The sequence below is a fragment of the Epinephelus fuscoguttatus genome, linkage group LG21 (genome assembly GCF_011397635.1).
Source record: "Epinephelus fuscoguttatus linkage group LG21, E.fuscoguttatus.final_Chr_v1".
In the NCBI taxonomy this organism is placed as follows: domain Eukaryota; kingdom Metazoa; phylum Chordata; class Actinopteri; order Perciformes; family Serranidae; genus Epinephelus; species Epinephelus fuscoguttatus.
Genome location: NC_064772.1, coordinates 7,917,351 through 8,039,246, shown reverse-complemented (window position 1 = coordinate 8,039,246; position 121,896 = coordinate 7,917,351). Strand labels below are relative to the sequence as shown.

Genomic DNA, 121,896 nt, shown 5'->3' with positions numbered 1-121,896 from the left:
CCTTATTGTAAACAAGTGGCGGGGATACATTATGGAGAACTGACCGTTGTAATGTGACTCATCTGCCATCTTCTGGTTATGAGACAGAACCACAAGCAAGGACGTGAATGTCAGGTAGTCGGTGCTGTGACTCTGGATTTGAAACTGCAGCAGTAATTCACTGCAGAGAATATCTTGAAGGATATTTAAGCTTAACATAAATAAATTAATGAAAAAGATCATTTTTCTATACAAATGTATAATTGGTCAAATACCCACAGTGGTCTGGTGAAGAAAAGAAACTGAATACCTTTGTATCAACAAATATACACACACATCAGCCACTATTTTTAACTTCAAAGGCACTTTAATATTTGTTCAACAATATGTACATCTGTACAGACAAAGAAACATGTGCCACAACCATGCCCACTCTTTCTCCATGACAACTGTTTTACATTTAAAATTGTATATATTAAACAAAGGGAAATTGGACTCAGAACAATCAAATTCTCAAATACAAATCAAGTTCTCTGTGCTGAAACAGTGCTTGTTAATGCTGATGGAGTAACTACTATACCAAGCCAGAAGCATGTTTTCCTCCATGGAACGGCCTGGAATGAGCCCTCTGGTGTCCAAAACACTGGACGTTGGGACAGAGATAAGTCAACAGGACTTCTTTCTCAACAGTGGTGGAAACTAAAGCTTTAACACACAAAAGCGCTTCTATCCAACATAAATTAAAAAAAATGACATAAATTAATCTTTAAATGAAATTAAAAAAGTCGTGCAAAGATAAAAGTATTGATATTCAGTGCTTTTCAAGAGGAACATGCTTTCAAGTTCAGTTTGATTCCTGGACCATCGAAATCAGTTTCATACAGATCCTCCCAGTTCTCACTTATACACTCTGGACCTTGCTTCATTACAGACCTCTCACCAGCATCTAAAAGTGGAAACAAACTGGGTGACTTGTACTAATATTTAGAGAAAAGGTATCATGTGTGCCCACAGCAGCCCTGTAGACTCAAGAATAACACAGATGTACGGAAAAAAAAATCATGGCAGAACATCCTGTACAGTGAGAAAACATCAAACATGCAAAGACAGCAGGAAAAGAAGAGCCATCAGGAAATCAAAACTAAATCAAAACCAGGCTCTCAATAAACTCATCTGAACTACAAACCAAGAAATAAAACTAACGTAAAGTTGCAAAACATCTACATATTCTCTCCAGCGTCTGTACTGGAAACTGGAAAGTCAGCTCAAACATCCCCAGAGCCACACCAGCCCCTGGAACCATCCAGACCCCCTCCCATCTGAGGCATAGTCAGCTGGATTTATGAAAGGTAAAGATTTAAGATCCAGACCTAAACTTTGTTGATTTAAAGGTTGTGTGGTGCTTAATATAGAATCCTATTCTCTACACACACAGATTATTCCTCATAGTAAATGTGTAGCTGTTTTGTGTGACAGGACAGTACAGTAATACATTTTAGCTTATAAGACACTCACAGGACAAATAAAGTGTCTTTTTCTCCATTCAATATGATCACCGTGGCAACGGAGCTGGTTCAGACACCTGGCCTGGAAATGCTGGGATGTGCTCCGCCCCTGAATAGGTGAGGTCAGCGGGTGACACCAGGTCATTGGTCGATGTTCTCTGGCAGATCTCTGCGTAGCTTGGCTTCTTTGACTCCTGGCCAATCAGAGCACAAGGTGAGCTCAGACTGAGGCTCTCACACCTTTTCTCTCCTGTACATTAATGGCTTTTAAACAGAGTGGTCTAATTCCTACTATCATCACTGAATGATCTTTTTAAGTATTTAATTGTTCTCTTCATCTAACATCAACATTCTGGTGCCAGAGAAGACTTTTGACCTATCTACGGTATTTATCATTGATCAATCTCTGGCTCTGAGCAGCAGGCACATGCATGTAGAGTTTATGGGATAACATTGGCATAATTTCAGATTATTTCTGTCATCAATGCTCATGAAGACTGTTCCATGAGGTCAGAAGTCCATAACAATGCCATCAAAATAGCAAAGACACTTTGAGCGCACCAAAAAGTTTCATACAAACCTGAAGATGATGATGATGATGATGATATTATTATTATTATTATTATTATTATTATTACTAATAATAATAATAATAATAATAACAATAATAACCATAATAATAAATGGCTGATTAATACCATTTTTCATTAAATGTATACTGTTTACTACTTACAAATTAAGAATCTCAGAATAATTTTTACTGGTATACTAATGACAGAAACAAAATTAAATTGCATCAGTGATGTACTGTGTTAACAATATTAAATTCTATTATTAGAGTGACCTGGATGTTTTTAAAGGTCTGACAGATGTGGGCAGAGATGAACATTAAACAAAAAGACCTAAAACTTAGCCTGCAATCCTGCCCCAACATTAACTAACACTGTGTCCTAACTGGATGTGGCGCAAGTGAGCCTCAGTGAATTAGTCAGTCTGACTGCATTGTTTTCTGTTGAAATGTCCGAATTGGCTGCAAGCGATGCAGTGCATTGTTTTGAGCTGCAATAGATGAGGAACAGCTGATTCACAATGATGAAATAAGGAATTATCTATACGATACCTCTCATTTCACTACAAAAACCTAAATAAGGTGGCACCTAGCGAGAGAGAGATCGCCAGGGAGCTGAATGTTTTTATTGAGTATTGTTGTGTGGGATGTTCAGCAGGGCTTGCTAGCTTGTTTTACAATGTCGGTATAGTGGTATGTTATATTATGGTAGCTACAACAATGATATCAATACACACAATAGTATTGTTGTGAATATAAATAAAAGGAAAGTAAGTACTCACCATCCTTGCTAAGCGATTTTCTTTACATGACATGACAGTATTCCGTATTTAATGGATTCAGTTCAGACAGACAGTGTTTGATGAATCGCAATGCGGCGTGATAATCGAATGCTCTCTTTCTGTTAGGACACGCTGTAAACTACAATCTGCTATTTCAGAAAGATAAAAATAAGAGAACCATCTAACACCATGAAGTAGTAAATCTGTTGCAGAAAAGTCTTACTATGACTGCTTCCTGTGTAAGCTGAGCTGGTTTGGCCTCGCTGGTCATCTCTGCAGGCTCCTTCACATTCCTACAGAGACCAGCAGAACAAACTCACTACACACAGCCCTGAACACAGCTGGCACCATGACAACTGGAAAACTGATACAAGTACACTTAGGAAACATCCTACAGGTGAGGCAAGCAAAAGAAAAATATCTGGAGAAGCTTGTGCTGTGGATCTAATCATGTTATTGGTAGAAGAGAACCGTAAATAATGTAAATAAAGAGAAGTCAGCTGATGGAGCGTTTAATGCAGAGGTTAATCATAATCCAGCTGTGAGATACTTACTGCTCTAAGACAGGCTGAGGCTCTTGTGACAGTGTTGGCACTGATTCTAATGGGCTGCTGCTTCTTACTGGAATCTGTGATAAACAAATGAAAAAGAAAAAGAAGACCTATGTCAAGGTCTTACACAGTCTGGGTTTAAGTATGAGAAGAGAGTCTGTTATCGTATTGAGCAAGAGACTCTGATGAACTCTGTGTGTGTGTGTGTGTGTGTGTGTGTGTGTGTGTGTGTGTGTGTGTGTGTGTGTGTGTGTGTGAGTGAGACAGAGAGAGACTTGGTCACCTTGGCATCACTGTTAGCTGGAGGTACCGTTGCTATGGCACTGTTTGCCAGAGGAAGAGGAGGAAAGCTAGTCAGGCCGAGCTCAGGAGGAGATGGTTGACGAGGAGGTGACTGACTTGGTGCTCTCTACACGAACACACAGTCAGTACAGTGACACCACAAAGTGAACACAATCAACACTAATGACTCACTGGCTACTTACATGACTGCCTCCAGCAGATTTGTCCCATGACTTCAGATTCCCTCTCCTTCCCTGGCTGAAGTTTCCTCTCCTTTAGAAACACACAGCAGAGCAGTGATGTTACTGCAGCTCAGAGTCAAGGCTGATTTATGCTTCTGCGTTAAAGCATCACTCAGCATTCTGTATTCTGAATGTGTCTGTGCAGGCACACAGGGCTACATGTGTGTGCACCTTTTAAGAGTTGTTATTATGCATAGATGTGAGATGCCTCTCACAGCAAACCTTCACTGTCATTAACAGTGAATAACAGAGTAGGCAGCTTTATATCATCCCCTACATTGCAGCAGCCTTGGCTGTTACTACGGCAACGTCTTGATGGTTAGGGATAATTCATAAATCCCAAAATTCATCTGCTGTCACTTCTACAGTCTTTATCAATTTATGTTTTTTGCAGATTTATGATTGGTTTAACTAGGTTTTTTTTGCTTGTTTTATTTTATTTTATTTGCACTTACATTTTCATTTGATTCATGTTCCAGCTAGATCCAGCTCAATCCAGCTCAAAGTGATGAACTCTTAAATAGTAGCCCTAGACGTCATCACTCAGGTGCCTGTCAGAGATGAGACAGACCCCATGCCGCTTCCTTAAACATACTGACGATCTTAAATAGCCGATGGCATGGTCAAACACATCTTAAAATTGAAAAGTATCAGCCAGAGTCATCTCCAAGGTCTGTCATTCCTGTTTTGACTAGCATCAGGAAAAACAATGTGTACTCGAAGCGCACATCTACTCTATGTAATCTGACTCCAGTTATGCATCAGCCACAGACTGTGTCAGACAATGTTAGTACACTAAACTTAGCTCTATTAAATATCAGATCTCTGGCTGACAAGTCACTATTAATTAATGATTTTATTATCAAGAGAAACCTTGATTTTATGTTTTTAACTGAAACTTGGTTAAATGAAAACAACAGTGCAGCAGTACTTATTGAATCAGCCCCCCCAAACTTCCATTTTATCAGCTCAGTTAGAGAATTTAGGAAAGGAGGTGGAGTACCCACTTTATTTAAGCATGTTTACCAGTGCAAACAGTTGTCATATGGGAAGTTTGAGTCTTTTGAATATGTTGCACTGCAGTTGAGATCCTCCTGTCAAGCAGTATTAGTAACCATTTACAGGCCTCCAAAATATAGTGCACACTTTGTTGATGACTTTTCTAAACTACTGTCTGTTGTCTGTATTGATTTTGACTGTGTTGTGTGATTTTAATATTCATATTGATAATCCCAAAGATGGCAGTGCGAAAGAACTTTTCTACATCCTGGACAACTTTGAACTTTCCCAGCATGTAACAGAGCCAACACACAATAAGGGACATATTTTAGATCTAATTATCTCCAAAGGGCTCAACATTTCTGAGGTTGTGGTGACTGATGTTGCCTTTTCTGATCATTACTGTGTTTTCTTTAAAATGGCTATCTCCGCTGACACTAGTAAAATTACAACAGAGGTAATCAGAAAACGCTATCAACGAAAACACCTGTACACTATTCACCCACGATTTTACACCCACACCAGCTCTGCCCTCAGTCTCTGTCAATGATCTGGTTCATAATTTCAGCTCTAAAGCTATGCATATTATGGACAATATTGCCCCCATGAAGGTCAAAGTTGTCTCTGGTAAGAAAAACCACCATGGTGGAATGCCACACGGGTAAAAGCTCAAAAAAGAGAATGTAGAAAAGCAGAACGCAGGTGGCGAAAAACCAAACTCCGGGTTCATCATGACATCTATAAGGAAAGTCTGCACATCTATAACTTGGAGCTAAAAAGGGCGCGGCAGTCCTTTTTCTATGAGATTATCAACAAAAATAACAACAATTCACAGACTTTATTTACTGTTGTTGACAGACTGACAAACCCATCAGTGTCAGTCCCTCCTGAACTGCTATCCACCAAGGCCTGCAATGACTTTGCTTTTTTTTTCACAGACAAGATTTTAAAGATAAGACAGAAAGTCTGTAACTCCAACACAGTGGTTCTTTCACCTGTGCCCCATAAGACTACTCCAGTTAATCTGGCACCTTTTCATCCATTAAATTATGCTACTTTGACAGACATAGTAAGAAACCTTAGGTCCACTACCTGCTGCCTTGACACTCTGCCTACAAGCTTTTTTAAAGATGTTTTTAACTGCATAGCATCAGATATACTACAGATAGTCAACTGTTCTCTTCAGTCAGGCCTTTTCCAATGGCCCTGAAGACTGCAGTCATTAAACCTCTCTTAAAAAAGCTTAATATGGATGCCTCAGTAAAAAATAACTACAGGCCCATATCAAACCTACCATTTTTAGGAAAGATCATTGAAAAGGTTGTTTTTCAGCAACTTAACACCTTCTTGGAGCAAAACAATTCATTTGATGCCTTTCAGTCTGGATTTTGAGCACATCACAGCACTGAGACTGCACTTGTAAAAGTTTTAAATGACATTCATCTGAGCAGTGATGCATCAAAGATTTTGGTTCTGGTATTACTGGACCTCAGTGCTGCATTCGACACAGTTGACCATAAGATATTGCTCGACAGACTAGAAAAGTTTGTGGGACTTTCTGGCACTGTGCTAAATTGGTTTAAATCTTATTTACAAGACAGGGATTTCTTTGTGTCACTTGGCAATTATGAATCTGTGCGAACAAAAATTACATGTGGAGTTCCTCAAGGGTCCATTCTTGGGCCTCTTCTGTTCAACATCTATATGCTCCCTCTTGCTCAGATTATGGAATATCATAACATCTCCTACCATAAGTGCATTGACAAAATCAATACATGGATGTGCCAGAATTTTCTACATCTAAACACAGACAAAACTGAGATAGTTGTTTTTGGCCCCAAAGAACAAAGATCAATAGTCAGTGCTCACCTTGACGCCATGACACTAAAACCTACAAATCAAGCCAGAAATCTTGGTGTAGTTCTGGACTCAGACCTTAATTTCAATAGTCACATTAAGACAATTACTAAATCAGCCTACTACCACCTTAAAAACATAGCAAGAATGAAATAATTTCTGTCTAAACAAGATACAGAAAAACTTGTTCATGCTTTCATTTTCCGCAGGCTGGACTATTGTAACGGTGTCTTCACAGGCCTGAGTAAAAAATCAGACAACTGCAGCTCGTCCAGAACGCTGCTGCCAGAGTCCTCACCAACATCAAGAGAGTGGAGAACATTACAACAGTGCTTAAGTCACTGCACTGGCTTCCTGTGTGTCAAAGGATAGACTATAAAATCTTGTTACTTGTCTATAAAGCACTAAATGGTCTCAGGCCTAAATACATCTCTGATATACTTGTAGCCTACGTTATGAAGCATCCAGACCCCTCAGATCATCTGGAACAGGTTTACTCAGTGTTCCCAGGATCAAAACCAAACAAGGTGAAGCAGTCTTTAGTTTCTATGCTCCCCGCCTGTGGAACAAACTTCCAGAATATCTGAGGTCGGCTGAAACTGTCAGCTCATTTAAATCAGGGCTTAAAACATTACTATTCACTGCAGCTTATCAGTGAACTAGATATGTAACTTATTGTTAGGATAATCTGTAGCTATTGTTTTTATATTTGTCTGCTGTTGCTTTTGCTTTATGTTTGCTTTTTAAATGCATTTTCTGCATTGTTTTTAACTATTTATTGTCTTGCTTTTAGCTCTTGTTTTTAATGATCTATTGTTTTTAATGTATTTCTCTTGTAAAGCACATTGAATTGCCTTGTGTATGAATGGTGCTATATAAATAAAATTGCCTTGCCTTGCCTTGCCTAGATAGGGTTCCTACATTTTATGGCAGATTATGTGTAAGACTTTTTAAAACTTTTTTTTATGCCGCTCAGACTGATATTTAAGACCAATTTTACAATGCCCAAAACTGAAGGGAAAAAACCCCCTGAACCAACATCAATTATGTCAAGTTAGGGAACGTTTTGCATAAAATGTTTGTCGTTACAGTAAACATGACTTTTTTGTCTCATAGTAAAAAATGAGGGTAGAACAGAACTGGGAAATACCTGGCAAGTTTTCTTGGCGATTTTGTGTTTCTTACTTTGTATGTGGTATTTCACTGCCTCTATTCCCATCGGGCCAAGTTTTGAATTTGCTTAAAATACACTTGAGCCTTATATTTGTTGCCTTATCTTGGTTAAATAGCCAATTTGCACTTCTCTATGTCATCCAAGGTACAGACAAAACTTACAAGCGTTCCACTATCCTGACACGTTAGTTAATGCGTGAGGTTTTTGTCAAATTACTTAAGAAAAATAAATGTTAAAAAAATTTGGGATTTCACAATGCAAAGGCAGAAAAATTATTTCGAAAATCATACTTCCCATGTCTTAGCATTTTAACACTTTTGAATGATTGATTTAAAAGCAATTTATAAGAGCCAATTATTTTTACATTTATGAATTCAATGCTTTTTGGCTGAGGTTAGATTTGCATTTGCCAATTTGTTTGTTTGGGCCAGTGTGAAAGCTGTCAATGGAACCTTTGATGCAGACCACTGGTCCAAATGCAGATTTTGTGACAATAGATTTGTATTTTTTGCAGCACTACAGTGCAAGACATTTCTTTTTTATCCTGTTTCTACCTGTTTATCATTATGACATATGAAGTCATACCAACCAAGGCGTGAAAGCAAACTATGTCCATCAACAACTATATTAGTCATATGAGTATAAGGACTTAACAGCCACACTTGAGACTTGAGTTCCAATCTTCCCATTCTCGGAACCCATCAGCTGTATTCGGCGTCTGACTTCCGGCAGACGGCGATACAGCCTCTGGGGGTAGACCCCCGATTTTTTGGCATGCCAGTTTGATTTGGGCGGAGGAGGTGAATTTCTGTTTCCAACTTCCGTTTATGTATAATTAAATATGCTGAACCATTGCGATGGATCCAGAGTTTGCAGTGATGCCAATTATGTTCCGCCTTGTTAGTTCACTGCACGGACTGTTTAACCTGGCAACAACTGCAGCCGGCTCAAACATGATTGGTCAATATCATACGGACTACAAACAGCCTACAACCGGAAACCAGGGCTCTTCTGCTCTTCTTCCGGAGGCAAGATCTCTGGGGTTTGCCTACAGACTCTACAATCACTGAATGTCGAGTCTGTATATAGAGTCTACAAACTTCTTAAATGATGTTTTGTTACCTTCCCCGATCAGAAGTGGGTGACACAATTTGCTTGTTGGGCTCTGTCCTTCCACCCCTATTCTGATGGCGCATGTTGCCCCGTGACCGCCCTCGACCCGGCCTCATCAGAGAAGAGGAGCGCTCCACTGATGCTTGATCTGTCAGGTGTGTGGAATCATTCTGACTGGGCTGCCAACGGTCTCCACTGTTTGACCACCTGGAGCCTCTCCTGGAAAAAGATTAATTATGAATGCCAGTCAGTGCATATTCACACAGTCAATAATAGTATGATCATAGAAATATTTTCACAGCAAATAATTTAAACAGTTGTTACCTTTGCCTGTATGGGTTGTGAGGTTTAAAGGTGGAGAATCCATTCATGAAGTCATTCGTCAACGTTTGATGCTGCCGACATCGACAACAGGTAAGTCATGCTGCTCATGAGCCAACACACCATAACACACATTCAAGGAGCCATAACCAGCAACACTGTCACTTACTCTAGGACAGAGCTCCAGACCACCAAATGGTCGCATTTTGTGAACATTTTTGGAATAAAACTCCAAAGTCCACGATTCTGCAAGTGTGGTGAAGTCCAGACATTTGGGCTGAATCCAAATGAATCCAGACTCATACATCATTTTGTTCTCAGTCTCCAGTTGTTTTAATTATGATAGATTAATTCATTAGAATGCTTTACAGGCGATATGTAATTTATGTTCATGGTTCAACCTTCCTTTTACATGAATTCTCATGTAAATCAGCATCATATCAGTTTGCTGCTGCAGAGCAGACCTGTCCCCTCAACTACAGAGGCTAAATTGTGCCTGACTAAAAGGTTATTATTTTCAGAGGAAAACAAAATATGAGAAAACAGCTTTCATTAAATATAGGCCAGATAAAGTCAGGGGTTCACATCTGTACAGATGTTATTTTAAGAATCCTCACTACCACTGACCACAAGTCTTTGTGATGCTAAATACTTCACAATAATTAAAACAGTCCAATGTTAATATACAGTAGACTACATATAGTTTTGATACAGTTAAAATGGCCAAAAATGTGAATAATTGCGTTGCAGGATGATTTAAGGTGTGCCCCTAAATTTTCCAATTTTTTTCAGTTAGGGGCTCTTACTAAAAAAGGTAGTCTGGTGCCCTGTAAGAGTTATCCTTAATCTGATGTTGTTGTAATAATAAAGCCTACAGTACAACTTCATGTCATCCAATGTCAACACAAAAGGTCTCACCTCAGCAATTTCTGGGTATCCTGACGCACCTGAAGCCCACACCTCGTTGGTGAAACTGTACAGCTGTTGGGTGGGGCAGGGCTGCTGGTAGTTCTTCGTGGGGTAGTAGGAGCTGTAAGGATTGCTGCACTGGTCCAGTGGGGCAGGTCTGTAGCCATTTTTTGGAGCAAAGGAAGGGACTGCCATGGTTTTGGCCTTTATCCTCACCATGATCGGCTTTCCTTTAAACTCACAAACCTCCTCTCTGAGGTACTTGTAGACCTAATAACGTGCACAGACACAGTAAAACTATACAGTCTGCCACCTGTTTAATAGTCTTCCTGTAACAATGAAAATGTCTAGCCCACAAACATCAAAAGCATAATTCCAGTGACTAGAAATAATATAACAATGTCTTTGATTCTATTTCACCTGTTGTGTGTCGGCTTCCGATTTGAAAGTGATGAACCAGTGATCATTGTTCACAAACTCACAACTCAGGAACTTTGGAAGGTTTTCCCCTTCAAAGAGAGCCTCCACCTCCTGCAGTACAACAACAGCATTAAACACACTAAAACTGTTACACAGATCTTACATTTAAAAACATGACTGTGAGGAGGAGAGAGGAGAGTAGAGGAGAGGAAACAGGCTCTTGCCTCTTGAGGTGTGGTGTTGGGGATCTCACGCAGGATGATGACACATCGACTCTGACGGGGGCGAACCTTCAGTCCACATGGAGCCACCTGGACCAGTGGCAGGGCTGTCAGTCAATCAGAGAAGAGAATGTCTCAGGACAATAACAGGCCACATTTATCACTCCCAACTTTGAAATCCAACTACTCATAGAATCAGATTACCAACATTAGGCTGATGATAAACATTTTCACCCAGAATCAAAACTTTAAAAAAAAAATGAAATCCATCGGACACATATGTAGAGGAAAAAACACTGACATTTCAAAATGTCACAGATGAGGTCCAGATCTGTGCTGAGACTCTTGATCTTGTCGAGGCTGGCCAGAGTTGCGATGGGAACGTACTGGTCGCTGTCCATCTGAGAATTGAGGTACAGGTCATTGCCAAGGTGCTCCCTGTGGAGGGACAAAGGAGCCATCGAAGAGTGACATGTTGGACAAAACACCAACAAAACAACTGTATTACTTTTCTTAAAGACAAAGAAAAGGCTTATTTAAATACAACGATAGGGGGTCAAATAAATACGAACAATAGCAGCTAGAATACCAAACAGCACCAAACCAAATTTGGTATTTTTTATAGTTTTATCTGAGCAATGGCATTACATTTTGAAGTTTATTTTTATGTGTAGATAATGTGTTATTCATAACCACTATGCAATTATATTTATATTTGATGACAAGACTTCCTCAAGTCTAGGAAAAATGGTGAGTTGTTACCTGGTCAGGCAGGACTCCAGAATTGTCCTCAGTTCTTCTCTGGTCTCATCTGAAATCATCAGAAGTCATTACCACATCTCATTGGTTAAAAAAAGGAGTGGTTAATTTTATGGTGGTGAAACATAAATACAGTTACTACAAACAAAGTTGGATTGATACCTGTGACAGGTGGGTCAACAGAATCTCCATTAACTATCGGAGCTTCGGCAATCAGTGTCTGGTACTCTAGTGAGCCGGGATCTGCCTCAGCCACAGCCTCAGCCAGGCCCACGTTCCCCACTTGGAGCTCTGACATGTATCCTAAAAGTCAACACCACAGCATCTTACACACAGCATAGCCATGATTCATATGCGGACATTAACATTCATTCAGCAATGCTGTTTTAGTCTTGTTAGAATAAATTACAACCTCCTGGAATGGAGAACAAAAACAATTTGATGAACTCTAACTAGGGATGAACTGATTGTGAAATTCTGGGCTGAATCCGATGTTTTCTTTGCGGTTGTTTATTTTGTTTGCGTAAGGGAAATAAAGAAATCTTGATAAAAACATAAAAAACTTAACTGTTTTCAAGTCATTCAGTCCTTCATTACACTACATTTGAATGAGCAGATTCAATCATACAATTTCTGAAATAACCTTTAACGTAACCTTTCACATGGAAAACATCTTTTAGAAAACTGCTTCAAAAGCCTTCTTACTTTATATATCACAATTCCCTCTCTAATATCTATTTTACATTGCTGTGAAAACATCAACACTGTATTACTTGAAATAACTACCTATTTCAAGTTTTTCACCAACTACATTTTACAAAATTACATTAAACACATCATGAAAACATTTTAATTTACCTTCGCCCCAACACTCATTTAGAGCTTCAACGCATCGTAATGTCACTCACTGCAACCTCAGTCAGCAGTTAGTTTGCCATCAGCTGCTAACAGCTAACGTTAACTAGCTCTCCTCCTGCCAGTGTCAACATGGATTTGTTGCACACAATGTAGCATTATTGGGGAAAAATCAGGGTGATACTTGTAACACTTTGGTAGTGAGTTTACTTCATCCTTTCGTCCTAACAGTGTCCTAGGGAAGATCTCTGTTCGTCTCAAAACTGTTTTCTATTCCCTGGGACGACGGGACACTGTTAGTCTCGAGCCCTTCTTTTCAGCCTGCTAATTCAGTGCATTCCTAAATCTAAAATATTTAATTCTGGGATCCAGTCACTCAGTAACTCCGGCCTACCTTCCTGATTGGTCAGATCATTGGGGAATTGCAGCCATGGCTGCTGAGCCTGTAGGTAGGCGGGGCCAGGGACATCCAAGTTAAAGTTGTGATTGGTCCATACCTGAGCATCAGGGTTTAGGCTAGGGGCAGCAACAGGAGCCTGAAACAAAAAGACACAATCAGTACGTTTACATGGACAGTTTAATTCCACTTTTAATCGGAATGAACGGCCATTCCGATTAAAAGTGGTCATGTAAACGGTCATTCTGATTGAAAAATGGTCATTCCGATTGAAAATTAAATCCGATTAAAGGGGGTGGTTTTTGCCGTTTGTCATTCCGAATGAAAGAATTTTGAGTGCATGTATACACTCATTCCTCTTTAAGTTCATTCCGGTCTTTCTGCACATGCTCGTTTCCTTGCCCTTCTGGCGCGATGACGTATATAGCGCGCATAGCAATGGGCTGCATAGCAACGGGCTGAGCTAGAGCAGTTGGACTCGTTGCACTCACCGGTTTCCATTCGCCACAGCACGGTCTTCTACCTCCCTTCTCCTGCTCAACAGATGAAGCATTAGCAGAACAAGGTTGTTGTCGTACTGCTGCTTTAAGAATATAAGCAAAACACGCCCGAAAAAGGCACTAAGAACGGCATCGTCAAGCATCTTGTTATCCGGAGCGAGGACTACTGTGTTTTCTTCCGGGAAACGTAAACACGTAACATCCGCCCCGTCCCCTATCCAATCAGAAACCTTCCCTGCCCCAAACCTTGCGCAGACCTGAATAAAGGCGATTGAACTGATCTCCCATGTAAACCCTCATTCGGAATTAATATTTCCCACGTAAACTACCTGGAAACACTTTAATTCCGAATGATTTCATTCAGATTCATTTCATTCCGAATGAGAAGCCATCATGTAACCGCAGACAGTGTGCAATGTCTTAATCTAACATGAATACTTCAGCCACATGAGCAGCAGAGTTATTTTCAAGAACAGGCAAAAAATGCTCTCGGTAGCTCAACCCATAATCTAAAGCTCAAATAAGTAATTAAGAGTAATGAAATGAAAACCGAAGAATCTCATTCATACTAATATAGTAATGTAGAATATAACATCTTTTTGATTAATTTAATTTTTCTCTACAGGTATTACAGATGTACTCTCAGATACAAATCATAGTGCAGCTGACTCACACTTTATCCACCTCTTTCAATTTAATCTACAGCGGCTTTTTCAGATAACAGACTGAATTAGAGTTAACCTGTTATATCAAGGTTGTTTTACAAGAAGTCCATGTTATTCCTGTTTGTTCATTTTCTATCTCAGTCTTGCAAAACTGTGACTGTGTATCAAGGATGTCTGTGCGAACAATGACCACTCGTTATGTAACATCTTTATACAAAAGGAGTATTTAGACTCTGACTGCTTCAGTTCCAGTGGTGGTTGTTTAGTGCTGACCTGTTCAGCGTGCCCAGCCAAGTCTTTCTTTCCCTGACAGAATCACATAAGAAAAAAAAATTACTTTGGGGATAAGGCATCACACTGAATGCTGAATCCAACTGTCTCACATACTGAGTGAACACTTACAGGCTGAGTGCAATCTGTGTGCCAGTCCCACACACAAGATCCCTGAGGCATCACAGTGCTGTAGGGGTAAGCTCCCAGCAGAGCCATAGATGGCTGGAGCTCTGAGACCAAGGCTGGGATCTGCTCTGCGCCGGCCCCCGTCTTGCTCTCACCCTGGCTGGGCTCAGCAGCAGACGCACCCTGGGCCCACCCCTCGCAGGTCTCTTCCAGACCCAGCTTGATCCAGGGGTGTGGATAGAGGCGGCAGACAGAGGAGTCAGCATCCTCTCCCAGCAACTCAGACACCATCTCCCTCATCCCTCCTTCTCTCTCTCCCTCCTCAAAGGTCGCCGATGGCTCCTGACCCAGGAAGTGAATCTCGTATGACGGAGTTGAGGCATAAACGTCAATCTGACCTGGGTCCACAGAGATCATGGTGTGGTCCTCCTGGGAGGCCAATACTGAGGCTTTTTCATCCAGGCAACTGCAGTCATTAGGAACCACAACAGAGTCATCACAGATGCTGGAATCAGCATGGACCTCAGCACTTTGGGACAGTGTCTCAGTAGCTGACATACTGAGAGTTACTGGAAGAATACTGGTGTTAAGAGATGCCTTCTCCTTTGACATGTGAATCTTGATCTCATTCATTTCCTCTGAATGAAGTCCATATGATGAATCTTGAGGTTGATTTAAACAGTCAGCAGTGTCATAATGCAGGCTGATGTCAACTTTAGGGCTCATACAGTCAGAGGAAACACTGGAGGTTAGTAATTCTGAGGGTTCAGAGACTGTTTGAGGAGCGTGGGGCTGCTGTTCTTCTGTATCTGCAGATTCATGCTCGATTGGCGGATACATCTGAGTCCCCTGTGCAGCTGTTGCTTCTTCCCCTGCCTCACTCACATAAAATTCTACATTCTGTGATGGATCTATCCGAAGTTGGATCTGTCTGCATTCACTCTCAGTAGAATCAGCTTCTGTCTCTGGACAGAAAATGTGCTTACCTCCCTCAGGAGTCGTGAAGAGAGACAAGGAAGAGGGAGGTGGAGTGAAGGAAGTTGTAACAGCAAGCTCGCTTTCAGCAGGAGGAGGAGGCTGTGTCAGAGAGCTGAGACTTGAATCTTCAATGCTGCTCTCGGGTTCCTCTGGGCCAAGGAGAGTGATGCTTGTATTAACAATCGCACAGTCGTCAGAGCGCTTTGACAACAGGTCACATTTCTCATCACTCGTCTCTTGGTGAGAGGCGTTCTGCACTGTTTCGGGTAAAGCATCAGTAACGTCACCTCTCTCAACATGTTCGCTGTTCTGACAGATTTCTGGTTTTGTTTTTTTGACAGCCTGTCTGTCATCGCTACTCAGGAGGACATTGTGAAAAGGCTCTGCTGACACCATGCCCCCCTTAGTTTCCACATCAGAACTGTCGAGCTGTTTGTCACAGTCATCAAACTTGGCATCACTGTGCTCAGACTCTCTAAACAGAGTTTCAACATCTTGACTAGGAGGTTTATTGCTGCTCAATTCATATGTTGTATCATTTGAACTGACATCTAATTTGTCAGATATGATGGAGTCACACTGGTGAGATGTGGTTGTTAAGTCTGAGAGAGATGTCTGATTTGTGCAGTGGGAGAAGCCAGTCAGTTCAATGGGCAGTGATGACACTGTTAAGATGGTGGAAATTGAAGACACCTGGGTGAGAGTCGTATCAGCTGTGCCGCTGTAACCAGTGTCATCCTCCTTACTGTGGCCTCTGCAGGTACTCACAGGGATAGCCTCACTCTGCAGAGAGGGTTCATACTTCTCAATGTGTCCTCCAGACAGTGGCAAAGCAATCTCCTCCATGTGCAGTGGTTTGATGGTAAGATCACGCTTTGGAGAGCTGGGACTAGAAGTATCCAGTTCAAGAGTCTCAGCTGCTGGTTGTGAACTTTGGATGTGCGGCTCTGTCACCAGCTCAGACTCGTGCAGATGATTGTCCTGTGAATTTAGGTCAGATTCCACACTCTGATCCAATTCTTCCTTCTGGAATTCGACCACTGTTTCCTCTGTGGTATTGAGGACTCCCCCTGCTGCTGTGTGGTCTCCACAGGACACGTTCTCTTCTACTAAACACACAGTCTCACTCTCCTCTGATCCCTTTACTGTCTTACCCTCCACAAGTTCACTCTCCTCCTCCACACATGCACTTTCATCTGCATGTGATATCATCAACATGTCATCCTTGGATTCATTTGTGTCCTTTGCAGCTGTCTGGCAGTTCAGGCCATCCGGCAGGGGTGTGCCTGACGTGGATGTCTGAGGGTCCTCGCTGTTTATGTGATTTCTGGACAGGGGCAGCGGGTCACATGGAGGGTCTACCAGCTGTGGAGATACAAGAGGATGAGGGAAGGTGGTCTGCTCTGCTGAGAGTGACCTGTCTGTGTGTGTCTGTGACAGGACGGAGGACGGCCGCTGTGCAGCAGGTGACTGCATTGAAATGGGCTCCTCATCATGTGACTGGCTGGTCATTTTAGATTCTGTGACATATACCTGGTCACAGACTGCGGATGCATCTCTGTGCAATTGGCTGGAGACTGGAGACTCCGCCATGCAGGGGAGAGCAGCTGTTTCTGCTTCAGCTGTGTGCAGTGAGTGTGTTGCGCCAGCTGTTTGGGATTGGCTGTGGACGTGGTCATGCTCAAGGTCATCGGCATCAATGGGACATATGCTGTAGAAATTCCGGGTTCTCGTTTCAAAGCCTTGACACAGCATTGACGTGATATCACAGGATTCCTGGCCTTCCTCCTGCTTGTGCTCAGCTTTGAGGGAATCCCGCTGGGTTGCCTGACACTTGCTGACCAGCGGTGGTAGCAGCTGGTCATCTGACACCTCACTCACCGTGATGTTGCCCTGGCAGTCAGAAGAAGGTGACCTGTCGGAAGCTGAGCCACTTTTTTCCGGTGTATGCTTCTGCCCATCTGGGAGCTGAGTGAACCATAAAGCCCTGCTTGTAGCATTCTCCAAAATCTTCAGTTTGGCTGGACTCTGTGTGGGCACCTCCATATACGGAGCTGGCTCACAGCTGGGCCTAGCAGTATGTGTCATGCCTGCCTGTGTGTGCGTGTGTGTATGTATGTTTGTGCTGCCTGTGTTAATAATAGCCCCCTGCTCCTCGTGAGTGCTGGCTGGTTTAAGATCCCCCTTAGTCCGCGTGGTGTTGTCCCTGCTGGCCACGGCCACCTCTGTCCAGACTTTGTTGTTCAGTTCTGGATGTCTTTCCTCATCTTTTGGTGGCTTCCTCGGGGCCGGTCTGTCTGCCACACGTCTCTCCTCTTCGTCCAAGCACACATGCTGAGCTAAAGCCGCAGCATGTTGCCTGACCTGCTCTGTCACCTCTTTCAGCCCATCGTGGAGCGGCGGCTGCTGTAACAGACCGCTCCTCTCATTCTGAAGGCTGGGGCTGATTTCCTTACTAAAACAGCACCCCATCTTCTCTGGCCTAAAGTGGGAATAAAACACAAGACTGCTATGGCCACACACACTAGGAGCCTACACAACACGAGACAAAATCATGAGCAGCTCCTCACTATGGCTCAGCCACATGCAAAAAGAGAAAAGACCCTCTGCTCCCCCCTGCTTCGCCCCTTCCCTTCCCGTTTTCCCCTCCCCTACCCAGAATAGTAAATGTGAAGGAGCTCACATGTCCCTGCCACTCAACAGAGGGCTGCACACCACTTTGTGTGTGTGTGTGTGTGTGTGTGTGTGTGTGTGTGTACGAATGCATGTGGGAGCCCTAGTTAGGCTACAGTTTGAGAGGGGTCAGCACATGGCCCAGTGGCCACCAATCACAGAGCAGAAATGCAGCAGTGTCCACACCCCCCTCTCCCTCCCTGAAACTCCCACTTCTTCCTTCCTCCCATCCCACCATTCACTTGTCTTTCCCTCCCACTGATACCTTTCCCTTTGACTTACATCAGTTCTGCTGTTGCTGCTTCAACAAACCCCCCACCAAAAAATAAAAACGCAACACACACACTCAGGCTTCATGCCCAAGCATGTCGTAACAGTCCATCATCTTTTTTTAATAATACAACATTTACTTTTTAACATAGTTATTTCTAGCTGGGTGTTAGATGTGGTACATATTGTACAAAGTTCCTTGAGGGAAATTTGTGATTTGGGGCCTTGTGAAAAAACTGACTTGACTTTTTCAAATAAAATTTGGTTTCCAGGCTGAAATCTGACAATAACATTGAGTCTAAAGAAGCTTGTGTGTCTGGTGAGTGTGCAGTGAGGAGACCAGATCAGATTGCTGATTAGTTCTGTTACTTTAGATTAGTGCTTTACTTTAGATATGGTTATTTAAGTACTGTAGGAGTGTGTGTGTAGTAAGGGTTAAATATTACGGTACCTGATAAAAGTAGTAGAACGGAGGATCCAGTGCTTCGGGCGGTAACTGCACCTGTAGATAAGCTGGACACAGTGGATTCTGGCCTGACGTCATGTGACACGGGCTGATGGGCAACTCAACGGGACGAGTGCTGCTGCTGTCGATGGTCACCACGGAGACTGCAGAGAGAAGGAAATGAGTCACAACACCAGCTGGCATGATGGAAACACTCTAACAGGATTACTCAATATGGACTAAAACTGGTAAATACTGCAGACTGAACTGCTGTAAAGTGAACAACAGAGTCATATTCTTATATATGTTTGTGAAAAGCAGATGCCCATGTAACAGGTCCAACTCAATCTATCACCACTTTGAATATTCATTACAACTTTTCTGTATTACATCAGTTAAGAATTTAATATATAAATGTCAAAATAAAACAAATGCTAATCACAATTTATCAGAGCAGAAAATCCATCTTTGTCTGACAAACTGCTAAATACTCTTAAACAAATTAGCGGTCACATAAGTCACACTTTAACCAGTTATTTTTGGGATATTTTAGCTTATTGTGAGATTTAAGGGATTGCATTTATCAAAAGAAGTAAGTAATTATTTTTTCTGTGATTTCACAAACTAATGTCAATGCAATCTCGTACAGTACATCATCTGTTAGACTGTTTGAATCATTTTAAAAAGAAAGCACCTGTATGCCACAGAGAGAGCATGTGGTGACCAGAGGCAAGACCACTGGGCAATTAAAAACACTATAAAATTACTCTGCAATAGTTTTTATAATCTTTTACATTATTTATTCAGCAGAAATATTCAGCAGACAAACATTTTCTGACTCTGTTCAGTTTTGTTTAAGTGGGGATATATGGGGTAGTTATCAATAGACAGGATATTACATACATTAGATGGCGGTAGGTGCACCCCCAGCTTAAAGAAGCCCAGTGGAGTCCAACAAGGAAGCTAAGCAGTGTCCTGCTGTGGATGGGTCAGCAACAAAACATATTTTAGCCACCTAACAAAGTCCGACCTAAAAACAACAATCAGTATCAGTTTAAGTGTATGCTATATTTAGAGTATTTTCACTGCTTCACCTTGATGTCAGATAGTTATTATTTCACATGGGAAAATTAATCTGTTACATAGCTCTCTTCAAAGCCAGACTCCACTGAGAAAAACAGTGATTTAACATTGCTACAAAAATACTGTTTTTGTTGATGGAGTCTGGTGGCCATGATGAAAGCATACATGTGGAACTGAAGCTCTTTCGCAACTGTAAAGCAGCAAAAATACTGCTTTCTGAAACTGAAATAGATTTTTTTTAGATGGCTAAATTATGTTCTGTTGCTGACCGCCATCCACAGCATAACAATGCTCAGCATCTGTGTTGAACTCCAGCCTCTTTATCCAAACTGAGGGCGTGCTGACTGACCTCTACAATAATACCTGAGGATGGTTGGAAAAAACCCAATACAAAAGGAGTGATCTATCCCTTTAAGTACAGTATTTAAATAAATGTACTTAGCTACATCCACAAATACAGTATATCCATGTAATTATACACTTTGTATGTATGCAGACTTACTTGACCTTCTATCATTTACATCTTACTTTGCCTTCCTGGGATTCTGCACATGAATTTACACCACTTCACATCAATAACACATTGAATTAACGTTAATGGCAGTTAGCCTGCTAAATTAAATGACAGACAAAGTCTGACACTTGAATAGTTGATAAGGAAAAATCATTCACTTCTTATTAATTTCTGGTCTGCCAACAACTTTCCTGATAGAGTAACAGTTACAAACTGACATTAACGGCTAAATTCCCCAAGCATCGGGCTAACAAACTTTGCATGCTACAGCCTTAACAGTTAACGTTAGCTAACGTTAGGTTGACTTTCACACAGTCAACTTCCCCACATTAAAAACGACCAAAATGAGGAATTTCAGTAAGAGTTTTGCAGTACAACTTCTGCAAACTAACAAATACCAATGTATTTAAAATAAAAGTTAGGTCTGGCTTGTTTTAACCTAACGTTACCATTCAGGTGCCCGGAGTAACGTTAGCTAAGGTTAAGGTCATAACCTGTTAAGGTTATGACAGTCCTCTAGGTTGACAATTTGTGTGAAGGTTATGACTTTGTTACTTTATCAGAAAAAAATAAGATGAAATTAAAAACACTTCTGCAAATGTAAGTGAAGTTAACAGAGCTGCTGACATGCGATCTTCCGGAATACAGACGGCATTTCAGGCGAAAAGCAGCAGCTAACGGAGCCTCTGATCATGCTAACCACTAGCTACCTAACGTTACCATTAGCTACTTAACGTCCACAAATAGAATAACGGTAGCGGTTACGACAAGCTAAAGCTAACGTTATGTTTAATAAATCAACCTTCTGTTGAAAAAAACGGGCTGTGTCCGAGTTGTTTTTCATAGTAGCGTTTCAGGAACTCACCTGTCACCTGCCCTCCTGCTGCGTTGAAGTCAAGCTTGATTTCTGACGGTGTGTTTGCGGGACTGTCTCTGCATTTGCTTCCACAAAAGCCGCCTGTTAACGTTACTTTCCCGACCGTGTTCACGCTCTGTCGTTGCCATAGAAACTGCACAACTGTTTCAGTAGGACTAAACACTTATATTATTTTATTAATATTTTGGATATTTTTTTTGACAGCATTTTAGAAATACTGAAGTCAAGAGACCGCCAGCGACACTCCCACCACCCACTGGGAATTTTGACAGGAAACCCACCACGTGTTAGCCATTTTAAACTTCCCCATAAATTCAAAGATGATAAATGTATTTTAATGACAGTACATCAGGGCTGATGACAGGATTGTTTTTAGAAATGCTGAGGTCATGAGACTGGAAACTTATTTCCCAACACCCACTGGATATTTTGACCTTAACTGTCCCAATTTATCTAAAATTAGATTTTTTAATCCAGTTATTGATTAAATTACCCGCTATGAAAATGGAAAATGCTTTACAACTACTTTGGAAAACTTAATAATTGTGTTGTCCTAAATAGTCAAATTCAAACATGATTCTAAAAATGTAGAGAATCAGCTCACTAACTCTTTTTTAATTTTATTTTATTCTATTTATTATTATTCCGTACACTTTCAAGCTGATGCCAGGATCTTAGAAATACTGATGTCCCCAAACACACCCCAGATCACTACCCTTGAAAAAAGTTGAAAATAAATTGAAAATATCCCATATTTTCTAAAATTATTAGAATTTTTCATATTTCATTTAAGCAGTTCATTGTTCATTTATTTTTTATTTTCCAATATAAAGATCTCAATGCTGTTTCACAGTCTTTTCTACTCTGATAGGAAAATATTGCGGGATGAAAGCTGCTAATTTTATTTTGTTGCTCTACAAGTCGTCAACAAAAATAGCCAGGAATACTAGATTCAGGAAAGAAACACAGTTGGTGTTAGTCTTTATTGCAAACTTCCTAAATCTTTTTTTTTTTTTTTTTTAGATTTCATTTATTGTGTTTACTGCTCAGTTATACTAATTTTATATCGCAACATACAGGTCTAAATACTGTTTCAAAGCATTTCATTATTATGTTTGAGGCCTATAAGTAGTGAAATGTTACATGATACTTGATTCAGCTCAAAAATGCCCACCATGTGCTAGCAATGTGTATGTTTTTAATTATAAACTAAAAATTAAAATATCTGATTTAGGCTACCAGGGCTGCCAGGATTTTAAAATATGGATGGATGATTATTTTGTCTATTGAAATGTATTGAAATATACATGTAAAGGGTATAAAAAGACTTAATGAGGCTTATGAAATAGCCACCATATGTTAAATTTCAACTGTACTCCCAAATTCATTAAAAAATACAACATCACCCTGCAGTACACATAAATTCACTTCTCAATGTTCATGAACAAGATGAAAATTTAATGAGAAAAAAAAAATGTAAGTACATGTTCATTGGTTGATTGGTTGGCTCATATTATTCATCAAAAAGCAAAGGATGTTTTTCAACAATAAAAAGAGAACATTTTTACATAACTTCAATCTCCCTGTAGCTAAGAAGTGAAATAACCTTTCGAAACCAGACCTTTGAGTATTACAAGATAAGAGTCACATGTACAGCTTAATAAAAAAAAAAACAAAACAAATTAAGATCCATTAACTTCCAAGTCTCTGGATTCAACCTGCTCTCGTGAGGCAGATGTCGGGGTGAAACTGTGCGGAATTAAGAGTTCCTACTCTGAGGAGCTGGAGTGCTTTTATCTTCTCCTGTAAAGAACATGATTACTGATGTAGCCAGAGCTGAAGGGGCTCCTGCGATCGAGAGTTCATTCACTGAAGTGCATGTGGAGTCCTGTGGAGAGGAGGAATCCCCCAGCATGCTCTCTGACACAACTCGACTCTGTTAAAGTGCACCAGGGTTCTTGGAGAGAGTGCAGTGGTGGATCAGGAGTACAGGCTCCAGTAGATGGTGTTGAAGAGCAGGTAGGACAGAGGGAAGGCCAGACGGGAGTACGAGTCAATCATGTAGCTGTTGTTGACAAACAGGTCCACATTTTCACGCACGGACCGCTGCCGGCGGAGGCGAGTCCCCTCTGTGGGCCGGATGTCTGGGGCCTGGTCTGGCGTGGCGAGGGGGTCAGAGGTCATGGTGGGTGCCATGCGGGAGAAAGGAGTCAGCTCAATGTCGTTGTCATGGAAACAGCCATCAAAGGCCATCGCCTGGCTGGCGTTGAAGGTGGATGGGATCTAGAACAGTAAGCATTCAGAACATCAGCCCATAGATCATACTATGTCTTGTTTATATTTCGGTTACACTCTCAAACATACATCAACGCATTCTTAGATGAAATTTGGACTTTAAAGTAATCAATATTTTCACACAAATACTGGATCAGAAGTCTGATCAACAGTCCTAACATTAGAATGATTAAGTTTACTGTCATTTAAGACCAAAAAAAAAAAAAAAAAACCCACATTTGAGAAGCTGAAACCTTTAATCTGTAATTAGGATTTTGGGTGGTACATAAAAAAATGTGAGTTGCATATATGTCAAATACTGTGTAAACTGTTTAAGTAATGGCAAAGGGGTAGGTTAATATAAGAGTATACTTCTTAATATTTTTTGGTGTGTAAATCTTTAATATTGCATATGAGAACTTGTATATTGAGAGTTTGCAATATGTTTACTGTTCAGTTAATTTGTTATTCTTGTTCTGTTTTTGTTTGTGTTTTTAAATGTGAAAAATCATAAATCTAATATGAAGCAATGGCTGACAGTTTTGACAATTTACTAAACAGGTAATTAATACATTTATGTGTCTGATAGCTTTTATCTTTACTTATTTATTTATTTATTTATTTATTTATTTATTTATTATGAAGTTTTAGTCTGTCTAAGGTTGTTTATATGTGTTCTGAATATAAAACTAAAAAAATCTGAAAATAAAATTTAAAAATATATATAATTTAAAGGTCCTGTGTGCAGGATTTAGGGGGATACTGAATGTAATATAACAAGTATGTTTTCTTTAGTGTAGAATCACCTGAAAAACAGAATGGTGTTATGTTTTCATTATCTTTGAATGGGCTGTTTCTATCTACATAGGGAGCAGATCCTCATCCATGGAGTCCCCCATGTTGCATCATCATGTTTCTGCAGTAGCCCAGAGTGGACAAACCAAACACTGGTTCTAAATAGGGACATTCACATTTTTGTGTCTTCTCGTTTTCGCATCAGCCACCTTGGTTAGAAGCCCCTCCCTGCAAGCAGCGTTGGAAAAACATACTTTTTTAATGTTTTATTCAGTGTTTTTACTGGATTAGATCACCAGGTCTGTTTCTTTTGGAGAGGAGACCTCTGCGGATAATTGGGCTCCCGCTATAAAACTCCTGAACATTGGGATCAGAAAATAGGATGAGCACACCTTAGCAGGTGCTGCGCTAGTGACCCGTCTCCCACATGCCAAGCAGTGTAGAGGAAACACTGATTTGTGACGTGAAACAGCTTTACCCAGTGTTTTATTGTCTTTAATCACTTGTTTTTGAGAGGAAGAGACCTCTGTGGATAATTCAGTTCCCGGTAAAAACCTCCTGAACAATGAACACTGAAGGAATTCTAACCAGGAGAAGTTTCAGCTGGTTGTTATCTGCAGTCCTCACTGTTAGATGCTACTAAACCCCCCTAAATCTAACACACTGGACCTTTCAACTCAATTTTCAGAAACTGTTCATATTCATATTTTATAATGCATCATGGTATTTTTCTTCATAGTTCTAGATATGTTATCTATGTAAAATCTTAATTTATAAAATATCTAGTAACTGCAGCTGTTAGATAAATGCAGTGGAGTAGAAGTCAAGTGTCATGGAATTACTCAAATAAAGTACAGATACCTGCAACTAGAGTTAATGTACTATAATGTGGTAACATTCCACCCCTGAAAAATGTTCCATCTCTTGTAGAAAATGCCAGACTGTAATGTCTCTATTTTATCACTAGAGGGAGACATTAAGTTAAATATGTTATCCCCATCAGTGTTGGTGCTGTAATAATTTCCCCTTTGGTCCCCTGTGCTTCTGACCTTCCATCTCTTCATCTTCCTCATCTCCTCCAGAGTGGTGCAGTAGTTTACTGCCGCATATTCAATTACAGACAGGAAGACAAACAGGAAGCTGGTCCACAGGTAGATGTCCACTGCTTTCACGTACGATACCTGGACAACAGAGACACACACACAGTCACGCACAGAAAAAAAAAATCATATACAGCTAACTGAGTTATTCTGTTCATATTCACAATAATCACTGAAAAAGGAAGCAAATATTGTGCAGGATTTTGCACCTTTAAAAATCCAGCATTTTATAAATTGACAGCATAGTACCTGTAGTGCTATTTATCAATTTAGATTATTTTGGTGTGAGTTACAAAGTGTTGGAGATATCGGCTGTAGAGATGTCTGCCTTCTCTTCAGTATAATGGAACTAGATGGCACTTGGCTTGTGGTGCTCAAAGTGCCAAAAAAATACAATTGAAAAACTCCACAGCAATGTCTCAATTTAAATTGGAAACTATTTTCTTTCTACCGAACTAAACCCTCCAACCGTATCACCATTCAACCAAAGCAAACCCAGCTGTCACCTGAGGCATAGAGGAGGACACTCCAGTGATGATGGTGGACATGGTAAGTACTGTGGTTATACCTGCAGGAGGAGAGAGCACAGGTGATTTTACATTACAACAAATCTTTGTTAAGTGTTGGTAGATACTGAAGCCAGATAAGCCTTCAGTGCTCAGTGTCAATACTTCATGTTGTAGGAAGGTTTATAGGTTTATATAATTATATATTTATATAATTAATGTGAAGGGTAGATGTCATTTACATCAACATTCAAAGACAAAGAAGAATGACTTTTACTGACAAACACGATACATTCTCTTGAACTATTTTAATTCAATTTTTATATTATGTTTTTTTTATTTTAGAGTCAGAAATAGACTTTTCAACCTTCTAAAATCTTAATTTTATACTATTTTGTTCACTTAGATTAGTAGTACGATTTTTTTCTGGCGCAGCGGATATAAAGCAGAAGGAATAAAACCAGAGTGGTAATGTATTTTGTTAAGGAAAAAACACTTAATTCAACATTGTCTTGTCATTGTCTTGACTTTTAAATCTATTATAGATCCTTGTGTAACTGAAAAAATGAATAACTTGTACTTAACACAGATTGGTTTTCATTCAGTATATAAATGAAATATTTACTGTATAAGTGCACCTGCTGTGTGTCCCAACAATAAAAATATGTTCACAAAGTCACGGTTTTCTCCTCCCACAAAAAGCTGGTCCCTGTAAAGTAAATGATGAAATTTTAGGGTTCATACTTTTTTGGTTCATGTTAATATGAAAGTTTGGTGTTACCCAGAGAGACACGCGCAGGAACAGCCCTCCTGTCGATCCAGAAGGAGACCCAGGACAGGACGACCATCAGCATGGTGGGGAAGTATGTCTGCAGCATGAAGAAGAAGATGTGCCTCCGCAGGATGAAGTTAATGAACAGACGATTGTACCAACCTGACAGACAGACAAACGGGGAGGCGCTTATTGTTGAAATCACCTTCATTAGTTTGCTGCTATAACATTCAACTCAGGTCAGTTCAGTTTTACTTATGAGGCTCAAAACGAATTACAATTTGCCCCGGGTTCTTTCCAACACACAACACCCTCTGTTCTTTGACCCTCACTGCAGATAAGGAAAAACTCCACACAAAAAAAAACTAACGGGGAAAAAATGGAAGAACCCTCAGGAGAGCAACTGAGGAGGGACCCCTCTTCCAGGACGATGAACAGACATGCAATAGATGTCGTGTGTACAAAACAGATCAACATAACAAAATTAAAGTAAAGCCAATCCATGTGACAACATGATTCACAGAGGGAGAGAGAGCCTCCACTCTTCTGGTTTCAGACTTTCCACCAGATGTTTGAAACTGGCTGCAGAGATTTGGGAGCACAAAGGGTCAAACAAACTACTGACACAAAGTTGGATGGAACACTTGTCACTTAGTATAATTTTTCACAACCTTTTTGACTGGAAACAATCTAGAAAACCATCTTGAACCTACATCTGTCTATGTTTTCTTACTAGGTGAACCAGAGAGTGACATATATTTCCTTGTTTGATCCGTATACTTTTCTGAGGCCTTTAGTGCTAAAAGTGTACAGTCATTTTTTAAGTTAAAAGCAAATATTAAGGTTAGGTTAGGTTCTTCAGTGTACCCAGGGGATAATTGTTTTCACACATCATCAGTCAGGTTGGTTTCAGGGCAGCATACACAAACATATAACAGATAACAGACCCTCTTCCCACATATTCCCCAGATAACAAATAACAAATACCCCTCTCCCACACATACCACAGAAAACCATATAAACATAAACATGACATAGACAGTGTACAGGGGTGAAATATTAAATCTACTTTTTTTGTTTAGGGCTGTGATGGCTGAGGGGACAAAACTTCTTTTAAAATGGGTTTTTTTCCAGTCCAGTACCCTGTATCTGCGTTCAGATAGGAGAAGTATGAAAAATTGGTTCAGGGGGTGGTCGAGGCTGTTTACTATTGCACGTGCTAGGCGTGTGATGGCAAGTTCATTTGCTTCTGACAGGCTGGGGGTGGGGAGGTTGATTATTTTGAATGCTGTGTGTGGGATTTTGAGGAGTCTGTAAAGGAATGTATGAAAACTATATCTTCTTGAAGTAGAACTGTTTTTTTTTTTTTTTTTACCTCGGCAGAGGTGGAATTTAGATCTTTTACTAAAGTACAAATAGGAACACTACAATGTAAAACAATCTGACCTCATTGTTTTCCCAATTTGCGTACATTTTCGGCCACTGTTCTTCTTTTTTGAGTTGCTGCTAGCAGCTACTTTTTAAACCTCCCACAGTGGGTTGCATGCATAACACGTTGTCAAATCATCACACCCATGATCTCTTCCTGCCGGCTGTCCCTTTTATCCAGACATCATTTCGGCACTGTTACTACCTCCAATCCCGGCCCAGAAGCGAGACAACTGTGTCCCTCCATTCCATAATCATACCTTTAATACAGAACTGCGAGGCCGAATAATGGCGCGATATTCCCACCTTGAACAGGCAGTGTAAAAGGGGCTATTGTAATGTTTAAGTGAAAATGCATGTATTTGGGAAGTACTTGATGATTGAGACCTGGATTTTTCCTGCACGAGATGTGTGAGAGTTTGTAAACATGTGTTTTGATATATATTCAATTTATGAAAAATTTGATATATATTCAATTTATGAAAAATGTTTCCTTTTTTTCAAATTTCCATTCACCGTGCAGTCTGTTCAACATTCACAAATGGTCATTTTGTAGGCAAAGTATAAGCATCAAATATACTTCAAATAGCAGAAGTAAAAATACTCGTATTGCAAAATGACCTGTATCAGAATAATGTATATTATATTTCTGGATTTTAATTATTGATGCATTGATGTGTTCATCACTTTAATGTTACGGCTGGTGAAGGTCAAGATCATTTTAATGACTTCATATACTGCTGGGTAGATTGAGCCACAATAATCTTAATCTGCAAAGTAATTTAGGTTATAAAAGATATGTAGTAGCATAAAATGGAAACACTCAAGTAAAATACAAGTATCTTAAAACTGTACTTAAGTACAGTACTTGAGTAAATTTACTTAGTTACATTGCACCACTGTTTATGTTGTTGTGTCACCTTATAATGAGGGCTAACCACTGGTCTGATATATCTCCGTATGCTGTCGCATTCATATTTACCTTCGCTAGAACACAAAGGTTTGTAGACAGAAGTGTCCACATACTTTTGGCCAATGACTATAAACAAGTATGATGCCTCTTACATCACACTGCATTGTACTTTCAGTAGTGAACCACTTTCTGCATCCCTTTGAAAACAGAAACCTCTCAGCCCTTTCACTGTGAATGTGGGGTATTACACTACAACACACACACACACACACACACACACACACACACAGACCTGTGCTGCTGTAGAAAGCCAGGCCACTAGAGGCTTGGAAATGCTCAATGAAGAACTGAGACAAGACGATCTCATCCGTCCTCAGAGAGTCGTTCCCATTCTTCCAGTAAAGCATCAGGTCGTTCTCATTATATGCATCTGAAGAGAGAGAGCAAGAGACAGAGAGAGAGGGAGGTGTTCAGTGTCATGGAAAATAGAGGGAACATGAGAGCTGAGAAAAGAGAAAGGATGTTGGCAGTCGTCTCAGTTTATCCTGCCATTTCCTTATTTTCAGAGGTGGAGGAAGTTATCAGATCTTTTACCTTAGTAAAAGCAGCAGTACCACAGTGCAGAAATACTTGGAGTCAAAAATACTTCAAGTGAAAAAAGTACAAGTACTCATTATGCAGAATGGCCCATTCCAGAATAATATACTACCAATATTATTAGTAGTAGCCAGCAGATATCTGAGCCAAGACTTTCTCTTACATGCACCGGCCATTTTGGGAAGTCTCTACAAACAGATATCTGCACATGAACGTAGGTTTTGAAAAAGCTAATTTGTGGGCTAACTTGAAAGCTAACTTGTCATTAGACATAGAGTGCTCTGAGACTGAATTTGAATTTCCCCTGGTCAAAACCACTGGGGCTACAAACGGAAACCAAAATACTTTTTGTCTCATCACCTATAGTGATATTATAATCAATTTTATATAATAATAATAATAATAATAATGATAAGTTTCTGGCTAGGGACTCCATAGAACTTCTGGGGGACTTCAATGCTCACATGGGCATAGACAGAGATGCCTGGAGGGGGGGTGATTGGGAGGAACAGCCTGCCTGATCTGAACACAAGTGGTGTTTTGTTATTGGACTTCTGTGCTAGTCATGGATTGGCCATAATGAACACCATGTTCAAGCACAGGGATGTTCATAAGTGTACCTAGTACCAGAACACTGAGGCCAAAGATCGATGATCAACTTTATGGTCGTATCATCAGATCTGCTCCGTGTGTCTTGGACACTAGGGTGAAAAGAGGTGCAGAGCTGTCAACTGATCACCACCTGGTGGTGAGTTGAATCAGATGGCAGGGGAGGCTGATGGACAGACCTGGTAAACCCATGTCTCAAACCTCCAGGGGGAGGTTGGCGACATGGAATCCAAGTGGGCGGATATCATTGAGCAGTGGAAGGAGCACTCTGACAAACTCCTGAACCCTGCTGTCATGTCCACAGTGGAGGAGGAAGAGCCTTAAGACTCAGGGGAACTCTCGTCCATATCCCTGGCAGAGGTTGCTGAGATGGTCAAAAAGTTCCCCAGTGTCAAGATGCTGGGTGTGGATGAGACTGACACTGATGTGCTGAAGGCTCCAGACATTGTTGGGCTGCCTTGGCTGACACGCCTTTTCGGCATCGAGTGGAGGTCAGGTACTGTGCCTGTGGAGTGGCAGACAGAGGTGGTGGTCCCCAATTTCAAAAAAGGGGGGTGTGCTCCGATCACTGGGGTATCACACTGCTCAGCCTCCCGGGTAAAGTTTACTTCAGGGTGCTGGAAAGGAGGCTCCGACAAATTGTTGCACCTCGGATTCAGGAGGAGCAATGTGGATTCTGTCCTGGCTATGGAAGAGTGGACCAGCTCTTTACCCTTGTGAGGCTGCTGGAGGGGTCGTAGGAGTTTGTTCATCCAGTCTATATGTGCTTTGTGGACTTGGAGAAGGCCTATGACTGCGTCCCTTGGTCTTGTGGGGGGCACTGCGAGATTATGGGGTACCAGGGTTGCTGCTATGAGCCGTCTGGTCCCTGTATGACCAAAGTGAGAGCTGCGTCCACATACTTGGTGTGAAGTAAAACACATTCTTGGTGGGTGTTAGCCTTCGACAGGGTTTTCCCCCCGTCACTGATCCTGTTTGTGATAATCATGGACAGGATCTCAAGGCACAGCCGAGGTAAGGAAGGGGTCAGGTTTGGGCAAAACTTTCCATTTAGTGGTCCATCTATGTCCCAACCCTCACCTATGGTCATGAGCTCTAGGTAGTTACCGAAAGAATGAGATCACGGATACAAGTGGCCAAAATGAGTTTCCTTTGTGGGGTGGCTGGGCTGAGCCTTAGAGATAGGTTAAAGAGCTTGGTCATCCACCGCTGCTCCTTTGCATCGAAAGGGGTCAGTTGAGGTGGTTCTTGCAACTGATCAGAATGCCTCCTGGGCACCTCCTGTTAGGAGACACCAGAGCAGATCAAGAACACGCTGGAGGGACTACATATCTCATCTAGCCTGGGAACACCTTGGGGTCCCCCAGGAGGAGCTGGAAAGTATTGCTGGGGAGAGGGACGTCTGGCATGCTTTGCTTGGCCTGCTGCCCCCCAACCCGGTCCCAGATTAGCAGATGAAAATAGATGAATAAATGGACTTTAATGTACCAGCCGGTACAGATGGAGCTACTTTAAATTGCTATGTATTTTCTTCTAGGAACCAATAAAGTTTAATATTAATCTATATTATTTTGTCATAATATATTGGTGGAATCAGTGGACGGAAAATATAGTGTAGTAGATGTATTAAGTAGCAGAAAATGGAAATACTCAAGTAAAGTGTAGGTACCTCAAAACTGTACTTCAGTACAGTACTTGTAAATGTAGTACAGTAAATGTACGTTGTCATATTCCACCACTGTTTATATTGTTGTTTAGCTGTTGCATGTACCACCTCATGATGTAAGAAGACAAGGGGAAGTGCAGCATATACTGTGTGCGTGTGTGTGCCCCTCACAGCTCTCCAGCTCCAGTGAGCAGTTCTGTGTGTCCAGAGGGAAGCTGCTGAAGTCCATCGAGCAGAGCGCCGTTACTGTGACCCTGAAACACCCGAAAAACAATATAAGCTTTCACTACAGTTACATTCATCATGTCCTGGATATATAGATGTCTCCTGCTGTTGCCAAGGAAACCTGAGCTTCACCTCTATCTCATACTTGTAATTTTTACATTTCAGTTGCCTTTATTAGCCAACCCAGTCTCCAAAGTAAATGATGACACTGTACATTTCTGCAAAACACAGACATATAACATTTGTACATCATGTATGCAGCAGATACACTGAAGCTTTATGTTTCCTTATGTTTTCAGTTTTCAGTTTTATGTGTGACAATGCAATGGTTAACATGTGGTTACGTTTAGCACAAAAAACACTTGCTTAGGGTCTGGGAAACATCATGTTTTGACTTCAAATATCCTGTTTGGTCACCACAGCCACAGATGGAAATGTGCCATTCTCTCGTTAAAAAATAATTGCTTTGGTTGTTTGTTGGTTCTAACGGTGGTCTGCTGCTGTGTGCTGCTTACCAGCCATCACCCCTTAGTCTTACACCATCCACCATTCCCTCCACCTCCTGATGATGTAATCTTAAGTACTTCACTTTAGAAATGTTAATACATGTCAAACGTACAAATGTAACACATCCGTGGTTTGCAGAAAAGTGCAATGCTGGTACTTTGGTTTATGACCAAATTCCTGCAAAACTGATGTCATTCCTGTCAGCCTTAAGCAGGATTTACACTTGTGCAGCAGACCCTGTGCCGTAGCCTACACACGTGGCCTATGCCAGTGTGAGCATTTATAGTTGTGTGGTGGTGTGTCTGTGTAACTCCGCAGTTACACTTCCAAAACAACAAATCTGCAGCCATATACTGGAGAGAACAGGATCACATTCGTTTGAGTGGACTGTGAAAAAGTTGGTGTATTTCAATGGCAGAAGTCTATTTCTGCAGCAAACACTAGAATTTGTATGGTTGTTGAATTAAGTCTGCAGATGAAGCACTGGCAACAACAGCTCAGAAATTCAAAACTGCACGTCTCCACTGTGCCCCCTACCTGACACTGTAGAGGATGTTTCCATCTGGGTAAACCCGCAGCATGATGTTCTCCATGGTGGTGTCATGAATGAAGGAGCGTTTGGAGTGGACAAAGAAGACGTCAGGGACCCAGATCTTCTTCACGAGCCTCGAGTCAAAAGTCCTGCTCTGATTGTTTCGGGACGGAAACGACAGCCGTTCATCTTTCCAGTAGTGACGCAGGTACAGAGTCATGGTAAAGTCCTGCAGGATGCAACACCAAAGAAACAACTGCTTTGCATCTCAGTTTTGATTTTTATATTAATGAACTTATTTTCTTTCCTAGACTTCTTTTTTCTTTCTTTTTCTGTATGTTTGGCTTTGTTTAAGGCAAGAAATAATGCTAAAAATTAAGCTTAAAGAAAAACACATTTAGCAAAGGGTTTAATCTAAGGTTTTGTAAACACGTTATCCTGCTAAAATTAATAATATTTGTGAGTAAAGTAAAAAGAGTGTGAAGAAAAACAAACAATTTTATATAAAATGTTGCTTTTATTTGGGAATATTAGAGCTTGAAAAGGCTCAGAAATCAGTGTCAGTCATAAGATTAGATAAAAGTGCAAAAAGTCCAAAATCTACACAAGAATATTTAAAAAAAAAAAAAAAAAATAAAAATAAAATGCCAGAAAATTAAGTAAGTGTAAGTATAAACCGATGGACAGTAAGATGCATGTCCAGACTGCACACAAACCAAAAAAGGATACTGGCAATGGTCATAATTAAACATGTTACTGGTGGGATTTCTCTGCAGCCTGACTGTATCCAGCCTACATGCAGATTTTCACTGTTCCAGTTGAGGCTGCCATGATGACAATGTCCTCTGCTCCATTTATCTCTCTTAGCTGGAGGAACTCCATAAAACACTTGTAAGTAAGCGGCCAGTTGAGTTGAAAGTGGAGCCCATTGAGGGGTCATAGTCCAGACGGGAAGTGACATCAGAGCAGCCTGAGGTGGACATCATAATTTTTATTTAACCCGACTCATTTGTTTTGTAGTTGCTCACTTTCTATTTGATTTTGGACAGATGTGGAAATACATATTTGCCAGGTCATCCCCTTGTAAAAAAGTTTTATTGATAGTGGTTTTTTTTTTTTTTTTTAATGCTGTCTCTGGAATATATATAAAAAAGACAAGTTTCTCTACCATAAATCATTGTAACCAATTATTGCTACGCAGTCTTACAGAAATACATGAAATTGACACAAATTATGTGGTGGTGGTGGGCACAAAATGTACTCGTACTCGTACTCGTACTCGTCTTCCTCCGCTTATCCGGGTCCGGGTCGCGGGGGCAGCAGCCTCAGCAAAGAAGCCCAGACAGTCCTCTCCCCAGCCACCTCCGTCAGCTCTTCCGAGGGAACCCCGAGGCGTTCCCAGGCCAGCCGGGCGACGTAATCCCTCCAGCGTGTCCTGGGGCGGCCCCGAGGTCTCCTCCCGGTTGGACATGCCCGAAACACCTCCCAATAGTGGCGTCCGGGAGGCATCCTTACCAGATGCCCGAACCACCTCAACTGGCTCCTCTCAATGTGGAGGAGCAGCGGCTCTACTCCGAGTCCCTCCCAGATGTCTGAGCTCCTCACCCTATCCCTAAGGCTGAGCCCAGCCACCCTGCGGAGGAAACTCATTTCGGCAGCTTGTACTCGCGATCTCGTTCTTTCGGTCACTACCCTGAGCTTGTGACCATAGGTGAGGGTTGGAACGTAGATCGACCGGTAAATCGAGAGCTTCGCTTTGTGGCTAAGCTCCCTTTTCACCACAACGGACCGGTTAAGTGCCTGCATCACTGCTGATGCCGCCCCAATCCGCCTGTCAATCTCCCGCTCCATCCTACCCTCACTCCTGAACAAGATCCCGAGATACTTAAACTCCTCCACCTGAGGCAGGACCTCCCCCCCGACCTGGAGTGGGCAATCCACCCTTTTCCGGCTGAGGACCATGGCCTCAGACTTGGAGGTGCTGATTCTCATTCCAGCCGCTTCACACTCAGCTGCGAACCGTCCCAGCGAGAGCTGGAGGTCACTGTTCGATGGAGCTAGGAGAACCACCTCATCTGCAAAGAGCAGGGACGAGATCCTCCCGTCACTGAACCTGACACCCTCAACCACTCGGCTGCGCCTAGAAATTCTGTCCATGAAAGTTATGAACAGAACCGGTGACAAAGGGCAGCCCTGGCGGAGTCCAACCCTCACCGGGAACAGGTCCGACTTACTGCCGGTCACGCGAACCAGACTCGTGCTCCTTCGGTACAGGGACTGGATGGCCCTTAGCAGAGGGCCACCAACCCCATACTCCCGGAGCACCCCCCACAGGATGCCCCTGGGGACACGGTCGTAAGCCTTCTCCAAATCCACAAAACACATGTGGACTGGTTGGGCGAACTCCCATGCCCCCTCCAGCACCCTGGTGAGGGTAAAGAGCTGGTCCACGGTTCCGCGTCCGGGACGAAAACCACATTGCTCCTCCTCAATCTGAGGTTCAACTATCAACCAGACCCTCTTCTCCAGCACCCTGGCGTAGACTTTACCGGATAGGCTGAGGAGTGTGATCACCCTGTAGTTGGAACACACCCTCTGGTCCCCTTTCTTGAAGATGGGGACCACCACCCCGGTCTGCCACTCCAGAGGCACTGCCCCCGATGTCCACGCAATGTTGCAGAGGCGTGTCAGCCAGGACAGCCTTACAACATCCAGAGCCTTGAGGTATCCAGGGCGAATCTCGTCCACCGCCGGGGTTCCGCTGCCGCGCAGTTCCTTCACTACCTCGGCGACTTCTCCCCCAGAAGTTGGACGACCCACCCCCGAGACCCCCGGCTCTGTTTCCTCACTGGAATACGTGTTGGTGGGATTGAGGAGCTCCTCAAAGTATTCCTTCCACCGCCTGACAATGTCCCCAGTTGACGTCAGCAGCTCCCCGCCCCCACCGTAAACAATGTGAGCAAGTTGCCGCCTTCCCCCCCCTGAGGCGCCGGACGGTTTGCCAAAACCTCTTTGGAGCCGATCGATAGTCTTTCTCCATGGCCTCACCGAACTCCTCCTACTTTAGTTTTTGCCTCTGCGACTGCCGCCACTGCGCTCCGCTTGGCCCACTGGTACCCATCAGCTGCTTCTGGAGACCCACAGACCAACCATGCCCTGTAGGCCTCCTTCTTCAGCCTGACGGTTACCGCCGCGACTGGCCCCAGCGGCCTTGCGGCCACAGCTCACAACAGCCGCCTCGACAATGGCGGAGTGGAACAAGGCCCATTCGGACTCAATGTCCCCCTCTGCCCTCGGGACGCGGTCGAAGCTCTCCCGGAGGTGGGAGGTGAAGATCATCTTGACAAGTTCTTCCACCAGGCGTTCCCAGCAGACCCTCACTGCTCGTTTGGGCCTGCCAGGTCTGCGCGGCATCCTCCCCTGCCACCTGATCCAACTCACCACCAGGTGGTGATCAGTTGACAGCTCTGCTCCTCTCTTCACCTGAGTGTCCAGAGCATATGGTCGCAGATCAAATGATACGACTACAAAGTCAATCATTGACCTGCGACCTAGGCTGTCCTGGTGCCACGTGCACCGATGGACATCCTTATGCTCGAACATGGTGTTAGTTATGGCCAAACTGGCACAAAATGTGTTAAAAATATTTTTATTGTGAACTGGACAAAATAATTGTTTAGTGTATGTCTCAAATGTTAGACCTGACTTAGTCTGAATAAAACACACTGTGGTGTATTTGTGCAAACAAAGAACAAAGAATCTAGAATTTACATTTGGATTATTCAGATTAATGATTGGGGACTTCCCATCATACATTTAAATGACTTTTAATATTAAAAGTTAAAGTGGCTTTAAGATATTAAAATAACATGACCTCAGACTTGTGAGGATCGACTTAAAACCATTTTCACAGATATAGATATAACTAAGTTACGAGAACTTACATGAATATAATGTAAGGCTTTTACACAACAGTAGAATTTTCCTCAAAACTTTAACAGGTTAATTTGTTGAATTTTCTGCCATTACAAAGCTGTACACTGATCAGGCTCTCTGCCACGTTCACTAGTGGATGGAACATGTCTGAAGTCACAGTTGATCAGGTACAGTATGTTTTCCCATCATCACAGCTGGAAATGAAGTTTAAGATATTTCAGATCCTCACCATGTTGACCTCTGAGATGCTGTCGATGCTCTCTACCTGCACATCGATGCCCACAGGGATGGCTGCACCTGAAACAACAAAGTCATTTGTTTTGAAGTCAATGACATAAACTCATTTATCAAGGCAAAGTTACTGCTAGGAATGGCCATGTACATCAGATCAGCCTGCAGGGAAACTGTTCTGACACCACTTGAGACATTTTGTAGAAAACTATTTATCTGCAAGAGTGACCAAAATGGCTAGGAAAAGACACAAAACAAACCTTGGAGACACAAATTGACTACAAATAGGCATAAAACCACAAAAATATGCATAAAAATGACAAAGAGACGCAAAACCAGAAACCACCACAAAGTGTGAGTGGCTTTCTCCTGTGTAGGGAGGTAGTGGGGCCTTTTGCAAATCTGGGTACCCACTGTCTCACAATCCACGTATGAATGTAATGCACATCCTGATTTTGCCAAGTGGTTGTTGTCCTGAGAACAACATTTTGTATGATAGCCCTGGGACAACAACTGCCTCAGCTGATCGTTTGTGATGTCATCAAAGAGAGCCTTGCTGTCAGTGCCCTGCAACACAAAATGGCTGTGCAAAGAGAAGCATATTACAAGATGAGATAGTCCGCTACTACAGACATTAAAATATATTTGCTTTTCATATTAATTGTTAGTATTTTGCCACCATGGAAATAAGCTCACATTGGCTTGCAAGGGTGAGCTAACAGCTAGCCAACTGGGGTACTAGCTGCTCTGTATTAACTCCTTGAACAGAACAGAATACTATAACTTTAACTTTCATTCCTGCTCAATTTAGAAAGGCCATTAGTAAAAATGTGTTCTTTGTTTGGATTGTCAAAGGGACAGTGAGTGGGTCCATGTCATTGGTTCGACAGCCCATTGGTTCGACATCCCATTAGTCCGACTGTCCGCGGTGCTGAACGGCTCGCGGTGGGCGTATGGTGCGCCGCGACCGGCTTGAGGCGGAGCAGGCTCACGGCTTGTGTGTTTGTCACTTTCTTTTTCATTTTAACCCACACCATGATCTTTTCCTGACCCTAACCAAGTGGTTTTTGTGCCTAAACCTAACCAGACCTTAACCACAGGGTATCATGATGATTTCGGAACGGACTTAGGAATAATGAGTTTAATATGGTCGGAACAATGGGATGTTGAACCAATGGGCAGTTCCCCAGTGAGTCATAGATGTTTGTTTGGCTGCTAGAGTTAGTGGGCTGGCTGTAGCGCGCTAGCATTAGCATGCTTTTTTTCAGGATTGTGCCCAGTGACAGAAAATATTGCACAATTAAAGTGAGGCTTATGGGGAACCAATCTGAAGTGCATGATACACCAAGAGCACCTTTTTATGTGGTGGTCTTTTTCAATGAGCAGTGGGGGAAGTTATTGACATAAATGATCAAGCAATTGATTAGTAGAAAGCATTACTAGCATTCTTGCTAGCTAGCTATCTCTGTTAACCACACCATGTATGTTCTGAAGTCACCATTGCTTTATTTCTTTTTACATGGTGTTTACATGGTACATGGAATTTTCTCATTTTTCAAATTTTCATACATCATTGAAATATGTGAGGAATTCAGTGTAACATAGGCTGACCAAACGTCCTCTTTTGCCCGGACATGTCCACTTTTCACGTCCTGTCCGGGGCGTCTGGGGGGTTTTTCTAAACTGATGATAATGTCCGGTTTTCCGTGTGTTTGTGTGTGTGTGTTAGAGTGCGGCACGGGCAGCATATTTCTGTCCAAACCCGAACCGAGCCCGACATTATTTAATGACCAAAGCACTGAGTTTGTGTCACACAGTGGTTACAGGCTATTTAACAGGCCGGGCGCGCGCCGTGGGTGCTCAGCTGCGGAGAGGGAGACGCTTCTAGCGAGAGGAGAGGGAGAAATAAAACAAAATAACATAAAATAGGAAAAACCTGTCTCCCTCTTTTATTTTATTTTCAGCGTTTAATCAAGGCAGAGGCGGGCGGCTGGAGGTCCGAGACTTCCAGCGAGGAGAGAGGTAGAAACAAACAGCCAATGTGTGTCTGTGTGTGTTATGTTCAGGTGTTGTAACGTAAATAACAGTGCGCAAGCAATGAACAGGACAGACAATAGGATTTTATTTATTTTTACACTACATTTTCACTGAAAGCTGACCGAATCCGACCCGAGCCTGAATACAATTTATAGCTACATTTTTGACCAAACCCGGCCGACCAGTCGGGTACCGTTGGGCTCGGATCGCCACACTCTAGTGTGTCTATGTGTCCCCTATTGGGGCCTATCTGAATTTCTGTCTTTGAGAGATATTATTTTGTAATATAACTGACTTTTCTATCCATACATATAAATTTTAAATATATTAAAATGATAAGGCATCTTTGAGTAAACTGCGAGTATAATTTAAGTAGGCTATGTCGTGGCCGGCCGAGTGTCCTCTTTTTTGGAAATCAAAATATTGTCACCCTAATGTAACAGGTGGTAAATAACAGATGTACAAATGGTCGATTTAGTGTGAAATATTCCTTTGATGAGAGAACAGGACATTTCTAGTTGTGTTTGTGGCAACCAAACCGGATATTTTAAGCCAAAACATGATGTTTTCCTAACCCTAACCAAGTGATTGTTGTGCCTAAACCTAACCATCACAATAATCACAATGTTGGCATAACACATAATGAAAAGTTTCAGCATATCTGCTACATATGAAACATGAATATAACATATCTGTCGTTTGCCGAAACGTACAATGCTAACATTTATTCTGGCAATTACGTTGAATTACTGCATAACAGACAATCAGTTGTCATAATACATTTCATACAATGTTCAGTAAATAATTTTAGGTGCTTAAGTTGAAGAAAAATGAATGAAGGGGGTAATTAAATTGTGTTTTCATAAAATTGTCTGCAACTGTCACTGTTTCTGATATGCTACAAGTAGTGATGTGATTTCCTCTGCAGCATCAAAATCCTGCACTGAAACCTTCAGAAGAGTTTTAGTGTCCCGTGACAATATACATGTTGCTTCAGAGGCTTTTCCACCCTAACATTTGTAAAACTTTGGTAAAAACACTAAATTTAAAAAAAAAAGAACAAAAAGACGATTGGCCAGTACAATTAGTGTAAAAGTCCATGGTACAGAAGCATTCAAGACTCTCTGACTGTAGTTAAAAATCCCCTATTAATCCATGAATCGATAAAGGATTTTTAACTACAGTCAGAGTGCCTGGGATACAGTTTTGGACTGTCTGCCACTTCCATTTTTACACTGTTTGAGCTGTCCAGTCATTGTTTATTTACTTTTATGTGACTTTGCCCCATCCTGAAAGAGCACCTGAATTATTTATTTATTTATTTATTTTTTACAATTAATTACGCAGTGCCTTAATCCAGTGCAGCACTCCCTATTTTTCGTCAATGTAAATGTAATTTGTTTGGGATAAAACTGGTCCGACATCACTTGTCAGCAGGTCAAAGGTCAGCAGGTCTTTCAGCAGTTTCTGTATCTCTTCAATAACATCATCTGTATCGGCCCTCAAACCTCATTTTTGTGGAACACTGGTAACAACATCCTTTGTCTTTGCCACCAGCTCACCGCAGCCATCAACATCTGTCCTCGACACTCCCCCGCTCCATCCGCCTCATTAGCAGATTAAGCTTGTTTAACCTCTAAACCTGAACAGCCTGATTTGTGCACACAAACAGAGCAGAAATAGCTAAACACAAATCCTCCCCAAAAAAACAAGCTTCAATCATGGCTACTTACTCCCTGTTTTACTGCTCTGCCTCCACAAAGCAATCATGACTTTAGGAAGGAGGTTTTCAGGGACGTTTATCCACGCTGTACGGTGGTCTTTTCTCCTTCGCTAAAAATCTACTCGGCTAATTTTAGGATTTATCCACGTCTGTGGCCTGCAGACTAAGGAGCTCATTCCGGACCCGACCACAAGCATCAGCAGCAATGATTCTACTGTTGACTTAAACTTTAAAACATATCCATCTTTAAGATGTTCCTTACAGTCAATGACAGAAGTTTAACAATGTGGGGAATGCACTGGAAAAATGAGCCATTGTGACCGTCAGCTTCTAGTACTACTAAATCACTTCTGACAACTGTGAACTTTGTTTTGGGTATTTGCAGCTCAAAAGATGTTGACATTTAGACTACACTAAAAATGGAATGCTCTTAGACATATAGTACATCATAATTCTTATTTAAACAGTATTTTAGTGAGTTTTCAATGCAAAGCAGGTCTTAACATTAAAATATACATAAAGCACTTTTCAAAACAGACGTTACAAAGAACTTTACAGGAAGAAGGACATAAGATAGAAGATATTTCAAAAAACAACCATAATTAAGTGTACAGCACACAAAGTAAAAGTTATAAAAATGAAAAGAAAAGTCTCACACACTGATTTGCAATGATCTGAAATCTTTTACACTTTGTGGGAGGCTGAGTCCATGAGCAACAACAGGCAAAGCATGTACCTCACCAGAAGTCCTAAGTGGGGCTACCTGCACTGTAGGTCAAAAGTAAAAAAAAAAAAAAAAAAAATCATCCTAAAAGAGACATTTAGACAGCAGGAAAAGGATGGTACTGATGTAATGTACGATAAGGTTTTGTTAAAGGTCTTGCTGCAGAGCTGTAGACCAACTCGAGGTGAGATAAAGGAAACTTGTAGAGGCAGATCAACATGAAAGACTGACTGAGGTGCTGTCTACAAGTTAATAAATTGATATTTTCCTCCAGATTTTGGCCTCTCCTCCACACGCAAATGGAGTCACTGACACAGACATTTTTTAAAATGTCTTCTGGGGTGCAGATTTTTCAAAATTCCAGTAACTGTTTATCTGAGTGGACGTGTCAAACAGAGTGTTTGAGAAAAAAGGACACTATCAATTGACATGTAATCAGCACACGCTAGAAACAACAACAGTGGTCGACTACTGGTTTGCTAACGCTTTGTTAGCACTGCTTGACAGACAGCAACCACTGACTGTGGCCCGAGCCAAACCTCGTTCTTTTTTCCTAAACCCAACCACGTGTATGTGTTGGGAAAACACAACTGTAGACTGTATGTAAACGATATATTTCCTGTAAGAATTTAGGTGTATTTTGAAAACAGACAATGCATGTAACAGGCTGAAGTTGACATGCCGTCCCAGAACGGGCTAACTAGGGCTGTCAAAATTAACTAGGGCTGTCAAAATTGCTCAAAAATGACGTTCGAATATTCCTTCTAAAAATAACTCATAGGTTCGAACCATTCGAATATTTTTTTTTTCCGCATTATCTCCACAAAAGGGCAAACTAATACAAGGAAACATACTTGTATATGAAACATAACTACCTGTAGGTATTTTTATTTCAACATAAACGTTTTTGAAAACATTTACATACCTACACATTAAAACACATAAAACAATTATCTATAACATTACGTTGTAAACGACCGCGGACCTCTCGCTTGCCCCCCCTCTCTGACCCGTGACCACACTGCCCGCAGAAGCGCTGCGAATAGCCTCGAAGCACCGGACCGTGATCGGCTCATGCCCTGCAGCTATCGTTTCGGCGTCTGGTCTATTTTCTGCGCAAGCCGCGAGCGAATGTGTCAAGCCGGGTGATGGAGACAACAGCTGGGAGCAGAACCGCTGGTCGACCAGTGTGGAGAAATGCGCGTCTGATGCCAACGCCCACTTGCAAAGAGGACGGCTGCGGTGGTGTTTTTTTTCTCTCTCCACAATCGAATATCAATTTTCACATTCGAAGGTCCATCTTTTTTTTCAAATTCGAATTTAAATTCGAATTTAGAATATTCGTTGACAGCCCTACACCTAACACACCCAGGGTACCTTGCACATCATATCTGGACATGGACAGTCAATGACCAAACGTCAATATGTGACGAGGTCAGATTTAAAATTTTTTTAAAACAGAAAAATGTCCATTTAAAAAAACACAACAACTGTATATGTGTAGACAGGGCCTGAATGACTGTGCTCTGATTTTTGCATGATCCCTTAGTTGGAGCAAGAATCTAGAAAATCTAGCATACTAGGAGCTCTGTGAGGTTGCATAGCTTTAAGCTACATGCTAACTTCAGCATGCTATACATAATGGTACAAGAACCCCCCCCCCCAGTATTCAGAAAGTATCAAATCCCCCCCATTAATGTATACATTGACTATTTTATGCTCCTATAAAAAGCAATACAATTTTGGCACCATAGTTATTACAACTTATCCTGGGGGACTGAATGGCAATCCATCTAGTAGCTGTTGAGACATTACACTTTAAACCACCAATGTCAACCTCATGGTAGGTCTAGAGGAAAAATCAGGGGACCACCAAAGCTGTATAAGATTCATCCTCTGGGGATCATGAATATCTTCAGCAAATTTCATAGTAATCCTCTGGTAGTAGACCAATGGGGACCACCCTGCTAAAAAGCAAAACTGAGTGATGTTGGAGCTCAACATTAAGCGAGGGGATCAAAAGTTTTCCCAAGAGTTTTTTTTCTTCTAAACTGGGTTTAATATTTTGGACAAACAGAACAACTAATATGGATAATACTGAGTATAGAGTGAATGACAATATCTGTGCTGATTAAAATAACAGTGTAGTACGAAATATTGACATATCTTTATTTTTTATTCTTTTTCATTGTGTTTAGCTACACTGAAATGCTGCACTGGGAAAAGAAAAAAAGATTGAAAAAAACGTTTTCACTCAGTTTTAACCTACATGCCTGGAAAGGGTTGTCTGTAGTCTTATTGTGCCAATTACCAAAACCATGTCTGCTGGTTTAGTATGCATAAACACACACACACACACACACACACACACACACACACACACACACACACACACACACATATACGTGCAGTCTCACACACCACACATGGGTTTGTGATCTCTGTCTGAATGTGGTTTACCAGGTTACATTCCTGTTTTCACACTCAGGCCAACAAGAAAAAAAGATGTCCTCGAAAGTGTCTGTGTGCTTTGTGTGGATGTAAAGTGTGTTAATTCCACTTGAATGTTAGCAGGACGGCAGCTCAATAAACACTTTATTTAATGAAGTTCATCTGACAGCCAGGACCATAAAGCTCCTGCTGCAGCCCGGCTTTGTCCCTGCATGACTTATAAAAACCACCAAGCGGTGCAGACTCAACATTGAGCGTAACCCCGGCAACGAGCACTCCTTGGTGGGAAAAACCTGAAATAGAAGGTCACCCACTCTCTCTCTCTTCTCTTTACTGCTGTCTTTTCCCATGTCACACCCAGTCAGAGTATGTTTAAGGCGGTTTATGGAAAGACTCATGCAAAAGGAGGTCAGATCTAACTCTCTAGGTTTATGTGATGCAAAGATACAACATCAACACAAAGCTTTTATATTTAAACAGATTACAGATCTGGTTGTCAGTCATCATCACCTCCTGATTTGACAAACGTCCTGAACATCAGCTTGCTCACCAAGAAAGTCTCAGTGATGGTGCACTTTTACACTACTGACTTTTTAGGACGCTGAGCCGCAACCCGATCGCCAGAGAAATGTTGGAATTGTAGGTTTAACATAACATTTGTTGTTATCTAGTATATATCTTGAAACTTTACCTTGACACTTTACATTTTAGCAATGTTGTTGTTAACATGTGGTTAGTGTAAGGCACCAAAACTATTTGGTTACGGTTTGGAAAAGACCATGTGGTGCTTAAAATAGAGTTTTGGTAGCAGAATCTGGCTGGAAATGTCCCACTAAAAACACTTGCTTTCATTGGCACATTTGCTGCTGGAAATGTGGCTAATGTTTCAGTAAAAAAAATACATGCTATAACTGCAGCTGGATATGCCACAGATGTCTCGTTTAAAAAGCCCACATTTGGCGGCACAATCGCCACTGAAAAAACCCCCAACTGTGGCTAGAAATGCCCCCTATGTTTTGCTAAAAAAAAAAAAAAACACCTGCTTTTAGTGGCATGATCGCCGCTAGAAATGCTTCCGATGTCTCGTTAAAGGCACCTGCTTTTGGTGGTACAATCGCAGCTGGAAATGCTGCCAGTGTTTTGCTAAAACACACCCGCTTTTGGTGGCACAAATCCGGCTGTAAATGCTTTCAATGTCTCGCTAAAAAATTGTGCCAGCCACCATACCCTCCACCTCCAAGTGACCATCTCAGTTCAAGTTCATGTACCTGTACTATGTCACTTTAGAAATGTTGATATGATACGTATATAATGTTCAAATGTAATGAATCATGGTTTGGAAAAATATTAATTGCCAAAGTTTTCTTCTGTTAACTGGGCTGTGAAACAAGCAGAAGAGATTGTGGCTGATCCATTTTACCCTTGACCCAAATTCTTTGAACAACACCCCACTAACAGAAGGCTGCGGTCCATCAGGACCAAAACCACACACAACAAAAAACAGTTTCTTTCCAACTGCAGCTGGCCTCATCACTGTTTCCTGGGGCCCACACTGGCACTGACTCCCATCCTGCCCCATACACACTACACATTCAATTTAAGTCTCCAAATATAAGTAATTTCTCAAGAACACACAACTGAATTTTGATCTGCTACTCTCTGGTTTGACTGAGCACTACTTCAACACTGTGGTGGTTAACCCTGCACAACCCTGGGCACGCATCTTTTTCTAATCAGCTGATGTAAACAAGTTGATGAGTAAGTTACTGTGGGGCATTTGTGGCAGAACTACTGCTGCAGTGTTCAAATTACACCGTAGCTTTCTGGGGGGGAGCCCTTCCTCTGGGGGGATGGGTGGTGGAAGGGTACTGTACACATGCATGCACATACATGAATGGTTTTTTGGGTAGCTCATGTTTCTTTCAGAGCAGCTGAGCTCTATGTAGCTCCCCCATATTTTGAACCCTGATTGCAGAAGCCTTCAATTCTCTTGTGAAGTGAGTCTTACATTTTTTGGATAAACACACAGCGAGAATAGAAAAAAATCTCTGTTTCTGACCGTGGGATAGAAAAGAAAAACATTCTATGACATGTTTTTTTTTTCCCCAGGAAACTGGAGTTGGATGTGGCTGTTCCTGCTCAGCCTGTTTCACTGACAGAGAAAATAAGCTTCAGGTGATCTAATCTCTTTCAGCAGTATTAGGAGCTGTCATCAGTGAGATTAGTTATATGACTGACAGCCTGACTTTGTGTTTGTTTGCATCAGTAAAACAATACTGCTGACTCTTCTGTCTGTGCAGGTGATTCAAGTTAAAGTAAAGAGGTACACTCTGGGTAAAACAAGGACATTTATGTCTGCATTTGGCCCCAAAAGGCAGCAAAACTTTGTTATGTCCTGTTTGTTACTTAATTCAGCTCTGGACTTTGATTTATATAAATCTGCAACATCTCAGGTAGTAAGCTGCTGCAGAGCGGCAACCCTGGGACTGGAAAATGAAGCCAATGCCCTAGTGCCAAAAACTGCAGTTCCTCTAATGGCCACTTGAGGCTGGGTCCAAGAGTGAGTCAATCCCCATAGACTCCCATGTTAAAATGACCAGCTTTACAGCAGTTTACAGCCTGTACAAAAACAATTTTGGTCTACAGCTAATTTCCCCATTCATGACAACTGTACAGGAGGTGAAATTTTATATAGTTAAATAATAACATATTAAAGTTACGCATAATTAAAGGTGTGGCTGCTTTGAACAACAGGTGGGTGCCTTTTGTCACTTTAAGTCGCTACCACGGCAACAGCAATGGTTAGGTAACATCACGGTACCATAACCCCAGAGTCGCAGAGTGTAAGCATGTGTATTTTCAGCTCATGAAAATTAACTGTAATGTTTTAAGTAGCTAAAAAATGCTGTTTACCGTTTAGTTGAACTAAAAGGCAGGAATACTTGACTTGCTTTGATCTGGGGCCACTTTTGCAAGGGCCAGTTGATGAACAAAAATTAATAATCTTTACCAGATACAAATGAAAAAAACATTAAAGACTACAGGCCAAATAAGTAAAGACAAATTCATCCATCCATTTACATTTTCCTGTTCTTAACCTTTCGTCAAGTGCTGTCCACACTCATTTTTGCCAGTGGACGAATCCAGACAAGTAGCACCGTACGGCTGAGGTGCACACAGGAGCGCTTATAGGATTTAAAGAAATTAGGGGCTTAGCACAGGCCGGGGTGTCCAGGTGTTCCTCCTCTGGCACTTTTTTTTTTTTAAAATAAACCAGCTCTATTTTCATACTCTTTTCTGCACTCCGGCATCGTATTTTGACTGAAAATGCAAGAAAAAAGTGTGAGTGAACTTATTTTGACTGTGAAATAGAAAATGGTTGCCAGGCCAACCAGTACCCTATCCCAGGCCAAATTTGGCTGTAAGGTGAGAATCACTGCTCTAAGGAGGCAGATGTTCAGTTGTTCTGGTAAGTGTGTTTTGTTTTAATGGTTTTAAGTCTGTTTTTGCTAGCAAACATCAGCATTACTATAATTAACCACAGGAAGCAGTAGCTAAGTGTGAGGGGACCTGGCTTGGGAACCGGAGGGTCGCCTGATTAAGTCCCCATACGGAATTGCCCAGGAGGTGGACTGGCACCTCTCAACCTTCCAGTCCCCCTCTTGGGCACTGCCAAGGTGCCCTTAATCAAGGCATCGAACCCTGAAACTGCTACAGGGGCGCCATACTATGCCTGACCCTGTGCTACGACCACTCCAGCAGGCATGTGTGTAGTGTGTACTAAAGGAGGAATACTTGCCTTGTGAAAAACTGCCTTTGACGATTGACAAATAAAGACATTATAAACGCTGTAAAAATGGTAAAGCTGTAAATGCACCGTGCTAACCAAGCTAGTGGCTAAAGTAAGGGTTAGCTCCACCCTCTTGTTCAAATATGGTCACCTCTGGTTTCAAGAATCCAAGATGGGGACGGCCAAAATACTGAACTCAAGGCTTAAAACAGAGTCCACAAACCAGTGGGTGACATTACTGTGGCTATGTCCATCACTCTAAGTGGTCTATGGCTGCTGCAGATTTACATGAATAACACATTCAAATCTTGACTGTGCAGCTTTAAGTATATGGGTTTTTTTGTCGCTAAAATGTTTATGTGCACATCATTTTAGAATGAGTCCTTTAATCCCCGAACACAACGCCTGCAGATGGATGAATTCATGCAGTCATAAGCAGCATAATGCAGCATTAAGGTCGCAGGATGTTTCTGTCCAGCCTCCATCGCACTCTGAGTGCTTTCCGATTCGACTCTCCAATCAAAGGAAGGGGAAGGTGAGAGGTGGAGAGGGATTAAGAGGTGACTCTCTGGGCGGCTTTAAGAGAACGTGAATGTCACACTCCTACACATCCCATACTGACTCGACCCGGTCATGTGGAACAGTGGCAGCTTGGCCTGAAACACTGTAATGTAATAAACACTGTAATGTAATAAAAGCTCAGCTCTCAAAATATCTGTAGGTTTCTTAGCCTACACACACACACACACACACACACACACACACACACAGCCTTTATTTACTAAACCTTTAAAGAACCACACCAGTGGTTTTCTATGTTAAAGCACACTTACTAAATATAACCTACTGTATGTTTCACGTCACAGCTGACCTTATTTTTGTGTTTTACACTTTAGGATGTGTTCTTGTTGCAGCCATCATGTTTCAGGTCATTTATTTTTGCACAGTATCAATTACGTCACATTCTTCTGACAGATTCTCCTTACAACTCTTCAGTGAAGGAATGTTGCAAAGTAAATTTACTCAAGTGCTGTACTTAGGTACAAATTCGAGGTACTTTAAGTGAGTATTTTATTCTCATGCTGCTTTACTTCTACTTCACAACATCTCAGAGAAATGTTGAAACTTAACAATTAACTGACATTGAATTACTTCACAAATATAGATTTTTGTACGTAAAAAATAAAGTTTATAAAATATGCTGTAAATTACTACTCCTACTACTATTACTACTCACACATTTATATAAGTACAGCTGATACAATTAGTCAATTAATCAATTAGTCCACCGACAGAGAATTAATTGGAAGCTATTTTGATGGTTAAAGTCATTTTTCATGTAAAAATATTTTATGGTTCAAGCTTCTGGAACCAGATTTAGTAATGTTTCAAACTGTGACAAAGCAATGTTCTGTTGGGAAACCTTGGGCTCTGACATTCACGTGGATCCCACCTGACACGCTCCACCCACCTAAACGCCAGTTCAGACCAGGCACCCCCCCTCATGGCACCCTCAAAGGACAAAGAACACCCTCCAGAGGTCCTGTGTCAATGCCTTGACAGGTCAGAGCCAAGTCCGGTCCAAGGAGGACCCACCATGGATTGGGGGTACCTCTGGGGTAACAGCACATTCCCCAGATGTTTGAACAGATTGAACACCAAGTTAATGCCATGACTAAAGGTCTCCCAGCAGAGCATTGCACTGTAACAAGATGATCAATGTTACTGACTTCACCTGCCAGTGGTTTTAATGTTAATATATACATATATATATATATATATACATGTATATATATATATATATATATATGTGTGTGTGTGTGTGTGTGTGTGTGTGTGTGTGTGTGTGTATATACACATACAGTACAGGCCAAAAGTTTGGACACACCTTCTCATTCAATGCGTTTTCTTTATTTTCATGACTATTTACATTGTAGATTCTCACTGAAGGCATCAAAACTATGAATGAACACATGTGGAGTTATGTACTTAACAAAAATAGGTGAAATAACTGAAAACATGTTTTATATTCTAGTTTCTTCAAAAGAGCCACCCTTTGCTCTGATTACTGCTTTGCACACTCTTGGCATTCTCTCCATGAGCTTCAAGAGGTAGTCACCTGAAATGGTTTCCACTTCACAGGTGTGCCTTATCAGGGTTAATTAGTGGAATTTCTTGCTTTATCAATGGGGTTGGGACCATCAGTTGTGTTGTGCAGAAGTCAGGTTAATACACAGCCGACAGCCCTATTGGACAACTGTTAAAATTCATATTATGGTAAGAACCAATCAGCTAACTAAAGAAAAACGAGTGGCCATCATTACTTTAAGAAATGAAGGTCAGTCAGTCCGAAAATTGCAAAAACTTTAAATGTGTCCCCAAGTGGAGTCGCAAAACCATCAAGCGCTACAACGAAACTGGCACACATGAGGACCGACCCAGGAAAGGAAGACCAAGAGTCACCTCTGCTTCTGAGGATAAGTTCATCCGAGTCACCAGCCTCAGAAATCGCAAGTTAACAGCAGCTCAGATCAGAGACCAGATGAATGCCACACAGAATTCTAGCAGCAGACCCATCTCTAGAACAACTGTTAAGAGGAGACTGCGCGAATCAGGCCTTCATGGTCAAATAGCTGCTAGGAAACCACTGCTAAGGAGAGGCAACAAGCAGAAGAGATTTGTTTGGGCCAAGAAACACAAGGAATGGACATTAGACCAGTGGAAATCTGTGCTTTGGTCTGATGAGTCCAAATTTGAGATCTTTGGTTCCAACCGCCGTGTCTTTGTGAGACGAGAAAAGGTGAACGGATGGATTCCACATGCCTGGTTCCCACTGTGAAGCATGGAGGAGGAGGTGTGATGGTGTGGGGGTGTTTTGCTGGTGACACTGTTGGGGATTTATTCAAAATTGAAGGCACACTGAACCAGCATGGCTACCACAGCATCCTGCAGCGACATGCCATCCCATCCGGTTTGCTTAGTTGGACGATCATTTATTTTTCAACAGGACAATGACCCCAAACACACCTCCAGGCTGTGTAAGGGCTATTTGACCAAGAAGGAGAGTGATGGAGTGCTGCGGCAGATGACCTGGCCTCCACAGTCACCGGACCTGAACCCAATCGAGATGGTTTGGGGTGAGCTGGACCGCAGAGTGAAGGCAAAGGGGCCAACAAGTGCTAAACACCTCTGGGAACTCCTTCAAGACTGTTGGAAAACCATTTCAGGTGACTACCTCTTGAAGCTCATGGAGAGAATGCCAAGAGTGTGCAAAGCAGTAATCAGAGCAAAGGGTGGCTATTTTGAAGAAACTAGAATATAAAACATGTTTTCAGTTATTTCACCTTTTTTGTTAAGTACATAACTCCACATGTGTTCATTCATAGTTTTGATGCCTTCAGTGAGAATCTACAATGTAAATAGTCATGAAAATAAAGAAAACGCATTGAATGAGAAGGTGTGTCCAAACTTTTGGCCTGTACTGTACATATATATGTATAGCCTAACTACAGTAAAAGAAGCACTACCACTCCAAAAAATACTTTGTAAAAAAAAAAAGTAAAATTACCACATCAAAAATTTTCCTTGTAGGTTCAGTGTGTAAGATTTAGGGGGACATTTGACAGAAATGGAATATAGTATAATGAGTATGCTTTTTTTAGTGTATAATCACCTGAAAATAAGAATTGTAGTGTTTTTGTTACCTTACAATGAGCCGTATATGTCTACATAGTAAGCAGGTCCTCATCCAAGGAGTCCTCCATGTTTCTACAGTAGCCCAAAACAGACAAATCAAAAACTGGCTCTAGACAGGGCCATTAGCGTTTTTGCTTTGGCCCCTGCAGTTCACAGCCCCTCTGCAGTGAGCTGAGCAGCATTGGAGAAATACTGATTTGTAAGGTAAAACTTCTTTCTTCAGTGTTTTTACTGGTTTAAATCACCTGGTCCATTTGTTTTGTAGAGGAACAGACCTCTGCAGATAATTCCCAGTGAAAACCTCCTGAACAATGAACACCGAAGGAATTCTAACCAGGAGGTCACACATGGCACACTAAAGGTCACTGCTGTGATTGTCTTGCTGCTGTGACTCGGCCTGCTGCCTCGTGCCTATGACCGCATCACAGCCGTGACGATATACGAGTATAACATCACTCCCTCTCGTGTGACACTGCTTAAATGTAAAACCACCATGATTCAAGAATTCATAATAATTAGAAAGAGTCATTAATGACCTTGTTTGCAGTTCCGGGTGTCCCGTCCACAGTTTTACAGATGTCCCTTTTATAATAGTGGTCTATGGGGAAAATGCTTTTTGGGCCGCGGGGGATTTAATACCACTGGAATACCGTGGGTGGCCACAGGGAAAAACTGAAAAAATGGCTGAGTGATGCTCTGTAGCTTCGAGTTTGATTATTCTTTTTTTTTTACCCATCACTCATGAGTCCCCAGACTTTGTTATAGGAAATCATTGAACTGTATTCTAATTTTTGCCAACTATAGCTTCCCACGTCATTGCAAACTGCAATATTAAGTTTGAAGATACTTATTTACATGGCACTTTAAAAAACACAGGTTTCTCACTGAAGTGTTTCACAAAGACAGACATAAGCTATGTGTTTGCACATACGCTAACCTAATGTGTATCAATTTAGGGATGAATGACACAACAAAGATTGAGACCAACTGTGTTAACTTAACCGCACACATTAACCACAGCATAAGTTACAACAAATCTGCTACTTAATAATGCCTGGGTGTAACGAATCTGCGGTTTGCAGAGATACAGAATGCCAACATTTTTTCTGACAGTTGGGATGACACACAAGCCTAGGCTTAAACACAATTCAAACCCAGGGGATCAGATAAAAAACAAAACAAAAAAAAACAGAGTTAAAAACCAGAGAATAAAATCATGTCTTAAGGTCCATCTTAAAGCATCAACAGATCAAACCCGTCTCATGGCCTTTCACACACACACACACACACACACACACACACATACACACACGCACATATAAAAACAATATGAATATTTAGAGGAGTTATGTGGTATGATTTCCACATGTAAACATACTTTCAAGTAGGAAAAGTAGAAAAGATTATTGGTGGATTGGGTGGATTATTTGCATGGCTTTGCTGACTCATTGCGTGCCAGCGGCAGAACCTTAACTTTTTATATCGCCAAACCTGATTTTTTATGATAGGAGTTATTCTGTCAATCAGAGCCAAGGTTTGTTACCTGAGTCTGAGGCCAAACAAGGTCACAGGGCGAAGAGCTGCAGCCAAAATATACAAGTGTTTGGAGGAACACCAGCAGAAATACAGGCCCTGGTGGTAAATCAGTTACAAGAATTTGGCCTCATGATGTCTGTCTTTAAAAAGAACGAGGTGACCCAATGTGAAGTTTGTAGGGATTCATTTAAGTTTACAGACGTCCTCTTAAAGGTTGACCTCGATATAGAAATACTACCTCAACATGTACAAGAAGTAACAAGAAATGTCACACGATGTATTTCAGGACTCTGGTCCCCTTTGATTCTTTCTCTCTCTCTCTCTCTCTCTCTCTCACTCACACACACACACACACACACACACAGGAGCTAAAGGCTTATCTGAAGCAGAAAAAGCCGAGACTTCCCTTCTGTGTGAAATTATAGTCGGTGGAAATGCCGCAGGGCCGTGGGGCAGACAGTGGTGCTTTTGTTGTCCCACCCTGAACAGACAGACAGGACCACAGACACATGCAGGACGCCAACCAACCATATATACTGAAGGAGATACGATGGCATCAAGCAGGCTGTGTGTGACTGTGTGGGTCAGAAACATTTACTCAAGTACTGCATTTAAGTATACTTCTAAAAGTACATGAGTCCTTTCCTCTCATGCTACTTTATACTTGTACTCCACTACATCTCAGAGGGAAATACTGTCCTGTTCACTGCACTAAATGACAGCTTTAGTTACTTTAAAAATCAAGGTTTTTACCATACGACGTTCAAACGATCAATTAAAGAAGCTGCGCTCAGTGGGAGCTCCTTCATTAATATTCATACACTTCGTTAACTACGTTTTTACACACAAAAAATATAAATTAAGTTACAATTAAACTACTATTGTGTAGTTTTATGCTTTTTACTTAAAGGAACGGTGTGTAGGGTTTAGTGGCATCTAGCAATCTGAAACTTATCCAGTGTGCCATGTGTGACCTCCTGGTTCGAATTCCTTTGGTGTTCATTGTTCAGAAGGTTTTAACTGGGAACCAAATTATCTGCAGAGGTCTGTTCCTCTACAAAACAAATGGACCAAGTGATTTAAACCAGTAAAAACACAAGTTTTACCTTACAAATCAGTATTTCTCCAATGCTGCTCAGCTCACTGCAGAGGGGCTGTGAACTGCAGGGGCCAAAGCAAAAACGCTAATGGCCCTGTCTAGAGCCAGTTTTTGATTTGTCTGTTTTGGGCTACTGTAGAAACATGGAGGACTCCTTGGATGAGGACCTGCTTACTATGTAGATATATACGGCTCATTGTAAGGTAACAAAAACACTACAATTCTTATTTTCAGGTGATTATACACTAAAAAAAAAAGCACACTCATTATACTATATTCCATTTCTGTCAAATGTCCCCCTAAATCCTACACACTGAACCTACAAGGAAAATTTTTGATGTGGTAATTTTACTTGTGACAAAGTATTTTTTATATATATATACATATATATATATATATATATATATACAGTACAGGCCAAAAGTTTGGACACACCTTCTCATTCAATGCGTTTTCTTTATTTTCATGACTATTTACATTGTAGATTCTCACTGAAGGCATCAAAACTATGAATGAACACATGTGGAGTTATGTACTTAACAAAAAAAGGTGAAATAACTGAAAACATGTTTTATATTCTAGTTTCTTCGAAATAGCCACCCTTTGCTCTGATTACTGCTTTGCACACTCTTGGCATTCTCTCCATGAGCTTCAAGAGGTAGTCACCTGAAATGGTTTCCACTTCACAGGTGTGCCTTATCAGGGTTAATTAGTGGAATTTCTTGCTTTATCAATGGGGTTGGTACCATCAGTTGTGTTGTGCAGAAGTCAGGTTAATACACAGCCGACAGCCCTATTGGACAACTGTTAAAATTCATATTATGGCAAGAACCAATCAGCTAACTAAAGAAAATCGAGTGGCCATCATTACTTTAAGAAATGAAGGTCAGTCAGTCCGAAAATTGAAAAACTTTAAATGTGTCCCCAAGTGGAGTCACAAAACCATCAAGCGCTACAACTAAACTGGCACACATGAGGACCGACCCAGGAAAGGAAGACCAAGAGTCACCTCTGCTTCTGAGGATAAGTTCATCCGAGTCACCAGCCTCAGAAATCGCAAGTTAACAGCAGCTCAGATCAGAGACCAGATGAATGCCACACAGAGTTCTAGCAGCAGACCCATCTCTAGAACAACTGTTAAGAGGAGACTGCGCGAATCAGGCCTTCATGGTCAAATAGCTGCTAGGAAACCACTGCTAAGGAGAGGCAACAAGCAGAAGAGATTTGTTTGGGCCAAGAAACACAAGGAATGGACATTAGACCAGTGGAAATCTGTGCTTTGGTCTGATGAGTCCAAATTTGAGATCTTTGGTTCCAACCGCCGTGTCTTTGTGAGACGCAGAAAAGGTGAACGGATGGATTCCACATGCCTGGTTCCCACTGTGAAGCATGGAGGAGGAGGTGTGATGGTGTGGGGGAGTTTTGCTGGTGACACTGTTGGGGATTTATTCAAAATTGAAGGCACACTGAACCAGCATGGCTACCACAGCATCCTGCAACGACATGCCATCCCATCCGGTTTGCGTTTAGTTGGACGATCATTTATTTTTCAACAGGACAATGACCCCAAACACACCTCCAGGCTGTGTAAGGGTTATTTGACCAAGAAGGAGAGTGATGGAGTGCTGCGGCAGATGACCTGGCCTCCACAGTCACCGGACCTGAACCCAATCGAGATGGTTTGGGGTGAGCTGGACTGCAGAGTGAAGGCAAAGGGGCCAACAAGTGCTAAACACCTCTGGGAACTCCTTCAAGACTGTTGGAAAACCATTTCAGGTGACTACCTCTTGAAGCTCATGGAGAGAATGCCAAGAGTGTGCAAAGCAGTAATCAGAGCAAAGGGTGGCTATTTTGAAGAAACTAGAATATAAAACATGTTTTCAGTTATTTCACCTTTTTTTGTTAAGTACATAACTCCACATGTGTTCATTCATAGTTTTGATGCCTTCAGTGAGAATCTACAATGTAAATAGTCATGAAAATAAAGAAAACGCATTGAATGAGAAGGTGTGTCCAAACTTTTGGCCTGTACTGTATGTATATATATATATATATATATACATTTATTTTATATATATATATATATATATATACACACTGTTGCAGACCAAGTAAACCTCCTCATGGCAACGGCACTGGTTGATGGCAGTGGTGCCCCAGCAGGACAATGCACCCTGCCACATCACAAAAACTGCTCAGGAATGACCCCAGGAATGGGACAAAGAGCTCAAGGCATTAACTTGGCGTTCAGATACCCCAGATCGCAATCTGTTCAAACATCTGTGTTTGTTTGGGTTTTAGGTGGGTGGAGCGTGTCAGGTGGGATCCATGTGAATGTCAGAGCCCAAGGTTTCCCAACAGAACATTGCTTTGTTACAAGATTATCAATGTTGCTCACTTCACCTATCAGTGGGCCCTGTTTTCTTATGTTTTTGTGTCTAAGTGATTAATGAAGACAACAATTTCTGAAATTATTCCAGTACTGAGAGAGAACAGTGCAGGTGGCAGCAACAAAACAGGCTGCAACGTAACCACTCAGGGCATGTTTGCACTGTCAATGTATGTACACTAAAAGTGCTTCTATTTTCCACTGACAGACTCAGATTGTTATTTTAAATGTCTGACACAGAAATAAAAACATTCTTCTTTATCTTTCACTTTATCTAGTCTGTTTGTTATTGTGTCTTACCAGGTCTTACAAACAGACCGAGCGAGTGAAAAGTAAAGAAAAACATTCGATTCGTCTGTAGGGGTCATTTCCATGATGTTGTCAGACACTCATAGTAACAATCTGAACCTGTCAGTGGCAGAAACAAGCACTTTTAGTGGATGTAAAATGTTGGTGTGCTATTGCCCCTTGCAGTCTGTTTTGCTTCTGCCAGTTTCAATGATCTCCCTCCATACCATAGATGGATTATTGAACATGCCCCCTGAACCTTTACTTGCAAAATGTCAAATATCAAATTAGCACATACCAACCAGTGCCCAGGGGCCCGTTGCCTCATAATCTGCCCATGCTCAATACTGTCCAGTTTCAAAAATAGTTTTCCCATTATTCACTTAGACACAAAAACATAGATAAATATAGCCCAGGTTGAAAAACACCTAAGATTCCTGCTAAGTTAAAGCAGCAAGTATTTTATCTTTTGTCTTCACAATTGTAAGGTCAACAGTAAAGATGCTCTAGTCATGTTAGTAATTAGCGTAATGTGTAGTTATATGATGGACCAAAGCAGCATCTTGTCAGTCGAGCCTGGTTCAACTCCATTGTCAGACCACCCTGCCTTTCTCCCCCGCAGGGATCACATTTAGGTGAACTGCTTCGTGCATACAGCCTGAGGTTAGAAAAGGTTTGTGGTCACGGCTAAATGAAACATTGACTGTTGGTATAAACAGGATTCAAACTGTGGTCTCCAGTTTGTACAGCCAAATCATTGATCCTGACCTGAGAGGTTTTTACGCTCATTATTTTAACGACCATGACAGGATGCATGTCACCAAATTGTAAACATAGATACAAGTTTTTGAACAAAGGACAATGCTGTCATTTTTCTGCTGATGACAGTTTCTTCCTTTCATTCTTCGACTGATCATAAAAATTGAATATCAAGTTTTTATCAAAACTAAACTCTCTTCACCATGATGACGTCTGCTATGGACTGGAAATCCTGGAAATACCTGCACTTCTTACTTAAAGGGACAGTTCACCTCAAAATCAAAAACACGTATTTTTTTGTCGCATCTGTAGTGATATTTATTAATCAAGAAAATTTTGGTGTGAGCTGCTGAGTGTTAGAGATATCGGCCACAGAGATGCCTGCCTTCTCTCCAGTGGGCTATAATGGAACTAGATGGCACTCAGAGCACCAAAAAAGTACATTTACAAGTACAACTCAGCATCAATGTCTCTTTCCAGAAATCATGACCTGGTTACTTAAGATAATCCACAGACCTTGTTGTGAGCAGTTTCATATAGGACCTATTTTCACTCCACCAAACTACACCTGCAAACCGTATCACAGTGCAGAAGGAAGCATGTATCTAATGCTAGCTCACCTAGCACCTAGGGTGTAACAATTAATCAGTCAGTCTTGATTGATATATTGATTTTATAATCAAAGATCCAACATCATCAGTGTAAAGTGAAAACATAGAACCATATCATTGTCTTAAGGATATGTCTTTATTTAAAAGTTTTGTGTCATCAACAAACAGCTCCTGCCAGAAATTGGCAAGTAGCCAAGGCAAAGATAATGAGGACAACATTATTTACTTGGGAATAAATCAGCAGTGTTGAAACATTATGGATTTCAGAGACAATTTTAAACTCCTTTCTAAACAGTGCTGTTATGAAATAAATACTTAGGAAACATGTCATACCTGCCTGGCCAGCTATCTCACTCCTCATTCTTGCAAAAGCAACACTGGCTGCTCTGTTTCAGTAACATAAGCTGAAAAACATGCTTTTCTGACAGAGAGTCCTGAAGGTTAACTTATCTTAGCTAATGGAATCGAATAAAAATCAAATGTGGCAGATTTTGTGATGTTGGCAAATACTGTATCGTTCAAAGAATCGATAATACTTACCTGTACTAGCCCCACTTGGCTGACTAACGTTATGCTCAGCCGAGAAGAATACCATCAATGTTTACATCTCACACTTTAAAAAACAGAGCCTACCAAAACACAAGAGGCTACAGAGATATTGATTTATTTCATGTGTGTGTGGAAAGTTACCAATGAGTCATTAAATAATTGCCCTTGAGGAAAAAAAGTACAACACTTCCTTCAGAAATATGAAAGAGTTCCAAGAATTTAATGACTCAAGTAACAGAACCTTAAAAAATATGGGTAAATGTACTTCATTTAACTGCCTTCTGTAGGTAACAATTAATATCTCTTAATGTAAATACACAGAGATATCTTTAAATCTACATTTATCTCCTCATGAGCTTTTTAGATATTTTAATCCACAGTGTCTTACATAGAAAAACATTTGCCATTTAATAGGAACTGCGTCTGCATGCAGCTATTGTCGTGTGTTTGATACTGATGATCTTCATTGCAGACGTCAGTTTGTTTCCCACCCCTCCATCTGCTCCAGACCTGGAATATAATCCAGATTAATGCACACGAACCCCCCCCCCCCCAACTCACACAATACACACAATACACACACACACACACACAGTCACTCATTATATTGCCAAAAAACACACACATGGACACACAATCACATTCGAGTGAGCACACAGAGTCCTACTGTGTTTCAAATGCACTAATGCTTACATGCTTACACACACACACACACACACACACACACACACACACGATGGTGTAATCTGGGTCATTGTTGGTGATTTTTGGATTGACACATCCGTTGTCTGGGTGACCCAGTGCCCATCATCACATCATCAAACCATAGCGTACACGTCATCAGCGTGGGACGAGGGCTGATTCTCTCTGTTGGACGACGTGTGAGCGAGTGGATTAAATCATCAGGGATGAAATGAGGTGTGCCTTTGTGTGTTTGTGGGGGGGCTTGTGTTGCCATCTTTGTGAGGACCAATGTCAGTTTTAAAACAGATTAGAAAAGAATCTCTAAAAAAAATAATTTAAAAAAACAGATTTTTTAAAAAATGGTTGGATCAATAAAAATGGTGATAAATATAGGGAAATACTTACCTGCACATTACAGGTAAAATGGAATAATACCAATTATATTCATAATGTTAAGGTTAGAATTAGGTTTAGGTTAGGGGTGGGTTAAGAGAGGGGCAGATTACGTATTTTGTGGTGAACAGGCAATAGTAAAATTCATGATAAACCTCTTCTAATCATAAAACATCTTTATCCTCCTGAGACCCAAGCTTTAGTTTGTGATGGATTTTTAATATTTTCTTGCTATTTGGGAGAAGTAGAATCTGATAAGTACAAAAACTCAGCATTGTCTTTGAACAGTAAGCAGTTTTTTTTAATGATGTGGGTTTACTTTTAATAGTGTTTGACAAAGTATAAAACAGTTTATTCTAATGCCTGAACAGTGCTGTGCAAAATCAAAATTACAAACAATGCAACATTTGTTCAATGTTTTGTAACTGTATGGCTTAGGGGTCATAATTCAACACAAAAACTGTTCAAAACTCCTCATTCCAGCACCTGAACATGGCTGTGAAAAAACAAAATTTCAAATAATTGAACATATCCAAGAGGCTCATTATTTGTTCATCTTGTAACTCTATATGAATCTTTATCGCTCAGTACTTCAAGCTAGGAACAGTCTGTCACAACTAACTGGCCTGCTGCGATAATACAATAATAAAGTCCCAATGTCCTCCAACGAGTATTTCCTAATATACAAGGTCTCAGCTTGTTACTATTGCTAAAACCGGTCAAACTTGTATGCCATATTAAAATACATACTTTATTAAGCACAAATAAACAAGTTTTAACCATAACATTTAATCTGGTTTTGTACCTTGTCCATTTTTGTGTTGAGATCAGCTGGGCTGTAGACTGACTTGGCAAAGATGGCCGCCATCTTGTTTTCACATAGATTAGTGTATTGTGCTTTTGCTACCATTAGATGGCACAAAAAAAGTGTCCATGGATGAGGACATCAGGTCTCAGTTAAGCAGAATGACGTATAAGGTGCAGCAATTACAAAACTGAATGTCTTCATGTGAGGACAAAGGGCCGCAAGAGGTTAAAAAAAACATCCCAAATCAGAACTGGCCCATCCAGTTAAGTTGCTTTTTACATCCATGTCATCCAAATATGGATGTTGCTGCAAAGAAGCTACATAATCTAAAACATGGATGCTTCAGATACGCAGCGCCCCTCGGCAGCGCAGAAGATCTATACAAGCAGCACTATTTCAAGATGTGCACCCAAAATTAGTGTCACCAATTCAGTATCTGATCAAATGTCTCCCCTGTTAATGAATTATGACATTGAGTAATGACCAGGGAAGGTGACCTTTGACCTTTTGGATATAAAATTTCATCACTTCATCATTTTACCCTATTAGACATGTGCATGAAATTTTGTCATAGTTAGTGTATGCATTCTTGAGTTATGGCCGAGGACATGTTTTGTGAGGTCACAGTGATCTTTGATCACCAAATTCTAATCAGGTCAGTCTTGATGCCAAGTGAACGTTTGTGCCAAATTTGAAAAAATTCCCTCAAGACGTTCGGGAGATATCCTGTTCATGGGAGCAGGGGCAGCTGGCTTGGGTAATGCTAGCCAGTATAAAGACACTTAGGGCTCTAGTTTCGCACACCGGGCGAGGCGGGGGTGCTTCGCCAACTGGGTGTGGCCAGGCGGATTATGCAAGTTTGGCACACCGTGCGCCTTCCGCAGCTACTCCTCTTTCCCACTTCCGTCCCTCCTGCCTGCACAAGTCGGAAAGAGGGAGGAGAGAAGGCGTGGAGTGGGTTTTACACACATCATACCAATCAAATGAGCCCCTCTCCTCGCCCTTAAATGCCCCGCGCAAAGGCGTAATGAGAGTTTACTCAATTCGCCATGGCACAAGAGAGCAGCAGCGTCACACGGCCAAACTTCTCCCAGGAGGAAACTGATGTTTTGGTCCGGGAGGTCCAAGCTCACAGTGTCCGAATATACGGAACTGCGAGCAGACCTCCACGGGCTGATGATGCAAAGGTAGCCTGGGAGGAGGTCACCACAATTGTAAATCAATGTTGCGTTTCTCTCGTGCGCGTGCGCTTTCTCTTTCTCTCTCGCAGTCTCACTCTGTTTCTTTTCTTTTGGCTTTTCTAAGATGACAGATACTGAATATATACTCCCTATCTGATGCTGTGGCTGTTTGTGGTTGGCTGAGAGGGATGTGAACTCGTTAGTTTGCAGCTGTGTTAATCAAATCAGGTTGGGTTTCCATTACGCGTGCCGAACGTGCCAAACGGTGGCAATCCCCTTTGATCTAATATCAGATGTGACGGGACAGTTGATACAGAGATACATTTATGTGCTGATTGCAGATAGTTGCATTGAATAGTGGTTTTGTGGGTATTTATTGCATTGTTAATGTGCCTGATATTCTGGAAACCTGCCTGTGAGGTTTTGGTGACGTGTGCACACTGTCCGCCGGTCAGCCAAACTTCCGCTTACACTGGCTGCGCTCCACCTGTGCTGACAGTACACCTGGCGAGCTTTTAGCGCACCTTCGGCGAAGCCTTTTGGCACAAAACTGTCACTGCGCCAAGCTGCATCTGTCGACACCTCCCCCTGCTGTGCCGCCACACCCATCTCAGCGCACCTCGGTCTGCCAAACTACCAAACTGGGGCCTCGGGTTGCGCAGCTCGAAACTAGCTCTGCGCGGGGTTCGCCACCCTGCGCTGCGCCGGGAAACTAGAGCCCTTAGATGGTGGAATTTTTGTTAAAAAAAAGTCGGGTAAGGGTAAGACATTTAGTTGTGTTAGTAAAAAGGGAACACCGCCTGGATTAAGAATTCTAGAATTCTAGTAAGGGCCAAGAAAAGTTCAGTCAGTATTTGTGAACATGAGGTACTCTCTCATAAGCCAGAAACCAGAGAAATAAGTTTCAGACCTGTGATGTGTGAGAAACAATGAATTGGAGACTGATTTTTTAGACTCACAGTGTTCGTTTTCTCATTTATACCCAAATGAGATTTATTTTGTTGTAGTGTTCTCAGTTCTGAAACAGAAAATGTCCCCATGTACTAGAACATTACCCTGGGTGCTCTCAGCATCATCCAGAACATCTTTCACAATTCACTGTCTGTAGAGCAGCTTTATAGCCCATGACAGTGAACAGTTGAGCTTAGCACTCTAATTTGTGGATTTTGGAGAAAGTCGTTCATGTTTACCAATATCTTAAGACTATCGTAGATCATAGGAATAACATTTATACATTTTGAAAATGGGTGTAGTTCCCCTTTAAGGTTAGGGACTCGGGAATGCATTTTGTCAGTGAGAGTCCTCACAAGTATAGAAAAATTGTCTTTTAGTGTGTGTGTGTGTATCTGACCTCCAAAGCCTGGTCTCATGGCAAAGTCGTGCTCCTCGATCCTCAGCAGCTGTTCAGTTTTTATCAGCAGTGTTTTGGTGCTGTCCTGTCTCTTCAGCTTGTAGTCAATACGTCTGCATAGACAGCACGTGCACGCACACACACACACACACACACACACACACACACACACACACACATACACAGTGTGATGATTGATTAGTTGGCTTATTAAGGCTGTAATTGCAGGTTTTGATTACTGAAAATACAGTTTGTGGTTTTCCCTCACTCTCTCCCTCCCTGCCGCTCACTCTCATCCTGCTAGAACCATAACCTTAATCAAAGGGGTGAGCAGCTCCATGAACAAATAAACACACATGTGCACAAGTTCTCTGTCGTACAAACAAAGCCTTGCATTATGTTCCGGGAGCTGAATTATCTGCAGAGGTCTCTCCCTCTCCAAAACAAACAGACCAGGTGAATTGAACTGGTAAAAACACTGAATAAAACAGTTTCATTTAACAAATCAGTGTTTTTCTGATGCTGCTCGCCACAGATTGGCTACTAACTATAGTGGTCAACCAGAAACACTAATGACCCAATCTAGAGCCAGTGTCTGGATAATCTGTCCTGGGCTACTGTAGAAACATGGTGGTGCAACATGGCAATCTCCGTAGACGAGAACCCACTCCCATGTAGATATAAACAGCTCATTTTAAGGTAACACTTTCAGGTTATTATACACAACAGAAAACGTACTTATTGTATTATATTCCATTTCTGCCATATATCCCCCTAAATCCTACACACTGGACCTTTAAGTGAAGGATGTAAATACTTCCTCGCCCATGTATATATTGGGGAAAAAACTGGCCACCTGAATACATACCTGGCACCAAACCATAATATAGATAGCCAACAATTGCAGAGGATGTAATTGAAATGTGAAACAAACAAATAAAATGTGTTTTATTTTTAACAGAGTTTGGTTGGAAGCTCATCACAAATCTTTTGTTTAAATAGATGTAAAGTTAGGATTTAGAGTATTTTTGTCAAAATGTTCTTATTACAAGGTTAACACTTTGCCACTGTCTTTCAGGAGCTTTCGACCACAACTTGCAATCTTCATCAGCAGTCACCGTGGCGTGGAGATAGTGTAGCTGTTATCACATGACCTAATTAGGTGACGTTGGTCACATAATGGTTTTATATCAGATGTGATGAAGACCTCTGTCCCTGTTCAAAGCTGGTTCCTGGTCTTGGACACTAAAGAGGACCATAATATGTCCTGAAAGAAAAAGGAAGTGGACTTGAATGAACTTCAAAGCTCAACACTCTGAGGATACTTTACATAACCAAATGTGACATTACATCCTGTGTGTTTTCAGCAGCAAAGAAAACCAAGAAATGTAAACTTCATATCTGCTTGTCGACAGTGTTTGAGTGTTTTTGAGTGGTGACGTCCTCAGGCAACATAGAGTAAACATGCTGTGAAGTTAAACAAACTGTAAACTTCTATATATGTCTGACATTCAACCAGGGAAACACTGACCAGATGCAGAAGGTATAATTACAGCCTGAGCACAGCTGCCTCTCTGCTGCAATACATGCTGCACTCTGTGTGTGTCTGTGTGTGTTTAAAGGGAATACAAACACACACGTGCGGTGCACAGGTGAACACAAAGTGGGAAAAAGATAAAAGCTGTTTGAGATTTTCTCAGCTGATGGATGAAAAGCCTGTTTGAAAGTCGTACACCTTGACACACACACACACACACACACACACACACACACACACACACACACACACACACATTTGGGCTCCTATTATTGTGAGGTCGGGCAGCATGTTTGAGCCAAATCCTGTCTCCATAATCCCTTAAAAAAACCTTGAAACAAACACTACAATCCCCTGAAACAAACCAAAATCAACAATAATCTCATACCCTGAAGCTAATTCAAACAAGCTCAACACTTCCTTTTAAAGCAGATTTTTTTTTAGTTATTTTGATCGGAAGTATTCAGGTCCTTAACTTTAAGTAAAACTACTAATACCACCCTGTAAAAATGCTACATTACAAGTAATTGTTCCCTCAATAAAAGTGTGTAAGCATAAACAGTAAAATGTAGTTAAAGTATAAAATTTTAAAACTGCCCTGGTGACTGTTATACCAATTTATATACTGATTTTTCAGCAGAGGTAGTGCCTCAAAAAGCATTTTATTTTATTTTATTTTTAAAACTAAGACATGCTTTGTTTCCAGCAGGAACTGCACTCTGTATTTTAAGGCAAAACATAATCTCCTTCTAACCATAATCAAGTGGTTTTTGTGCCTAAATGTAACCACGTGTTAACCACAGAGTTGTTGAAACATAGAGTTACGGCATATCCACTTGATAAAAGCTTCACACTGGAATGTTTCCATGGCATAAACTCAGAATGCCAACATTTTTTCTGGAGACTGGAGTGCAAAAAAAAAGACTTGACCAAATGACTTTCTGTCAAACGACTTACTGTTTAATCAAGTTATCATTTCAGCTGTACTTGTATAAACTGCTGGGAAGTTTCATTTATAACAAAACATATTTTTAAAACCCCTCATATGTTTTGTGTGTAATGTATGGACTTGGTAAATGGACTTGCACTTGAACAGCTCATTTCTAGTCTTCTGACCACTCAATGCACTTTTTCCACAAATTCACCCATTCACACACACATTCACACACAGGTAGCCAAGGCTTCCATACAAGCTACCACCTGCTACTCAGGCAATTTTAGGTGTAGTATAGTGCCCAAGGATAGGAACTGGAGGAGCTGGGATTGAACCGCTGATCTTACGATTGATTAATGAATGGCCCACACTACCTCCTGAGCCACAGCCTCCCTGTGTAAAAATTCTGAGTTGTAAAATTACTAAAGTGTTCATACATATATGTTGTGGAGTAGCATGAAATGGAAATACTCAGGCGAAGTACAAGTAAAAGAACAGTGTGTAAGATTTAGCGGGATTTAGTGGCATCTAGTGGTGAGGACTGTAGATTGCAACTGGCTGAAACCTCCCAATGTTAGAATTCCTTTCAGTGTTCATTGTTAAGGATATTTTTACCGGAACTGAATAATCCGCAGATGTCTCTTCCTCTCCAAAACAAACAGACCAGCTGATTTAAACCAGTAAAAACACTGAATAAAACAGATTCGCATTACAATTCAGTGTTTTTCCGACACTGTTCGTCACTGAGGGGCTACTAACTACTGGCCCTATCTAGAGTCAGTATTTGATTTGTCTGTTCTGGGCTACTGTAGAACAACATGGCAGTGAAACATGGCCATCTACATTGACAAGAATCTGCTCCATATGTAGATATAAACAACATACAAAGATGATGAAAACATGCCGATTTTTACTGTCAGGTGATTATACACTAAAGAAAATATACTAATTATGTTATATTCCATTTCTGCATATATATATTCCCTCAAAATCCTGCACACTGGACCTTTAAGTACAGTATTGGAGTAGATGTTCTAAATTAAACCACTGACTCATTTCTGTTACTTTGCTTTAATCCCTGAGCTGTGTCTGCTCTGTATTTCCCACAGATCACCTGTCATTCAAACAATGAGCTGGGCGTTGACATGAGACAGTGGATCAACGCTATATTGTTTTTGTCACTGTTGCTGTACACACACACACAAACACACACACACACACACACACACACACACACACACAGGCTGTTTTGTTCAACAACTACTTTGACAGTTGAATGTGAACTGAAGCCAGAGTTCAGTTAACATCTTACTAATAAACAAGCTTTTATTGCAGAGACAAAATGAGTGTGCAATAAGTAATAAAATCTCAAAATGATTTGCAACAAGCAGCAACAGGTTTCAAATAAAACATTTTGTATGACACCAAACTCATTTTAAATATTTCCAGTTAGATACAACAACTTTTAATGTCTCTCTTTTAAAAATCTGTTTTCCCACCTTAAACAAAAACAGCTTTTATGTTCTTTATTGCAGTTATTGAATTAAAATAAATCTTTTCCCTCCTCTAACAACTCGTCCTAAAGCTACACCTGGATAATGAATTTATTACAATTTAATGCTTCCTGGATGTTTTTGCAGGTGGTTCACTTTGTAAATTATCATCAATATTTTTATTAAAAATAACCATTTGCACAGCACAAGGGGGGTTTATATGTTTTTCATAGAAAGTTTTGATGAGAATCTATTCAGTGTTTCTACTTGCTGACACAACATGTTGAGGAACTGCAGCTGCATTCATTCATTCATTCATTCATCCTTTCCAACAGGAGCTCCAGGAAAGCTGCGTTTTTTCCTATTAGACAAATAAAACCTGTCTAAGCAGCACTTTCTTTGCCAAAAGCTGATTTCAAACTTGCAGAGGTCAGTAACTCAGCTGTGAGCAATAAAAACAGCACAGTCAATTAAAATCTGAACTAAAACTAAAACTATAATTACATTTAGGGAAAAATTTTGTTGTGGTGTCGTTCCTTCAAATAAAAGAAGTGTTTGAGGTCATTTGTGGTTTTTACGTGAAACAGGGAAGTGGAAGTGATCAAATTATGGGAACCTCTGTGTGACCTTTTTGTTAGAGGTGGAACTGCAGCTTCCTGACAAACCATAGAATATTCTGTATGGTAATTAAAGGGCCAGTGTGTAAAATGGGTTAAAAAAGTGACATCAGTGGTCAAATTCTAGATTGCAGGGCTCACTCGCTCACCCCTCCCGTCGGGTAAATGATGGTGGCCTCGTAGGGACAAAAAGCCTTGCGCACGAGTTTTTCATCTAGCAACGAGGTGAATGTTTATTTAGAAATCTAAACCATGTTACGATATTGTAATGAATCCCTCACAAGCAGGAGACCAGAGAAATAGAGATTTGAACTCCGGTAACACTCCAGGGGGTAAAAGACTCCGTCCCAAACTCTGACTCTTCTAGCGTAACACACACACTCCATAACTTTACACACATACTTGTTTACCATGCCGAGTGGGGACCCCCCTCCCCTCTCTGCTCCATCAATCTCCAGCCCGCACACTGACTGACAGCGTAGCCGGTAAACAGAGCTCAGCTGTTTATTTAGCCTAGCAATATCTCCGGATTATAGTAGCTGCAATGGACGACTTTGAACGCGATTTTGAAGAGTTTCTTATAGCGGACACAGACCCAGAGCCATACCTGTTTGAGCTGGAGCATACAGATGAGGAACTCCATGTGTTTGATGCTGAGCGAGCGAGAAGAGAGGCTGAATGCACAGAATGGGATTCAGTGCTACTGCTACCATCGTTGGGGAGATATATCGTCAGGAGGAAAAGCGCCGCAGAGAGTGCATCACAAGGAGTGAAGTTGCGTCTTCTTTTCCTCGCAGATGACGGTTCGGGTTCATTCTCTCCTGTTGCGTGGTAAGTGTGGTCCATTTACAAACTTTATAACTAAAAAAACTTCACTACTCTCTATCGACGAACAACTAACACTCTCTGCTGTTTCCTCTTCCTTCTTCCTTCCTTCCGCTGTCTTCGTTGGTTCATTTATACATGCGAAACGCGTTCTCTGGCTGGCTGGATTGTCCGCTCGGTCTGCCATACATACATGGCAGCACAAGATGGCGACCTCTCTAAAGCAAGGCCCTTGCTATATATATAGATATATATAAAAGCATAATTATAAGGCTACGAAAACCAAACTAATTTTATTTTATAGCGATTATACACTTGTATAAACATATTAATGGGTAGAATATTCAGATTCAGATTCAGATTGACAATAAACCATGCCAAATATTACACACTGGCCGTTTAAATGTAGACAGGCACTGAATAGCTGATGCTACATAGAAACTGCAGCTTCCTGTAGTGTTAAAAGACGTCAAGGAGGCATAACTGGATCCTCAAGTTCTGAGCTATTGATTGATCAATATGGTGATGAAAACCCTTTGAGGTTGAATCTAGTCTGCATTTTACATCAATATAAACTGAATAAAGACTTTTAATATAACTTTTGTCTTTGTTCTAACTACTAGTGCCTGACGGGTATCATGATCTGGATTTTTTTTTTACCTTCAAAAGCACCTCACAGTTCTCATTTTACAAATTCAAGGTGCTTGGATTTAATTCTAAAATATACATTTACCTGCCAACGTTTAGTTTTCAAAATACATAAAATATTTTCACTGATAGTCTGTCCTTTGATGCTAAAGGTTGATATTGCCAATGTATCCTTTAACGCTGTGCTTGTGCCATTTGGAGCCAATATGCTGGCTCGCATTATTTTCCCCACCGTGCCCTACATAACAATCCTTCCTACAGGCTTTGCACAGGGCATGGCCACTATACCGGTGGCTGGCAGATATAAAAGGAAACTGTTCAGTCCAACACTGCTTAGATTTGCAGGTGTATATAGATTTTTCCTAGCCTGCTATTTATATAGCTTACAGCAACATTAACTTCACTAGCCTGTCTGCGTTGCCTGTCTGCCTGCATAGAGAGCAGCTGCTCACACACCCCTTGAGTTTGGTTGTGAGTTACCAGTTGCAACCTAATTACCAGAAAAAAAAATATTGGTATTCCACGTTTCTGAACACCATAGATATGTTGCATTTGCACGTTATTATGTAGCAGATACAGTACCTTGAGACTTAAGGATATAATAATGTGGTGAACATGTGGTTATGTTTAGGCATAAAAAACCCTTGGTTATGTTTAGGAAAAGATCATTTTTGGCTTAAAATATCCACTCAATCCTGACTGGAAAAGCAGGGATGTCAGTGAAAAACAACAGCTTTTTGCATTACTGTTCCTGCTGGCAAAAAATACATGTTTGGGGGCTAAAAAGCCACTGGAATAACAGCGATAGATCTCTAAAAATACCCAATGTTTGGTGCCTAAAAGAACCCTGGAAAAAGAGCCAAGGGTCCCTAAAAATCACCCATATTTGGGAACTAAAAATTATGTGGTCTGTAGTGGTCTACACCTTGGCAGGAGTCTCACTTAGGTGTCCACCTCCTGATGACCGTCAGCTCATACACTATATCTCTTTAGAAACAATAATATGTTACCTACGAAATGTACAAATATGACTCATCTGTGTGAAGGTTGTGTTTCATAAACTATGTGGCAACTTTGGGGATGTCAGACAAACATACAAAACATGTGGCTCCGTATATGACAATTATTCATAATAAAATTTGAGAGCCATGCAAGTCATGGGAGTTTCCTGGGAGAATAAAATGGGATGCTACTGGGACATGGCCTTGAAATATAGAAGAAACCTGGGAAAACGGGGAGCGTTGGCAGGTATGCATTATGGTGACAATGAGGTCGCATTTGGACAGTAATGTTCATAACACAAAACAAGCAGAGGGTGCTATTTTCTTGAGAGCTGTCGAGTTGCACTGTGGGTGCAGCATTCTTTTTTTTTTCAAACAAAAAAGAGGAATGCTGCATTGATTTTAATGCTTTTTCTGTAAAACTGTCCATCGTTAGTCCGACAATGGTACAGGAGTGCAACGCTAAATCCCTGAATCAGTTTTTTCATCTAACTCCATTATCGTGACTAAAATTGTATTCATCACATACTTTGGTTTATGGCCAAATACCTGCGAAACTAAAGACATTTCCATCAGCCTCAGGTGTAGTTCATGTTTGCTAATAAGTTAATGCCAACTATGATGGCGTCCACAAACATGACAAGTTAATGCTAAAGTTGCTACGTATCTAATGTTTGTATAAATATGCAAATATGTGCTTATTTACACATGCATATCAACTTCACAGGGTGATAATATATCAGTGTTGTGTTAACAGTTTGCTGCGCTGCCCCCAAGTGGCCAAAAAATGAAGGTTTAAGAAGCACAAACAGTCAGAACAGACAGAGAATATGCTACCAATCGTCTGGATCATCTACTGACTCACTCTGAACTGTGATAAATGTGTGTGATCAGTGTGTCTCACCCTCCAAACTTGAACTTGCTGTTCTCCCCAAGGAACACCTCCTTGTGCTTCCTGCGTCCGGAATTGCGGCCGCCAGTCACTGTGGTGATGAGGCTGGCGACAAGAGCCAGGCAAGTCAACACATCCACCTTCATTTTTCACAGGTTTCCCTGCCACAACTGACACAATGCCAACATCGCTGGCCACAACCACTCCACCAGCTCCACCAGTTCCACTGTCCACACCACCCTGCAGACTAACGCTGGTGGTTTTGGTCAAACATCCCACTGTGGCTGGAAGTTTCCTCAACCAGAAAGCTCCAAGACAAAGACATGATTTCCAAAACAAAGGAAATGCATGAGTGCAGTGTTCTCCTAAATGTTTCTACATGTATCTTTACATGCATGTATCTCTGCAGCAGGTGTTTGTGCAGCCCCTCCAGCTGAACATTCCGGCTGCGATGATCTCCAGGAATCTTCTGCTGCTTTCCCCCCGGCTTCATTCACTCCTCCTCTTGCTCGCACCGTCTGTCTCTGTCTGTTTTATCTGCAGTTTTTTTGTGGATCTTTCTATCTCTGATTAAAATCGATATGAATCTATTCCTCGCGGCGATAGAGGAATGACACTAATTCCACTCTAATCCTCTTATCTACAGCCACAGCAATCTTTCACTAACCTACAAACAGTCACACACACACACACTCAAACACCCATCAGTAATCAGGATTTTCTCAGCAGGACAATAAAAAAACAGGCACCTGGTGTGATTATATGGATTATATGAGGTTAGTGCACACCTCCACATTTTGTGTGTGTGTGTGTGTGTGCGTGTGTGGAGAGGGGTTATGTGTGTGAAAATGAATCACGGGATTGAAAGCAGCTCAAACAACAAAAGGTCGTCAAGATCGGCCGAGGTTTAATCCGAGCTGGAGTGGAGCGAGAGCTGCGTCTAATCCAGCCTCACCTACAGCTCCTTCTTCAGTTTACACCTCTGGAAGACATAATCCCACTCTCTCACACACACACACACACACACACACACACACACACACACACGCACGCACAAGTATCAACACGCATGCATGCACAGCCTAAAGAGCCGTGCAGCTGCATAAAAACACATGCAAATTCAGTTTTAGATGTTTGGTGTGTGAGTTTGAGGAATTTCTTCCTTTGCAGTTTACTATGTGTGGCACCAGAGTTGTTGAAATTAAAGGAACAGTTCACCCAAAAACACAATATAAATTGTATATAGTACTCATCTCCTATGGCTCTCTGTGGTCCCAGAAAATGTTTTCTATCAAATGGGGTTAGGGAGAGCGGAGAGCCTGGAAAATAAAAGCATATCAGTGCAAACGGACTTTGACAGAGTTCGAATAAAAGACAGATCAAAAAGACGTCAAAGAACTCTGTGAAAATCCAGAAAAAAATGTTGACATTGTACGTTTCGTCAAACCATGGATACATTTGTACATTATTATGTAGTGGATACACTGAAACTTTACATTTTCTTATGTTTCATCAACACTGTGGTTAATGTGTGGTTATGTTTAGGCACAAAAAACACTTTGTTATGGTAAGGAAAAGATCATGTTTTGACTTAAAATACCTGGTTTTGGGGACACAATCTCCACTGAATATCTCCCAATATCTCAGCAAAATAACAACCATTTTTTCTGGCACTATCCTGAGAAATCCCAGGAAATGCAGTGATGTCTCTGTCAAAAACAACTGCTTGTTGTGCCACTATCCCTGTGGGAGAAAACAGCAATGGGTTGCTAAAAAAATTGCAACATTAGTGTCTGTAAAGCTGCTGGAAACACAGCACTGACTTGCTAAAAAAACAACTGATTTTGTTGTCAGTTGGTCTTGAACAGCCAACATTTTCTTCTAGTGACTGGACTGACAGCATTATCCAAGTGTCTTTTTGTGGGTTCATGGAACTCCAAACACAACTATTCCATTAAATTACTGTTACACAGAGCATTACCCTGAAGGAATTTTTTTAGGATTATTGTTTTAAGGGATTTGCCTTTATTACTGGACAGCTGGAGAGAGACAGTAAAGGGGGAGAGAGAATGGGGATAACATGCAGCAAAGAACCACAGGTTGGAACTGAACCTGCACCGCTGCAAAGAACTTAGCCTATATGGGGTGCACGCTCTACCTGCTGAGCGAGAGGTTGCCCTATGAAGGAATCTGTTGTGCCCACAAATACATACAAGACACTTGGATACTACTGTGGAAGCATAACAAAGCATACATTGGAAATACTCAGGTAAAGAACAAGTACCTCAAAATTGGACTTCAAGGTACAGACTGCAGATTGCAACAACTTGAAACGTGTTCATTGTTCTGGAGGGTTGTACTGGAAGCTGAATTATCTACAGACGTCTCTTCCTCTCCAAAACAAACAGACCTGCTGATTTAAACAGGTAAAAACACTGAATAAAACAGTTTCATGGTGAAAATCAATGTTTCTTCTGACCTAATTAGCATGTCGCAGACGGGCCGCCAGTCTGGCACCTACAAATATGTGCTCACCCTTCTGATCCAGAAGTTCAGAAGGCTTTTTACTACAGGCCCAATTACCTGCAGAGGTCTCTTCCTCTCCAACACATATTGACCAGGTGATTTAAACAGGTAAAAACACTGAATATAGCAGTTTTGTGTTAAAAAAAATCAGTGTCTTTCTGACACTCTTGTCGCAGAGGGGCTGCTAACTGTGTCCAACTCGAAAATGCAAATGGCCTTACCTAAAGACAGTGTTTGGTTTGTTTGTTCTGGGCTACTGTAGAAACATGGCGGTGAAGCATTGCAATCTCCACAGACAAGGACCTAATCCCTATGTAGATATAAACGTCTCATGCTAAGGACGCATTCACACTGGCGCTATTTGGTCCGCCTTAAATGAACAATGGTCTGCTTCCACAGATAGTTCAGTTCGTTTGGAGTGGTGTGAATGCTCATTCGAACTCTGGTGCGGACCAAATGAGCAAACCCTGGTCCACTTGAAAACTGGGGGTCTTGGTTCACTTGCAAGTGAACTCTGGCGCTGTTCACTTACAGGGGGAAATGCAAACGGACTATCCAGCAAACCACAGAGAGGAAGTGAACCACAGAGAGGAAGTGAACCAAAGAGAGGAAGTGACGTAGAGTGCAGTGCATTTTGGGTACGAAAAAAACAAAGCCAAAAGCACGAACCGGGAGAAGCAGAGCTAAAAAAAAAAAGAAAATGTTAGAAAATGTCTCTCTCCAGACGTGGAGCAGTGAGGAGGTGCAGGCAAATTTGGTGTTGCTCCATTGTTTTTGTGGTGACCAAGCCAGCTGAATTGGATGGATATCCATTTTTTTTTAGGTCCTGGCCGGGTTTTCTTCTTCCCCATGCTTTTTTTCTTCCTGATCAGGGTTGTTTCAGGCAATACTGCCCCCAAACAAGCAGCTGTTGTAACTGCGTGACGTTGTCCAGGTAGTTTGGTCCGCTTTAAAGAGTGCAGTGTGAAAGTGAACAGAACCAAATTAAAGCGTAAAATTTTTCGGCATTCCCCTCCCAATGTAACCGAGTGCCCTGGACTATCCTGGTGTGAATGCGCCCTAACGTAACGAGTACGCAAGGATTTTTATTTTCAAGTGATTACACACTAAAGAAAAGATACCTATTATATTACGCTCCATTTTTGCCAATATATCCTGCATCCTAAATCCTACACACTGGACCTTTAAGGACAGCTGAACTAAAGTAGAGCAAACATACTTTTCACCATTGTGAAGCAGAACACATCAAAAAATCCTCACTGCATATTACAAACAAAATCACATTAATCAAATTACAACAAACCCTTTGAACACTGGTGTCAACTCTGCCTCCTTCTGAAATTTCTTTTGGTCTACTGATGGCTCTTCTTTATCTATATACTTTCAGCTTCTGCCTGTTCTAAACAGTGGAAACAATCACTATGTTATCTCATTTGATTCGGAGATTACAGCTGCACTATGTCACGCTTATCAGAGATTGTCATAATGATACAATAAAAGATAAAAGGTGAAAGTCCATTCCCTCCCTCTTCACCACCACTTACTGTAGAGGCCTTTCTTTAACCTGAGGAACTTCCTGTAACCCCCAACCACAAGATCAGACTGGTTTAACTGGTGTCCAGGTGTGAGTGTGAGTAAGGGTTAGGGTTAACTGTGGCACGGCTTCCCTGAAAAAGAGAACAGTGTACTCAGTGAAACTTTCCCAGAAAAAATAAAGGTTACTCATCTACATCTGGGATTGTTTGACTGTCTCATTTATGCTGAACCTAATGATGACTAAATAATGACTAAGAGGACACACGTCACGTCGCCTCATGCTAAAAGATAAAGATGTGAACTGTGTCTCATTTGATACAGCTATTTATTTGTTACTGTAAGTCTCATTTAAGCCTCTGAAAAGTGAAAATGAACAGAGGATACAAGCCAATCCTTTTATTGTGTAAGCAGGTGTTGAGGTGTTGGCTGCCTGGCATACAGCACATAGCACACGGTACACAGCATGCACTAAAACAGCTCTGCACTTTTAAAGCAACCCCACTGACATTTGATTGAGCTGCAGAGGAAACACTGACTCCTATGGAGGGTCTCATGTTTGTGTTTGTGTGTGTGTTTGTCAGTTTGCCAATCACAACCAAACTCCACCCATTCAGAGGGTGTGTGTGGAGTGGCCTTACTCTCTCTGTAGTGCCTTGTGTGTGGTGAAATGATTGTGCAGTGGAGTGTATGTGTGTTAGCTGCCTTTTCTCTAAATAACCTGTTGATCCAGTCAAGCTGACACTCACTCAGCCTCAGGAGGCAACACGCTCTTCTTCCTTCTCTTTTTTCCTGGATTTCATCTGAACTGGAGCTCCAGCTGAGTCACTGTAAGTGTTTTCTCAGCTTTCACTCTCATTTCCCAGCATGTCACTGACAGATGGCACCAATTTCAGCTCTGTCTGTTGTATCAGGTTGTTAAAAAAGTGACTTTTTGTACTTCACAAGAGAAATTTTACTGTGGATGTCCAGGAGCTTCTGTAAGTTTTTGCCTTTTCTGTCTTTTATTTCATACATACAACAGTTTTGTTTTACCAGAAACTAAAACTTCTACTATTACACCTAGGGATGATATTAATAAGGACACTAATTAAAGACACTTGTATGAGCAATTTAAGGTGTAGAAGGGTTATATTTCTATAAGAAGGTCATTAATAACATTTAGAAGAGCAGGGCTGTGATGAAGCTTTAAAGCTGCTTCTAAAAATATACATGTCATTCATAAAAGTAATCAGCTGCTTCAAGAGGAGCTGAACTGCTCCTGTTGTCAGATAAACTCAGAGTGCACCTCAGATCAAAGAGCAAATTTTAAACAGGGGTGTTTCAGGGTCCTCAGCCAGAAAACTTTGAGCATGAAACACTTAATATTCTGCATTCTGGTGAATCTTTACACACCAATGTGTGCCTTTTCTGCATCGATTCATGGTTAAATTTTGTCAAGTCCTCTGCTACTTTGAGAGGACTTGACATCTACACCTATGTTTATATGACAAAGAAAAAGAGTATCATTATGTTTTCTGCTGTTCCTTTTTACTGGAAACTGTGAAATACTTTGTTTAGTGACTTATTTAGAGACTGAGTTGGTTGTTGATATACAAAACAACAAAGTGAAGTTTAAGAGAGGGAAAAAAGAATAAAAAGGATAAACTGCAAGTTTGTAGCATTTATTGTCTGTCTTTTGGCACAATGTATAAGATCATCTGTGAATAAATACACTGTGTGCATTTTGAAAGTATAGAGACATATATATAATGTTGAGGCTGATGTTTGTGGCCGTCAGTTTTGTGTATGTGTTGACTTACATGGAATAAGGTGATTTTAACTTTAATGTGTGTTTTAGGCAGCACCTAAGGTCAAAACTTATTGTCTTAATACCTTACTTAGTGTCTTAGTAACTTTAATTAGTGTGTTATTGATACAGGAAAAGGTGTTAAAAAGAGTATGTTTTAGATGCAGCACAGTGAGTCCCTGCACACACTTTCAGATTTGATTTTATTCTACTTCAGGTTACTTGTGCTGTTTGCGTTTTAATATTACGCACATCAAGTTTAAGTGTATTGAAATGTGCTCTGACCTTAGATGACCCTGAGAGGTTGATTCTTTTTCGGCTGTTGTTAGTGTGTCCCTGCACGACTTTTCATGATTTATTGTTGCATCTTCTCGTATTTGAATCAAATGTATTCTTCTGTGCATTTTACCTGCTGCTTGCGTTCATTTATCAAAGCACCTTGAATTTGAGATAAACTGAGACTGCAGGGCAAAGACTTTTTGATAGTGTTGTAGTACCACTAATAAATGTGTTATTTATACAGAATACAGAGTTTAGAAGTGTTAGTGTGTATTTAAGAGGCAGAAGAGTGAGTAAAATGAGCCACATGGAGTTTAAGATAGGGATGTGAGTGCACCTGAGGTCAAAGAGTTACTGTCAGTGTCTTGATTATGGGCAGCACAGCCATAACCCTTTTCCACCAAATTAGCTCTGGTTTTTGGACTGGTTCATTTCAGGACTCTTGGAAACTTGAAAACTGCTTTGTAGTGTACCAGCCCGTGTTTCCACCAGCTTCAATTATAACCACTGTAATCAGGGATGTGTTATCAAAGAAGGACATTGCACAATGCACAACAGGAGTAAACAATAGTAGCAAGATGGCAGGTCGCAATGATTCAATCAATCAAACATTTTGCTGTTACAGATATTAGTTTCAGAAAATCTGGAACTAATGAGGTCAAGAGTTGTGAGTTGTTAGTGTCTTATTAACTCTAACAACAACATTACTAGTATAAAGGGTATGTTTTAGAGGCAGCCCAGTGTGTCCCTGCACACAACCCAGTCCCCAGAATAAATGCTGGCATTGTACATTCCTGCAAACCACATACCAATATGTTACATTTGCACAGTATAATGTTGGGTAGGTTTAAGCACAAAAATCACTTGGTTTTGGTTATGAAAAGATCATGTTTCGACTTAAAACACTCAGTCTTGTGTCACAATCCCTGTTGGAAATACTGTCTCCAACTAAAAACACTGTAATAAATGTGCTTAGGGAGTAAAACTGCCTCACCTGACCTTATTTGACCCCGAGACAGTGATAGTGTTTTAGCTGATGTTCTCTCTGTCAAAAGATTACTCATTTGGGATAAGAGTAATTTATTGATTTCTACAGAATCCTGAACATCTGCACTGGTCCCTTTACCTGAGACTTTTATCAGTGCATTCCAAAGCTTTCTTCTTTTTGTTTCAGCTACAAAAATAGACAAAAAGTCATTCATCAGCTTTTGAGAAAAACTGACGAACTTGTTTTGTGGCAGGCTACAAGCAAAGACAAAAGTCATTACTCATCTATAGTGTGCTTTGGCTCAGCCTTTGCTGCACTTTTGCCTCATTACCAAGAGGAAATATTTGGAAAAAATCCAAGTGTATGCCCTTCTTCTTCTTCTTCATGAGCAGTAATTATGAGATAATGTGCTTCTCCTGTACTGTATAACACTTAAAAGGAGAATTGTCTTCAGCTGTAATGCAGGAAGGATCCAAAGTAAACACAAAAAGACTCTGACAATGTGAGCGGCTGCACGCCCGGTTCAGGTCCAGCCAACAAACGTCACAACACTTCATCATCGTGAAACTCATTTTCTGTGCTTCAAACATGCTCTACAGTAGTAAACTTCCTTAACCTCTAAATCTGACTGACCGCTTTATCAGAGGCCAGATATACTTCACACTTCACCACGCTCTTTGATGTGTGGTACCAAGTTCACCTGTGTTTGTTTTGGAGAGTTAAGATAGTGTTGAGATAATGTGAGAGGAATTTATTGTGCGTGAGCTGCAGATGCATCCTCTTCCTTTTAACTTATCAAAGCAATCTAGAGATAAAAAGAAGGGCTCGATACAGAGGATAAGATATAACAGAAAGGAATGACAGAGGAGAAAAGAGAGGTTTGTGATGGATGAAAGACCGCAAGGCTTCAGCTGCAAATCTCACTTTTATTTTTGTTGTGTTGGTGATGAAAAGCCAAATCCTTACTGCTCGTCAGAGGATCAGACCTGAATTCTTTTCAGAAAGGTGCACATGTGCTGACACGTTTTACACTTTATATTCTCCTGCATCCATTCCATCAGCAATGTGCCTCTAACTATGCTCCTTCTCTTCCTTTTTCCCTGTGTGTGTGTGTGTGTGTGTATGTGTGTGTGTGTGTGTGTGTGTGTGTGTGTGTGTGTGTTGCCAAACCACCCAGAAAGATCCAAGAAAAAACCTGCTGGAGGGGGAAAAAAAGGAGTGGAAACCCTTGCCTGAAATCGCCACCGTGGAAGAAGCATGGACTGAAGACCTGTCTGCATGTGCGCCTGTCTGAGTCATATATGCGTGTTAGCTGAAAGGAAATCATGTCAGCGTTACACACCTGGGCCTGTGTCCTCCTCTGGATCAGCGTTGCCACGCAGGACAAAACCCCAGGTAAGACACAAACACCTCTTTGTCCAGTGGCTCCAACTGACCTGTAAGCAGGACAATGACCGCAGGGTTTAAAAGGGTTTCTTTACACAACCTGATACACAGAATCCAGTTTGTAGAAGAAAATACAATAATCTCTACATCTTAAAGTTACAACAATGTTGGAATTTTCTTTCTGCAATGTGTGAGCTGTCCCATATTCAGATGGCTTATTCAAACTTGTTCCCCCCTCATTAAATGGTGACGTCAGGTATGAACTCAGGATGGAAATATTTTCCCACCACAGCAAGTGAAGGAGCTGGACAAGGAAATGTCTGTCTGGTCTCATTTTCACAGCTCTGACCATCATTCCTGACAGTTAATTTCACTGCTGAGATCAAGAACACAAAGAAAAAAAGGAAACTTTCAAATGCAAAGAAATAAAGATGTCAAAGAAAACAGAGCTGCAAATCTTCTTCACACCATTAAGTGCCTGTTTTTGTGCACGTACCCAGCATATAAAAGCTGCTGCAATTGCAGCTCCCCTCTCTTTTTTTCCTCAGTTTAACCACTGAATCTAAAGCACATAGCATCCTCTACATAGAAAACCTACATGCATAGGTGTAGATTTCTGGGGGGGGACAGGGGGCACGCCCCCTCAATATTTAGAGCATGTGCGTTCGTCCCTAACAGAAACATTAGGATTTTATTTTGACACTAATTAGACTTTTACACAATAAATTGATTCAGAAAAAGATAAATTGGTGCATAAAAATCACCACAATGCAGGAAATGAAGTATTTGATGGTCAAAAGTTTCTGGCGGAGGACCCTCAAACTCCCTGTTTAATGTGTCACCCCTAATGTTGAAACAAAACCTATGCCCTTGTCTGCGTGGATAGAGTTATAGAGTTTAGAGAAAGTTATGTCAAGGAAATAACCATTTATAGCAAACACTTAAAAACAGGCTGAAAGAGAGGCTGTTTGAGATAGGATTCTGTGGGAGAACAAACCCCTGTATTAAACACACATCACTGTGAAACCAAAAACATGAAGTCCTGGTTAGACTAGAGGAGTCATGGTTTATAAGACGTGTTGTCTGACCACTGAAAGAAAAAAAAGTGATGTTACAGTTGTTCGAAACAGCCACAATTGAAAGCATGAGTGAAATGCTGTCTGTCATAGAGTTTACACGCACAATTATCCTGAGATAGTTGTTGCACATGTAAACATCATGTTCTGATTTCAGAAACCTTGATAAGATCTTATCAGGTTCTTGAGAAACTTGAATATGCTGCAGTACCTGGAGTACTCCGATAGAAACTAGGATACTGTGGCTTTTAAACACCTCCAGCAATCAAGGCACACCTGCAGATGATGATCAGAAACCTGGATACTGTTATGATAATGTATACAGAGATATGAATAACCACGTTTTTTATGTTCCATGGAAACACCATAAGCGACTAAGATCAAAATCTAAAGGCCTGCTTGTATGGGACTAGTATTATCGGAGGACCTTATTTGACCACATCTGTATTTCATGGGACACATTCACACGGGATAAGCAAAATCTGTATTTTACTCACATCTATGACATTATCCCCCAAATATGACCTCAAGGCTCTGCGTGACATCAGCTTCCTGAATGACATGAGAAAAGGCATTGGAAGGGCAAAGAGACACATAATTTAATTGCTGTATGAGGTGGGTCTCCATGCTGTGTTGCCAGATAACCCTCTTGAATTTGTACCCAAAATGCTGTCAAAATGTTCCTTTAGAACTGCCTATGCAGTCTCCATAATTATCGATGGGGAAAGAGGCAGGAAAAAAAGGCGCGGAGAAAACCTTGAAAAAAGAAAAATACAACATCAAATCACTGAGATGCAGATTTTCACAGGACTAATATTATCACACAACATCTATGTTTGGCCAAATATGGTAGACAATTTGAAATTTGTGGAATTTTTACTTAACAAATTATGGAAATGCAGTTTTTCATGGGATTACGATCACAGACAACCTCTGGCCACTAGAGTTCCCCAGGTGAGGCATAGGGCTTAACGCCCTACTTGCACGAGACTGGTTCTATCTGGAGACCTCTGGTCGTTTGTAATGATTGAAGAGGTCAACTGTGATCCTAATCCTGTGTCAATCTGCCATTTCTGTAATTTGTCAAGTAAAAAACGCAGAGGTCATGTGATAATATTAGTCCCCTGTGAATCGGCATCTCTGTGCTTTAGGGTCTTACTTAGGGTTTTCTGTTTTCGCTGCGAGTTTCTGCCTCTTTCCTGGGTGAGAATTATGTAGACTGCCTTTGAAATTACAAATAAAAGTTTGACAGCATTTTGTGGACAGAAACTTCATCGTGCCACACAGCACAGGGATCCATTTGCAGAAAGAGCAAGCTCAAATCAATCAGATGAGCAAAATCCTGAAAGATGATAAAATAAATGACGTGACGTTGTGCAACATAATCAGTTCTGTTCGTTAAACCCACGTTTAAATGAAAAAAGGAGGTTAATACTGTACATCACCGCTAGTGGTGCTGCATAGTGTTTCTGTGCTGCGTAAAGTTTAGTTACAAGTGATTGTGTGCATCATGTAAGAGGAGTAATGAAAATATCAATAACAATAAACTTTATATATATAGCAACTTTCATACACGAAATTCAGCACAAAGTGTAATTATGACATAATGGACATAAATTAGTGAATTGGTGATTAAAGTGAACAGCTTCCTTTGTAAAATATTTAGCGAGCTAGCTTCGCTGATATCTATGGGTGGTGCGTTTCATAGCTTTGGGGTGTAATTGACAAAGGGTGCATCCCCAAACGTTTTCCATCTCTAGCTGGAAACCTCAAATAAACGTAAGTAAGAGGAAAAATGTAAGAGGAAACCAGTGCAGAGCGGGTGAAACTGGCCTGATGTGACTCTCTCCTCTTGGTTCTGGTTAATAGCCGAGCTGCAGAGTTTTGAATGAGCGGAAGTCAAATTGGCATTAAATAAAGGCATGGATCAATTTTCAGCATCTTTTTCATTAAGAAATTGTTGTACCTTGGCTATGTGTCTGAGCTGGAAAAACCATGTTTTCGTCACCTTGTTAATGTGGGACTTGAAACTTAGATCTGAATCAAGGATCACGCCAAGACTTGTAACTTCGGATTTCATCCAGGGTTTAAATTCCCCAGATTATTAACAGCATTTCTCTTTTTGTTCTAGGGCTGACAAGCATGATTTGAGTTTTGTCTTTATTTAATTTTAAGAAATTATTGCTCATCCATTATTTTATTGACAAAAGACAGGTAGTAATGGAGTTTATGGCTGCAGCATTGTTTGGGTCAGCAGAGAGAGATCATTGTGTTCTCTAATGATGTCACCAAGTGGCAGCATGTACAGTGAGAATAATAATGGACCAAAGCAGCTCCCTTGTGCAACCCCAGAACAGAGGTCATGTTTCTCAGACACATGATCTCCAAGACTGACGTGAAACTTCCTCCCTTTAATATATGGATAAAATACAGACTCAGTTTATACCATGCATATGTGCTGCATGAAACACCGACATGAGAGAGGTAATTTCTAAATCCCATGAGGTCCCCAGGTACACTAATCGTGCGCGAATGGGGCTTAGGCTTAAAAACAGGATAGTAATGCAAGAGGGAGGAGAGGCGATATTGTTTCAATATGGGGATGAAAGCACACATTTCCAGTCTCTCCTGGAAAACATTCATAGTATTGCATTTGGTTGTTTACATGCAAAGTTACAGAAATAATTGTGTGACTAATGATAAAAAAAAGCGCTGCGAGAGAATTTCAAAGCAAAGTCACTGCGTAAAGTGTGCACAATTGTTGGATTGCAATTTGCGGAAAAATACAGAAAATGTCAGCCATCAGAAACACAAACTGCTCCTTACAACAGTTTACAGTGCAATACACTACTTAACTGTACTAGCACATAGGTCCAACCGAAACGTCTGGTAATGCATTTCTCTTAATCTTTGTTGGCAGGAGAATGAACTTTTGTTAGGGACATGTCTTTTGATGCCGTTATCATTGAAAACAATGTTGAAAGGTTTTGTTCGAGGTTTGGAAGGTTATCCAGATTGCGCAATCACTAGTTTTGTAATCTCACTTGTAAGGACTCATTTGAGTATTTATCAGCTAAAGTACATAGCTGGATTGAATTCAAGTGTTTATTGTGATTAATAAAAGCGTGTGTGACGTTAATGTTTCACATTCTGTTGGCTACCTTATAGAAGCCATGTTTACTCAGTAGGCTGTTCAAAACCTTTCTGCAAGGGCATGAAATGTCACGTTACTGTGTGACAGGTGCAGACTGTCACCTGGCTGTCAGGCAAGTAAACCGGTCTGCTGCTGACATCGTGAAAGTGTGAGTCAGAGGTCTGAGTCATTACAGAGCTGTGATTTACAAGAAGAATGTCAACATGAGCTAGCAGCTCCAGTCATAACACAGTCAGAGATGGCAGAAGTTGCTGGAAGAGCCACGCAGGTGATAAAGCAACAATGAAACTCTCCAGTCAGTCATCCGTTGTCACGCGAATAACTGTCATGCACCACTCATGCAAACACATATGGAGTGCACACAAAGAAACAAACAATAACATCGAAGTCTTTGGCACAAAACCAACAATCTGATTGCAGTTTTGGCTCACTCGCCTTTCAACCATCATCCTGAAACAACCTGTCAGAGAAACAGGAGGACGGCGGCTGAGGTGAGCTACTTGCTACTTGTTGGATTTTTCTGTGGGAATAATCTCAGTAGTTGAGTTAATTCAGCATTGTTATTTGTGGGATCAAAAAGGCTCCCATAAATGTCGCAAGCAGATGTTTCAGGCCTATGACAGCTGGGAGAAAGCACACTCTTGTTGTGAAAGTATTGAGGAACAGTCATTCCATGTCAAATCAGATGTGGATACAGTGTTTTTCCAACAAACTATTTTTAGCAGGAAATATGTGTTGTTATGTATGTTTCTATTATGTATAGTTTTATTTCTATTAATATTTATGATTTGCATTTATCAGTGCTCCTTAAGGCTTCACCTGTTTAAATCTGAATGAACAAATGAAGTTATTTCAGCCTTCAAAAAAGCTCAATAGTCAGGAAAGTTTGTACACTTGAATCTGCGATGGAAATGAATACGTCTTTATAACTCAGTCCATTAAACACAAGCCAAGTTGCCAATACTGTACAGTACTATTACTATTCTGACGATATTTCATATATCTGTTACATCATCTGTTTTCAATCAGTCTAGTTTCCCAAGAATAAGATTTTTTTCGTGTAATGAGTTATGCCTCTGCAATCTATTAACCACGGCCCACATCCACCCTGGCTGTGTGGCAATAAAGGGAAGTTGAGGGTGAATAATTCTCATCAGATGTCACTTCAGTTCTGGAGGTGTTTTTCCACATTCTGTACATCCCCTACCAAAGTTTTCTTTAATCCTCAATGTTACGCATTTTCTTTGAAATGTTGGACTCTCCCGGATGATGCAACAATCATGTAGATTTATTTCATGCATACCAGTTCTATTGTTTCTGAGAAATAATTTATGTCTGTCATTTTGCCATGTCATGGCTCTAAAAACAGCTATACCCATAGGCCTCTGTTGCTGTTGATGGATCAGGTTGTAGGCAGAAGTAGTAAAGCAACGATGACTGCAGTGGGACTTCATTTGCAAACCTGAGTGCAACACTGTGATGTTTGTAAAGGATTTCATTTTTTTTTTTTTAGATAACCTTTGCCAAGAAATCTGTCCAGGAGATTCTGCAGAACAGGCCTTATGTTGAAAATTTGTCATCAAATGTCATTAAAACCTAAACTTTTCAATTTAATGTCATCCAGTTTTGACAAACAGCTGTAAATCTGCTCTGTTCGGTTGTTTTAGCAGCTGCTACAACAAACTGAGACTTTGGGGAAAGTTAAAGTCACAAGCCTCGGCTCTGACTTCACTTTCCTAAATTCATTAATTTATTAATTTTTCATAACCGTTTATCTTGTTAGGGGTTGCATGGGGGCTGGAGCCCATCCCAGCTGACATTGGGCAAGAGACTGGGTATAACCTGGACAGGTTGCCAGACTATCAAAGGGCTGACACATAGAGACAGACAACCATTCACACTAGGGCTGCACAGAATTGGAAAAAACTGACTTTTTTTTTGTTTTGCAATATATATTGCGATATTAAAAAATCCAAGAATTTTCACCAGATGAATTAAAGAAAGAAAATAAAAAAATAGCGGCAGGACTTTTACTCACCACCAGTGCAGAGGCTACGTTCGCGTACGGTACTTTAAATGGAGCTCCTGCCATCTGCTGACGCTTTTTAGGTGACTGCAACAACATTTCAGCTGGCATATGAACAGACACAGTGACTGAAATAATAGTAAAAGTAATAAAAGACATAGAGGCGAAGAGCAAAGAGCTCTCTTCAGAGCTGCTTTTCTGAAGCAAAACAAAAGTTTACATGTTCTAAAAAAAGAGAAAACATCGCATGTCCTGCCTTGACACAGAAGGGCTCCACCACCCTGGAGTTCAATCCCCCCACCCTGGGTTCAAACCAGGAACCCTCTTGCTGTGAGGTGACAATGCAAACCAATGTACCACCTTGCCACCTATATTTGCATTATTATTAAATCCTTATGTTTCCATCTCATTCTGAGTGTCTTGCCAACAAAGACCAATCACAAACAGCTTAAGACGAACGAGCGATCTGCCTACACAAGGTCGATGATGAGCAACAAACGTCACAGAGATAGACATCACAGAGTGTTAAAATAATAAGCTGGCAAGAAGAGGCCCGTCAAAGGAATCAGAGCGGTAGCACTGTCAAAATGCTATGTCGTTGAATCTGTGAACAAAATGCAGTGGGAAGCTGCTGAATTTGTTTTAGTTCAAAAGATAAAGCTGGGACAGGTGTTGTGCCCTTAAACAAGGGGAAAAGTGACGGGAGAAGAATGAATGTGACACACATGCAGCTCTCGCCTTCACTCGTCTGTAATGAGTTTTAAATTTCAACATAGCAAATACAATATACACATATTAGGCATAATCACACCCAGCTTCGGGACCACAGTAACCATGTCTAGCGTACATTTTTTATCATATTCTAAATTATCTAAATTATCTTTTTAACACAAACTATTACATTGCCATGAAATTATGATACATGTTTTTAACCTCTTAACTTATCTTGCTGCTAACAAAAATCTAACTTGGACAAGTGAAAGAGTAAGCACATAAACTACACAGTACAAATATGAATTAATGAAATTATAAACAGTCTAACCCTCTGACGTAGCCACGAGGTACCTAGCCGCTTAGCTTAAACATCATTTGCATTAGCCATACACAACTTCTAAAACACTTAATAAAACTATTTCTACTTTCATATGAAACCACAGTCACATAGAGGAAACTCTTATCAACACATTAACAAGTTTACAGTGCTTTGTGTACGATATTTACCTTAAACAAGGGGAATAGTGATGGGAGATGAATGAGTGTGACACACATGCAGCTCTCGCCTTCACTCGTCTGTAATAAATGAGGAAGAGAGATGCGCGCTCCCCCTACTGAATCCCCGAGACATTACTAACAGAGCAGCGAACAATTAACCCACACAGACGTCTGTACTCCTCTTTGAAACACAATATTATTAGTAATCAATATTAACACATTCACAATCAAAAATGAAACTAAAACCAAATACTGTCAGAATGACGTACAAACAATTATGAGGCATGGATCAATATAAATGAATAATACCCAAATGAGCGACTAGTCATGTCTGCAATATCACTTGTTACACAGGCAGTTTCATTTTGTTGTCACTGTGCAAAAAATGCCCCCAAAACTTTGAGCATATCTTAATTTAACCAGACTAAGAGAACACAGTCTTCCTGGCTCTGTTTTTAGGCTTTAGAATATCCAGCCTGTGATTGGAGACTTTAGCTAATCACAGGTCATTTCACAGAGAGCGCGTTCCAATTGGCTGTTCTACAAATGCAGATGTGCATGGATGCCCCTTCTGTTGCTGCCATTAAACAAGTTAGAAAAGGTGCTGCCGCTGGCCACTAACCTGCTGTGACACCCAACATTTGCAGGTTTGCGCTGGCCAAATTCAAGTTGCTACAGCTACCCACTGAAGCTCTGAAGTGAGGCGACAAGATCATGGGATGGCTAGCTCTCTAACTCTAACTCTTGACTTAAATAAATGAAAATATGGGAAACACTGTATACAGTGCATGGAAATGCTTGTGGACGTGTTTTGGGAGGGGTTTAGGAGATAGAGGGGGGAGCTGCAGGAGTAGGGGGGTATTTTCAAATTCTGATGGTCTTTTGCCCTTTTTTTGTCCACAGTAGATTCATCACTTAGCCTACAGCTTCCAGTTTACAGATTGTGAATAACAAAAAAGAAGTTTGATGCTTTCTTGTACAGTGTTACCTAACTACAAGGCTGGATTACCACCTGGTCAAAGCAGCAAACAGGGCCACAAACACAGTTCCCATGGTCACAGCAACCACCAACATCACCATCATGAGGTTGGATGACAGCAAGAGGCTTACAGTACAACAACCTCAGAAACCTGTGCCACTCTACTGATATAACAAAAAAAAATTAATTTATTTTTCAATTTTTTTAAAAATTTAATTTAAAGTTTAATTCAAAACACATCTTAAAGTTAACACAAATCTCTAGTCTAACATCATAGTATCTCACCTGAACTCATTTTGTCTTGTTTCAGACATCGTTGTGACATGCTTTGTTTCCGAGGAGTGTGTGCTCCCCTGCAGTTTCCAGCCGGGCAGCGAGGAGACCATTGAGTGGTTCAGACAGGACGTGGTGGTGTACAAGTTCAAGCGAGAAAATGATGACGAGGATGACAGCGATGATGACAGCAGCGAAGAGCACTTTGAGCATGAGCGGCTCGCTGGCCGCGCCTCAGTTTTCCCACACTTGATATCCCGTGGCAATGCCACACTGATCCTCAGGGGGAGCGTTCTGAAGGACAGAGGAACATACAGGTGTCATGTGCACACCTCAAAGGGCGAACACAATGCGAAGGTCATTGTGAAGGTGGAAGGTGAGTTTACACAAAAGGTTAGAGGTGAAAGCACTTTACACTGAACAGGTCTCGAGAAATTTACACAAACTGACTGAAACGGAGGTGCAGCTTATTTGTGATGCACCAAGCACAGAATACATAGCCTAGACAGAAACAATCACCTACATAATTATGCAAGATAATTTGGTGACATTCATGCAGAGGTTTTCCCTGATACACCAGAGAATAAAAATGGGGTTGAAACAAGTGGAAGTGTTTTCAAAGAAGGGAAAACATAGCAACTTTAGTTTATTTAACAGCGACTACTACTCTATATTACAGTGCAAGACGCCTTGTTTACAACCCATCTGTCATTATTTATGACCATGAGATCTAAGTGCAGCCTCAACTGATAGTAAACTTATTATCTTTAAAATTTCAGTCGTGGGTGGTTACTGGCCTGGTTTAATACTACAGCAAACACTCACTGAGCAGCTACTTTGACAGAAGCTGGTATATATGTTTACAGTGCAGCCAAACAAACAGTAGCCAGTCAAAGACAACTGCAATTTTATGTCGCACATGGTGCATGGAGTTCCTTATCTAATAGCTCACTCTGGCTGCTCCTGACTCTGACATTACTCCCTTGCAAAACTCAAAACTTAGCTGCTGATGAAAACAGCTAAAAATGATTTACAGATGCATTTTTGGTAATCAGTTGCAGTCAGCGCTAGTGACTAATACATTGTGTTTCCATTGGCTGCTTCACATATAGCATGGATTGTATAAAAATAATGGAAATAGCCATCATGACTGCAGCAATCTGGAAATCCATCTGTAAAAAAAAAAACCAAAAAAAAAAAAACCTTCCTTTTATTTTTTCTACAACGTAGATTGCAGAATCTGTCTTGAGAGATTATGACTGCAGTGGCTTGGGACCCCTTTTTGAAGCCTCAAATTTGGCACTTGCCCTCTTATAACACTTTATAGCTAGCTAAAATGCTAATTTAGCATTTTCTTTAGAGCCTCTGCTTACGGACCAAGAAGTGAAAGGGGGATGATATGGTAGGTGAATCATGTAGCGGGTCTATCGCATAGCTGTTCTAGCCATAGCTATACCTACTTTGATAGTGTTAATGGTGTTAATCTGAGGGGAACCCGAGGGTGGATGCTAGGCTTCAGCGATGATGCACATGAGTGCAGTACAGAGCGGTGGCAGTGAGCTATATGCATGTATGTGCAGCCAGACCGACTTACCATATCAGACCAATATTAATGCTCTGAATGTCACAAACAGAACCTTAAAAAACTTAAAGAGATGAGTTACAGAAAAAATTACCCCCATACAGTGCTGTAAAGTTGAGCATTTTAACATAGGGGTCTGTAAAGGATTGACTGGCTTCTGGAGCAAGCCTCAAGTGGCCAATTGAGGAACTGCAATTTTTGGCACTTCCACACTAGCTTCATTTTTCAGCTACAGAGGTTGCTGCTCGCTTCAAAACATAATATGGGCTGTGTTTAGTGCTAATTAGCAAATGTTAACATGTTAACATGCTAAATTGAGATGGTGACATTATACCTGCTAAACATCAGCACAAGCATTGTCATTGTGAGCTGAACCTAGCAGTTAGCTCAAATTGTGAGAGGCGCCAGCATGGCTGTCGACTCTTAGTCTTATTTTATAATTCCCTGTTTTTACTTTGAATACTGGGTGTATAATTACTTCAAAATGACTTCAAGACTCTCTACACACAAGTCCAAGCCAATATTTTTTTTAACCATACAACTTCACAGAGGTTCAGAAGTGAAAGCAACATTAGGGTACTTTTAAAATTCTAAAAACAGTGTTTCCAATGTTAGTGTTTGTGGTTATATTATATTGTGTTAACAGAGCTCTAATAATATTGGCAGTAGAGAGATATCACCCACTGTGAGGCTATATTGGGTCCTGGCATTTAGAGTCTATCATCAGGGGCTGCTGGGAAACATTTCAGCATGCTGTGAATGTCTCTGTGTGTGTGTGTGTGTGTGTGTGTAGCACCTATCCGCGGACTGTCTCTGGAGCTGTCCAGGCTAAGCGGCTATGAGGAGATGAAGTGTACCGTCCGTAATGTCTTCCCAGCCCCTCGTGTAACCTGGGCAACTGAGCCGCCCACCTTCGAGGACCTCCGACCGGTCACACGTATGCTGGCCGACAAGCAGGGGCTGTACACAGTTGACAGCCGCCTCAAGAGGCTGAACGGACAGCCTGACCTCATCTACATATGTAGAGTCATAGCTACCTATGGGGGTCCAGGCTGGACTGCCTCACTCAGGGAAAGAGGTAACAATTTGTGTTATTTTTGAAATTGTAAAATGCAAACATATCTTTTATATCTTTAATTTGTATTTATTGATTTACTTATTGGAAAGACTTTTTGTGCCCATCCTCACTGCACCTCTGCTCTCTAGCAGAAATAAGGGGAATTCAAGGGAAAGACCTGACCATCCCTTGCTCCGCCCCTCCTTACCTGAACAACCCTTTCCTCCACTGGAGCTTCTCCAACGGTGAGGACCCCTCCCACATCCTCACCTATGACAGCCAGTCTGGGAACAGCGTCTCCTCACCACCCTGGGACAGACACGTGGAGCTGGACGGCTTCAGGGTCCCGTTTGGAGATGGCTCCCTGCGACTGATGGACCCTAAACACTCAGAGCACACGGGTAGCTACACCTGTGTGTTCTCCGTGCCACGCAACACTCACACTGAACGCACTGATGTTACCATCGACGCTCCTCCTGGTGAGGTCACAAACACAGTCATAGCCAAACACTGTAGTATTATCAAACAAATAAGAGGAAATATGCATTTGTTGGGGACTATTTACAGACGTGGATTAATCCACATTTAGTGCTCTACAGAATATTTAAGCTTTATCAGACCAGAATTACTTAATTCTTTTTAGTTGGATTGTTTCATTTTTGCTTTTGGTCTTTTCATTAGATTTACTGACAATTAAAAAAATAAAATGCACTCTGAACATCTGTTCTTGCACTATGTGACTTATATGAGCAGGTAGAAGTTATCGGTCAAACAGCAGAATGATTTATGGCACTAAGTCACACTCCACCAGCTAGAAGAAGCTACCTCAGTATTCCCAGGAATTAGCTAGCTAGAGCATTCCACAGCCCCTCACCCTCATTCCCTGCTGCAGGGAGACAATTTGCCAGAAGAACAGCAGACAGCTCTGGAGACAGGCCTTCAGTTAGCGGCTGTAGTGATTCAAATTCCACTTGTGCAAACCCCAGTGCCTGGATTCACAGCAGGCTGGTGACCAGCAAAAGCGCCAGGTCTAACCTGTGTAAAGGCAGCAACAGAAAGTTTGATGATCCCATGGGGAGTCAGGGTGATCAGATCCCCATCACTGAGGTTTGGGCTGCCAAGTTGCTGCAGCCACTAACTGAAGGTTCATATATGTGACAGCAATATACCACTCCCAAACTGTGGGAGTTGAGTGGTGAAGCAATTAATTTGCACCTTAAACTTAAAATGATGATTGATGTTCATGTCTAAGTGATTTGTCAAGAAGGGATAAAAATAGGCAGAGCCACCAGCGAGGGTTATTTAATGAGAAAAATACAGCTGCACTTCTCAGGAGCAACAAACTTATTAAATGCAAATACGTGCCTTATATAACAATGGGGTAAAAAAAAAGTAAAGAAAACATCATCATTTTGCATAAACACAAAAGTCAGCAGCTCTTTTTTGTTGTTTCATGTATTAAAAGTGTGTATATATTTACTAATCTGTATGTATTTGTTACCTGTGTGCAGGTAAGCACAGTAGTCTGAAGGAGACATCTTACTGGTGGATTGTCGGCCTGGTGATTGCAGTGCTGGTTCTGGCTCTGGCTGGCATGCTGGTCTACCTGAAGGTGAAAGGTAAAGATGGACTCCAGAAGATGTGGACAAACACTGATGCAAAGAAGACAGCTTGACTGGACTGACACAAAACAATTCACAATCCCTGATCATTTGATTTCAAAAACATTTGCATTCACATCCTAAGATACAAACTGGGAGTGGGCAGAAACAGTCTGGGATGTCTGGATTTGGTCATAAATTGTTCAGCATCATCACTTACACACTATGTGGAGGACACTGCATTAAAATTTCAATTGTTTAAAGGGACTAATTTTCATTTGGGTCGAAGATACAACATTTTATGATCAAGAAAGCAAATACAGGACACTTTAAAAAATGCTTATTTAATTTAACGCAACAACACTGGCAACTGTTTAATTTGATTCTCCACCAAACTCTGAATAGATAAGCCTTCTGTAAATTAGATTAAATCAAAATTAAATGAAAAATGCAATTCACCACTGTGGAGCATAACACATTTTTGTAAATATGGAAGAGTCTTCATTACTTTATGGCAGAAATGAACTGTTCAATTTACAACTAACAAATAAAAACAGCTTTGACAAAAAAAAATCAAAATGACTAAATGGTCAAAGTAAAAAAGTAAAAAGTGCAGAAGTGTCATCGGCAAAATATAATTAAAAGGAACAGTGCGTAAGATTTAAGGAGATTAGTGTCATCTAGTGGTGAGGATTGCAGACTGCAACCAGGCGGTGCAACATGGCGGTGAAGCATGGCAAACTCTGTAGATGTGGATCTGCTCCACAACGATTCTAATTTTCTGGTGATTATGAACTCAAGAATATATACTTACATTATATTCCATTTCTGCAAATATATCCCCCTAAATGCTACACACTGAACCTTTAGGCATCAAAATTAAAATTACTCATTATGCAGCAGAATAGCTCTCCTCAGTTTTGTATTAATATATACTGTCTGATTGATTTATTACTACTGAGACATTATGGTGTGAATAGCATTATCATATTCCAAGGAGCAAAAAATAGCAAAAAAAATGTGAAAACTCAAGTAAAGTGAGCTGCAAATACATAGAAACTCCACTCAAATACAGTAATTAATTATATACTTGTTATTTTCAACAACTGCAAGTCAATTATTATGAAATGAGATGACACTAACGATGACAACACATTCAAAAATCAGATTTTGTAAAATAATAGTTATAATGATAATGATCTAAAACAAGATTTTTATAACACAGTAAAAGAAAAAAGTCATATGAAAACAGATGATCCAAACCAGGCTACAACAGTTATTACACCTTTCATTATAGTGCACGCCCATACTAGTCACACCAGTTATGATTAATTGGATCCGGGTCACGTCTGTTTCTTCAGGCATTATCCAGATGCATTCTAGGAAATGTAGTCATTAACTGGCAGTGAAGAGTTCAATAAAAGCAAGAAAATCAAATAAATTAGAATCAAAAAACAAAGATGGAGAGAGTTTTTGGATTAGAAGATTGGTGTATGTGAGCTAAATGACATTTTAGAGGCTGTACAGGTGCATTCAAATTCAGAAATCATTACCAATTTCAGACATTCTCACACATATTATGTCTCTCTCGTCTGTTCTCAGGAGGCCCCTCAAAGCCCAGAAATGACCCTGAGGAGGTGACAGAGCTGCATTCAGTCAAAGGTCGGTCAGAAACTATTTTAAAATATCACTAGCACTACCAAAATCAGACACTAGATAGAGCCAAAGAATAAGTTTTTGCTCTGTTATCTCAGGAGGGGTTTCCTCTCCTGTCAGAACCGTTCACCTTTACGACTCATAGATATTAACATTCAGTCTGATCTCACCGATATGAGTGGGTTGGGCACATATAATGAAGCACATCTCAGTATGATGCAATAAAATTCAAAAGCACCAAAAACTACAGCCTCCAAAATGTTCTCAAAGTTACGTCAACACCTCTCTGAAATATTTTCAGCAAAAACTGAACATTATAACCATCATTGTATTATTGAGCCAGTGGTCCCCAACCTGGGGATCATAAACTCAATTAATTAACATAGAAATGACAGCAAAAAAAGCAAAAAAAAAATAAAAACATGTTTCTGCTACAGATGCTGCTTGCTTTCAGACGTTTCCCTGATCTGTAACACTTAAGTTTAAGTCATATATATATATATATGTACATATATATGTGTGTTGTGTGTGTTTGTGAATCAAATGTGTACAACTGAAAATGTGCTTTAAAAACCATTCTTTAAATGTTTCCGTGCCGCTTATAAAATTAAAATATAATAAATGTATAATCATTATTACTTTTATTCAGCAGTTAGTTAGTTAAATAGTGGTTAACTGTGTTTAACCCCGCATCAGCTGGCACCCAGCAGACGCACTACTGTGCACAGGGTATCTTCAGTTTTTTTGGACATTTTTAAGTGTTTATCATTGTACAGTAAAGTTTTAATTCTTCCACAGAAGGAGTTATGGCTGCTAACAAATAAGTAGGGGACTTTTATCTGCTTACAACTACATTTAAATGTTCTACAAAACGTTTATTAAAAGCTTTGTGCTGTTTATAAATGCTTATTAGAAGGTGTGCTAATCTTTTTCTGTGTGAATCACTTTAAGGTCTTTAGGACTAGGAAAAGTGATTCAACTGCGCATTTAAGGGCTGATGAGCAAAAAGGTTTGGGAACTAAACAACAACAATTTTAGCTAAGTGGACCCAATAAACTGAAAACTGAGTGTATATGTTTTAAGGAGATAAAGTATGAAAATGGGTACTTTCATTTACATAACAGTACTGAGTGATATAGGAACATAGGTGAAAAGAGAATGGAGGATTAAAAAAATCTGATGTGTACTTCAGAATTTGTTCTTCTACTTACCTTTGTGTCTTCATCCTCTTACCCAGAAACTGTTCTCTCATCCTCACAGACTCGACAGCCGACAGTAACCTGAATGAGAGCAGCCCTCTGACTGTTGGAGGCACCAACGGACAATCAAACCCCCAGACTGGACCTCAGTTAACCTGAGAGCAACCAACATCGTGGCATCACCTAACTAACAAAATACTAACAGAACAAACCTGCACAGCTACACACTGATGAGGAACTAAGAGCCTCTTAGAGACAAAGTTTTTAACAGCTGTTTTTAAAAAGATATATATTTTAAATTACTATTTTGACGTATCTGGATGCTTTTCCACTGAGGAACTCTTTTTTTTGGCTCCTGTGGATTTTAGAGGAAACCCTGATAAACTGCTACATGCTGAAGTGTGAAGAAGGCTTTCAGCATCTCCATGAAGGGTTTTGGGGACTCTGACAGTGCTGTTATGAATCTCTTGTTAATTCAGGATTTTTTTAGAGAGATGTTTTCTCATGAAGAACCCTAGAGAGGGATCCTGTTGAATCGAAAACCCTGGAACAACCAAGCAACCATTTTAGGACTTAGGAAGCTTTTTCTGTGTTTTCACTAGAGGAACAAAAGGAAGTTAGTTCCTCCAAATGTCCAAAAAAACAATAAAGTACTCAAAATCTTGAATGGCCCAGGAACTCTTCAGGCAGAGTTTAAAGTGCTGGACACATCTATTTGTGTACAGATAGAAGGCCTGCTCACACCAGAAAGTGGTAAAAAATATCTACACTTCTTTGCAAAATAATTGTTTTGAGCAATGCTGACGTGGCAGGGCTAAGCCCCCACGAACATTGCTGGGGCTTTGAAGCCAGTTTTACATACTGAGCAAATGTGGAATTATAACTTCATGTCCGTCATGTGATACAGGGCCCAAAAAGACTTTTTCCAGTAGATTTACACTGTGAAAGAGACGTCTGTAAATCAGTTGAGACATTTTTTTGAGCGTCATAGTCCTTAAAAAACATTTGTTTCACTATCAGGATTTGATCCATTTGGTCAGATAACATTTCAAAAAATCTAGGAGCTTTACAATTACATCACTTTATTCCCATTCAAGTTAGCAGAGGGCTAAACCAGAAATAGCTCGGCAGGTTAAGTCTGTAGTGCGCCTGCCCTATGGGCCCAACAATCAAGCTTATTTGGCTTCATGCACCAATGAGAAACTTTGATAGGAATGAACAAGGCGGCTCCAACACTGCATCCAGTTTTCTTTATGCATACATGGACAGGACCAGTGGGGGAACTGCTATAGCTAATGAGCTAATTGCTTAAGGTGTGTATGATATCTTATAAAAAGTTATGCATGTACAACTTTTCAAATGATATTTCATGTATTAGCACCCTACTTGTAACCTAATTTTTAAGAAAAGAAATTGGGAGTCATCATGTTACATACCTAACATGATGTGACTGCGTGATGTGACAATGTGACATTACATATGTACGTAACAAGGCTGATTTTTTTTTTTTTTTTTGTTCCACATGGGATACAAAGCCTATTGTCCTGATCAAAGACCTATGTTTGTTTGCTCCGCCACCACCTCAACATCCCTATGCAGACTTTGTGGCCAGGCCCCCAGGAAGTGCATTTGGCTTTGAAGCCAATTTTTTTTGAGCGTCCCAACCCCCATAAAATGATTTGTTTCACCATCAGGATCTCATCCATTCAGCCTAATAATATTTGGAAAGTCTAGAAGAGCTGCATGATTGGATCATTTTTTCCCACTTTAAGTTTACGGAGGGCTAAATAGGGAGTAGCCAGTTCAGCCAGCAGAAGTCTGTAGTGCTCTATGGGCCACACAGCACGGAAGCAGTGCCAATCATTCAGGTAATTTTAATACGCAACTTCATGCACCACTGAGCAACTTTCATAGAAGTAAACAGGGTCCTGTCTCCAATGCTGTATCCAGTTCTCTTTGTACATCTATGGTTCAACCAGACCTTTGCACCAGATAAAGTTGTGGCTCAGCAAGAATATTTACCTTTTTAAAATGCAGGTGTGATGAGGTCTTTATTCATGGAGTAAATAAGTACTGGCTGCCACTGCGACAAAAGGAGGACATTTTTTCTAATGTTTTAAGTTGTATGTTGTTGTGATTCTTCAGATGCGGTGAAGATGAAACAAGAATGCATAAATTGGACTTCTAGTTCCTGATTTACCTTCTGTGATTCCTCAGTTCTTGGCACAATTTAGTGGGAAAGAGGCATTAGAAGAACTTGGAGGATCATTTGCAAAGTAGGCCTAACAAAGGGGCTGAAAACCTAAAAAAAACCCCTGTGATCTTGTGTAAAAGAGCCTCTGTGTAACTTATCTTTTAAACCAGGTGAGGACGGCATCTTTTCTTTTGTTTGTAATCAATCATGCCTTGCACTTGTAGGGAATCAGCATTCAGCTCTTGGACATTTGCACAGGCTGGATGTCCAAAATAAAAGACTACCTACTCTATCCTGCTGCATTTAAACCTTCACTCAGAAGGACTCTCATGAAGTCAAGCTCCTGCTGGGAATTGTTTCCTACCTGAATTATAAAACTGAATGTGACTGTATATCAGTGATGTGACTGAACAAAAGACTTTTTGTTTTGAGGTGGAGATAACGTTCTATCAGTCACTACCAAGAAATCCTTAATAGTCAATATTTAATCTGCAGCAGACTGAAATAGTTTCTCTTTCTCGCTGCACCGCTGTAAATCGGCATCACGTTTTCATGAAGTATACTTGACCTCCTTCACAAATGTGTCATAATTATTGTAACTTTATTAAAAGGACTAATCACTGAAGCGTTGTGTCTGTGCTTTTTATCTGATATACTACAAAAAAAAGCTTTAAACCACATTTCACATCAGTTTCCACATTGCTGTGCTTTTTGGTAAGATTGTTATCCACAACCTGATACAAGATTTGAAATGGCATCTCCATGACAACTGCACAAAGTCAGCTCATAGCTCAGAAAAAAGCTAGTAAGTGGACCTTAAAGGGGCAGTTCACCTGAAAATAAAAAAATACACATTTTTCCTCTTACCTGCCATGCATATATAACACCACGCACGCACGCACACACACACACACACACACACACACACACATTTGCCCATCATTAATTGTCCTGCATGTCATGTGAGTGGAATAATGTTTAATAGCTTGTAGGTAATATTAATTAGCCTATTAATATTAATATTAATATTAATATTAATTAATATTATTACTTTCATGTTGTTGTTAAATGGTTTTTTTGTGGCTTTGATCAGCGAATATAATGTGACTTGGGATGTACGCCAAACGCTGGCTCCATTATGCAGCAGATCCAGCTGTGCCGCCGTCATCAGGAATGGACGTCGCTTCACGTGACACTACAGTGGAAAGGATGTCTCTTAAGCCTGATTTATGGTCCTGCGTTGACTCAACGACGTCGCTACATTGTTGCCGTGACACCGTCATGAACCCTTCGAACTTCTCCGTCACTCCGTTTCATCACGGTGCAATTCACCGCCAGAGCGGTAGGAGGCTGCGTTCCTTTCCTGAGTGGTTGTCGTCGTCTCTAGTTGATTCTTTGTTTAGCTTCCGGCTTTTCCGGTCACAGAGAAATGAACGCGGAGCATGGACAGACGGCTCCGGCCGTATCCGTATCCGTATCCATATTGAACGTTGAGCATAATGGCATATATATAATGAGCCTTAATACTGCAATATCTACATCACAGCAGAAGATGTTTAAAGATGGCGGGGATGGCGCAATCTGGAAATATGGAACCGGAAATGCGTTGCTACCAAGCAAACCAATCACAGCCCTGCCGGTCTGTGCTGGGTCTGCATCGCCTCGACGTGTAGTTACATTTTTGGGGAGGTGCACGTCAGGCTACGCCGGGGGCTACGGCAAGCCTTCTACGTAGCCCTGTACCCTACAACGTAGCGACGTCGTTGATTCAATGCAGGACCATAAATCAGGCTTTAAACTGACAATGCTCGCTCATCGCTCCTAGCGCTAGCTCCTCACATTTTTTCCTAGGTGGGAGGGGCTAAACAGCAAAGTCAGCTAGGTAAGATAACTAGCAGTAATTTAAGAGACTTGGGACAGACCCATAGACCATAGACAATAGACTCGTTCGAGATGAACTGCGCCTCGCCTGAAAAGTAGACGAGAGCAGGCGGCCGCAGCAGGGGGCAGTGACAAAAAGCCGCAGTGAAGTCGGACAGTTTCCGACCACATGTTTTCTGTTACAGAATAAACCTTCAGGTCAGACAAATACAATCTTAATCTCTAAAATTCAACAAAAACGAAAAGTTTATCAAAAACGTCATATTGTTCATATCAGCTGTTAGATCAGGTGAGAGCCAGGCGGTGCAGTCGATGGAGAGCAACTGCAGCGCCTGGCTCTAAAAACTGCGGCCGCCTTGCTCTCGCGGTTTTATTGACGTCCACTTTTGTAATACGGGAGCAAGTCAGGATGAAGTCGGACACAAAACTAACCAGCATGCATTGTGCGCCGATCGCCGGTGATCGAATCTGCGCGTATTGTTTTTCGGCACTACCTTGTTCTCTATAGCTGATGTAACATGAATTACTCCTCTCAGTTCTTATCTGAGCCATCTGAGAAGATCAAATACATTGTTTTTGGTGCCTAACTGTTTCCCAAGTATATTAGTGTGTGTGTGAATGAATAAACGAGAGGCATTAACGTAAATTTCTTTGTAGAAAGGCACTTTATGAAATTAAGTCCATTTACTTGTATTAGTTTACAGCATAGCCTTGCCACATCCAATATGGCGGCGACGTTGACGTATCGCAGCAGCGGGCAAACCCACTCGATGCGGCGTCTACGCAGGCCTATATATAGGTTCGTTTGAGATGAGCCAGGCCTGCGCAGATTCGATCACCGGCGAGTGGCGCACAATGCATGCCAGTTAGTTTTGTGTCTGACTTCATCCCGACTTGCTCTGACGTATTACAAATGTGAACGGCGATAAAACCACCATCTCCAGAGCTCTCCACCGACTGCACCGCCTGGCTCTCACCTGCCTCATCTATGGAATATATTAGGCCTGGGACGATCAGCGATCAAATCGTATATTGGCGATTGGAGGATTGCCAGGCGATTTGCTGGATATCAAGGCAATTTTGAAAAAAAAAACAAAACAGAAAACGGCTCTCCACCGTACATTAAGAGATGTTTTTTGGGGGAAAATACATGACTGTCAGAGAAGCCCCATTTACAAACAGACGAGACCTACAATCAACCCTGTGCTGCAGTGACAGGGCGCATCTCTTTAATCCGAAGTGACACAGCCCGTTTGCTCATGCTTCGGGGTTGTTCGATAGAGTAATTGCAAATAAATATTGTTTTAATGTGTAACTATTGAAATGTTCACAAGGGCTTTCCTACAATGTTGCGGCACTGCTGCCTTTGCAGGTTAAAAGTTAATGACAGCGACTTTAAGTGAGGAGGAGCAACACGTCTCCGGCACCTGTGCTGACAAGCCGGGATAAACCCAAAAAAACTCCCAAACTGGAGATGTGGCATTTTTCTTTGCCACCAACGCCACAGTGGTGTCAGTGTTGGCTGCCATGCTGACTGGTAGTGATCGACGTAAGACACGTGCCAAGGCTGCAACCCCCCCTTGGCGATTTAATCGTGTATTGGCAATCTAGAGCAATGACAATCCACAATATGAAATTTTGAGGCAATCGCACAGCCCTAGGATATATTTATTTTATTTCCAGTATCTCCATCTTGGATTCTTTTATTTAAAGACATTGTGGACTGAAGGATCCTGTGCGTCCCTGAGACTGTAGGTTTTGATAAATAATTCTGTTGAGACGTTCAAGATAAAGAATTGAAATTGAAATTATTGAAATCCATGACTTTGGTTAATTTAATGCACTCTGTGTATATTTCTCATATTTCTTCTAATGTGTGGGTCATCTCAACTACAGTTACAAGTAAAAGTATAACTGAGTAAGCTAATGCTAATATGTTTCTGTTTTTGATACATTAGGTGAATTCATAGTTTTCTGTTCTGTGTAGTTTGTTTCATATCTGTGGACAGGGTATAAAATTAGATTTTTGACAATTTTACCAGCCAAAATGTGTTTTTACCAGCCACTGAGCTGTTCCCAATCACGACCTTAACTATAACAGATTTCCACTGAACAGAATAAAGCATGAAGATAATTGTTAATTGTTAATTGTCCCTGTTTTTGTGGTTTCACACCCACAATGTGTCGCCACATCTTTAATTTCTGCTGTTTTTTTAACTACTTCTTCTTCGTCGTCGTCTTCTTCTTTGTCTCCTTTTTTCTTCTTCTCATGACTGAGCGTAGGTATCCAAGACAACATGATACATTTTTAAATGTTGAATGACGGTGGACAGCGAGGGACAAATTTGAAATTCGAAACGCAATCAGTAGATCTGCTGTAGCTGTAAATTGTGTCTGTCTTACTGTTTGGCATTTATGTTGAAAGTTATATAGCAAAGTCGGCATATTTCAGCAGCCTGCCAATGGCGTGTGACCTATTTATTTTACTCGCCAAAACATATTTTTACCCGCATTTGGCGAATGGCGGGTGCCAATTTTAAACCCTGTCTGTGGAATAGTGGGAGATTTCATAATGTGTAAGATAATTAATGCACGTTATTCTTATTTTGTCATGTTGTTGTTAACATTTTCTTCTTCTCCAGTTCTTACCAAAATATCTGTGTTGACTGTAAATTTATTTAAACAGCTCTACCTGAGGATTCTTTATACATAAGAGGTTTAAAGCTTGGGCTCACGTGACCACCACTCTCTCTGTCACAGGAGTTGTTGAGCTATGCTTGGTAAACTTGACAGTGTCGAACATGTTTTATCCTGTGATTACTGTTCTGTTCTCTGACAATATGTTTTTCTGGCTAGTGTGTGAGATATTTTCAGGAAATGGTCAGCATTATTCTATATTTGTCTTTAATCAACAAATCCATTAAAAATACCGAAATGAATAATGTGCTAATCTATCTCGTATATGCAATACTTCCTCTCTGTGGCTCTAAGCTCCAAGCCCCTGAGTCCTACTGAAGATGTTAATCTTAAAAAAACATATCTCATTTTAAAAAAAAATCTCAGTGATTTCCTAAAGTAGCTGTGAACTGTAGTTTTTTTTAATCAAACAAACAGAAGGAAATAGTGCAATTGTTGGGGACTATTTTTAGCAGGGGATTAATCCACATTTGGTGCTCTAGTGAGTATTCATGGCAGCAGGATGGTGTATGTGGGACTCAAATTAAACTACAGTGTGTGTGTTCATAATGAAGGAAGATGTCACCCAGAGCCACAGTGTGGCTTACTGATGTGTTTTTAACGACACTGGAGCTCTACAGCAGAAGAAGAGAACATATATGCAGCACATATACCAGTCCCTTTTCTCCAGTCAGTTGTCAGACTGTTGTAGTGTTTTATCTTGTTGCCATATTACCTGTCTGCCTGCCTGCCTGCCTGTCTCTGCCTGTACGCTAAATTGCATCTTCGACTGGTCATCAAAACACTGGACTGTCCTTTTCTGCCTCAACCATTTGCATCTCTCCTACTGCCTCAAAGTCTCCTTCCTGACATTAGCAGATCCATTCATTGGTGGTTTTGTCTTTTCATGGGATTTGTTTAGAAGAGGAAAAATATATCACCAGACTGATTCCTTACATTTCAAAGTGGAGCAATCACCCAATTCACTGGGCAGCACAGTGGTGCATTTAGCACTGTTGCCTCACAGCAAGAGGGTTCCTGGTTTGAACCCAGGCTTGTGAAGCCCTTTTGTGTTCTCCCCGTGTCAGTGTGGGTTTTCTCTGCTTCTCCGGCTTCTTCCCACAATCCAAAGTAATGCAGGTTAGCTTAATTGCTTACTCCAAATTGTCCATAGGTTGTCTGTCTCTATGTATCAGCCCTGTGAAAGTCTGGCGAGGGAGTACCCTGCCCCTAGTCCAATGACAGGTGGGACAGGCTCCAGCATCCACAACCCTGTACCAGGATAACCAGTTATGGAAAATGAATGACCCAATTCACCACGACATGACATATTGTTAGATTGTCTCTTTGTGCCCATTGAAACTGTATTATTAGGTGTGACTCTGAGCTTTGTAGAGCGTAGATAAAGTGACTAATCAAAAGTTACTCATCTTGGTTAACAGAAATGCTCCATCTTATCTGTGGGTGTAGGTTTACAAGGAAATGACTCAAGATCAGTTGTTACTGTATATGCAGTGAGTAACTGACTACTGGATGTTCTTTACCTCACACTTCCACTGTATGCAGGGGAAAATTTCCTTTTGGATGAATTCTGGGTGCCCATCTTGTGGAAATTATTCTGTTGCTTACTTCCATTTAGAGTTAAATTAATTTGGCTGTAAATCTGACAAAATCTTAACTCTATACAGTCCGTGAAAAAACAATTTTTTTTTCATGGACTGTATAGAGTTAATGAGTCATTACAGACACCGCTAATGGGGCTAATAGCTAACGGTTAGCCCAGCTAATCTACGATAACCATGTTATTAATTACAAAATGTGCACACAGAAATAGTAATGTTTGTTCAATCACTGTGTTTATAGACTTTACAAACATCAGATTAGTCTAAACAGTGATATAGTGACATGAAAAGTGAGAAATATTCATTTATATATGTAGCTAAACTCTGCTGGTTTTCTACCCGGAAGTATTTGTAAACAACAAGGCGATTCCTTCCGAAGGGACACTAACAACTCAAAGTACACGTCAAATAAAATTTCTCCAAACATGTTTTTTGTTATTTTAGGTAGTTATTATCACGCTAATGTATGTTCAAGTGTTCATTTCCCCCCATAAGTTGGTTTTAATCCATTATTTGATTCTATAAACACAGTCTGACCATCTCAAGCTTTTATTTTGGTATTTCCGGTGACTGGCAGTGTGAATTTGCATATTAGCTTAATATTTAGTTTCACCCAGAACATTTAGATTTAACATTTAACATTTAGATTTAATATTTAGATTTAACATTTAACATTTAGATTTAACATTTAGATTTAGTATTTAGATTTAACATTTAGATTTAGATTTAATATTTAGATTTAACATTTAACATTTAGATTTAACATTTAACATTTAGATTTAGATTTAATATTTAGATTTAACATTTAACATTTAGATTTAACATTTAACATTTAGATTTAGATTTAACATTTAGACTTAGATTTAGTATTTAGATTTAACATTTAATGTTTAGATTTAGCATTTAGATTTAACATTTAATGTTTAGATTTAGCATTTAGATTTAACATTTAGACTTAGATTTAGTATTTAGATTTAACATTTAGATTTAGATTTAGCGTTTAGATTTTACATTTAGATTTAGCATTTAGATTTAACATTTAGACTTAGATTTAGTATTTAGATTTAACATTTAGATTTAGATTTAGCATTTAGATTTTACATTTAGATTTAGCATTTAGATTTAATATTTAGACTTAGATTTAATATTGTGATTTAATATTTAACATTTAGGCACCACATTTAATATTTAGATTTAACTATTTAATATATTTCTAAGTTAACAAATATTGCTGTAAATGTGGCATAAGGTGACGTTAAAAAATTCACAACACTTTTTTAAACATTGTTTGAAGCTAAATGTGGCAAAATGTTGATGTTATTTTCAGCGTGAGCCACTTTACAAACAACACTCCATAGAGGGTGGGGATACATTTGAGGACTGGACTGCTGCATTTTAATGTGACAGCTGCAGAAAAGTTTCTTTCCTTGAGCAGGCTCTGCCCTTGAAATCAGTTAATATGTTACAAGTGTTCCTTGTGTAAACTTTAATACCCAGGCCTACATTTTGAACTTTAGTCAGCTCACCCCACCGCCACGCCCCCCCACACACACACACACATACAGACTCTCTAAAATTAGCCAGCCTTAGCAGCCTTCAGCTGCTCTGATTTTGTACAGTAGTTAGACAGGTTAGGCAGCCTTGGTCTGACAGTCACACTGGATTTTTTTTTCAGTACACGACAGTAGCCTCGTAGGGAATTTACCAGCAGGATGGCTGTGGGCAAGTGTGTTGTGTTTTTTGTGGTCTTGACCTTTCTGTGGACTTTAAACAGAGCAGGTGAGTGAGGCGTTCACAACCCATCTGATCTTATTCCAGTCTAATCTTAAATCACATTTGTTTAACTTGGTACTTTAACTTGATACACTGGTTGCTCATGCCAGGGACAGTAAGAATACCAGGAAACATAATTAAGATAGATGTATATTAAAAGCTATGAGGTCAATCCACATCAGATCACAACCTAAAAACCCTTTTGTTTTGAGTCTTTTTCCCTCTCAGTGACATTTAGATAGTTTGGGTGTTATATGTCAAAGTTTTCAGATATTGTAATCTTAAACTTAAGCCTCCGCCCACAATACAATGGAGGTGAACTCAGTTTAATTTATGGTACTATAAACTTCCTAAGAATTGTAATGAAAAATAAACTGCTGCTGAGTTTCACTGGCTCAAAACAAAATGATACGGGACAACAGACTAATAATAGCCGATAGACTCATTTCACACTGCCAGTAGAGCAGAGCTGCTTTTTTTTCTTTCTGGTGTGTCACGTTCTGCATTATAGACTGACCAGAAAAACAGTGTAAAGCATCATGGAGGCCAGTGAAAATATTATGGTGGCTACTTCTTTTTTATATGTTACTTAGTCTCTTTACTTTATTCTTACTCTTTCTTTCTTCTTTCGTCTTTCTTTCAAACTTGGTGCAGACTTATTTGGAAGGATATTGCAACACTACTTGGACAGATACTGATGGAATCTGTGGTGGTGCGTCATGTAAATAGTAAATATCCATTACTAGTGTAATGAATGCCGATTGTAACCTTTACCCCTAAAGATAAAAACCAGATGGTCAACTATGGTCATGAGCTTTGGGTAGTGACTAAAAAAACAAGAGCCTCCTCTGTAGGGTGGCTGGGTTCAGCCTTAGAGATAGGGTGAGGAGCACAGACATCTCGAGGGAGCTAGGAGTAGAACCGTTGCTCCATCACATCGAAAGGGGTCAGTTGAGGTGGTTCGGGCATCTGATCAGGATGCCTCCTGGGCACCTCCAGGTGTTCTGGACACATCCCACTGGTAGGAGGCCCCGGGGCAAACCCAGAACATGCTGGAGGGATCACATATCTCATCTGGCCTGGGACTGCCCTGGGGTTCCCCAGGAGGAGCTGGAAAGCATCACTGGGAAGAAGGACGTCTGGGGTGGATTAAAATGGATGGATGAATGTTAGTGGGTTATTTGTCCCGTGGGAAAGAGGCTGAATCATATTTTGCGAAAGTCACAGCAAAGTGGCGAAGTCCAGAGTGACCATGTTTGTCCCATTTTTATGGATAAATAAATAACGTTTTTATTGACACTCAAAATGTGAAAGAATAAAATAAATCTGCTACGAAATTCTGTGGAACGAAGCTTAAGAGCGTCATGCTTTGAGTCTCAACTGGAATGTTGAAGAACCCGTCAGACCACATTCCTACACACACACACACACACACACACACACACACACTTTCGTTTTTGTTTCCTAGTCACTGAAAAACAAAATGCAAAATTTTAATTAATATCATTTACTTCTCACTGCCAAACTAACCTATTTCCTTTTTATCCCAAACAATGTTGATTTGCTGAAATTTAAATGTTGCGTTTTTTTTCTAAACATGTACCTACTACTTTTAAAGTTTCATGGATCAAATGACAGCAGGCAGGCACGATTATAAGGGTGTCCACACCAGGAACAATAACTAAAGTGATGACTGTAATGATAACAATGTGAGCATCCACACTGATAAACGATAATATTCTGTAAACAAAGGTGACAAGCAAGCAAAATGGACCCCAGCCGCATACTGTTAGCTTTATGTATCGTAGACTAAAACAAGGACAGAAACAACTGACCTTTCACTAAGTCCCGCCCCTGGACGCAGACTGGCCAATCATAATGTAGCATTGGGTCCGACAACAACACAGCTGTGCTCCATTGACTCTAATGTAATCGTTTCAGATTTCCTTCATTTTCAGGCTGGTTTTGTGGATTTTGAGCTAAATGTTGTGTCTGGGGCACGTCATGTGTTACTCGTTACCCGGAGAGGTTGGAAAAAGATATTGGTTTCTTCCCCCTTCCAAAACCAAAATCACACACTGAAAAGTGTAGGGTTAGGAAAGATGTAGCCTACTTAATGTATACACATGCTGCTTTTGCCTTTTAATGTGTACAACAGTGAAACAAATATCGACCCTGCTGTACAGGAACCAGTGAAGGGAAGCAGGGAAACTTTGCTGATATTGAACCAGCTGCGTGTCATTGCATCGCAAGATTTAAAACTAGTTCATTTTAGCTAGTTCTTGTAAAATGTGAACGTGCACAACACCGTCCACCAGGTCACATTATATCTTTACTATATAATGATGAAAACTCTGTCTGTGGGTGTGTGTGTGTGTGTGTGTGTGTGTGTGTCTGTTCCACGTTTTTCTCCTCACTGACTTGGTCAATCCATATGAAATTTGGCACAGTGGTAGAGGGTCATGGGAGGATGCCAATGAAGCAATATTACATCAATTAGCCAAAGGGGGGCGCTATAGCAACCGATAGAAATTGCAAACTTTGAATGGGCATATCTCATGCCCTGTATGTCGAGAGCATATATGTCAAACTCAAGGCCCAGCCAAATGTAGCCCGCCACGTCATTTTATGTGGTGAGAGCTTAAAAGGTCTGATTGTCTAAAAATAAATAGGTCAAAAGCATGATTTGACCAAAAACTACATTTCCCACAATGCATGTCGATTATATTACCCGCGAAGTGCCAGCTTCCCGCCACTAGACGGCAGTGTTTCCACATCAATGCGATTGATCCAACAAGTGGAATTGAGAAATACAAATAATGATCCCAAAATGTCCAGGAAGAGAAAAGTTGATGCAGATGGAAGGCTGTTTCAAGAAAGATGGGAAGGCGAATACATGTTTGTGCTTCAAGGAGAAAGGCCGGTATGTCTTTTGTGTTCAATCAAGGATCAAACTATCCAAGTGAATAAAGTTTATTCATTTGGATAGTTTGATCCTTGATTGATGGAGTTATGTGGGTTTCATAAGCTGACAAATTAAAAGGATTGATGTTATAACAGAGCAACAAGCAAACATATTTTTTTCTATGCAACTGTAATATTTGTAACTTGAATAAGTAATAAATTCAGAGTTATTTAACATTAAGGAGTAGTTACATTTATTTTACATTACATTTGGTTACATTTAGTTACATTTATAAGTTACATCTGGCCCTTTGAGGGCAGCCATTATGCTGATGTGGTCCTTGGTGAAAATGAGTTTGACACCTGTAGAGACATGAAACTTTGCACAGAGATGCCTCTCCTCATGAGGAACAAATTTGCCTCAAGAACCCATAACTTCCAGTTTTATAGATTTTCCACCATTTTGAATTTTTTGAAAAACACTTCAAATGGATCTCTTCCTAGGAAGTTTGAGCGATCTGCATGAAACTGGGTGAACATAATCTAGGGACCAATATCTAAAGTTCCCTCTTGGCAAAAGTTGGAAAACTTACTAAAACTGAGCTTCTATAAGGCAATGAATATTGCGGAGGACATGGCTCATCACATAAAGGTGTATAACATCTCAAGGGTTTCACCGATCACCACGCAACTTTGTAGGCATATGACCACACATAATCTGAGGGGACCCCTCCATTATTGACCCCATCAAACAAAATGGGGGCGCTAGAGAGCTAATTTCTTATCTAGGCCTAACTGCCATATTGATTTTTACTAAACTTGGTAGATATGTAGAACAGGATGCCTCAAGGTGACTGGAGAAATTTAACTCTAATTGGCAACTGGGTGGCGCTATAACAACAGAAAAATGCTTAATAAATAATATAATAAATGCAACCGATCGCTGTGGCTCCCCCTGCGGCCGAATGTTTTTTTTTTTTTTTTCCTAATTTTAGGTATGACTAAGTCATGGTATGGTATGCTGTGTAATCACGGGAACTGTCAGCGTGTCATTCTGTCTGTCCCACGTTTTTCTACTCACTGACGTGGTCAGTCTATGTGAAACTGCACATAGGCATTGAGGATTGGCATAGGTAGAAGGTGACAAAGCTACCAATGGCTATGGACTAGTTATTTATTTATTTATTGTTATGCAGGCGACACACAGTTTTACATAGAAGTAGGAACCAGCAAACCTTCCATCTCTACCGTCATTATCTTGTCCAATGTCTCATATTTGTCAACAAACAATTATACATCAGTGATTAGTGAAGTTTTGACTGATATGGTCAAGAAAGTAAATAGTCAGGCTTTTAAAGAGGCTGAACTGAACTTTGATGGATGTTTCTTCATTTAATGTTTTTACAGGTGCTGTGGACTGTGTTTTAAAGGAGAGCTGCATCTTACCGTGCACTTTTCGTGCTGGTGATGAAGTGGTCATCCACTGGATTCAGGTGAGCGCAGGAGACACACCTGTCCACTCCTTCTACCACAACCAAGACCAGCTTTCCCTCCAGAACAAGCGCTTCAGAGGCAGGACATCACTGTACAAAGACCAGATCTCCAGAGGAAACGCCTCGCTCTGGCTGACAGGGGTGAAAATTCAGGACCAAGGCAGATACAAGTGCTACACCGGCACCATCACTGAAAACCAGGAATCATTCATCGACCTAAATGTGGACGGTATGAGAAAACACAAATGTGATACCACTGTTTGCTGATGTTGTGATTGCAATCCATTTCTTTAAAACATATTGGAATGTTGTGAGATAACTAACTGTACAATAATTTCTTATTAAAGGGCCAGTATGTAATATTTGGCATGGTTTATTGTCAATCTGAATCTGAATCTGAATATTCTACCCATTAATATGTTTATACAAGTGTATGATCGCTATAAAATAAAATTCGTTTGGTTTTCGTAGCCTTATAATTATGCTTTTATATATATATATATATATATATATATATATATATATATATATATATATATATATATATATATATATATATATATATATATAGCAAGGGCCTTGCTTTAGAGAGATCGCCATCTTGCGCCGCCATGTATGTACGGCAGACCGAGCGGACAATCCAGCCAGCCAGAGAACGTGTTTCGCGTGTATAAATGAACCAACGAAGACAGCAGAAGGAAGGAAGAAGGAGGAGGAAACAGCAGAGAGTGTTAGTAGTTCGTCGATAGAGAGTAGTGAAAAGTTTTTTTAGTTATAAAGTTTGTGAATGGACCACACTTACCACGCAACAGGAGAGAATGAACCCGAACCGTCATCTGCGAGGAAAAGAAGACGCAGCTTCACTCCTTGTGATGCACTCTCTGTGGCGCTTTTCCTCCTGATGATATATCTCCCCAACAATGGTAGCAGTAGCACCGAATCCCATTCTGTGCATTCAGCCTCTCTTCTCGCCCGCTCAGCATCAAACACATGGAGTTCCTCATCTGTATGCTCCGGCTCAAACAGGTATGGCTCTGGGTCTGTGTCCGCTACAAGAAACTCTTCAAAATCGCGTTCAAAGTCGTCCATTGCAGCTACTATAGTCCGGAGATATTGCTAGGCTAAATAAACAGCTGAGCTCTGTTTACCGGCTACGCTGTCAGTCAGTGTGCGGGCTGGAGATTGGCGGAGCAGAGAGGGGAGGGGGGTCCCAACTCGGCATGGTAAACGAGTATGTGTGTATGAAGTGTGTGTGTTACGCCAGAAGAGTCAGAGTTTGGGACGGAGTCTTTTATCCCCTGGAGTGTTACCGGAGTTTCTGGAGTGCTCAAATAAACGGGCCTTTTTCCCGAACGCTACTCTGGTCTCCTGCTCGTGAGGGATTCATTACAATATCGTAACATGGCTTAGATTTCTAAATAAACATTCACCTCGTCGCTAGATAGACCTACTCCTGAAAAACTCGTGCGCAAGGCTTTTTGTCCCTACGAGGCCACCGTAACCTAAAGTACATAACATAAAAAAATAAAAATTAATAATTGCTGAGAGCTAGTGCTAACTTGGTTATGCATCATCTACACTGCAACTTCTTTCATATCCTCATGCCTCATGATGGAGTTGCCTACACTAGAATATTATTTAAATGTGCCTTCTTCTGCACTGTCTCTAAAAAATAATGTTTAGATACAACTAATTTGAAAAAGCAAATGCATTTCTTCCTTTGTTGCCTTAACATAACCACCAACAGGAGTCTGGACCAGACCTGGGATTCTGGTATTGCTGCACTTTGTATGTCCACCATCCACCACAACCACATATACATATATATATATATACACATATATATATATATATATATATACCAGCCCCCCCGCGACCCTCAAGAGGATGAAGCGGTTAGAAGATGAATGAATGAATATATATATGTATATATATATACACACATTTAAACATTTAAAACAGATCTGCTTATGAAATATTAAATAAAGAGGAAAAGAAGAGATGAAAGTAGAAGGTAAATGGGCCTTTCTAGTCTTTCAATGACTGCTTTTACACTACATGTCAAGTTCACCCAGTCACAGACACATTCATACTCTTGTGGCCAAGGATACCATATACCTGCTACTTAGTTAACCATTCGCTCACACTCATACACTGGGATTTAGGGCAGTCTGGGGTTCCTTATCTTGTCCATGATACTGTGACATGCAGACTGGATGAGCCAGGGATTGAACCAATAATCTTCCAATCAGTGAACGACCTGCTCTACCTGCACAGCCACACCAAGTAGACAGTGATGAGGGGATATAGGAGTGAGAGGACAGATTGTTTAAATGATTTTATAAATGCAGTCGGTCTAATGTTAGAGTGAAACCTAATACAACACCAAAGAGATTTAGGTAAAAGCAACACAAATACTCAGAGCTTCAGTCATACTGTATGATCCAATCATTTTAGTGCCAAACATGCTTGATTTAGAGGAAGCATCTCAGCTTACCAAGTAATACCACAACAGCATGTCCCAAAGCAGCAATCTCATGCTGCATAGCTTCAGGGAAAATATGTCTGCTTATGGCTTGGCACAGCTCAGTGTGATGAAAGTAGGCTAAACTGTGCCTGTGGAACATTAGCTCTGAGTACTGCTCCACAGTGGCATTAGGATACGTGTGCCTAAATGTTTTCTGTTTGAACTTTTTTTCTCTCCAGCTCACTCAGTGACATGTGATAGCACACTCCAGTGCATGTGACTGAGAGTTGGTGGTGTGACAAACACTTAAAGTTTCTTTTGTAAGCTCAGTGAACTTGAGTATTACGAAACCAAATGAGCTGAGAACACATTTTTAAAGCAGCAGGTAAACTTAGAATATGTTTTTAAGTTGTACTTAAATGTTTTAATTTCCAGTGTGTAGGGCTTGGGGATGTATTGGCAGATATAATAAAATAAGTATGTTTTCTTCAGTGTATAATCACCTGAAAATAAGAATCATTGTGTTTTGTTACCTTACAATGAGCCGTTTATATCTACGGAAAACACCATATTGCACTACCATGTTTCCAGTAGTTCCTGTAGTTTCAGGTGGATGTAATCTGTAAATCTCACTGCTGGAGGCCACTTTCTCATGTTGCAGTGTGTTGAGCTCTCTCAGCTACAGCACACAAACATCTGACTGATAATGTTTCACTCCCAGGAGGAAGAGCATGATATTCATTCAAGGCTGTGAGAATGAGGTCATCTAGTAGATATAGGACACCTGCATACTCAATCTTATCTCACAGTAGGGGGAGAAACTAAATGTGCTCATTGAAAAAAAAAAAAATCATAATATAAGCAGATATTGTCTGTGTGAGAGAAGTTTAAAGAAAGTGACATCTTACAGGGAAAGTTATAATTCTCTTAAAAATTAAATTTGAAACGTCTGATGCCTGTTGTCCACCACACAAGTAAATGCATTTATGCTAAATAAACTTTACTTAACATTTTGTAAAAGTCTATTATACACCTCTATAGATTAATATCTTTAATCCCTGTTTCTAAAACAAATCAGCCTTTCTGGAAGTTAAAACGTAATTAATGTTAAACTTCTGCTTTGTTTGGAAGGACAGCAATAATACGCATGAGTAGTGAAAACTTTTTCCTTAATCACTTTATGTAAAGCAAAGAAACTAATCCTTGTACCCAACATAAAGTAATAAAAATATGTGTACTCTGTGCTGAGAAGAGATCGAAAGGCTGAAGTGCAAATGCTGTAAAATGACTGCACACTTACTGGGTACTAATTTGTGGCCTCATTAGAGCCATTTAAATCCCTAACATCCCACATATTTTAAAGAATGACAGATTATTTTGCTGTAAAGGCTTTTTGAAAGTTTAAATATCCTTAATCATAAGAGCCTTGCTTCTAGGTCCTGGAGGCTGTGATGATTTTAGAGGGAGGTGTAATAAGTGCAAAGAATACCAAAGAATACAGCATACCATACCATGACTTATGATATGTTATCACCAGTTTCTGCAAACCATGAATGTGTTACATTTGTACGTTTCATACGTATCATATGAACATTTCTACAGTGACTTTGTATGTGAGCTGACTTTGTCATCAAGAGGTGGAGGGGATGGTGGAAGGCCAAACACCTGCCAGGCTGCAGAGCACTGCAGAGCACTGTTCAAAACGAACAAACACCAAAACTGAATGTTAGTAGGTCATCGATACATTGCTTCTGGCTTTTTAGCTCCCAAAAGGTGGTGTTTTGTAGGAACTGTCGCTGTGCTTCTTGTGACATTTCAGCCCCAAAACTTGGGTGTTTGTTAGGGACCCATTGCTGTTTTTCCACTGGGGATAGTGCCTTGAAAAGTGGTTGTATTGTACCAAGACAACGCTGCGTTTCCTGCAGAAACTTTGCCTCCAAAACCAGGCATTTTAAGCTAAAACATGATCTTTTTCACCCAAGTGTTTTTTGTACCTAAAGCAAACCACAGTGTCTATAGAAACTTTTAGGTATCAGTGACGTATCCGTGACATAATGACGTGCTAATGTAACATATCCATGGTTTCTTCTAGCTGTTGAGTTACTTACAGCAGTGATTTTCAAAGTGGAAGCCCTGGCCCTCTTTGAGTACACTCTGGAGAGGTAGCCAGACTACTATTCAGGCTCACATTCACACCAGTGGGTAATTTAGAGTCACCAGTGAACCTAACCTGCATGTCTTCGGACTGTGGGAGGAAGCTGGAGAACCCTGAGAAAACCCACACTAACACGGGGAGAACGTGCAAACTCCACACAGAGGGGCCCCAGCCGGTCAGCGAATCCAAACCTAGAATCTCTTGCTTTGAGGTGACAGTGCTAATCACTGCACCACCATACTGCGATTCATAACAATGTATTTAAATCATGTCCATTTGCGACGTCCATCTTTCTAACTGTCCGCCAGTCAAGACATTATTCATCTCATCATTAACGGTCAGTGTTGACTAGGAACAGTCTGTGCCTGCCACAAAGCTGCTCTGCAAAGTAACCCTAAAATCCTGATAATTAGCTAGCTATTGTCCATGGGTTTTTAAATACATCTTGCAAAAGGGAGGCCCTGACCATAAGCTAAAGTTGTTTGGAGGGTTGGCATGGAAGAGTCTGGGAACCCCTGTGTTATAGTACTGTTTGATTGGCAGGTAAATCAAAGCAGAAAAAACACAGCACAAGCACCAAAGTCAGGTTTCACATCACCACTTAACTAATATTTTATTGAACTTTCTTTGCAGCTCCAGTCCATAAAGTCAACATTCAGCAGGTGGAAAACAGGATCACCTGCAGCTCAGAGGGGATCTACCCTGAGCCTCAGCTCACCTGGTCCACCAACCCTCCATCCAAAGTGACCCTCCAGAACAAAACCACAGTCCATCAGACTGAACAGCAGCTTTACAATATCAACAGTGATCTGATAGTTTCAGACAGTGCTCCTGATCTGGTCTACAGCTGCACCGTCAGCACTCGCAGAAACAGGAGGACAGCCACTTTGTTTAAACCTAGTAAGCCTTCCTAAGACATATGATTTTAGTCTGGAACCTGAAATACCAGATATTTCATCACTTCTTTTTATGTTTGCGTTGTGTCATTTCAGCTTCTATCAATAGTTCAGACACTGAAACAACAATCCCCTGCACTGCCTCAAACGCTCCACTAACAGGCCTCATCTGGAGGTTCAACTACAGTCAAATCATCCTGAAACAGACCAGGGCCAATGTCCCCTACACAGTGTCAGAGGAGTGGAGGCAGCAGGTGAAGAGTGTGTCTGAGTCAGGCAGCCTTACACTGCAGGACGTATCTTCAGATCAGGACGGGATATACACCTGTGAGCTCAATGATGATGAGGAGACATACGTAACCAACACCTTTCTGAGGATAGAGAAAGGTCAAGGTAAGGTAGCATGAGGTGGGAACTTTGACTCTATCTGAACAAGAACTGTTATCATCTTTCATATTTAAGTGTAAACCCTTTGGCAGGTATCAAACAGTTTGGAAACTGTTACCAGACTGTTTTGTTACTGTGCTGATGTGCATCATGAAATCATAAACTATCAATCCCAGACAGGATTCACACTCCTGTACAACCTACAAAATACATAACATGAGCTACAAGTCATTATGGTAAAAGATGAAAATAAATGCCATGAGGTAAATTTAAACATTACAGCTGCACATAATATAATAAATTTTATCAGCTGGTAGTAAACAATGTGCTTGTATTGAACAAAAGAGCAAAATGAACTAATTATTTAAATGTGTTACATTTTTGTCAGGTAAGTGTATTATCTTTTATGCGGTTGAAGCTGGGGTGGACGGTTTCATTTGACATCAAAGGGAAATAATCTCATAATAAACTTTGAGTTTATTGTAATTCAAGTGGACTGAGAGAAAACGACAAATGACTTCTACAGCTCCTCATGGCTCTGTTTTCAGGCTTTTAAACATCTAGGCTGTGACAAAAGACTGGCCAATCACAAGTCAGTCCAGAGAGAGGACGTTCCTATTGGCTGTTCTACGAATGCAGATGTGTGGCACGTCCCCTCTGTGAAAGACTGAACTTTGCTTATACAGCAAAAAAACTGCCTACACTGCAAAGCAACCCTAAATAGGAAGACAGACTTATCCAAAAGAGTCTAAAAAGGAATCTGACAATGAACAGAATAAAAACATGTAACAATACCAGTGATGGAGAAAAAGAAATGTTGCAAGTAGTTAGCCCTCTGCTAACCAAAGCTAAAGGCTCATAGCTGTGGCTTCAAGGTCACATTTATGTAGCTAATGTTAGCTAGAGCCTTGAATCACAGCATGTCCTCTGCCTCAGTCTGTGACGCTACGGACCACCTTGCCATAAGGAAACCAGGCAGCAGCTTTGGAGACATACTGCCAGTCAAGGGCTACAGAAACCCAAATCCAGCCAGCTCAAATCCCAGCTTTGGGTGCCAGGCAGCCCGACCCCACTGGATCAGCAAACATTCTGCTGCTGCTGTACACAGGTTAATAACAATAATAATAATAATAATAATAATGATGATAATAATAACTTCATTTGTATAGCACCTCTCAAAATGGAGTTACAAAGTGCTTAACAATAAAAACAATTAATACACAATAAAGACAATTAATACATTAAACAATAAAACATCAAGTAATTTAAAAATAGTTACAATAATTACCATCAATTAAGAAAAGGCCATATGATAAAAGTGAGTCTTAAAAAGAGATTTAAAAGAAGACACTGAGTTATTCTGCCTGAGATCTCCAGGCAGGGAGTTCCAGAGCTGAGGGGCCCGAACACCAAAGGCCCGATCACCTTTAGTGACAAGACGAAAATTTGGAACTAAAAGAGGAGCCCTGCTGGAGGATCTCAGGTAGCAATCAGGCTCATAAGGAGACAGCAGATCACAGATATAGGCAGGAGCCTGACCATTCAGGGCTTTAAAAACAAGCAGCAAAATCTTAAAATCAATTCTAAACCTCACAGGTAACCAGTGAATGGCAGCAAGGATTGGTGTAATGTGGTCATTTCTCTTAGTACCTGTTAAAAGCCTGGCAGCAGCGTTTTGTACCAACTGCAGTCTTTTAATGTTTCGTTTGCTAATACCAGAATAAAGTGCATTACAGTAGTTGAGTCTGGGAGTGATAACAGTATGGTTGACCTTTTCTAAATCCGCAGGAGAGAGGAATGATCTGATTTTGGTTAGCTGTCTCAGTTGGGCAAAGGTTGGACCTGGCACTGCTGCTGGCCACCAGCCTGCTGTGAACCCCTGGCGGTAGGGGGTTTGTGCTGGTCGAAATCTCGCCACTGTCTCTGCAGCTGCTTCCTGCTCTCCTCCTTGGGAAGCAGTCCACAACAGTGGGGAGCAAGGCAGAGAGACCATGAGGGAGGCTAGCTTGTTGATTAGTGTCTCACTTGTGGTCTGATAAACAGAGTGCTCAATACGATAAGATTAATGAAATCAGTGTGTGAGAAACACTGGGTTACTGTATGAAGTACATGCATTATATTTGTGGTCGTCTGGTGGGAGTATCTTAGGACAAAGAGAGGGGAGCTGCAGGAGGAGGGTATATTTTTGAATTTTGCAGGGTTTTTTGTTTCCTTTTGTCAGATTTCGGTCTACACCAGCTTGACTTTATGGAGGTGGCGCTATTTCTTCCTCAGCTGACTAATATTATATCAATATATTGGGTTTTATGGGGTTTTTTTTAACTTAAATTTGATTACACAGCAATCTGCCCATTGTAAAGGTTCACATATCACACCTTCATGCTACAGTTGTTATAATTCCACTTCTGGAAGATTGTTCGACAGAAACCTTAATTAAATCTTTTTCTGTTTCAGGCGCTGGTCATGTTGCAGGAATTATAGTTGCAGTGGTTATAGCCATTGTGCTTTCAATATTAGCCTTCCTGGTGCTCTACAAGAAAAATAAAATACCCAGCTGTAGACTGTTTAAAAAGGTAATTAATAAGAATAATAATAATAATAATAATAATACCAATTCAGCCTCCATTTTTTCATTTATTTTGTGTGTGCGGTTTGTACCAATAATTATGTCTTTTGGACTCAGACAGGAACGAGTAAAGAAACGGACAAAGACCAACCTGCTGGAGAGCCCTTAAAGTAAGTATTGGATATAACAACAGCACTGCTACACCAAAGAAGAACAGTGTTGTTGTTGACTTGTAGCCAAATCTACTGTGGTCAAGTCTAGTTTACATTTGCAGTGATCATTCTGCAGTGTATCTCATGCTGTAATCCATTTGAAATGAGCAGCTTGTATTTAAAACAGCATGTTTTTAAGGGTGTTGGGAAGAGAAACATAACATTAGGTATTATATGAAGTAATTATAGTGACCTAATAGAGTGAGCATAAAAAACATGATCTGACCAAAAGCAAATGTCTCCATGTTGGCTGTCACTTTTTATTGTCCACTCAGAAGTTGTTTATAACAAAGCACAATAATTTTGAGTTTGAGCTTGATGTTTTTCAGGGCTGAATTGTGTTCAATTGTATTTGCTGGCAAAGTGTTGATGAAAATAACATTGGAACTTAAAAAGAAAATCATGTCATCCAACAGCACCTCTGGTCAAACTGAATAAAGCGCAGGACATGAATGAACATGAGCTGTTACACATTAACAGAGCTGGAGGCAAATGGACCTCTCCACCGGGGACTGAAGGATTAAACCACACTTGGATACACTGATGTGGATACAAACTTTGTGTCCTCCAGTATCTCAGGAAGGATTTCTTTTGTTGTGTCTACTTCACTGGAAATTTGAGGTAGCAAATCCAAAACAGTGGCTGAAATAAGTCTGGATATCAGTTTAACTGAAGTTTCAGTGAGAACATAAAAGAACAAGACCTTCAGTTCTTTGTTTTATAGAAGTTTTGCAAACATCTTTATCCAGACTGATAAATGAAGTACAAGGACACTGACTCTGCACTACACTGTTTCTATGCTATGGTACAAATCTTTAATTTATTTATTATGTGGGAGACCTTGGACCGTGAAGTACAGCCTGCTATTCCTCCTCTACCTCACATCCTTGTGCTCCACACTTGCACAAAATAGAAAAAAGTAATTTTAAAAAAAGCACTTGTGCATGCACACACACACGGAAAGAAGAGGAGAAAAAGTGACTCACGCAGAGAAAAGGAAGTATTGTGATATTCTGATTTGTCTATAAAAAATCATAAGTTATTTATATAAATGGTAAAGTCATCCTGACTAAATGTCACGTTAGCTGGCTTTCCAGAGCTCAATCATCAGTGCCATTTGGAAATCCTAAGGAACGAAAACATGACGATTCTTATCGTCAGGTGATTATACACTAAAGAAAACATACTTATTATATTATAGTCCATATCTGCCAATATATCCCCCTAAATCCTACACACTGGACCTTTAATGTTTTGTAATCTTGGTACAAATATGAAGGATTTAAGATATTTTCTGTCACATCTACATTATTGCAGGTGTGATCATGATTTAATATGTTGTACAGTTAAAAAGAAACTGTTTTGTGGTTTTGTTTGTTATTTTAATGTTTCTTTTATTTACAAAGGGTGAGTGTCTGTGAAGACCCAATAATGATGATGAATTGAATTGCTGTATTTTTTGATACCACTTGTTTTTATGTATTGTATGAAGATAAACCAAAAAGCATCTGAGAAACTCCACATGCTTGTTGCCTTAACACTGTGCACCAGACGTACATCACACAAGCATTCACTTGACGACCTGCAAATACAACAAGTGTTGGATCAGACATGTTGTTTTACTTACCTCTTCTGGATGAAAGCTTCATTATCTGTTGCAACATTCAGCTGAGGTCTATTAGCATTAACAGAGCTGCCTCAGATCATAAAAGTCTAGAACACATACAATAACTTTACAATAAACACTACTGATTAGATAAAGATGTGAAAGAACAAATCTTGTTATAGTATTGGAGTAAGAATGTAAATGAAGTATTTTTTGTGTGTTTGTACTTTGCAGTAACCAACAGTTGACATGAAATCAAGCTTTTCTTTGTGGACTTTTTGTTGTAAAGGTTTTATATAAAAAAACATTCACTGAAATCTGTTTTGGTATCTTTTTTTTTATTTAACTGCCAAAAGACAGACAGACAGATCTATAAATAGACAGATATATAAATGCTCTTTATTGATCCCAAGTTGGGAAGTTCTTTCACAGCAGCAGATTGTAAAGGCAGTGCACAGGAGCAGTAAAAAAACACAGTAATATGCAAATCACACCAGAAGAGAAAAAACGTGTCTCACTAAATAAAGAAACCTTATGCACAAGCATATTCTGGAAGAACAAGGTACTTCTCTACTTATCTATAGAATATACAAAATAAAGAATATGCTATAATACACTTTAAATATGCTATAATAAAAATAAAAAAGGGCGGCACGGTGGTGTGGTGGTTAGCACTCTCGCCTCACAGCAAGAGGGTTGCCGGTTCGATCCCGGGCGTGGGAGCCCTTCTGTGCAGAGTTTGCATGTTCTCCCAGCATGTCAGCGTGGGTTCTCTCCGGGCACTCCGGCTTCCTCCCACAGTCCAAAGACATGCAGATTGGGGACTAGGTTAATTGATAACTCTAAATTGTCCGTAGGTGTGAATGTGAACGTGAATGGTTGTTTGTCTCTATGTGTCAGCCCTGCGATAGTCTGGCGACCTGTCCAGGGTGTACCCTGCCTCTCGCCCGATGTCAGCTGGGATAGGCTCCAACCCCCCCCGCGACCCTCAAGAGGATGAAGCGGTTAGAAGATGAATGAATGAATGAATGAATGAAAAATACTAAAACACTAAATTCTATCATATTAAATATATCCACAGGATAACATACTACCACTCTATAAACTTAAATTAAATGCACAAATTTGTTGACGTTTCAGATTTGAGAATGCAGTGAGGTAGAGTGGGAGAAATAGATGCGCGTATTTGCCATGTGTAATATTTAGGTTGATGGCAGTGATGTTATGATTTTATTCATAAAGGTTTTGTATTTATGAAAAAGGTTGAGCAATAAGTTGTGAACAGTCAGCAGAAATAAAAACA

The 121,896-nt window shown here is 40.7% G+C and overlaps 2 protein-coding genes across 8 annotated transcripts; both read right to left on the bottom strand.

The window, feature by feature from the left end:
* Nucleotides 1-326: 326 nt before the first annotated feature.
* LOC125882225 (uncharacterized) lies at nt 327-19,008 on the bottom strand. 2 transcript variants are annotated; one of them, XM_049565973.1, is made up of 17 exons: nt 18,871-19,008; nt 14,502-17,958; nt 14,373-14,405; nt 12,932-13,073; nt 11,845-11,985; nt 11,686-11,734; nt 11,225-11,361; nt 10,927-11,030; nt 10,703-10,813; nt 10,292-10,552; nt 9,377-9,447; nt 9,062-9,271; nt 3,871-3,940; nt 3,669-3,794; nt 3,389-3,462; nt 3,058-3,127; nt 327-1,678 (listed from the first exon to the last, which is right to left on the bottom strand). In XM_049565973.1, the coding sequence occupies exons 2-17, from the start codon at nt 17,946-17,948 to the stop codon at nt 1,532-1,534; spliced, it is 5,193 nt and encodes a 1,730-aa protein (XP_049421930.1). In that variant the 5' UTR covers nt 17,949-17,958; nt 18,871-19,008; the 3' UTR covers nt 327-1,531. The 2 variants fall into 2 exon arrangements, with proteins under 2 accessions (XP_049421930.1, XP_049421931.1); XM_049565974.1 differs by lacking the exon at nt 3,058-3,127.
* A 3,915-nt stretch (nt 19,009-22,923) lies between these two features.
* LOC125882244 (gamma-aminobutyric acid receptor subunit rho-3-like) lies at nt 22,924-88,782 on the bottom strand. Of its 6 annotated transcripts, XM_049566019.1 has the most exons (12): nt 87,424-87,444; nt 81,520-81,574; nt 79,903-79,996; nt 63,499-63,611; nt 37,428-37,495; nt 33,268-33,491; nt 32,170-32,252; nt 29,419-29,556; nt 26,795-26,947; nt 26,014-26,075; nt 25,457-25,588; nt 22,924-23,621 (listed from the first exon to the last, which is right to left on the bottom strand). In XM_049566019.1, the coding sequence occupies exons 4-12, from the start codon at nt 63,515-63,517 to the stop codon at nt 23,319-23,321; spliced, it is 1,182 nt and encodes a 393-aa protein (XP_049421976.1). In that variant the 5' UTR covers nt 63,518-63,611; nt 79,903-79,996; nt 81,520-81,574; nt 87,424-87,444; the 3' UTR covers nt 22,924-23,318. The 6 variants fall into 6 exon arrangements, with proteins under 6 accessions (XP_049421976.1, XP_049421979.1, XP_049421975.1 ...); XM_049566022.1 differs by lacking the exons at nt 81,520-81,574; nt 87,424-87,444 and adding an exon at nt 88,679-88,782; XM_049566018.1 differs by lacking the exon at nt 81,520-81,574 and having other exon boundaries at nt 87,424-87,720.
* Nucleotides 88,783-121,896: the final 33,114 nt, after the last annotated feature.

Coding starts and splice junctions, on each gene's coding strand:
- LOC125882225 (XM_049565973.1), bottom strand. CDS start 17,948: ATGGGGTGCTGTTTTAGTAAGGAAATCAGCCCCAGCCTTCAGAATGAG. Junction 10,814..10,926: donor CCAACACCACACCTCAAGAG/GCAAGAGCCTGT, acceptor GTTGTACTGCAG/GAGGTGGAGGCTCTCTTTGA. Junction 3,941..9,061: donor CCCACTTCTGATCGGGGAAG/GTAACAAAACAT, acceptor GTGTTTCTAAAG/GAGAGGAAACTTCAGCCAGG.
- LOC125882244 (XM_049566023.1), bottom strand. CDS start 71,591: ATGAAGGTGGATGTGTTGACTTGCCTGGCTCTTGTCGCCAGCCTCATC. Junction 33,492..37,427: donor GCATCTCAGAGGTCAACATG/GTGAGGATCTGA, acceptor TGCATCCTGCAG/GACTTTACCATGACTCTGTA. Junction 26,948..29,418: donor GGCTTTCTACAGCAGCACAG/GTCTGTGTGTGT, acceptor TCTGTCTGTCAG/GTTGGTACAATCGTCTGTTC.